At 35.8% G+C, this 124,403-nt stretch overlaps 1 protein-coding gene across 6 annotated transcripts; it reads right to left on the bottom strand.

Annotated features, from left to right (window-relative positions):
• Nucleotides 1-4,900: 4,900 nt before the first annotated feature.
• LOC107856564 (DNA ligase 4) lies at nucleotides 4,901-65,661 on the bottom strand. Of its 6 annotated transcripts, XR_007049224.1 has the most exons (28): nucleotides 65,222-65,655; nucleotides 59,290-59,381; nucleotides 55,032-55,117; nucleotides 54,810-54,946; nucleotides 39,537-39,611; nucleotides 39,334-39,425; nucleotides 38,924-38,995; nucleotides 37,946-38,025; nucleotides 37,749-37,786; nucleotides 37,663-37,669; nucleotides 37,370-37,525; nucleotides 33,786-33,861; nucleotides 23,051-23,175; nucleotides 22,936-22,970; nucleotides 22,516-22,574; nucleotides 21,759-21,842; nucleotides 19,257-19,352; nucleotides 19,119-19,167; nucleotides 18,754-18,841; nucleotides 18,427-18,630; nucleotides 17,606-17,731; nucleotides 17,374-17,473; nucleotides 17,162-17,267; nucleotides 16,897-17,027; nucleotides 16,625-16,789; nucleotides 14,580-14,833; nucleotides 7,466-7,621; nucleotides 5,585-5,820 (listed from the first exon to the last, which is right to left on the bottom strand). XR_007049224.1 is itself a non-coding variant. In XM_047402383.1 (27 exons), the coding sequence occupies exons 1-27, from the start codon at nucleotides 65,585-65,587 to the stop codon at nucleotides 5,346-5,348; spliced, it is 3,276 nt and encodes a 1,091-aa protein (XP_047258339.1). In that variant the 5' UTR covers nucleotides 65,588-65,661; the 3' UTR covers nucleotides 4,901-5,345. The 6 variants fall into 6 exon arrangements, 4 of the variants coding, with proteins under 4 accessions (XP_047258339.1, XP_047258341.1, XP_047258342.1 ...); XM_047402383.1 differs by lacking the exon at nucleotides 14,580-14,833 and having other exon boundaries at nucleotides 4,901-5,820; nucleotides 65,222-65,661; XM_047402385.1 differs by lacking the exon at nucleotides 14,580-14,833 and having other exon boundaries at nucleotides 4,901-5,820; nucleotides 55,032-55,112; nucleotides 65,222-65,647.
• Between the last annotated feature and the right edge of the window lie 58,742 nt (nucleotides 65,662-124,403).

Here is a 124,403-nt window from a genome sequence, read left to right as displayed (position 1 = left end):
TATTGTAGTATATTTTATTTAAACTTTAAAGTAGTACATATACATTGAATGACACGTATATATGTGTAATTGTGTATATGTGTATATATTTTTTAAATTCTAATGTAGTATATATTATATATATATATATACTGTATATATATTGTTTAACATATTTAAAATGTATATAGGTGGGTATATATAGTGTACATTGAAAAAATTTTTTTTTTTAAAATTTTTGATCGGGTCTAACCGAATTTTAAACCGGGTTTGACCTAGTTTAGGTGAGTTTGACCGGGTTGGGTTAAGTGACCCGGTTTAGGGCTATTTTTAAAAATTTTATTGTTGAGCCCGGACCAGCCCGACCCACTTAACCCCAACCCGGACCGGCCCACAACCCGGATAAATGTAAAGGGCCGGTTTCGAGTTGACCCGACCGGCCCACTTAACAGCCTTAGTATAAAAGCACTAAGCAAAAAAAGCAAAGACACGAGGCACAACATCCATGCAAGAATGAGAGGACAGAAGCTACTGAGGAATGACCACCGCCATACCTATAGAAACTCCAACTGGCTTACAACATGACTATACCCCGATTGGAAATATATTAAGTGTAGTGTCAGTACAATCACACGTACTGATAGGTATTATTAGTTAATCAAGGTTAGAAATAAATATAACAACAGAAAATAGGGAGAAAATCATGACATCGGTTAAAGTTTCGGATAACTAAAACTCTAAACGCCCCTCTCTTCAGGTCTCTGACGTGTTGCCCTTAATATCTATTTGATTTCTTGCCATTTAACATTTTTGTGTTTCTTTGTCCTTTAACAACTTAGCCCTTCTTAAATTCCCTAATGTTTCACTAACAGCCCCACAGATCTACTCCCAACATGATCATGACTCACTACTCTACCTCTAACATATACCGATAAGACTTAAGTCTGACTGTCTAGAATACTATAAGAAGTAGACCGAGTCACCCAACATCCCTCAAATACAACACATAACACGACCCAAGCACAATCATAATCCTTTACCGCAATAGACATACAGATATATAATACATTACTTGCACTTAGGTAATTCCCTTTTCAACAATGATCACAATAATACATATGTTGAATGAAATGATGACTACATTGCATGTATACACATAATAGAGTCAGAGGGACAATTTGAATGATTTGCAGGGAACGAGCTTAGTTTATGTATAAATATCGGCGTGGTACTCAATCCAATAATAGTATTGGCATGACACCGGTTGATATGTCATTGCAACATCATCTCAATATCTGTATCATCTCAACATCAAATGTTCAACGCATGATGCAGTCAATAATCATAGCCAATCCCCAAAAGTAAATCACAAACACCCACTTCATATATAAGTCCATCTCTCACTCGCCCTCCCTTCTACCCCGACTATATCTATATCGTGATGACCAACTACACCCAACCTCGATATGCACAATCTTACAACTCTTCCAACGACTCACCTAAACCCATTATTACACTCAGGCATCTACTACCTACTCTCTCCATTCTCAATTCGAGCTCTACCGAACTCCTATGAACCCGTCGAAAGCATACTCTGGCCCTAACTTACGCTCAATACCTTTGTAGTCGTCCTAATCCATATTTTAACCCATTACTATGCTTCCATTCATTGACACACCTCTAGATCATGCAAAACTTATACATTTAGATAATTAAAGAGAACAACAGGCTCAATAACTCATCATTCAGCACATCAATCGACACCCTAGTCTGGTTATTATTATTCCATCCAACCAACTTCGTGCCCTAAGGCTAAGGTATGAAATCTCCAAATATTGCTATCATTATTACATACGTCTAGCTCAAGTCTATTACAATTAAACCATGATCTACCTCGCAGACGAATTTCACTCTGAAGAAAGCAGAGACTTGTCCCATACGTGCCTTGCCTTTTTCTAACGTAGGAAACTCAACTGGAATTAGGGTTGGACATTCGGTTTGTTCGATTTGATAGTTTAATATGGGTTCGGTTTTTCGATTTTTGGATTGACAAAAATGACAACCTGAACCAAACCGAAATAAATTCGATTTGGTTATTTCGGATTTTTATTTCGGTTTTGAAGATTAAAGTAGTGAACCTCTCTTTATTATGACTGGACATTTAAAATTATTAATTTTTTTACAAAAATAATTCAAACCTATTTTTCATTCTCAGATATAAATAACTCAACATGGATGAAACTAAATGATATAACCATAAGTTTAACATAATGTATAACTTCACTATGCATAAATTTGCATAAACAGTCGGAACTCGGAAGAGTGGTCGCTTCCGGAAAGACCACAATCGGCACTGCAAGCTGAAGCCCACAATGGTCGTCTGGTCGCCGGCTCTGGTGTTGTTGTACAGACGATGATCTCGCCGGCGTTCTATGATTTGATCGATTGATCGACTATTGAATTGATGTATGTTGTTAGTTGTATGTGGCGTGCTATTACTTATTAGTTATTAGGGTTGTTATTATATATTAAATATTATATATATATATAAAATAAAATATATATATATATATATAATATTAATTATTTATAGAATTTCGTTTAATCGGTTTATCCGAATTATTTTTATGAAAAAACAAAAACCAAATCATTTAACGGAATTTCAAAAATCGAAAACCGAAACTCATCTGAAAAACCAAAAAAACAAATCGAAATTAAAATTTCGATTTAATTTTACGATTTTTTCGATTTAAACCAAAATATGTCCAGCCCTTACTGGAATGCTCTAGAATTGCCCTTACAGATCTTGGCCTCCAAATCCTCATCATCTAGGTATAGGGTTCACTTGAGGTATTTTTGGTGGAGGTATATGACATAAGAGGCCTCAACTGAATGAGGGTTTTAAGTAACCCTCGGACTGGCTATTGTCCGACAACCGCTGTGGCGACAAAAGCGTTGCTGCAGCGATAAAAGTGTCACTGCAATGGTAGGTCAGCAGGTCTGACCCAACTTTCCAAATATCGGCCCAATAGGTCTTGAACCATAGCTTTTTCACACGAAATAATTCCTACAAGTTCCGGAACAAGGATTTTTTAGTCAAAATAATTTTTTAGGATAGTTTTAGCGTTATGACAATTTGAGTCGTTACAGTTTTAGTTGTAAAGAATTGATAATTTTTCTTAGTTTTAGTTGAGTAGTAGTCTTGTCATCCCGTTCATAGTTTTTGTCTTTATTTCTTGAACGAAGATCTTCAATATTCTATGAAGCTTTAATATTAAAATTTTCTGCAGTCATCCCGTTCATAGTTTTTGTCTTTATTTCTTGAACGAAGATCTTCAATATTCTATGAAGCTTTAATATTAAAATTTTCTGCAGTCTCTTTATTATATTGCTGTTATTTTACTTGCAATACGAGTAGCTAAATCCTCAACAGAGGTTATGAAATACATTGAGACTTAAGAGTTTATAAGTTTTTTCATGTGATTACACGATACTAGGGTTAATAACATATTAAACTTCTTTTTGTTCTTAATTAAATGTTTTGTGATTACAAACATTAACCTACACCATAATAACTTAATGTCTAGACTTTGAAGAGCATGTTAGGATTTGATAAAAGAAGTTTTATATAAATTCGAGGCGTTATTCTCGTTTGATAAATTCATATCATACAATTTACTTGAAATAATCAGTCATTCTTATATAAATAACTCACATAGTTGTAGAAAAATCATATGGAGATAAATCACTCAATTACTTTTAAAAAGACGATTGATAGCACAAGAGACTGAGTGCATATCAGTTGATAAGAGCACGATTAGCTTGAAGCACATTAGGAGGAGCTTCCACATATGGATGATAGCTTGGAGCCCGAAGGAAGCTGTGGAGCAATGAATAGACAACGCCATGGGCCATCAAGATGCCATTTGGGCAATCAGGAAAGTCCCTTATGGGTTATTTCCTAAACAGTCGCATTTGCTATTTTGAATAGGCAATTTGTGTAAAGACAATAACTATAAATAATTATCTTAGCCATTTTTCATTCTGAGCTTTTAATGAATTGAGGATTGAGATTACTCTTTGTGAGTGTAGTTCAAGTGTGGATTCCATTTAGGATTGATTAGTTTAATGTAGTTGAATCTAGACTAGTGAAGATTCTCATTGTTGATTTAGAACACCTTTACCTTGATTTCACATTGAGTGCTCATTTGTAGATTTCAATTAGGTTTCTCTTTCATTGAATTCAAGCCTCTTTCTTCCTTGATTTTAATTCATGTTCAATTGAGTCTTTCTTTCATCCATTCTCGTCCCTTTTCTAATCTCTCTCGTCCCTTTTCTAATCTCTCTCTCTATCTTCAATTTGTGTTGTTTGATTTTGTGTTTCCGATATCAATTTTGACCACCTCGATTGAGATCATCCTCATCAGTAGCCCAAAAGTATCAGTAGTTGCATGAAAATCAACGAACAAAGAAATCCATTGTGTAGACAATCTTACTGTAGTGTTTTAAAAATATAGGCTTTGCAGAATTGCAATCAATCTAGAACTTAACGGATTAGAATCGACTATAACACTGGTAGTTGCTCCGATGGAAAAATTTAGAGGTTTACATTCTCTGTGGAATTCAACTTCAACCCAAGTTAGGTTACTATATTTTCATATGGATGGGTTTCATCATCTGGCGGTGTATCTTGAGCATATCAGTTAGCCATAATAGATGGAATCAATGCAAAAAAAACATTCATGTTGATGCACAGGTTGACCTGTGAACCACTCCTTTCAGTTTGTTCCAAAATTTAGGTTTCTTTTAGTTTATTTGCTTAAGAAACATGCCCTTTTGGCTCTGGACTCTAAATGAGTCCAAGAACTATAATTCCCGGATAACATAATCCACAAACCAAACCACCCCTTAAGGACAATGCTTTTAACAGGTGTGCCAGTAACCATAACTGATAACACACCAAGCAATAACAGAAAGATGCATAAACTGTTCGAATCATTTACAGCAGAAATACAACGCAAAAGAGTAATATATTTACATGGTCGCGGAAGAAAAACACAGAAGGAAACAAAACAAAATTCCTAACTTTGTAATGGTGGATGGCGTAGACGGTTTCACCAATCTTTGAGCAACTCACCGGCTATATCTTTGTAGCTAACTTTCTTTTTCTTTTTGGGACTGGGATTAGTATCTGCCTCCGGCTTGTCGTCTTTTAAAAGTGTGTCCACACTTCTGGTTGGCTTACTTTCCAAGTGGGGTATCATATGCTGTAGCATAGCTTGGACTGGATCAACAGGATCTTCCAGCTTTTCATCCATCTTGTCTTTGTCTCTATCTTTTCCCCTGGCAATATTTCCACTCCCATATTAAGTTTCCTGAGCTTTGTCCAATCTTTCACCGATCACACTGCACTCAGCAGTCCTTTGTGGAATTGTTTCACCATCTGGTGACAATTCCAGATCTTGTACGACATTCTCATTCTGAATTCCTGAGCTATGCTCTGCAAAAGTTTCATGGCTACCACGAGTCTCAACAGCAGCTTCACTCTCATCATTATGAAGATGTTCACCTGAAGTAGCACCTTCATCAGATTCATTTTCATGAATCTTAGCACGACTACTTGTGACCTTGCGTTTAACTCTCCGTGGCATGTTGATCCCAACTTTCGTTTTTTCTGTAGCACTACCTGTAGGTCTTCCTCTATCTTGTTTCCTGTCTCTCTTTCGTAGCGTGATGGCCCGACAACGGTCTGATATTCCTTCTGCTTTGATTTGTACTCCATCTTTATCAGGGGAAGATGGTCTTTCGCACTTTCCGGAATTACCTTTTAGCTTATCATGTCTATTAAGTCGGAGAAAACATCAATGCTGAGTAATTTCATTAAATATACAATCCAAATGCCAGTAAAAGAAAAGGTCATGCATGCCTGAATTTTCTATTGCTAGGCTTTTCAAGCAACTGGAAGTTCAAGTATGACAAGATGGATATGTACAAATTACAGGACAAGAGATGAGGATTTGGCTGCAGGAATCTCGTTAGGACTGCATTTTGTGTTAGTTCAAGACAATTAATCGACTCTGTTATGGACACACATCCTACATTTTATTTCATTTTTGACCCATAATTTCCAGCATAAAATCTACCTACATTGACAAAATAGTCTTTCAGCATATCCTTTTTGACCAAAAAACTATTTCAGGGCTTGTACTAGGCAGTTTTCCTACATCAGCAATACTCATTTTAGTTATTTTTGGTTGTTCTAGCCCAAAAATGGTAAGACCTAGCATGAATTTTTTTTTCCTTTGTTTTTTTTGAAACTGATAACTTCCTAGCATGAATTTTCATTATAATAATAAAATCACTACTTCCTATATTTGCAGATGCAATTATCAACTGCAGTTTCCCCTCAGTATCACTATCACCAGCATGTATATCATCATTATTAAATTTTATCAGCATTTATTATTATCATCACTATTATTTTCTACTCTCTATACAATCAAACACAACAGAACTAGATGGAGAGAGCTTCTCTTTTACTCTTTTTACCAGTACAATCCACTATGTACTCATCTAGAAGAAGTTAACTGTAGCTATAAGAAAACACTAATCTAGACAAGATATTTTTGTGTTCTCATCTATGAACAGTATGTCAGGCATTATCCATCAACCACCGCCCTCAAATATGGTAATTTGAACATTATGTTGTAAACAGTTGAAAGTGACATCATAATTATCAAAAATGGTTTCATCTTAAACTAGGAACTGAATATCCCTTTTTACCTTTATACTCCCTGTTCATATTTTTCACTTATTTGACAGCCTATCTGGCCAGTTTTTGGAGCTAACTTGATTAGATTTAAGCTATGTTTTTCAAAAACTCAAATTTAGATATCTAAAAACTGCAGAAAATATGCCATAAATCAGAATTCTACTCACATAAAGAAGACGAAAGAACATAATTTAATATGAGACACAACGACAAACATTTTAAAAGAAAGCAAGTATCTTCCTACATATTATATAGTAGGTAAAAGGTGCCCCTCTGTTTCAATTTGTTTGTCTGGTTTTCACCTGACATTCATTTAAGAAAGTGAAGAAGATGTTTGAATCTTGTGGTCTTACACTAAAAATATTAGAATGTACCAAAATGTTCTTCAATCTTGTGGTCTTACACATGCCATGCAGAAAGTCAAAATCACTAAGTTGCCAAAAAAAGGAAAGAGACAAGAAAAGAACGTAAGACAAATAAATTGAAATATATAGAGTAATAAATTTGCATTGCAACCAAAAGAGCTTCCCAAAAGTATGGCTGTTGCAGGTCGTCCATGTAAGAGCAACATCACCCACCACCCGCAACACATCTTGTTGGAAATTTTAAAACATTACTTGGTATGCAAATTTTGGGAGACAATGAAGAAAGTAATTCCAATGCTGAATACTACACAAACTCCTCATCTTGATCCATAAGAAACACACGACTCACCTCTTCTCAGAGATTGACTGTTGAAAATTGGTAGGCTTTAGGCAATAATCCTCCTCAAGCAACTTCTGGTCCTCTTTAAAGGAATCCTCCAACCACCGTGCTCTGACTACATGCAGACTTGTATTGTACAAAACATGCTTCTCTGCCTCTGAGAAACTGAGCTTTAAATATTAGGATTTATCAAGAATAAAGAACAAGAGCATATTCCATATCCTCATTCAGTAAACGAAAAAACATCACCCTAACATCAAAAAGTATGATGGAAAACGCAGAAATTACATGGATCAGATTTAATTATGTATGCATGATACTCAACCATTTAGAGGTTGTTTGGATTGGCTTATTTTAATTGCTTTTGACTTTTAAACCATTTTTTTAGTTTTCGGAGTGTTTGGGAAAGACAAAACGTGCTTTTAAGCACTTACTTTTTGGCTAAAAAGGTACAAAAATAAGTCAAAAGTTTTATGGCTTTTAGCTTTTAGCATATAAGCTACTTTTAAAAAGCCAACCCAAACACCCTCTTAGAATATTGGTGTTAACTTTTCAAATTCATATGAATCGAACTTAGTAGGCATGGGACATGAACTTGAACCATGTTTTGAATCATTGACTTAGGTGAGGTTGATTTGAAGTTGAAATTGTGTTTGGCCTTTGGACATGCATTTTGAATTTCAAAGTTGTACTTCTCCTCATAAAGATAAAAACCCCACAATTAGTGAAACTATCAAAACATCCCCAAATTACCGTTAAAGAGTTATGCGCAAAAGATGGTATTTCCAGAGATATACCTTGCCGACGGATTGGGAAAGCCACAACTTGACCGGATTGAGAAGGTGTAGCCATTTTGGAGAAGGAGCTTGTCCTTGAGTAAAGTAGGTTCAGGTAATCCTTTTATAATAAATATGGGCATCTTTTGCAAAATTTAAATTATGAGCCAAGTTTTAAATTTTTAAAAAATTATAATCACATTTTTGGAATTGAAATTCTATCTTTTAACTGAATTTGGTATTTGAAATCAAAATTTCAATTGAAGTTGAAGTTTTGTTCATAATGTCATTAACAAACACATATTTCAAACAGAATCAAAACTTCAAATTTGAAGTAAGTTGCATGTCCAAACACCTCCTTAGAGTAATTCATCTTTTGATATGAGATTTAGCCACTTCCAATTATATGAGAAACACTAAAGGTTGCATTTATTCACATTCAAAAATAAAAACTACAAAAACAAAAGATCGTGACGAACAAAATTTGTAGCCAAGTCATTAACATCCATGCTAACCAGACTACAAATGCCCAACGGTATTCAATCCATATATAATCTCCATATCTAGTATTTTAGCAAGGGGTTTTGCGTCCATCGCTAAAGAAGGAAAACTTTACTAGTCAAAAATAGAAGGAAAGTCTGTAATAGTCAAAAATAAAATGTAGCTAACTCTAGCCGCATACTTGTTCAGTAGCTAAACTCAGTGGCTAACACAAGTTCCGTCACTGGAAGAGTTAGAAACAAGGTACTATCACTTCATTAGTAACACAATGCACTTTAGAGAAGTGTGCGATTAAAAATAGAGATAAGCAATGAGTTCCAAAGGAAAAGTGGTTGGATCTTTACAGCTCAACTTAGAAATTTCAAGATCCACTCATTGAATTGCTAAAGCAAAACTTTTAATTGAGTTCATGCAAAACACACCCATGTTGTGCTCTTTGGAACTTAATCTAATATAGATACTATTGTATTTTGGATGTTGAGATTAACTAGCCTATTGCAATTTGATTGTTGTTCTACTAAATTATAGTATTTGGTACTTAAACTTTTTGTTAATTGTGTGTCTCACTTCTAAGAAATATACGCTTTAGTGCTTGCTTTTCACTTCGAGTCCCTTGGACTTAGTCGCTCTTTTGCAACTTAATACACCAGTTGCTAAAATCTTATTTTCAATGGTTTTACCAATGGATTCTGTCAGAATGCGATTATTTTAGATATGGTAGATACAGCGTACAGCTTGATTGATTTGCTCCCTGTGATTATGTATTGATTTCCTTTGGACATGTAAACCTAGTGATTTATGCTCCAATAGCTTAGGGGAACAATCAAACTTTGTTCTCTCAATTTCTCTTTCTTTCTACATGGTAATAGAGTAATAGGTGAGAAAAGTAGTTGTTGCACCGTTACCAACAGCATTCAAGCGATAAACTTCACCACCGCGCAATATGTCCGGCGCCTGTCATTGTTTGAGGGGTTTGTCAAATTATGTTACTGTGCACAAACCAGTACCCTTGATGAACTCCTCTCAATTGTGTAACCTAGCCCAAGAAAGCCCACCCCTGGAAAACTAGTCATGCACCACCAGAACCACCTCTTCCAACATCACGCGTCAACACATGTGGACTGTTTAAACCACTTTTCGGAAACTCTCTTCACACGGTTGGGTGTCCCTCCTGTTAGGAATTGCCCTGAATTTCATACTTCACCTGATTTTCTACCAAAATTAGAATTACTTTTCTTGATGGAAAAAGGTTTCCTTGTTGGAGAGAATCTCTTTTCTATTAGGTTTATTATTTCTTAGAAGAAAAGTTTTGTACCACTATAAATAGAAGATCTCTCTTCTCAAGCCACAAAACAATAACATCCACAATGTACTCATTTAAAGAGTCTTGTTTAGCGGGAGATTTCTCCCATGTTTTAATTTTTTTTTTAATAATATTAGTTTTTAATATGTAGGCCAATTGGCCAAACCATATCAATAATATGTCTTTTTAGTATTATTTTATGTGTCGTCTGAATTATCGCCCTTATGGTTAGCAAACTACTAGCCTCCACATGACACACTCTCGATTTTGAATCCAACAAGTAATATTAGAGCCTACGGTACAAAATTCCAATGTTTTGGAGAAACGAGTATCAAGATGCAACTAGTTTGACGATAATGAAGATTTTTGTCCAATTACATGTGGAGAAAAAATTTCAATCATATTTCAACAATATTGTTGTCACATCTTTAAAAATAAAGCTCACTTTTAACCCTACTTTTAACCCTACAAAGGGCTCCAATATTTTTAGCCCGAAAGAAATCATATACTTTTAACCCCCAAAAAGGCTCCATTTTTAAGCATACAAAGCAGCAATGATGTATGAAGATCATGTGATGAAGAAGAAAATCAAGATTGATTTTCCAGAAAATTCAGGTCAAGGAGAGATTTGCTAGAAATTGCCCTGAATTTACTACTTTACCTGATTTTCTACCAAAATTAAAATTACTTTTCTTGATGAAAAAAGGTTTCCTTGTTGGAAAGAATCTCTTTTCTATTAGGTGTATTCTTTCTTAGGAGAAGGGTTTTTATACCTATATAAATAGAAGATCTCTCTTCTCAAACCACAAACAATAACATCCACAATGTAGCCATTTAAAGAGTCTTATTTGGGGGGGAGATTTCCCCCACCATGTTTTATGTCTTTTTCTAATAATATTAGTTTTTAGTATGTAAGCCAATTGGCCCAACCATACCAATAATATGCCTTTTTAGTATTATTGTTTGTGTCGTCTGAACTATCGTCCTTATGGTCTGCAAATTACGAGCTTCCACATCCCCCCCCCCCCCCCCACTCCTCAAACTTCCACCTCCCCCATCACCCCCCCCCCCCCCCCCAAACATCTCCATCCAGGTTCCGTTGTTTTTGACAATTTTCTGACCACGCAACTGCACATTCCTCGCGAGTACTCCCTATTTCCAGCAAGTTGTAATAAGTTTTTCTATTTCTGACTGATTGATGGTTACAAGTAGAAGTATTACCCCTCTGAGTAGACCTCTGTACCAGCAACATTCAAGATCATCTGAGACGGATATAGATAAGATTATGATAACAAGTTCTTTGTAAGTAGAACTATTACCCCTCTGAGTAGAACTCTGTAGCAGCAACATTCAAGATCGACAGGTATAGATAAGATTATGATAACAAGTAGAACTAATACCCCTCTGAGTGGCAATACGAGGAGTTTGTGAAAATAAGTCCGCAACAAGCAAAGAATCTGGTGACAGACAGGGCCATCTAGAACAAATGAAGAGCGCGGACAATAATAATTAGTCAAGATTGGTGAAGGTGGAGTTGAGAGAGATGGAACTATGGAAAATGGAGCACAAGAATATACAATAGTGGAATCCCTAAATGGACTGTAAAAACTCATAAATGCCCAAGTGTTCAGAAGAAGGGTGTAAATTAGGTTGATTGTAACGACCCATCTCGTCATTATAGCATTGTTTAGGGTGCAAACACCCTGCTAGAATTTCCCTATTTACCCTAGAAAGAGAGTTGATAAAATCTCAAGGTAGGGTGGTTTTTGACAAATATCTAGTGTTGTGTGCTTTAGTGGTGATTTGTGAGTCATGGTATAGTGTTTGGTGGTGTTGTGTTTGTTATAGGTTGGTCAAGTGGCATAGTTTCGCGTAGGAAGTTCCGTAACGATAAATGGAGTCATAGAATTCCGATTATAGAAGTTGTCGCATTGGGATAACTTTGTGATGTCCTAAATTGAGGATTGTGTTGTGAAATGGGGGTAGCTTCAATTTTTCCCCAAGTTTCTGTTTAAGGAGTGTTGTAGTGGTTGAAAAGCCTCTGCAGCAAGAGCGCTGTAGAGGTCGTTGTACCACCATAACGATAATGATAAGGTAGCAAAGGGCCGCCATAGTGGGCCATTGATCGCCATAGAAGGACTGCTGTAGAGGGACCAAGGCCACTACAACGGACATCGCGTAGTTTATTTCCACTGTTGGGAGGCGATTTCCTACTAAACTAGGTGATTTTCTCCATTGAGGTAAGTTAATTCATTACTCTTATCATCTTGTAATCCATTGTAGACTCATTAGGATGGGTATTAATGGTGGAATCTTTGAGTTAGAGCCCTAAATTCAAGAAAAGTAGCGAAGGAGCCTATGAGTGGATTTAAATTCATCTAGAATTGATCCTAGGTTGTTAATTAACACTTCCTAGTGTAGAATTAGTCCTTGAACATAATTATGGAGCTACAAGGGAAGCTAGTTCTCGGGTGCCTTTTGAGTGGACCCGACTCACAATATAATGCAAACGATTCGTACAAACTAGGTACCATCTTCTAAAGTTTGGATTAGCTCGGATGTCGCAACTGCATATAGATTAAATCTAAACAGACGGAAGCTGAACAGGCTGCAATGGAACTGGGAGAGCTAGAGCAATAAAGTCTTGTGATTGATGCCCTGCACCAATCTTTCTTTCCGTACTGTGGTCATGTATATCAATACATATCATTAAAGAATGATATGGAACAATTTACAGTACTAGGCAAACGACTTATTGATAATAAGGCTAAACGTACAACTAGGGACGTAGAGAACATTATTTAGAGTCAAGGATTGGCTTGGCCAACTCCAATTACCATATTCTGAGATCCATTAACTATGGTATCAGTTCCAAGGGATCGGAAATAAGTAATATCATACCAAAGAGATCTATTTCCAGAAATATGGTCAGAAGCGTGAGAGTCAATGACCCAAAGACCAAGGGTGGAGGCCCGTAAGATACAAGCAATAGGATTTTGGTGTGAACAACTAAAGCTATTTGTGGGAATATCTGCTTCTTGCTTGATGTTGTAGAAATTCATTGTATTTTGCCTCAAATACAAAGAATATGTGACTAGTTGGGCAACTGGTGGATCCAAACGGAGCAATTGAAATGCGCTCTTATGGGGGACATTTGGTGTCTTGGAAATGTAAGAATTGAAATGTAGTTTGAAGATCAAGTGTAGAAGCTAAATATGAGACTATGGTAGTGGCAACATGTGTAACTCATAAGGATCACGAAGTTACTTAAAGAACTAAATTTTGGAGATATTGGTCAAATGGAACTTGTGTGTGATAATGAGGTTGCACTCACGTTATATCAGATCTAGCAAGCATTTTATGAGAGGACCAAACACAGAGGTTGATTGTCATTTCATCATAGAAAGAATACACTAGAGAGACATCGTCACAAAATTTGTGGGGTCAAATGATCAGCTTGCAGATATAATTATTAAAAAGTAAACCCAAAAGTAAAACCCACCGGCGACTCAATTTCCAACGACAACAATTACAGTTGCCGGATTTTTCCCTTTCGACGATGACAGCAATCGCCGAATTTTCCCCTTCCGACATGATAGCAATCGTCGATTTTCTCCTTTCTTCCGAGGACAACAACTAGTCGCTGGATTTCTCCCTACGTTTGATGACAACAATTAGAGTCCCCGATTTTCTCCCTTCCTCCGATGACAGCAATTACAGTCGCCGGTCTTTCTCCCTTCCAACGACGACAGCAAACTTTGTTCTTAATGTTGCGTCAACGTTTCCGAATTTGTTTGACCGAATAGGAGGTGCACCCTGAACCCGCACTAGCGTCGTTTCGGGACGGGTTCGGCGGTGAAACCAACGAGTCCGCGCAATATAGCCTCCCAGAATCTTAGACACAGCTCCTCATAGGAACAACCGACTCTTTCTCCAGTTTATTTGCAACCCATACACTTCATTGAAAAACATCAAGATTCTAAGTTGCTCGGACTCGAGTGCAGGTGTCCCATATGAGTACGGATCCTTCATGATCTCAATTTAAAGAATGATCTCAATTTAAAGAATCAAAGATATGGATCTAGAGATGGATACGAGTGCGGAAATTCAGCGAAAAATAATTTAATTATCTAAAATTAGAGTTATAAACATAAATTATGAGATATTATCTGGAAAACTTGAGGAGAAAATATTGTTCAACAGGAAAATTCTTAAAGGAGATAAAAATAAAAGCAATAACATAGAAATTTCATGGTATAAGGTTTCCATTTTTCCTCAATTTCACCTTAAATTTTGTTTTGATTTCAGAAATTCTTAAATCTGTCTGGACTGTCCCAGTCGATTTTGGTCAAAGTACCCAAAATAGGTTGACCAAATCTGGTACGAATTCCACACCCACACACGTCGTTTCGACACGGGCAAGGTACCGAAAGTGAAAAGTCCGAGTAAATTAGCCAGGATTGATCTCAAGATCAACAACTGGCCTTCATCAGCATCACAAAACATTAAAGTATCATTTGCGTACTAGAGATGTGTGACTTACAAGTTCCAGGTTTGCACAGAGTTTGTGTTTGTTGCCACCTCAAATCTCTTAAACAGTTTGTACTTCTTGCTACCTTGATTATATTATTCAGACCCTCCGCGGCTATGACTAACAAGAAAGGGGACAGAGGATCCCCCTGCCTCAGACCTCTTTGAGATGGGAAAAAACCTTCTGCTGATCCACTATCAGAATCCACTATCAGAACAGAAAATCTGATAGTTGAAATACAGGATCTCACCCATTTGATCCATTTCCTTCCAAATGCCATACATGAAAGTATGTTCAGAAAGTACTCCAAATAAACATGGTCATAAACCTACTCAATAGAAAGCTATGGGAATTTTCAATAGAAAGTCAACAGAAATATGCCTAATGATGGAGAAATTTAAATGAAGAATTCTAGCTGAACATTGTAACAACTATACTGTGAGAAATATAAGAGAAGAATATTTCCTAATAGGACTCTACAATACAATCCTCCTTTTTCAAGTAGGATTCTATATGTTATTCCTATTCCTAATCATATTCTGACATTTCCCCTCAAGCTGGTGCATGCAAGGCATATGTACCAAGCTTGTTATGAATGTAATTACTACGAGGATCGGTGAGGGACTGGATGAAGATATCTGCAAGAAAACTAATAAGGACTGCTTTGGATGCCTGAAAAATCTGAACTGAAAAGGAACAAACTGAAAAAGTTATTTGAAAAGTAGTAAACATCGCCGGACAATCGACCTGTCGCTCGAAAATTGTCGGAAACTAGTGTAAAATATATGGATCATCTCGAAATCAAGAGATGAGTAGATCTTGAACAAGAAAGTCACTGAAGAATTGGACGGAACATACTCACGTGCCGAATTATTAGATTTGATGGTTGAAAAGTGGTCACAATCTGAGAAAAAATTATACGGGTAGGGTCGGAATGACGGCACGATCCTACTGAAAAAGAGAAATTATATAGGTAAGGTCGGTAATAAAGGCATGACCCTACACAAATCAAATCTAAGGAGTCACCGTAAAAACTCATGGAACTATGCAAATCAAATTTGAACAGTCACCAAAAAGACGCACGATGCTATGCAACTCAAATATGAGAAAGCAGTCTGCAAAGATGCACAGTACTACGTAAATTAAATATGAGTAGTCCGGAGAGATGCATGGTGCTACGCAAATCTGATATGAGAAAGTAGTCATCGGAAAGATGCATGGTACTACACAAATTAGATATAAGAAAGCAGGGGAAAGAAGTTTGGTGGCCTAACTTTTGCTAACATGATCATTGGCCGTACGGGCAGCATATATGGGTTATAGCCGCCCGCTGGCAGCGGAGGCTCTTTGATTCTCTACCAAGATCGTAGAGGCTCTGATACCATGTGAGAAATATAAGAGGAGAATATTATTGAATTGTTGTAATTATATTATTACATTGAGACTTTATTTAGACATTACATTCCAATCATTTTCCTAATAGGACACTAGATTACAATTCTTTTGTAGGTAGGATTCTATATGTTATTCCTATTTCTACTCATATTCTAACATATACCATTTGGGAGATGAGAAAACTACTTGATACTAAGAAAAAAGATCTACTTGATACTAAGAAAAAAGATTTTTAATCACCGGGACTAGAATATTAGCTGACACATTCAAACCATCTCTACGACTTTCAACCATATATGCCTGTTCATGCCAACTTAAATGCACTTAGTAATTGAGGATTCGAATGGTTGGTAATATAGATTTATGGTCAAAATACATTCATGTAATCCAACATATTAAACAATGCAATAGATGGACCATATTTAACTAATGCTGCAGATGGTTTATAATACCTTTTATCAAATAAACACACAGTATAAAACTCTGGATTTTCCAGGAAAAATAGTAGATATAAAATCTATTCGCAATTCAGGACAATATTACCACTGACAGAAACTGCAAAAATGAAAGAGGTTGCTAACCACCAGGAAGCTGATTTTAAAGTTCCAATACAGAAGGCGGACATCGTACTCTACGAAAATTAAACTAAATTTGTAACTTACCTACTCAACATTTCATTGAAATTTACGTTAAACTCCGGTAGAGACATGACGACGACATGGGTAGCATGAAAAATACTGTCACCAACTTTCCCACCACCCACAGAAATTTCAACTTTCATCCTTCTCATAGCAATTTCCACTAAAGCCTTGCAATCTGAATATTTCCTGAAAGACATGCGAGAGCCATTAAACCTCTACGAAATAACAACCACATCCAAATATTAATTCCCAAGTAGAGGATCTAATTGGACGGAGAAGATATGAATTCTCACAGATACTGCTTTGGAATGAAAAAGTAAATGCAGCAACCATGAAATCTAGCCCATCTATCCTTGGCACAGTACTTATTCTTGTAGTACTCAACAGTTTTAGAGTCTTCGGAGTGTTCTATATTGCTCAAAAGCTGCAATAAGGAAAGACAGAGAACAGAGAGAATCAAAGGAGATTGGCTGTCAGCTGCTTGCCCAAGGTTTTACAGTAAAGCTCCTACTGCTGAAGTTAAGAATGCACATAAGCTCATTTAGCAGATAATTATACCTGTTCAATTTCTTCAATGCTGAGGTCAGAGTAGAAAGAATCAGAATATTCATCCACTTCTGCTTCCATTTTTTTCTTTGTTGAATCAGAAAGGAAAAGAAAATACCTTCAGCAAGAAACCAAGAAAGCAAAGTCAAAAGAACCACAGAACACATGGAACCCCAACTACAGGAAGAGAGGAACAAGATGAGAAAGACTGAGAGGTAACTCACTTTGGCTGTAAAGGAAGGAGCTTCTTTTGCAGACAGCAGTCAAAGATCCAAGAGCATTGAATAACATCTCCATGAAGTTTTGCAGCTTGAAACTTGATACCTGTTATCAAAATAATTCCTAGTGTTACCTCCAAGTTAATATTATAGTGCACCCCAACTGCTCATGGGTATTCAGATGAACTTTTCCAACTTCGTGCACCTGGAAGGGAGAGAGAGGGGAAGAGAGAAAAACCTCTACTTTCAGATGCTATACAATGAGTAACTGACTTATTCAAATTCATGGAGAAAGAACCCCCATGCTCGACCACCATTTTGTGCAAGGATTCGAGTGTATGTGACGGAGGCACATTAGCAAAATCTGGTGTCGTCAAGGATATCTCTTAAGCCCACTTATGTGACAATTATTTCATAAAACAATTCAAATATATGATATCATGTAGCACGACAAATAGATACATAATAAGCACAATGAGCTAAAAGTAGCGCCCAAAAATCTAATTCTCCCAAGTATTCTCAAGGTAGAATAAACGTAAGAAACAACTGACACAAAATTGTCTTGGTTCTGATAAAATATTATGTATAGCATGAACCCAATTGAACAGAACAAAGCCCAAATAAAAGAATAAACAAAAAGGACCAAAATTACAAGGTATATCTTTTTTCATTGGTAAAATTATAAAGTAAATCTTACATTTTGTAAAATTAGGTCTTGGGTGTAACTCATACCCCCAAAGCTAGCTCAAAGGAGAAGAATTGCCCAAACCTTATAAAGAGACTACTCGTCTAATTAACCACCAATGTACGACTTTTTCTCATTCTTTAACACCCCACCTCACGCCCAAGATTGGATATCTGGTGCTTGGGCAATTTTTAATTCGGGGACCCAACATTGAGTGAGATGAATCCTGCTCTGATACCATGTAAAATTAGGTCTTGAGTAGAAAGGATTCTACATGTTATTCCTATTCCTACTCATATTCTAACAAAGTTCATACTACAAAACAGCTTGGAAAGCAGACAACATTTTTTCTTTGACATGATAATTGAGGATACAAAACACCATGTCAGAGAACATTGATGTTTCACCCTTGATTTGAGACACGTCAGTCTGAATGAAATGAGAAGGAACTGCAGAAACATTCTTCTTCTCTCGTCTTTTTGACGACCTAATGGTCTTTGGCTCATGATCATGCATAACCCCACGATCGGCCTCCCTCTGTGTGGTACCATTGGTTGAATGTACCAGGTCAACAAATGCTGAGACAGGAATAACAAAAAGTTCTGCTATAAGTATAAAGTGATGATAGAATCAAGAACACTATGATACCAGTCCAAGTTGCAAATATAGACAACAAACATCATTGTAACAAGACCACTAACATTGCACATCAAGACACTCATGCCAAGGCTTGTCATATCTGACTCGATCAATACGCGGAAATCTCAAGCTGTATGGAGCAGCAAACACCTGGAAAGAACAGAAAATGAGTTCTGATGAATCCTCAAACTTTCATCACCTCATTGGTGAAATTGGTATATGGAATAGATAACATGAAGCTAATTTCAAGCATCTCATAAATTGATCAATTCACGCACCTATTGAGTAAAAGATTGAATAAAAAATAAATTACAGAAAATAAATTCCCCAAGATGACTTCCAACTCTCATTGCTTCAATATAAAAAATAAGCACATATTGCTAAGTGATAACAAACAGAGAAGGAAGACTTCTAAGCCCAGCTGTACCTCAGATCTTATTGTTCTAATATCACTTGTAATTGAAACAATGATGGATCTGCAACGATAAACAGAAGTTAGATAATTAAATAAATGAATAATAAAAAATAAAAAATTTATATTGCAAGATTAGTCAAAGTCCCCTACTTCTCTGGACTTTCAATCCACACGTCTGGTCTCTCTTTTGCATTATTTGTTACTTGATAAAAAGTTGGTGGTGCCTGCTTCGGGTAATCATAATTCCTGCCAAAGTAAATGCGCCAGTATTAGCCAAATATGCAACAAATTATGATATTCTGTCTATACTAATATGACATCAAAGATCCTTGCCAGCTTTGCACAGAATATGTTATATAGCTATTGAAAATTTTCTTTTATATCTTTCACATCCTCAATCATTTTCCATGAAAAATATTCTTGTAGAGATTGTTAGAATAGGAACAGGATTGTATAGTCTCTGACACGGAAAAAGATTATAATGTGAAGTCTATAAATAGGACACAGTGTAATAATAGTCAACATAATTAACTATACTTTTCTCGTTTATTTCTCACATGATACGAGAGTTAGGCCTATCCCGATCCATTGTTCCCGATATTGGGACCCTCAGTCTTATATTGTCCATGCCTCAGATGTCCAGTCCTGGTGTCCTAAGATGTGGGATAATAGGCGCTTGATCTCCTCATATGATCTTGGGCAATCCTTACCTCAAGAGCTATAGCTTTAATCCGAAGAACCATTTCTACAACATGGTATCAGAACTCTAGTGAGATAACATGGCTAAGGCCGTGTGATTCCACACTGTCTTATGCCAATCATTTGTCCCTAATAAAAGAATTATCAAGAAATATTATAGCACAATTTAGCCATGAGTCAAACGACTGACCGGCGACTGACCGGTCCAAGATTAAAAAGATAACCAGGGACATGAAGATTAGCTTGGCCAATTCCTTTTGCTTTTGTTTGCATTCCATTGACTCAAGCAACGGGGGAAGAGACTCTGAATAAACAACATTTGGCGAAAGTAATTTATCACCAGAAAAATGATAAGAAGCATCGGAGTCCACAACGCACAGTCCAAGTAGCATCGGAGTCCACAACGCAGTCCAAGACAAAGGGTATTTAGACTCTGCAACTGAGACTACTTATAGTGATGCCTGCTTACTTTATTCTTATCAAAGGAGCTCATTAAATTTGTTTTCACATTAATCTATTGTCAATTGTCATTGCGTTTATGTGGCCAAAATTGGTCTAGATGGCTAAATTGGCTTAAGGCTCACCTTGATGCTAAGGGGTATACTCACATATTTGGGCTTGATTGTAGTGATATTTTCTCTCTCGTGGCTGAAATAACATTTGTCTATCTTTTTTATCCATGGTTGTTGTCCGTCATTTGCCTATTTATTAGTTGGACAATAAGAACGTTTTTCTCCATGGTGGCCTTGAGGAGGAAGTTTACATGGAGTAACTACCTAGTTTTATTGCTTAAGGAAGTCAAGTAGACTGGTATTGTCAATTATGCCAGTCACTCTATGGTTTGAAACAATTTCCTCGAGCCTGATTTGGGATGTTCAACACAGCAATTCAAAAATTTGGCATGACTCGTAGTGAAGCTGATTAGTTTGTGTTTTATCCGCATTCTGCTCCTAATATGTGAATTTCTTTGGTGGTTTATTGTATTTTTGATTAAGATTAAGAATGAGATTCCGTTGCTGAGGAAAAAAAGAAACAATTTTTGTTGATCATATCATTACGCTATTAAAGAGGCAAAGGATTAGACATCGAATCGAGCCCTCGATCTTATGATCAGATTATTGGATTATTGGATATACAGATGTCAATTGGGCAGGTGATCCTTCTAATAGAAGTTCTACATCTGGATATTTTGTTTTAGTAGCCAGTGATTTGGAGTCCGCAAAGGGTAAGAAATAGAACGTACAAACTCGATCTAGTAAAGAAGCAGAATATAGAGCAATGGTCATAGCAACTTGTGAGCTACTTTGGATCGAGCAGTTGCTCAAAGAATCAAACATTAGAGAAATCAACCAGATGGAACTAGTGTGTGATAATCAAGCGGACCTTTATATTTCATCAAATCTAGTATTTCACGAGAAGACTAAGTACATTGAAATTGATTGTCACTTGGTCAAAGAACGATACTCTAAAGAGATATTTTTATGAAATTTGCGAAGTCATGTCAGCTTGCAGATATTTTCACTAAGCCACTCACTAGTCTCCGTATTAGTTACATCTGTCAAAAGAACAGTACATATGACATATGGACTAGCTAGAGGAGAGAGTTAGAATCGGAATAGGATTGCATATAATCTCCAACCCGAGAAAGGATTCTATGCAGTATCTATAAATAGGGTTCAGCGTAATAATATAGTCGATGCAATTCAATAATACTTTTCTCCTTCACTTCTCACAAAAGGTTAATGTGGAGGACAATCCGAAGTCCATCGACTAGAAAAACACCTATGCCTAAATCTGTATCTGTTGCAACTCAGACAGTCATCAAAAGTAAAACACTTACATTTTTCACAAGATGAGGTGCAAAAAGCAAGAAAAGCATTCATAAAAGTGCAAGAGTAAAAGGTACAACAGAAAACAATCTCCCAACTCAAGGTACATCGCCAGAAATATTACCTGAAATAGGGCTTTAATCGAGTTACTATGGTATTACGTTCCTCATCAGAAACTCCAGTGCCCACTCTGCAAAAAGAAATGAACCTGCAAAAATATGCTAAAATCAGAATTCAGGCACTAAAGTATTGGAAATGCACATCCGTCATCCTAAATCCACATGATTTATGTTCTTTCTACTATGTGCTAAAGGCATTGAAAACTTTACAGAAAACTGAAAAGGCTCACAACACTATGGAATTTTACATCATAGAACGAAATTCAGAGATACATATGACAGTTTCCGTGCCGTTCAAAGACACCTCATAGAACTGCAATACTCTACATATATGAAAGCCCCTTTCCTGAAAACTAAGGATAACTGAAAGAGCTATTGCAGCGGGAAGATACAATGCTTAGCATGAAGAGTAAAACAGTGGTGAAGTCGAGATTATGGAACACAACAATCCACAATATATTCAATCTCAATACAAAGGACTGTCTACCATTCACCCTCACTACACGCAAGATTGACCTGAATAAAAGAGAAATGAGAGGGCAAAACCTACATGGCAAATAATAAAGCGATCTATATTTATATAGACAGGATCACTGATTCAAGGTTGACATGGCAAACGTGTAAGACTTTATCAAATAAAATAATCAAATAAGAGTGAATTTTACAATGTGTGAACTGAAGTATCAAAATTATCAGGTTAAGCGGGAAAAGAGATGAATTGTAAAATGGCTGATGCTTTCATTTACAAAAACATACATATACCTCCTGGGATACGTATTTGGAGCCATTGGCTCAGCAAGACCCACCAGAAATTGAGCTACCTAATATCCATTGGAAAATTTAAAGTTCAACTCATAAAAACTAAAAACAAATAAGTGGGTGAACAAATTAAGTAGGCATTTCGATATAAAAGTTGTGATATTTGAAAAAAATAAAAATAGTATTTGAAGTAAAGTTGACAGAGTGTATTTGGAATTGAAATTGTGATAGGACATAAATTTAACTTGATAAAAAGTTGAAAGTGAGTGGAAAAGATTTCACTTGAAAAAGTGGTTTTCGATTTCAATCATAAACTGATCTTTAAAAAAAAAAAAAAGTAAGTCCAATGTATAGCCAAACGTAGTTTGAAAAGAAAAATCCACGGAAAGAAACAGCTCCTAAGTAGCATGTGGAATCTCCTACTTCTCCTCCATGTCGGCCAGAACCATAGTAGCCTCCTGTTGACAATGTAAAGTTAGCCCAAGAGAATAGTTGACATAAAAGACAGAAACAGAAACCTTAGGCAAGCAGTACAAACCGATAATAAGAACATCCAAATCAGAGCCAGCTCGAACATAATCAGGCTTCAACTTTAGCCATTTTCCACTCCGATCACTTGGTTCCCATTTTGAAGTTAAATCTTTCAAAACAATTCCTTCATCTCTGAAGAATCCCCAGTTATACCAATAAGAACTAACATAATTAACGGGAATAACAGCTCACCAAATCAAACAAGAAAATACATACACTAAGTAATCATCCAGGAAACCTAGTCTTCAGTCATTAAACAATATCCCCATTCATGACATGCATATCTGTAGTTGAAACTTTAATAATAGGAAACTCTTGACCAATGACCAGATAAGCTTAAGCCCAAAATATTCGATCACAAAAGAGGGGGGAGAAAGGAGGAAAGTTGATGCCTAAATCAAAAGCACTTATAGGTCGAGGTTGTTCCCTTGCAAATCACAATAGAGACACAGCACCACAAGAAACATCGAAAACAGAACCATGATAATTGGAGCTGATTAAATTGCAGAACCCTTTGATGGAATAAACCAGACAGATAACCACAAAATTATACCAGGTTTGAACAATGATAAAGCATAAGTATAGATAATCTCAATTTAGCTACTTCCGTCACCCTCCTCTTTCCTTTCCGCTTAAGCTTCCCCGGTCTGCGGCGCTCCATCGCCATTGATACAAATAATCGCTATCTATCTATATAGATATCAATAAAAGTGGTTCCATGAATTGGTTGAGTGCCCCTGATTTGCTGCTAGAGGAGGGCCTGGGCTTGGTTATTGATACAAGTGCGATCACGTAGATGAACTTATGAGGATGTGTATTGAATTCGTCCATGTGTGTGTGCAAGAGAAGTGGAATTAAGGGCTTAAAACATATCAAAACAGCCACTAATTCACACTAGAGGAGCACCTAATCTCTAAGGGGCATTTTGGATTTTTTGCCTTCTATTTGTAGAACACTATATAAGAAACATTTTAGGGTTACTTTACTTAGTTTTTTGATATTGAAGATTGTGTAACACACTTGAAAAAAAACACGAGTTCTCTCTACCATAGAGACTTGGCTGAAACTAGGAAACAACTTAGGTGTGGAATCACTTTTGTTGTTTGTTTGCTTGGATCGTTGGGTGCTAGACGGATTGAGGTCCTCTCTTGTGTCCACCGCATAGTGTAGGTGTTTCTACTATCTTTATCAAGGGTCTTTGTGCTTGAATACACTTAGGTTCTGGGTCTTTGTAGTAGTGTATGTCACACTCTCTATCATTTCCTTTGTTGTAATCTTGTAGCCGTGTGGTGTATTGTTTCTCTTGTAACCCGTGTGTTGTTCTTGTTCTTCATCTTGATGTTGTTAACATTGTTTGTTGTGGACTGTTTTTAGGTGTTAAACACCACAATACATTGTGTTTTTGTTGAATCCGAGAGTGATCATCAAAAGGGTCCACGGTTCTTTCAACTTGTGGACTGATTTTGGTGTTGTTTGTGTGTTCCGTGTCGATCTTGTATCATTTGGTATCAAAGCAAGGTTTGATTTTGTTCCAACAAAATCAATCTTGGGATTCTAATCTTGAAAATAAAAAAAAAAGGTGAAAAAGAAGAAAAAAAGGAAAAAATTACTGTTCACGTTATTAGGATTTTTCAAAAAAAAAAACTTGATTTTTGTGTGTTTCTAGTGTTAGATCCTTGTTTCCTAACACTATTAGAGTCTAGAAATTGAAAATCCCAACAAAAAAGAAGTGTCAAAATAAAAAATACCAAAAAAAATACCAAACCCATTTTTAATCCTAGGTCAAATTTTGAGTTTTTGATTTTGTGTTTTTCTTGTGTTTTTAGTGTTAGATTTGTGTTCTATAACACTATAGGAGTATAGGGTTCGAATTTGAGCTAAATCGGAGGTAATTTGAGTCATTCACCATTGTTGAGCTTGAGTTTGAAGAAACTTGAAGGGTTATTTTCGATACAACCACAATGGAACCCGAGGCTTCAAATGCTCAAACAATGAACAATAATGCCATTAATCTCATTTTGGCTCGCCTTGAAACTATGTCCCGAGATGTGGCTAGGTTGAATGTGGGTCTTGAGAAATTAGATACGGATGTGGCATCAATGAGTGGGAGATTAGAACGTGTGGAAAGTCAAAGAGTCAACCTTCCACCCCTCAAAATATTTCCCCAACTATTACTCCCAAAGCCTTGCACCAAATGAACAAGTCACCGAGCCAACCACCAAATGTTTCTTAAACCGTGAGTATGATAGAGCAACCCTCCCTCTACTTCACCAAGTCCAACATGACGGATTTGGAACCCAAATTCCACCAAACCCGAACCCTCCACTTATCCAAAGACCTCACTTGCCAATCCAAACTCCATTGAACCAAAGGCCTTACTATCCTCCAAATTTGAATCCACTTAATCCAAATCCACCAAACCGTTTTGAGGGTTCTGGTAGAGAGGAACAACATGGGGGTTATGGGGGTTATGGTGATGCTTACTTGAGGGAAGAAGAGGAGAGGGGTAGGCAAGGTGATTTAGGCCGAGAAGTGAGGGTTGGTAACCAAACCCGAGAGCTTAGCCTCAATTCCATCAAAGTTAGTCTTCTGATCTTCAAGGGTGAGAGTGATCCCGAGGCATATCTTGCTTGGGAGTCATCTTGTGATAGGATATTCCAAGTGAATGATCTAACCGAAGAGAAGAAGAGTTGTTATGCAATCGCTCACTTTGAGGGGTATGCAAACATTTGGTGGAAGTATGTGAAGAGGTTTGGTGATGTGTTGATTGCCGAGCGGCCACCTCCATGGTTTAGATTGAGGTACCTTATGCGTCTAAGGTACTTACCTGAGGGCTACAAACAAGAACTTCTTGCCAAGTTGTATAACTTGAGGCAAGGAAACAAAAGTGTCATGGCATACTATGACGAGTTTCAACAATTGATGTTGAAGCTTGACCATAAAAGAGAACGAGCCATGATATTATACAATTCAAAGTTGGGTTGAATAGGGACATAGCTTCTCGGATGACCCTCCACAAGTTTGACACGATCGATGGCATTTTCCAAGTGGCCTTGGAAATTGAAAGGGGGTTCTCGGCCTCCAAACCCAAGAATCACCAAGGACCTTCCTCGAAGTGGCACCAACATCAAGAGCATTCATCCAATGCCAACCAAACCAAGAACAAGGTTGTACAAACCAAAACCAATGCTTCCTAAAAGTATCCTCCAAGAAAAGAAGGTAAACCAAGTTCTACTTCTCGTCCTAACGGATTTCAATGTTTTAAATGTCAAGGGTGGGGGCACAAGGCTAGTGAGTGCCCAAACCAGAGGAATGTAATCCTTAGGGAGGGAAAATTGTATCACCTTGGTGAGGAGGTAGGACTTGAATCGAATGAGGGTAATAAAAAAGCTCAAGATGGAGAGCTTAAGGACGAGGTGGAAATTGATGAAGGTGGAGAAGATATTTTGCCGGTGGATGGAGAGTGTTGTGCCTATGTATATGGCAAGGAGAATTATGCTTAGTGAGATTGTGGAAGAAGAAGCCCATATTAAAGAGGGTGAAGAAAAGAAGCCGAGAGTTAGGATTGTGGGGTTTGCCCACAAAGACCCTTTGTTTCCTACTAACCAAGATGCTAGCACTTTGCCTAGCATCCTTTCTTCTTATGTGCAGGTTAAAGAACATTTAAGTCCAAGTAGCAAGCTTGATGACCTCATGGAACCCTTGGTTAAACATCCTAACCTTGGGAGGAACATTGAAAAGATGATCCAAAGAGGAGAGCTTGCGGGTGATGAGTGCTTGAATTTGTGAACAAATTCCTCTCAAGACGGAGAGAATCATACAAGTGCGATCACGTAGATGAACTTATAAGGATGTGTATTGAATTCGTCCATGTGTGTGTGCAAGAGAAGTGGAATTAAGGGCTTAAAACATATCAAAACAGCCACTAATTCACACTAGAGGAGCACCTAATCTCTAAGGGGCATTTTGGACTTTTTGTCTTCTATTTGTAATACACTATATAAGAAGCATTTTAGGGTTACTTTACTTAGTTTTTTGATATTGAAGATTGTGTAACACACTTGAAAAAAACACAAGTTCTCTCTACCATAGAGACTTGGCTGAAACTAGGAAACAACTTAGGTGTGGAATCACTTTTGTTGTTTGTTTGTTTGGATCGTTGGGTGCTAGACGGATTGAGGTCCTCTCTTGTGTCCACCGCATAGTGTAGGTGTTTCTACTATTTTTATCAAGGGTCTTTGTGCTTGAATACACTTAGGTTCTTGGTCTTTGTAGTAGTGTATGTCACACTCTCTATCATTTCCTTTGTTGTAATCTTGTAGCCGTGTGGTGTATTGTTTCTCTTGTAACCCGTGTGTTGTTCTTGTTCTTCATCTTAATGTTGTTAACATTGTTTGTTGTGGGCTGTTTTTAGGTGTTAAACACCACAATACATTTTGTTTTTGTTGAATCCGAAAGTGGTCATCAAAAGGGTCCACGGTTCTTTCAACTTGTGGACTGATTTTGGTGTTGTTTGCGTGTTCCTTGTCGATCTTGTATCAATTATACAAGTAATATAAATATATTACACTATCCTCACCTCCTAATGTGCATTTCAAAATGTCCAAAAGTCCACCTCGTGAGAAACTCAACTCACTATGGAAGAAAGAGTGTTAACTTTGATAAATTTGCATCCGCGTGCAGAAAGCATTCCATATTCACACAGGGTCGGGAAGCACCCTAAGGGGTGTGATGTAGACAATACAAAAATAGAAGTTAAATACTGGAATAGACAGCATGATAAATAAATGAGTTCCTAGTGGTGGTTACTATTTGACTGTCAACATAAGCTGCTCATACTCAGGTGCAGGTGTCCGATACGGGTACGGATCTAGAAGTCGGATCTTTCATGGTCTCAATTTAAAGATTCCGGGATATGGATCTAGGGATGGATACGGATGCGGGGATTCGGCAAAAAATAATTTAAATATTTAAAAATAGAATTATAAAACATAAATTATGAGATATTATGCGGAAACTTGAGGAGAACTATGAGATATTATGTGGAAACTTGAGGAGAAAATATTGTTCAAAAAGCAAATCCTGAAAGGAGATAAAAGGAAAAGCAATAACATAGATATTTTTATATACAAGGTATTCCATTTTCTTCAATTTCACCTTACCATTTTTAGATGGTCGACCATGCAAAGAATAATAAATTCCACGAGTATGTCCAAGCTTATTATAATAACTACACTTAGGTCAAGAATAGCATACGTCACGAATATGTCCAAGCCTCTTACAATAACTACACCTAGAACGAGATCTTCCAAATTCGACCTCCCCCTCGTCGGTTTTTCGTGGACTGTGATGATTGATATTTTGATCTCCTCATTAAGGGTTCAGATTTAATCATAAGGCTAAACCAAGAAAAAATTGTCAGTCACTGAAAATTTGGATTTGATTGTCGGAAATTGGTCGGAATCAAGAAATAGCTATATGGACAACCTTGGAATAAAAAAGCAACCTTACTGAAAAAAAAAACTAGTTGGAAACTGGACTAAAACAGCCACATGTTTCGGCGCGTGCGTGGTGACACAGATCTAAGACTATCGATGGTGTGTGAAGACGCATGGTTCATCGAAACTAAGAGTGGCTCACTGGGTTTGCTCGCCTGAATGCTTCGCACCTCGTGGAAGTGTTGGTTTTTGCACAACATTTGCAAAACAGACGAGGGAGCAAACCAGCTATGACAGTCGCCAAAAATTGACGCACGATGACTGTCTGATTGAGTTTTCTCCCTAGTAAGTTTCTCACAAAACTTGGCTCTGATACCATGTGAGAAATAAAGGAGAAAATATTATTGAAATGTGTTATATCTAAATTATTACATTGAGTTCCTATTCACAGACATTGCATTAGACTCTTTTTCCAACTAGGACACTGGAATTATAATCCCTTTCCAAGTAGGATTCCATATACTATTCTTATTCCTACTCATATTCTAACATGTATATTCCAGGGATCACATACAAATCACTAATTTCGGGAGGAGAGGGGCTCTCTAATTTTGAGGCTCATATACGTTTGTATTTGTATACAAAACAAATTTCGAGACCCATATACAAATCTCTAAAGGCTTGTATTTGTATATAAAACGAATATCAGGGCTCATATACAAATATCAAAAGGTTTGTATTGTACAAGCAGATTTCAAGACTCATATACAAATCTCTAGGGCAAATTTCTATTTGCGTATACAATCTCTAATTTGTATAGTTAGCTACCAAGTAGAAGCTAAACTCTTTAATAGGCGAACTTTAGCTATGTCTCCTCATTTATTGCCTAAATCTTAGTTATTTCTGAAATTTTGCCTATAAAAAACTACTCTATTCATTGAGATTTTCCTTGCGTTATGAGTTGATTAATTAATTGCCAAATCCTTTTAGAAACTTATATAATAATGTTTTGTTTCTTGTACATTACATTATAATTATAACTATATAAAAGAGAGAATCTCTTTTTTTGGTAGTCCTCACAAACTTTTTCTTGCAATTAGATAGCCACACATGTCTATTGTTTTTTTCATACATATAATATTTTTAATTATAGTATTTTTTTTATATATCTCTTCTTGCTCCTTATTACTTCTTTCATTCATTTTTACTTGTCCACTACACTAAAAATAAATGTCCAATAAGAGTTGTCCAATTTGAAAAAACAATAGATAATTTACTCATTGCGTCCATTTAACCTTAGTTATTAACTATAGTCATTACCTAATATATTTTTCAAAGAATTGAATTTACTATGCCCAAGATAGGAAGGTTTTAAACGGGGTAAGGGTAGGCCGAAGAAATACTGGAGAGAAGTGATTAAACGTGACATGGAGCAGTTATAGCTGACTGAGGACATAACCCTAAATAGGAAAAGCATTAGGATAGAGGGCTAAGGGTATGGTTGAGTCGTAGTCAGTATTTAGGTGGACTTTGTGTCCTTTGTTTGGCAATGTACATATTTTTGTGGATGTCGTACCTATATTATTTTATCGTGTTCTATGCTCTTGATGCTTGTGTATAGTGCCTTTTATCTTGAGTCGAGGATCTATCGGAAACAGCCTCTCTACCTCTGTAGAGGTAGTGGTCTGGACTCTACACTCTACCCTCCCTAGACCTCACTATGTGGAAATATACTGGGTTTGTTATTGTTGTTGTTGTTGTTGAATTTACTATGCCCAAAAGGTGATATAGTAAATTTACACCTATTACTTATTATTTCTTAAGGTGTGTACCAAGTTAATAGTGGACAAATATTATTGGACGGAGAGAATAGATTACTTGTTTTTTTTTAATTATTTATTATATTAAAAATTAATTATTATTCTGAATTATTTATTTTTATAAATCAAGAAATATTTATAATTGGTTTCTATATTGATATTAATATTAATTTTTTATTATTTCTTATATTAAAAATTAATTGTTTTTCACATTTATTTTAATAAATCACGAAAGATTTATAATTTTTTTCTATATTACTATTATTTTTATTATTAAGTAATTACATAAAGTATTAACAAACAAATTTTAATTTTAAATATATAATTAATAAGGATGATTTTGTATGTTTTACTCCTAATATATTAAGTAGCTGTTTGGCCATGAGTATTTTTTCACTTTTTTCCGAAAAATTATTTCACTTAAGTGAAAAAAGTGAAAACAATAGTGTTTGGTCATGAAAATTCCAAATACAATTTGAAATTGTATTTGGAAAAGTAAAAACAAGAAAAACCTGTTTTCACTTTTTCCACTCCTACTTCTCTCACAAAATTTCAAAATATATTTATAGCCAAACACAACTCTAATTCCAACTTCAATTCCACCTCTATTTCCAACTCTGGTAAATTATGTTTTCATGGCCAAAGAGGACTTGTAAAGTCAAAAAAACAAGTAAAAAAAGAATCGAGAGAGTACCCTTTTCTCTCTATTTTACATTTTGCCTTACCTTTGTACTACAAATAAAGTTCTCTTTTACTTATCATTTTAGCAATTCAAGAGAGGCTTATTATTTTCTTCGCATATTATATATAACATAATAATAGTTGCTAATTATATACTTTCAAAATGTAATTATCGAGATAAATATACAAACTCCTAATAAATAGCTTTTTAATGGGAGTACCAAACAAAAAAATATAAAATAAAATAAAATGGATAGAGTGCATTACTTTTATTTTACATTTGGGTGTGTTCGGTATAGAGATAATTTTTAATGAAAAATATTATTTCAAATTATTAATTTTCTTAAGAATTTATTATAGACACGTAAAAAATTATCCATTCATTTAACTTTTATATATATTGGCTTAGATATTGAATTAATTATATATAAAATAATAATAGTTGCTAATTATATACCTTCAAAACATAATTATCTAGATAAATATACAAACTCCTAATAAATAGCTTTTTAATTGGAGTACCAAATCAAAAAATATAAAATAAAATGAAATGGATAGAGAGCATTACTTTTATTTTACATTTTAGTAAAATTTGGGCAACTTTACCTTTATAGTTTCACTTAAATCAGAGCATTAATTACTTCTTACTAATAATACATATTCTCTTTTTGGGTGTGCTTAATATATAAACATAATTTTTTAATGAAAAATATTGTTTCAAATTATTAATTTTCTTGAGAATTTATTAGACATGTAAAAAATTATCCATTCATTTAATTTTTATATATATAGACTTTGTTATCGAATTAACATGTTAGTATAATATTATTTATTATTTATTGAAACTATGTATCATTTATTTGTTTGTTATTTTAGGTTGTTATTCGCCAGTTAAAATTATAAGTGCAAATAAAAATATAAACTTTATGTTTATGTCGTACGTTCTGAAAAACATAAGTAATTAACAATATTTCACTAAGGTAGAATTAAGTTTCAAATTATCATGATGAAGTCAAGTTAGATCACCAGAAACTGTAATCTCAACAGAATTCAATAAAATAGATAGTTAAAAAAATTCACGCAGGAATTTTTTTTATTTTTTTCCTTTAAAAAAGTAATATATAAACAAAAAAAATATTCTCCTTTGACTTCCTGACATCTTTTTGTACTTTAATATTAGAAAGTGTCAAACAAATATTACAAAATCAAAAAACTAAGAGCAAAAATATTTAAAAATATCTACAAATTTAAATTTTAATGTTGAGCACGGGGCAAATGACACTAGTATTGTTTAATAAGCCAACTGAAATATAAAATTAAAATATCTCATAATTACTTTATCTATTAAATTGCTTGTGTTTCATGACTTTATTAATGGATCTTTCATTATTTGTAAAACTTCTGGCAATAGTTACTTGATGATGAGACCTAAAAAACTTTAATTTTGACTATTTTTTTAGCATTTTCGCATCAAATTTGATTATTTAGTCCATCTTCAAATAATTAAAACAGCCTTAATATAATTAATGTTATGTACAAGTTCCTACTTTACACGTTGGAAAAAAATTCTCTCATTTATCACTATATGTCTATGCACCTTCCTTCATGTACTTTTTATATACTATTAAGATCTACACTTTCACGGGTTTGATGAAAAGTTGTTGATAAAATATATTTATAATTAGTTAAAATCTTTCATACAATAATTGTTCTTTACAAAAACATATTATGATTGTGGAAAACTTTCTTTTGTTGCATGAAAAATTCATTAAAATAAAGAGCAGCTCGGTATACAAAAGTTCCCGCTATGAGCAAAGTCCTGGAAAGGACCCGACCACAAGGATCTATTGTACGCAATCTTACCTTGCATTTATACCCGAGGTTGTTTTCAAGGCTTGAACCTGTGACCTCCTGGTCACATGGCAACAACTTTAGCAGATACTCCTAAGTTCCTTTTCGCATGAATAATTCATAACTCTTTTTATTCGAAGTATATGTATTAAATAATTTTATTTTTTCTATAAAGAGGTTTGTACAAATACCTTGGCGAGAAGAAAAAAAGAAGGGGTTAAGATTGTTCTGAACTTCAGTGATTGAATGAGGTTATATTTTATTTTTGGTTAACCAAATATGGTTCTCCTGTAATTAATTTTTTTTTTCCAAATCATTCTTTATGAAATGGATAAAAAATTGTGGACATTTTTATCCAACACTTTTGATATATCAATGACATTTCAAATACGGAAAGTTGAATTATTGATAAGAGTTAAAAATGAGAATTAACAATCTTAACAACATATTAATTGAAAACCAACATTCTTCAGCATATAGTATATATGAAGAACTGATTGATTTTCAAGGTACATTTTGATGAATTTTGTTTTTTTATTAATTTAGTATAGAACTATGCTTAAATCACCATATTTAATTAGCATAAATTCTTGCCTCATGAAACTATGAATGAAATTAAGACTTAATAAATATCAAAAGAAGTATATTTCTATCTATAGCTAAGAAAATAATAAGCTCACAAACACATAAAAATGTTAATGTTTTTCAATTTATGAAGAGTTGCAGCTTTATATGTTTTAAATCATTTACTATATAAAATATCAAATCACTTAAATTTGGGCACGGGCCTTATGAAACTAATATGTGTATATAAACGGAAAGCTAAACAACAAACAAAATGGTAACAAGCTCAAAATATCTACTTCAAATCTCTTCTTTATACCACTAAATGTAATATAAGAATCTAGTTGTGGGACTCGAGAGAGTTAGAACAGATAAACACGAAGCACACCTGTTCTCAACAGTATCTGTAAAGAATTTATCAACATCGTCAACACTTCGAGCAATGATCGACCAACATTGCTCCCCTGTTAAACAGTCAACAAACAAGCAATAAAGAACTCAACTGAAGCAAGGAATATGCATGCAACTTCCAATTGTAATTGGTTTAGATGTAACTACTACTATAAAAGAGACAGTGTGAGACCATGTTGTTCAGACTCTTCAAAACTGTTGTCGCACCTATGCCGGATACTCCAAAAATACACTATTTTTGGAGGATCCGACGCGCATAGGTATTTTTGAAGAGACCAACATAGGTTCGAGGAGCTTCCCATTGTCATTCCTACTGACATGGTAATTTCGAAATTTCACTAAAATCCATTCTGGGACTACTGCATGTTTGTGGTGTGAATGTAGATGACAGATGACTTAGCTGACTCTACAAAGAAAACAGAACCTTTTCATTGCTTTCCCCTTGCAACCTTAAATTATATCATCCAGAGGTCAATTTTGCCCAGTTTAGGCCCTTGCCACTTCCTACCTTTATTTTTATGAAAATCAAGCTACTTTGGAACCATTTTGATGACACATTGGTCCCCTTGTAGTACAGTACAACAACAACAAAGCCAGTGTCATCCCAAAGGTGGGGTCTAGAGAGGTAAGAGTGTATGAAGACCTTACCCCTACCTTGAGAAGGTAGAGAGGCAGCTTTTAATAGACCCTCAGCTCCAGTGTAGTACAATCTTAAAGTGTTATATTTGCAAGTATCTTTTTACCCCCCGATCCTTTTAGTTGCCGCAATCCATTCTTTCTGTGAAAAATATAAGAGACGAATATTATTGAATTGTTGTTTCTACATTATTACATTGAGACCCTATTTATAGACTATACTATCATCCTTTTCCAATAGACACTACATTGCAATCTTTTTCCACGTAGGATTCTATATGCTATCCCTATTCCTACTCATATTCTAACACTAACACTCCCCCTCAAGCTGTGCATACAAGGCATATATATCAAGCTTGTTATGGATGTAATTAATACGAGGATCAATGAGGGACTTAGGGACTTGGTGAAGATATATGTCAGAAAACTGGTAAGTCCCGTACAACGTCATGACCTTTAGGCCCATTTAGATACGGGTAAATACCAAACAAAGGGCCAAAATTAAAAGGAAGTGAATGAAGTCAAAATGCCCAGAACATCTTAGCTGTTCATAAAAGCTCAGGAGGAGAGAGAAACGACTAACAGAAATCTGGTACCCTAACTAACTTTCCCTCTTCACGTTTTCAATCTTTCTCTCCTCATTCTAAATTCTTCGGCTTCTTTTCTCATTTCAGATCTGAAGTTCAACCGTGGCAGCTTAATAGTTATCTTCAGTTTTCCTTTAGTTCTTTACTTGCATTTTATCTTTCAGTTGTTCAACTCAATAAAGAGAAAATTGTCTCAAAATCCATTGTTCCATTTAATTTTGTTTAATACACAATTTACAAAGTCAGATCCTGACAATTGGTATTAGAGCCCCAGTTCTGCGACCTGTGATCTAAGCAAAGGCGGAAGGTACTCGATTGAAGCTCATGGATGAGAAGCTTCTTCGACATGAAGTGCTAACAAAGTTAACAACTGGTTAACAGGAGGGGCGAGCTACACAGTCTGGCATACAAGGAATACTACAGCAAATTTTGGAGAGACTAACAGCCCTGGAAGGAAGGAACTATCGAGGGACTAACAGCCCTGAAAGGAAGGAACTATCGAGGTCCTGAAGGTGTACCAGGGATGGATGATGGACTGCTTCCAATTCCTGGAAATGAGATCAGACCAGCTCGACAAACAGAAAACAATATTCCTACTCCAAGGTGGGAGCTGACCAACTTTGATCCTAAGGTATGGATTATAAAGTGTGAGAGATGCTGAGGTTTGGTCGCATTCTCTGACAGTAAGTAGAGGGTTACCTTGGTTAAAGTTCAAATCTGAGTTGTGCAATCATTTTGGAGATGTATCTATGGAGGACGTGGTGGAGGAGTTCAATAAACCATCTCAAGAAGGGAGTGTAGGTGAGTTTTTGGGGAGATTTGAGGATCTCAAGGCTCAAATGATCATCCGGAACTGCCTTGAATGACTCTCATTTCCTATAAAGTTTTGTTGAAGCTCTGAAGGAAGAGATCAAATTTGCAGCTAAGATGTTCAAGCCAACTACTCTCAGCTTGGCTATTTAGCAAGCTCAAATGCAGGAGAATGCTATAGAAGCTGCTCAGAAGAAGGAAGGTTAAACATGTGTACAGATCCAGTAGTAATTCATTCAACCAAGGAGGCAACTGCATCTAACACAAGGCCTAATGTGCTCAGGTTGAGCCCTGAGGTCCATGAGTATAGGAAGAACAATCATCTCTGCTTCAAGTGTGGAGAGAAATTTGGCCCTGGCCATTAATGTAAGATGAAGCAGTTGCAGCACATGAAAGGAGAGGCTGAGGAGATTGAAGGAGAACTAGACCTGGAAATAGAGAAGGCAGTATGCTTGAATGCCTCATCAGGAAACAACTGGGGAGAAATGCCATTCTGATCAGGGGCACCAAGAAGAATAGATCATTGACTGTGTTGGTGGACTCTGGTGCCCCCTCACAGTTTTGCAGATGCACAAACAGCAAAGGAACTGGTCATCATCCTGTCTTCTCTCATCCTATCAGGGTCACTGTTGCAGATGGGAATATATCTACTGTAGTTCTAGTTGTTTAGGGCATACATGGAAAATGGAGGGCAGGAGCTTCAAGGAGGATCTGAGAGTAATTAAACTAGGAGGGTCTGATATTGTGCTTGGAAATGACTGGATGAAGAAGTTTAACCCTACCAAATTTGATCATGAGAAGCATTGTGTCACCATTCGTAAGAAGGGAAACAAGATGGTTCTTCATGCAATACCAGAGCGCCAACCTGATATGATTACTAGCAGTATAATGGGCAAGATTTTGAAGAAAGGGCAAACATTACTGACTCATTTGTTAATGCTTAAGGGGGACAGTGAATTTGATAAAGTTGAGGTTGCTGAGGCTATCCAGCAGTTTCTATCCAGATATGAGATGTTGTTTGGTAACCTTAATATTACTACCTGAGAGGACATGGATCACACTATTTCATTAAAACCTGATGCTCTATCTAAATAACTTTCCCTCTTCATGTTTTCTCTCTTTCTCTCCTTATCATTCTAAATACTTGCATAACTTATAATTGCATAACCAATACCTGCATAATTCTAACCAGCAACCAAACGACCCCTTATTGATTGGGTAGAGTGTACAATCACATTTCTAGGCCAATAATCTTGAGTGTGAACAGTATAACAGAGCACACAGCATGAGAGTTGAGAATAGTGGTTGCTACATGTGGTCCTCAGTTGGGATGTGGACAAATGAAAATAGTTTGATCCACGCCGTCACATTTAAACATACATTTTGATATTACCGCAAAGTTCAAGGGGTTGAAAAGCCATTATTGTTGAAATAGAATGTGAAGCATGTCAAAAAAACTATATAACTTACAACCTATGGAATCAAAGTAGTAACAATACAGTTTATAATGCTACAGAAGCATCCTTACCAGAAAGACGATGAGCATTAAGACCACCGTCAGGGACCAAAATTTCTAAACGGCCTGTTATGGGCTTCACAACTTTCCGGAGAATCTCTTGACGCTCCTTCAAGCTCCGATGAATAACACTGGTATCGCCAAAATAAAGAATATCGAATGCAACATCTATTGACATTCAATGTTAAGGGAGACAGAAGCCAACCAAATTTATGGAGATTCAAGGACAAGCATCGCTGACATTAACACACTCATTTCCTGATGAGCTGCCAAACTTGAACATAATGTAGAAAGAAAAAGGATACAACACAACTGCAGCACAACCAAAATATAACTCATTATGCCAATCTTAGGAATGACATAATAAAATAGTAATATTCGAAAGACAAACCTGCCTATCACTGTCAAGACCCTCTCTTGCCGCCTTTGCTATGATAAAGGTAAGAATTCACAATGAGAAGTCGGGCAATTTAGAAACAAAGATGGTTTACAATAGATTAACAGATCATCAGCATACATTGCAAACGCATCAAAAACTGGCAGGCAAGAAAGATTTTACAAAAAATGTCAATCAAGGATCTTAAGCACCTATTTCTTGATTGGAACCAAACTCTGCAAAGCGGTTTATTGATGCATCCCAAACCAACATTTCACCATCGAGTATGCACCTGATCAAAAAAGAGAAGTAAGGAGAAATGCAGTCGCCATGGAATAGGTAAGTACTCCTCAATACAAGGCAAGATACAATAGAATTAGATGTCCAAGCTCTGCACAGTTCAAAAAATAACGAAGTATATTTTGTTTTCCAGAAAATATAAAGTTGTCAAAGATACTTGATGCCATCAATTAAAGATAAACCAAAAACTTCGCTTCATGTACGCCAGTTCTAGGGATGTATCAGCATCAAAATGCTTAAAGGAAGGTTGCTATCACAGGATAGAGGATCACACTGCACATGCCTGTTGGGAGTTCCTCCGAGGAGTAGGCTGACTCTTATCCTCTTCTTTAAACCGAACTTATGCTACATTCTCAATCTGGGTCAATTCCTCAAAATTTCCCATTCCTGCAACCTTACATCCCATCGCCCACTGAACACTTCCCCCTTAACAATCTCTAAGAAAAAAAGGGACAGGGAAATGAGAGACATACCATGATCATAAAACCCAGACCCACAACATCAACACATAAAACTTGAAACCAAATTCAGACGGACAAACAAAGTACCCTACTAGAGTCTTGGGTACAGTGATCACATGTCACATGTGTATTGATGATTAGGTCTCATCCATCAAAGCCATGTTTTTTGCAAGGTTTTCTATTTTTAGGTATACTTCTGATATACAGACACGTTTTTTACCCTTCTTTAATGAAATTTATTAATTATATCAAAAAAGTAATCGACAGGCATCTGGTGGATTTGGTAGCAAATCTAGACATGGAATAACAATTAACAAATCATAGGTGATGTCGACAAATTAGAGGAACAATGAAAATGGAAGCTTAGGGATTAATATGTCTCTTTCTTTTTTTTTTTCACAATGGCTACAGAAGTATATGTTTGCTTACTTGTCAGCAAGAATATTCTGTGTAATAACATCTGACATTCCATGAGCATACTCTTGATGATCAAGAAAGTTTCTGCACACAAATTGAGTAAAAATAGCACTTAGAAATACTGTAAGACTATAACAATTCTTTATGAGAAAAACCACAGTATTCGCATATCACACATATTTGGCAAGTACAAGCATTGAGGTAGTGGTATGGTCTACGTACACTCTACCCTCCCCAGACCCCACTAGGTGGGAATGCACTGGGTATGTTGTTGTTGTAGTACTAGCATTGAATAAAAATTCAGTAGGACCCGAGGAAAAATGCATTTACTAAAATTGAGAAAATACCTGACCAAAAAAAGGAAGGATTAAATGACACTATGGAAATGCGAGGAATTAGATAGAAAATTATGAAAATGGTACCTTGAGAAGAAGTTTAGCTCAGAATTATTTTTGTGAATCTGGATGCGATCGCCGTCAAATTTGCACTCAACAACTACTTCTTTCCCATGAAGCTGCTCATGTTTGAATCAATTTAACATGAAATAAAAGTTAAATCAATAGAAACAACTACGGTGGTTAAAAAGACTCGGTGGGGGGGGATAAAATAGCAAATCTCATAAAACCTTTTTCCACGCAGCAGATGCATTGCTGACCCTAAGAGCCAGCTGAGGGCGGACAGGTTTTCCAATTTCAATGTCCTGTGGGAAACAACACAATTGCAATTACCTGCTGGAGATAAATAGGATTATAAAACAATAGAAACTGGAGAACTTGAATGATATCATTGACACCCCCCCCTCAAAATCAAGGATCATACTTGTTAAGTATCCCACATCGCAAAAGGGATATGTAATTGGTCTCCTTATATGGGCTTGGACAATCCTCCCCTCTTTAGCTAGCTTTTGAGGTTGAGTTAGGCTCAAAATCCATTCTGTACATGGTATCAGAGCCAGGTACATCCCAAATCTTTGTTCACTAATGTTGGGCCCCATATTATATTGTCCATGCTTCTGTTAACGAGGCCATAGCATGCGGGGAAGTGTTAAGTATCCCACATCGGAAAAGGGATTTTCTAATTGATCACGTTATATAGACTTGAACAATCCTCCCCTCATGAGCTAACTTTTGAGGTTTTGTTAGGTTCGAGATCCATTCTTTACAATACTAAATCCTGTAAGTTCTTTTTTTATCAAGGTTGTTGTAAGTTCTCCATGAGCTGTGGAATAAGTTCCTTCAACAAATAAATTTTGTCAACACTACTACTTGATATTAAATATCTTTGTGCACTTTACATTCAAACTCTGGATATGTAAAATTTGCATACGCAATCTCAACTTCAATAGAGGATAGTTGCATTAAGGTGATGGTAATATAAAAATTAAACATTATTATTTTGGGGTCGAAGCATAGTTGGTTTGTCAATGTATTCTAGTCATAGTTTGACAATGATACTAATGTCACAATCATTTGTGTCACTTTATTGACAGCAGTATTCTACTAGTTCTCAACTTTGGCACTCCTTTACTGCCTTCTTTTTTTTATTTTTCTGAACATGGTAAATTTGCATTCATGAGCATGTCTATGTCGGAGACCTCCAAAATAATGTTAGAACCTAGCTACTTACAAAGAACCTAAGAAGTCTAATAATTGTACGACTTCATTTACACAAGATTCTTTACACCAAAAATAAAAGGTAACAATGTAGCTGTCCTTGACCTTCTAAATGCTATTGGTTCAGTCTTCATAGAATCTTCCATTTCTTTCCATCCATATTGTCCACCAAATATAGGAAGGGATTAATCTCCAACACTTGCTACCCCTCTTCAGATCCAGCAGCTTAACAAATCTATTGTGTGTTCAGGCATTACCCACTTCATTACCCACTTCACTTTTGTTAACTCAAGGAAAAGAGACCAAAGTTGTGCAGTGAATTTACAATAGAGGAAAATATGGTTGTTTGTCTCTCTTGTCTCACACCACAGAATGCACCTGGAAGCTATGTGAAAGTTTCACATTTTGGAGAACCTCATGAGACAAGCTCTCCTAGAAACCAACCAAGTAAAGCATTTTACTTTTGTTGGTGCCACACTCCCCCATACTTTCCACGGCCCAAATCTGATTTGTGTCCCCACCTCTGCTTCTTTTTTGTAGCTTCTTCTTACTGAGAATTGCCCATCACTATTATGTTTTCATCTAATCATATCAGGTTTTATAGATGTGCCATTAAAACCTTCAAATACCTTTATTAGATCCACAAAACTACTCACTTCCCAATCATTCAAATGCCTTCTAAAAGTAATATCCCACCCTTGAGGAGACCAACTTTCAGCTAATGTGACAATAGGATTAGAGCATATGTTGAATAAATACAGAAAGCTTTGCCTCAGTCTCCTAACCTATCCATATATCTTCCCAAAAGAGTATTTTGGCACCGCTTCCTACCCTGAATTTTAAATTCTCCGATAACTTAGGTCAAAGGTTTCCGATTGTTCCCATTCCCATATGTGCTGGTTACCATGTTAGTACACCAATAATCTATTTGACCATATTTGCTCACTATTATTTCTCATGGTCCACATTAAATCTCCACAACCACTTCATCAAGAGGGAGTTGTTCTGTTTAGATTCCTGATGCTAAGACCACCATTGCATTTATCCATCTGGACCTTTTCCCAATCTACTAAGTAAGATCCTTTGCCATCTTCTTTCTTTGTTGCTTGCCATTTCACAGGAAGTCTCCTTAATTTGTCTAACCTTTTAAGCACTTTAGCTGAAATGGGAAAAAGGAACATGATATAGGCGGGCAAAGAATCAAGCACACTGTTGATCAAAATGACCCTACCACTTAGTGATAGATATTGAGCCTTCTAGTTTGCTAACCTCTTTTCAGTTTTCTCTATTAGTGTCCCAAATTCCCAAATCTTTGTGTCTGTTTCCCAAAGGCAAACCGAGATACTTAGTAAGAAAGTTGTCGGTTCTACAACCCCAAATTCTAGCCAAAACTTGAATCTGATCCTCATTTTTTATGGAAAAAAGACTACTTTTACTCCAGCTGACCTTCAATCCGGAAATTACTTCAAAAACAATCAGTATTACCCTAATAAAAATAATTTGATCTGTTTTTGCCTAACAGAATATCACAATATCATCTGCATACAACAATTGGCAAACCTCCAGAACCTCACCTGTTCTCACCTGCTCTGTTACTGACTTTGAACCCCTTGATCCAATTATTGATGCTATTTAGACCCTCCATGGCTATAATGAAAAGGAAAGGGGAGAGAGGGTCACCTTGTCTTAATCCCCTTTCTGAAGAAAAAAAACCCACAAGTTCTCCATTAATGAGTATGGAAAACCTGACAATTTTGATACAAAAGGCAATCCATCTTAGCCATTTTTCTCCAAAAACGGATTTGTCTCAAGGAGGAAATTCCCTTTCACATGGTCATAGGCTTTCTCTATATCCAATTTACACATGATATCTGGTGCATCTCCCTTTAATGAAAGTCAGATGCTTGTCCACCAAAGAGTCAATAACCTTCTTCAAACTCTCAGTTCAGAGTTTTTGCAATAATCTGTACACCCCACTAATTAGGCTAATAGGTCTGTAATCCCTGAGTTCTATTGCCCTCGTAGCTTTGGGAATAAGAGCCACATAACTGGCATTAAAGCTTTTCTAAAAAACATGGTGAGCATGAAAATATTGGATGGTGTTCATGATGTCCTCCTTCAAGTATTTCCAATAGTTTTGGAAGAAACCCATAGGAAAACCATATCTCCTACACACATTTTGACTAAGTTTAGTATTTCTTCTTCCTTAAATTCCTTTTGAATCCAATCTTAATCTTCTCCACTGATAGTTGGAGCATCCTAAATAATAAAGTCCGATCTCCAATTTTCTGTTTCCTTGTATAACTTGAAATAGAAGTCTTGAAATGTGGATTTTGATGGCTTCAGGATCATGGATGGTGCTGCCCTCCACCTGTAGTACATCAATAGCATTAAATCTCTTACGTGTTGTGGTCACTCGATGAAAGTATTTAGTATTTTTATCCCCACTTTTAAGCCACTGGATCCTGGATCTCTGTTTCCAAGCTATCTCCTCTTTCTTGAGTGTTTCTTCCAAGTCTAGTCAAATGGACTGTTTGAAGCATTTCCTCTTTTGTTAATCTCATCATGTCTTGTACTAAATCTAGTGCACACAGTGAATTTAGAGTCTCCTCCTTTCTGTGCTTCCAATTTTCCTTATTCTCTTTACTCTATTCCTTCAATTTCTCCTTGAACAATTTCAATTTTGAAGCTAGTATATATGCGGGTGTTTCAGAGACTTGAAAGAAGGTCCACCAGCTTGGTATCTTTTCTCTGAATCCCTCTACTCCCATCCACCATTGTTCAAACTTGAAATAAGAATTTTTGAAGTTTCAATCTCCACATTCTAGCATAATAGGATTGTGATCCGATGCCACCTTAGGAAGCAGGTTCTGCCTAATTTGTAGGAATTGTTCCTCCCACTGAGAACAATATAAAAATCTGTCTATCCTAGAATCTGAACTGTAGTTGTCTCCCCCTCCTCTAAGAATAGGAACCTCCATGAAAAGGAGGATCAATAAGCTCCATATCATTTATCCAATCTGAAAAACCACTCATTGCCCTCGTGATTCCCTGACAGTCTATTCTTTCTATAGGATATCTAGTGACATTAAAGTTACCACACACCACCCATTGCCCATCACACATGCTTCTAACCACTGCCAGTTCCCACCAAAGCCCCTTCCTCTCGTTCCTCCCACATTCAGCATATACAGCACTCAAGAACCATGTAAAATCTTCATTAACCACATTGAACTTACATGTTATCATTTGATCCCCTTATCTACCAACTTCCCCTTCCAAATCCTTTTATCCCACAAAACAATAATTCCCCCACTCCTCTCTATGGCTTCTAAGTGAAGCTCTCCTAACCATCTATTGCTCCATAATTCTTTAATTACAACCGCCTCGGTCTCCTCAATCTCTGTGTCTACTAAGACTTGTATATCAGCCCCCAACGTTGTAACATTTTGCTCACAAGCCTACGTTTGTCCTCCCTATTTAAACCTCTAACATTCCATGAGAAGATTTTGACTTTCATTTGAGACATAATTGATTGTTATGCCCCTCATTTCTCTCCTCTCTTTCTTCATTACTTCCCATTACTTCCCCTGAGATCCCCCCGGTTACACACTGATCCTGCGGAAATCTTTTCTAATCGATCTTCATAAACATAGCTATTACAGTTTTTTCACAGCTTGTAAAGCTTGCACCAAATCTTGTACTTAGTTTGAGGACATTAGAGTGGACCCAAAAGTTGCCCTCTCTTCTAACTCCTCATACCCGCGGGAATCATCAATTTTTAGCGGGGTAGGATCTTTCAGAATTGTCACAAAATCTCCCTGTGAAGTGTCCCTATCTACGGAACTGTTTATGAATACTTCCATCTTGCTGCTGATGTCATCCTGTCTATGGATATAGGGTTGAATCTTGCAGCAACCTTGAGATTCCTTTTGTCTTGAAGAATGCATAACTTCTGCTAATTCGATTGTTCTAGGTGAACATAAAGAAAGAGAATATTCGTTGATGTCAAATGCGTTAATTTCATTTGTGAAAGGCTCACAAAATTGGATTTTTTTCTTTAATTGTCTGCAATTTGGCCCAATATTGTGAGACTCAGAGAACCCTTTTTTCATCAACCTTCTGCATGCCACGTTCTCTAAATAGAAGATGGCCCCACTTCCACTTGCCACCTCACCCTTTGAAAACTTCTAACCTAAATTTTCAAAATTAGGGCTATTTGCAGCTAAGTCTTCAATAGACCTTTGGTCTCTCCCAGGCTCCAAGATGTCTTTTTTTTTTCTTTTCAACTAAAGTTGCCAGCTTTCTCTACTGGTACACGTCTGCTATCTCGGCTATCGAGAACACCCACTCTCTTTCGTCTATATTTCACTAGCGACTCAACCCACATCGGTAAGGAGAAAATCCACTCGCCATCTGAAATCTCCACAGAAGACGAAATTTGTTCTTGAGGTCTTCTAACTCGCATATGAGCCCATCGATGTTGGTTTTTCAACTCAGATTCTTCTTTGTTTTCCCGCCAGCCGCCGCATTCATCTCCGATGACCTCCATGGTGCTGGAAAACCACATGTGAAGAGGTAGTCCAAGGAATCAAATCCAAAACCATTAGAATTCACCGTGTTCTGGAAAAGCTCCCGACAAAGGATTCCACCATTCAAGCCTCAGTTTTTTTCCTTGTCTGCTCCAGTTACCTATGAAGACATGTTAAGCGTCTTTTCTACTATGAAATTCGAACAAGAATTGACTGTCGTTCATATCGTACACTTGCAAATTTTGGATTCCTTTCAACGCCTGTTTGGGACCACTTCCTCACGTCATTTCGAGTTGGGATTTCATCATAATGGGAAAAACTTCTAACCAAACACCTATAAAGAAGGTGGTTGTTATCAGCTAGCTTTGAAGTTGTATCTGAAATCTCCTACTTGTTACTATCATCAACCCTTTTCCCCAGACTCCATCTATTTCTATGTAGTGCTTCCTTGTAGTTTCTTTCCCCTTCTACATTTTGACCATTAAATTTTTTAGAAGTCGTATCCCCCTATACTCTTGTATCCCTATTAATAAAATGATCAATTTTTACAGCAAGAGAGTCCCAGCCTTCATTAAACTTTTTCTCTAGGATGATAATGATAGATCTAGTTGACCCATTCACATAGATTACAAAGACATCTACCATATTTATTGAACTTCAAGGAGCAATAAATGTAGGTGGAGACATCTCTGCACTTCCAAGATTTAAAGCCTTGGATGATAATGATAGATCTAGTTGACCCATTCACAGAGATTACAGAGACATATCTAACATATTTATTGAACTTCAAGGAACAATAAATGTAGGTGGAGACATCTCTGCATTTCCACGATTTAAAGCATTTTCCTTTAAGCATTGTAGCTTATTGTAGTCTTTTGCAGAGCCAGAGAAGGGCTCCCCTGCTCAGCACCATTCACCTTAAATAAAACTTGGAACTCTCTACCCAGTCAAACCATGTTTTCACCAAAGATCTAGTTTCTGTTAGGTCATAGGTCCCCACCTAGGGGTGGGCGTTCGGTCGGTTTAGTTTGATTTTTTAATATTGGTTCGGTTTATCGGTTTTCGGATTGACAAAAATGACATCCGTAACCAAACCGAAATAAATTCGATTTGGTTCGGTTTTTACAAATTCGGTTCGATTATTTCAAATGTTTATTTCGATTTGAAATATTAAAGTAGTTAGTCTCTCTTTTTCATAACTGAGCATTTAAAATTGATGGGTCTTTTTAGAAAAAATATTTTTTCAAACCTGTTTTTCATTCCCAAATATAAATAGCTATAAATAACTCAATATGGATGAAACGAAATGAAATAATCATAAGTTTAACATAATACATAATGTCATTAATCATTACATATAATATAACCTTACATAAATAGTCCATAAAACAGTCCAAAGTCACCAAAATAGTCCATAAAATATTTGAGTCACTAAAACAATCCATAAACAGCATGCGGCGTATGCGAATTTGCTGTTAAATATTAATTATGAATGTGAATTACTATATATATATATGCTTATGCTGCTTGATTCAGCTACTTCAATCGTAATTTTACTATATTATCCCTAATTAATTACTATAAATTATTTAAGTATTTAAAAATTTGTAATATTAAATAAAAATATAAAATAATCGACATGTCTACTTGTGTTGCCTCAGCTGCTTCAATCGTAATTTAATTATATTAATCCAAATTAATTACAATAGGTTATTTAAGTATTAAAAAATTATAATATTTAATAAAAAATATAAAATTGACAAAAAATAATAAATTAATTTTTTATTTTTTAAATTAACTTGATGTCTAATATGATGCCTATTTATGCTTTTTTCAAAAGTATTTTTTAAAGTAATTTTATTATATCTCATCTAATTAATTATTATAAGTCATTCGAGACACGAGTTCTTCGCTGCTTCAATCGTGATTTTATAATATCACCCCTAATTAATTATTACAATCGCATTAGAAAATTAATAATATTTCATAAAATGGACACAAAACGATATGTCAACATAAAACATTTGATTGACAATCAAAATTATATTACTACCACATAAGTTAACTTTTGAAATTATATCAGTATCACTTAATTTGAAATAGAAGAAATAGTATTATAAATCACAATAATTAAAAATTAAAATTATTTTAATAATTAATTATCTAAATTATATTTGTATCACATAAATTGAGATTAAAAAAATAACACAATGTCTAGTGTGTGTGTGTGTGCGTATATATAATAATAAAATATATATATATATTATTTATTTGTTTATAAAATTTCGGTTTTTCAGTTTTTTGGTTTAACCAAATTTTTTCTTTTTAAACCGAAAACCGAACCGAAAAACCAAAATTTCAAAATTACAAACCAAATCCAATCCGAGAAACCAAAAAATCGAAACCAAAATTAAATTTTGATTTGTTTTTTCGGTTTTTTCAATTTAAACCAAAATATGCCCACCCCCACCCCGTCTAAAGGAGATGTGATTCTCCATCAAAGCACAATTGATTCTACCAATATTACGCAAGTAAAAAGTATTATTCTAAAAACATTTGTATATAGTCTAGATAAACAATATAGAGATAGGGGTAGGGTAATGGGGTATAGAAATATAATTGTTTCACTCTTTTACTGCCTTCTCTACATCACTTTCCTGCATATGATACTAATTCCCTACTTTGGCGCTCCTTTACAGCATTCTCTACTTCATTTTCCTGTTCTGCCTTGTCCTGGGTTATAAACATTGGTATATTAAATTTGTTAAGAAAATGCGTCTTGCCCTATTTCAACCTCGTTAACTCACAAGGCGAGGATTGCCCAAGAACATGTAGGGAGATAACACCCATCAATCCTTTAACCAATGTGGACATTCTAACACTCCATGTATAATTTTTTTATAAAACTTCAGAAAATCCATCTAATTTCGTCATCCACCATTAGCTTATTTACAAGATCAGATATTGTTGACTGTACTAATTAATTAGCTCAATTGTAAGAGACATCAAAAGAATAGAATATTTTTCTTTTATTAAAATTAATGTCTTTCCTTACTTAGTTATAGAATCATGGCATAAATACCCATCCCATGGGATGTCAACGGTGATCGTAAAAAAAAACCCACCTATATACTCAAATAGAAAGAAGCCTTCTCTTCTTTCTTAATTTGTTCGTGGTATCAGGGTTGCTGGCTCTTTAGATGAGTTTCCTCCCTCTGTAGTACAAACCTTACATAGGTTGAATTTTCTCCCAATTTCTTAGTTTTTCTTCCGACGAAATCACTGTCCAAAGAAACTTCACCACATTCAGTCAGTCCCATACACAAACTGGTACCACTGGGAGGCTCCTCTCAGTAATCCAACCCAACCAAGAAAACCCACTGCCAGAAAGTGCCTCATGCGCATCAACACGCCGCCAGAAGAGGAAGGTGTAAGGAAGAGTGGCTACCCGTCCTAGTTGATCCTAATTTGACATTAGAAGTATATTGATTTTTCCCATAAGCTCATTCCATTTGGGCCCTTTTCCTATTTTAGGCCTAGTTAGGGACTTCGAAGTAATTTTAAGGCAAAATGACCTTCTGGACCCCTGTACTATGTCGGTTTTGTAAGTTGAACGCTTCTACTTACATGTTTGTTATCTGGATCCTTGAACCCATCAAAAAGCAACATTTTGCACCCTTTGACCGTTGACCTTGCCTATGTGGCAAGGTCATGGTGACTAGGACAAAGAGAGTGTAGCCACTCGCCTAAGGGTGCGAGTGGGGGTCAATTTTTCATTAAAATAATTAAGAAAAAAATAAAAAAAATATTAAAACTTAAAAAAAAAATTAAAAAAGGGTTCTTTTCTTCCCTCCATCTTTTTAAATTTAAAAATATTTTTAAAAATTTAAAAATAATTTAAAAATATTTTTAAAATTTAAAAATAATTGAAAAATATTTTTAAAAATTTAAAAAAATATAAAAAAGGGTCCTTTTTTCCCTCAAACTTTTTCATTTTAAAAATATTTTTAAAAATTGTAAAATAATTTAAAAATATTTTTAAAATTTTAAAAATATTTTTAAAAATTTTTAAAAAATAAAAATATATTTTTCCTGCACACCTAAGCCCGTCCCCACCACCACACCACACCCAGCCCTGTCCCACCCCACCCCCAGCCCCCAACCCCAGCCCCGTCCCCAAACCCCACACCTCACCAACCCCGTCCAACCCCTCCCTACCCCACCCCAGCCCCCATAACCCTCCCAGCCCCGTCTCCACCCCAGCCCCTTCCATCCTCCACACCCCACCCCAACACTCTTCCAGCCCATTCCCCCACACACACGTTCACATTTTATTTTTATTTTAATTTTCCCTCTCAATTCAATTCTTTTCATTTTTTTAATTAAAATTTAAATTTGAAATCTTTTTATTTTTTTGGAATTAAAATTTAAATTTAAATTGAAAGTGAGTGATAGTGAATATTGAAAAAAAATTAGTGAATTTCACTTGAAAAAAATTAAACTTTTTGTGAATTTATTAAAAATATTCAAATTTAAAAATAAAAAATTTATTATGTTTGTATATATGAATTTATAGTTAAAAATTTAAATTAGTTGGAGAAGAATTTTAATTATTTGGAATGGATTTGATGTTTAATTTGTGAGCAAAAATAAAAACATGATTATTCAAATTTTTCTACAATTTTTAAATTTTTCTTATTTAATTAAATTAATTTTAATATTTAATTTGTTATGTAACATTTATAAAATGACTTGGAATTTAATGTAATTTTTTTTTTATTTTTTTAAAGATGACGTGGCAGACGTGTCAGGCATGGCATCTGATATAGGGGAGAGTGTGTTACACTCACCAAAAAAGGGTTTAAAATGTTGCTTTTTAGTGGGTTCAAGGGTCCAGATGACAAATATGTAAGTAGAAATGTCCAACTTACAAAACCAACATAGTACAGGGGTCTAGAAGATCATTTTGCCTAATTTTAATGTAGCTTTTTATGTTAGTAAATCATGGGTTGTTGAACCAATTTATATAATTAGAACAAACATAACAATAAAATCATCAGACAACTTCAATGTAATAATCAAGCCTAATATAAATTCTCTTTCTAAGGATAGTTACGTTTAGACTACCTTGAAGATTGAAGACGAGAGAGATTTTGGATGCAATTTCCAATTCTTGCTTTTCAAAGTGTGAAAGGATTTTCTTAAGTACAATCTTCTACTTGAGGGTATTCTTGTTGATTAAATACTCTCAATTAAATGTCCTACTTTATGCACTAAAGTTAGGTCTTCTCTAATGCTCGTTACATGTTTTCAACATTATTGTTAATCGTACCCTAGTTCCTATCAACAATCTACATCCTAGTTGAAGGAACATGCTTCCAGTGTCAATCACGATTGAAAATTATTAATCTATACGCCTTCAACCAAGTGTCAAGTTGCTGCTAATGAAATCTAAATCGTAATATGTACACAAAAAATCAATTAAGTAGCCGTTTGGCCATGAAAACTAAAATTTTTCGGAGTTGGAGTTGAAGTTGGAGTTGAAATTGGAGTTGAAGTTGTGTTTGGCCATGTCTTTTTTGAATTTTTTTTTTTGACTTTTGAAAAACTTTTTTAAATATGATTTTATGCCCCAACTTTTACAAACTATCAAAATCACCCAACTAAAATTTACCTACTAACGGAAAAAGAACACAATTAGCCACTTTTATAAAATTAATTACATATGCATGGCCATATTTAATGAATTTCAATTATGACATATATAATATTTACATTAATAGCCGTTTTCTCATATTTGAAAATTTTAAATATGGATGTTATATTAACAAATCACTGTTTCCTATTTTTTAGGTAACAAATATTATCTTTCAAACAAATTTATTTTTTTAGGAATTTATTTCCTTTATTTTTCGTTCCTAAAAAATAGGAAATGATGAGTTGTTATTAAATTTTAGGGTGCCACTAATTTATTTCTTTACTTCTCTTATACATGAAAGATTTTACTATGTGTGAATAAATTATTTCTATGTAAAACATACTTTGCATATTTATGGTATATTATATCATATACCATAAATATATAAATATGCTTAGTATGTTTCTTTATACTTTGTATATTTATATATGTGTGTATATGGTATAGACATGGTATAAACTTCATATATAACATACCTTGTATATTTATGTTATAAATATGCTTAGTATGTTTCTTAATACTTTGTATATTTATATATGTGTTTATATTGTATATACATGGTATAAACTTTATATATAACTGATGGACTTGGTTATCAAGAGGGGAAAGATGAGGCGGGGTGGGAAGGGTCGGCCTAGGGTTAGGTGGGGTAGCCTGACCTCGGTTAGTGCTTTGGAGATAGGAGTGAAGTTGGAGGGGATGGGGTGTGGGAGTGCAGGGGGGACGTGGATAGTATGTGGGATAGGGTTGTTGGTTGCATCAGGGAGTCTGCTAGAGAGGTGTTGGGTGTTTCGAGGGGCGGGTCTGGCCGGTATCGAGGGGATTGGTGGTGGAATGAAGATGTTAAGAAGAAAGTCGAGATGAAGAAGGCGGCTTAAGCTAAGTTGGTTGAGAGTAAGGATCAAGAAGAGAAACGGGTGAGCAGGGAGGAGTACAAGTTAGCAAAAAAGGAGGCTAAGTTAGCAGTCATGGCTGCTAAAACAATAGCTTTTGAGAGTTTGTATAAGGGGTTAGAGGAGAAAGGCGGGGAGAAGAGGATGTTTAGGCTTGCCAAGGTTAGGGAGCGGAAAGATCGTGATCTGGACTAGGTGAAGTGCATTAAAGGAGAGGATGGCAGAGTTTTGGTGGAAGACGACCTCATTAAGAAAAGATGGCAATCCTATTTCCATAGGCTCTTGAATGATGAGAGGGATAGAGGTGTTGTGTTAGGGGAGTTGGAACATTCCGGGGAGTGTCGCGACTTTGGCTTTTGTCGGTGTTTTAAGGTAGATGAGGTTAGTGAGGCTATTCGCAAGATGCGAAGGGGCAAGGCAACGGGGCCCGATGAGATTCCGGTGGATTTTTGGAAGTTCTCTGGCGGGTTAGGATTGAGGTGACTGATCAACTTGTTTAACAATATTTTCAAGTTAGCAAAAATGCCTGAGGCATGGAGATGGAGCACGATGATTCCTTTATATAAGAACAAGCGTGACATTCAGAGTTGTAACAACTATCGGGGTATCAAGTTGTTGAGTCACATGATGAAGATTTGGGAGAGGGTGGTGGAGCAGAGGTTGAGGAAGATTTTGTCTATTTCGGAGAATCAATTTGATTTTATGCCTGGTCGCTCCACGACTAAGGCAATTCACCTTATGCGGAGACTGGTAGAGCAGTATAGAGAGAAGAAGAGGGATCTTCACATGGTGTTTATTGACTTGGAAAAGGCTTATGATAAGATTCCTAGGGAGGTTCTTTGAATCAGAGCGATTAAGGACATGTATGAGGGAGCACAGACTCAGGTAAGGACAGTGGGAAGAGATTCTGAGCATTTCCTGGTCTTGATAGGGTTGCACCAAGGATCAACTCGTAGTCCGTTTTTATTCGCTTTGGTGATGGATGTGTTGACGCGAAATATACAATGCGAGGTCTGATTGATGAGTCGCGACAAGGGGTTAATGATAAGCTGGAGGTTTGGAGACAAACCCTAGAGTCCAAAGGTTTTAGGTTGAGTAGGACCAAGACGGAGTACTTGGAGTGCAAGTTTAGTGACTCGAGGCAAGAGGAGGAGGTGGTAGTGAAGTTGGATTCTCAGGCGGTTTGCAAGAGATTTGCAAGAGGAATAGTTTTAAGTATTTTGGGTCTACGATTCAGGGAAATAGAGAGATAAATGAGGATGTCTCTCACCGTATTGGGGGAGGTTGGATGAAATAGAGACTCGCTTAGGAAATTTTATACGATAGGAAGGTGCCCCCAAGCTGAAAGACAAATTCTATAGAGTTGCAGTCCGACCTACTATGTTGAATGGAGCGGAGTGTTGGCCGATTGAGAATTCTTATATCCAAAAGTTAAAGGTGGTGGAAATAAGGATGTTGCGTTGGATGTGTGGATTCACAAGGGCTGACAGGGTTAGAAATGAAATTATTCGGGAGAAGGTGAGAGTGATGTCAGTGGAGGATAAAATGTGGGAAGTGAGGTTGAGATGGTTTGGTCATGTGATGAGGAGAGGCACGGATGCCCCAGTTCGTAGGTGTGAGAGGTTGGCCTTGGGAGGTTTCAAACGGGGTAGGGGTAGGCCAAAGAAATACTGGAGAGAAGTGATTAAACGTGACATGAAGCAGTTACAGCTGACTGAGGACATGACCCTGGATAGGAAGATACGGAGGAAAAGCATTAGGATAGAGGGATAAGGGTGTGGATAAGTCGTAGGTAGTATTTAGGTGGACTTTGGTGTCCTTTGTTTGACAATGTACAATTTTTTTGTGGATGTCATATCTATGTTATTTTATCTTGTTCTATGCTTTTGTATACTGCCTTTTATCTTGAGTCGGGGGTCTATCGGAAACAGCCTTTCTACTTCTTTAAAGGTAGTGGTATGGACTGCGTACACTCTACCCTCCCCAGACCCCACTATGTGGGAATATACTGGGTTTGTTGTTGTTGTTGTTGTAAATTTTATATATAACATACTTTGTATATTTCTGTTATAAATATAATACTTTATATATTTATGGGTATAAATATAATACTGTGTATAAAGATACCAAGTATTATGGTATATAAAGGTAGCAGTTGCAGTCCAAGGTATAAATTTGTTAAATTGGACATATTTTTTTATGAAAAATATGTAATCGATTTATATTTTTAGCATATATATGATATAAACTATTTATATTTGAATAGTATAATAAAGATGTACACAATATAATATACATAATCAAATTAAAAACGAGAATAATTTGTGGCAGTAGTAAACTAATCTGCTACAACTTTATTAATTCCATAAATATAGAAAACGATTATCTATTATTAATTACACGACTATAATTCCTTAAACGTCCGTATCACAACAGAAAAATTATTATTATTATTATATTATAGTAATTAGGATAATTAGCAGTAAAATAATGCCTTAAATAAAGAAGAAAATTAAATAAGCGAGAAAAATAATGATGAGAGAGAAAAAAAGAGATATGTATTAATTAGGATAGCATTAAGTTTGAAATTATAATTATCTTATTTTTTAAAACTGCTATATACGTAATATTGAAAAAGTAATGTTATAAGGACAGTTTTATGTAAAAATCTAAAAGATTAAGGTTATATGTAATAATAATAAAAGTCGGAATTGGAGTAGGAAAATTGTGAAAACACCAAAAACCTGTTTTCCCTTTTCAGAAAAATTTTCCGGAATTATTTTCCGAATTTTCATGGCCAAACACCACAATTTCCAACTCCGAAAAAGTTTTCATGGCCAAACGGGCCCTAAAAGAGTTGGTTGATCGGCCACTGAAGGAACGAGAGACAAATTTAGGACAGCTGACCATCACATAGGCACTCTAATTGAGGAAATAAAGCATTTGCTCGTTTTTTGGTCAAGAAGTTACTATGGGATTTGTGGCCAAGCGCAAGCAATGAACAAATATCTACTAAATTAGAGGCCGAGATGTACACTCAGTCACCAAGGTAAGAAAGATGAGACTTTACAATTGATCCAATTATCTACCAAAAGTACCATGTCAGGATAAGAAGTATGTCATAAGATGTCATAAGGTTCAATATGAGAACTTGAAGCAAACCTGGCGTTTATGCCGTTGACTTCTGTCCCTCAACTTTTCACAAAGTAGTTTTAAATCGCATGTGACATTGAATAAGTCCTCTGCATCTGGATGGAATTCGTGGAAGATGCTCTTTTCACTAATTCCCAACTTAAGATCTAAATGAAGACAAAAGTCAGTGAACATCATTGGGCATGGAGGGAGATCCTACAGTTTAAGCATAGATTAAAAAATATATCAAACCTTTGAGAATTATCATTATAATCCATTTCATTTCTTGAGCATTTGTTTTCCTGATTAGATCAGACAGAATTGAAATCTTCTCTGTTCTGGTAAAACAATAAAACATATCTTTGTGAAGCGTAAGTATAACAGGCTTAGTAAATTGTAAATACTAATGCAACAGAGTATCTGATCAAGTTGGTCTATCAAAGAAGCAACCAAAATCTACAACTTAAGTATGCATTCCACAAGCCTCCTGTAACAGTTATAGGCTTTAATTTAACAAGCAGCGGATGCCCGATCTATGGTATAACAATACAACCAGTCAAGTCTGTATATGGCTCTATATGCTGTAGCACAATGTCTGAAACTATGGCAACTGAAATGCTGCGCTCTAGGTATCAGAAGAATTCATTAAAACAAAGAAGTTCAGATTTGAATTTACAAACCAGCTGGGTAACCAAAGAGCAGAAAGATGGTCATGGCATTTCTTGCCATCTCTGTACAGTAGGTGATGGAAAGTATCACCTCTATCTGAGCAGATCTGACTTCTGATGCAAAAGAGTAGCACTAGTTCACCTTTCCTAAAGTTCCTGGAATTTTATCACCTTGATCAACTATGCTTCTTCCTCCTTTGTCCATAAAAGTATAAGATGCGCTAATTATTTGGTAATCCGTACCCCTATTACTAACATAGTAGCTTCAAGGTCAGCTTGCACGCACATCGACTAGTCCAGCAGGTACTTGTTAGCACCGGTATTAGGTAATTCTACCCACCAAGTCTTAGATCAAGGGAAGAAAGCACCTAGTGTTTTGTCTTTGCTAGAATCCAGAACTTGATTGAATTTCAAAAAAAAAAAAAAAAAGAATTTCGGAACTTGGCTTCTGAGGTTCGCAGACATTTATTGATTAATAGACCACTCGAGTGCCTTTCACTAGGAATATAATTTGTTCATTCATATAGTATTGCACTATCGGAAACAGCCTCTCCACATCTTTAGGGTCTCTACATCTTTAGGGGTAGGGGTATGGAGTGCGTACACTCTACCCTCCCCAGAGCCCACTTTGTGGGAATATACTGGGTTGTTGTTGTTGTTTTATATAGTATTGCACTACTAAAATCCTGCCTCATACCCTTCTTTCAACCAAAAAAAAAACTAAAGATTATTCCTTAGTGTACTGCACAACGTAAAATAGAACTGTTGAGAATATGATTAAATAAAAGTGTGCTCTCTCTAAAAAGTTAAGCTTTTAGATGAGATGGTCCCACACTTCAACATGGTATCAAAGCAGGCAGAGATCCCGGGACCGAATCTCACTGTCACCCATTATTAAAAACAATCTCCACGTGCTTTTCCCTTTAAAAAGAATCAGGCCCACACGTGGGGGCATGTTGAGAATATACTTAAATAAGAAAAGTACGCTCTCTCACAGCTTAAACTTTTAGATGAGTGGTCATACCCACAAATGACAACAACATACCCAACAAAATCCCACGAGTGGATTCTAGAGAGGTAAAATGTGCGCAGACCTTACCACTACCTCGGGGAGGTAGAGAGGCTGTTTTCAAAAGACCATCGACTCAAGTGTAGCAAATTCAAGGTAGAACGAAGGGAAAACAGTGAAGAAAATATAGCAACTAACAAGAGAATAGTGCTAAATCTACCAGAAAAAACAATAATCAACCACAAAATAGTGTGGTAATTGAAACACAATAAACAAGAACTAAAGATATCATAAGCAGTGATCAGCTCCACCTCAATATCTACGGCTAAACCCTAAACTACCATATTACGGCTAGTGCATGACAATACTCCTACCCGACTAACCTCCCAATCTAATACGTGTCCTCCACACCCTCCTATCTAAGGTTATGTCCTCGGTAACCTGAATATGTGTCATGTCCTGTTTAATCCCCTTTTTCTGATACTTCTTCGACCTAGCCCTACCAACTATAATCAGACCTCTCACACCTCCTCACTAGGGTATCAACACCTTGCCTCACCATATGTCTAAATCATCTCAATCTCGCTTCCTTTATCTTGTCCACCCAGGCGGCCACTTTCACCTTATCTCGAATAACCTCATTCTTAATCATATAACACCTAGCATGTCACGCATCCACCTCAACATCCTCACCTCAGCAACATGCATTGTCAGAACATGGGAGTTTAGAACAAACAGAGATAAAGAAAAAAAATAAAAGGAGCAATGGTATTATGTTGTCCATTCATAACTATAATATGCTTGCAATCCGAACTGAGGGCGAGTTTTGGGGGTTAGCTCACCCTCGCGGGATCGCGATCCTTTGTCCCGGCCATTATTTATCGTTCTCGCTCGAGAGCCAAAACGAACACAGAAATCTTTTTCAAATACAAAAATTCAGTATCTTCCCCCGAATTAGTGAAATAGACAGGATTCCTTAGTAAGAATACGAAGTGGTGGGTTAATTTTTGCTCCGCTCGTGCATGGCACTCCTTGCTCGCAGAGCGGCATACCACACGGGACTTACTTCTTTTTTTCCAACTAGGGTATCTGCAGTTGAATTCGTTGTTTTGCTGGTCGGCAAGCCGCTTCGCTTCCTTCTTGCTTGGTTGGGGGGGGGGGGGGGGGGGATTTCCCCACCACAGACCAAAAGGAAAAAGGGGAAGAAAAAATAAAACCCAAAGCTTTATAACATCTCCGGCTCATCACTTTATCCCAGGAGAGCTCTCTGCTCCTAGTCATTAAGAAGTGCTACTTTGTCCTCCGGGGGACGTTGCCAATGCAGAAGGATGCCGCCGAAAAAAATGGAACACTATTTCGCTCTGTTGGATGCGTCGGATCTCGTATAATGCTCCCAATTAATGAATCAAAGCACATGGAGCCATTTCCTTATCTTTTTTTCATGTTATTTGTTGTAGGGTTCATCTTTTTATTCACCATGGAAGGACGAGGACTCACTCACTAGAATAATTCTGGCAAATTCTGGGCTAGCCATTGGCAGGCTTGGGCAGAATAGCAAAACAAGTATTAGTAGCATAACAAAAAAGCCTTCCTTGTCATTAATATCTTTGACTAGTTAATACGTCTTGAGATTATAAAAGATGTCTCACAATCAACTTTTCCGGAATTATGGACTAAAGATTATTACGGTTATAATTGAGATTTTAAAGTACCTAATATCTTTTGCTTTCCTACACCAAAACGTTAGCGGGATATCAAATTTCAATTAAAGGAAAACAATAAAAAGAATATGAACATACGCAACAATAATGTGGGTGATATGTAACCAACAATAACATAGGTAAGATGTATCCAGATGGTTACTAAACCTCAAAGAAACAGAAATTTATGAGATATACAATAATATATACGATAAAAGCTGAAATTTCATTGGAGCAACATCTATCAATCCTCCCCTTTATTTTTCCCTTCCCCGAAATAAACAGATTGACATAAGAATGCATATTTTACATTAGTAGACTTTCAAATTGGGTTACGAAAGACAAGAAAATTGTGTAGACATCCCAGCTAAGTTCAAATCCGAGAAGCAATTCATCACTTTTTTCTTTTTTAGAAAGTACACAGTTAAATCACGGAAGCAAATCCATAAATTTGAAGAACTTCGACCAAAGCACAACTTGAATTAGACAAACTACTCATCACTTGAGACCATGCAAACTAAATTATTAATTACAACCATACATTACTCGGAGAATAAAAAATTTTATGCAAAGACAACTTAATACTAACATGAAAATGGTATAACTACCATATAATTACAAGGATAAAGACCTAGGTCAATTTTGTAAGGACAAAAAAAATTCACGAAAAATATCTTCTTGAAAAATCAGTAGTTCTCTTATTTATTCTTTAGTGTTTGGTAACAACAACAGCATACCCCGTGTTTGATAAATTAGCAGAAAATATTATCGCAAGAGTATTTTTATAATAACCTACACAAACAAACACTCGAGGGTGGTGTGGAGCGGGGTAGGAGTGGGTGGTGCTAGTGCGAGTGGGGGTGGTGTCAGGGGATGGAGAGGTGAGGGTGGGGAGGATACATCTGGGATGCCACTTATGGAACTTGTTTTCCTTACTTTTAGGAGAGTCATTTTTCTGATTTTCAAGGAACTTCTTGTCCTAAAAAGATGTTCTCCAAATATATTTGACCAATCAAACATGAAAAATCAGAACCATTTTCCTCTGTACCAAACACACTCAAGACGAAAATTAGTAATCCATAAAAATGGAAATCACAGGATAAGCTATACACAAATATGGAACCTTTCATCACCTGTTTTCACTTGACGCCAAGTGATCAAGGAAGTCATTTAGTTCCTTAATTGTCAGCCCAGCAGAAGCCATTCCCTGTCTGCGCTGGAGGACCTATTCACAAGCAATATCCCAAAATATTTTATTAATCCATATGTATATTACAACACTCGGTTTTCCAAAGAAGAGAAAAAGTACACCAGAAACATTAGCAACATAACGATCTTCCAGGAGAAACACAATAATGTTGTAATTTAGCTCGTCATATTAAAGGAAATAAAGTGCTGCTGTGTTGGGAAAATTGAGCTCCAAAAATAAGAAACTGGGAATAATAGAGCTAACTTAAACTTAAACTCCAAAAATTAATTTAAGGATACATGCATTGCTTTATCCATGAACTACAGAAGAACAAAATATTTACAATTAAATTACGGTATATGTACTAGACAAAGTGGGACAAGTTCTATAAACACATAGCTCTATAGCCATTTAATGTAAGCAAGTTGAGTAAAAGAAAAAAGAATCATTTCCTCCCTTGTCTTCACCAAAATTTGAATGATTTTTTAAAGTGGTCCTCCTTCACAAATTTCCAACACATTTCGATTCGAGTACTCAAAGAATAACACCTTCTTAAGCATTACTATAAAAATTAGTGCAAGCCTACATTTAAAATCATCAAGAGTAAACAGGTAAACGTACCTCTCTTTTTTCTCACTTGGTGTCTCTATTGTCTATTCCTCCCCAATTCTCTTACTTCAATCTCTTAGTTCTTATTTCCTTTTTCTAGTGTAGGTCAACTGTGGGAATTGTCAATTACCAGAGCTTTTTACATAAATTCCCTCTAATTGTCCTATTTTATTGTATATTTCAATTTGATGGGGCTGATTGTGTAGTTTTTAAAAACAAATACATCTCATTTCCATTCTTCATTTCTCTTCATTAAAATTGAGCTCAGGTTGTTAGCAGGGAAGAGTATTAAAGTACAGAACAGGTCTGTGCCAAGCGTCCGGCTCAAAATAAGCAGGGCAAGACTATGGAAGTGGTTAAACTTAATTTAGTTATTAGAGACAAAAACTTGTAACTAATTGGTGAAACTAGTTTGCTATGATGTTGTTTCTACTAGTCATTGTTGGGAAAATCGCGCAATTTTCCCACTAAACGGAGCAACTAAGTGAAATGAACTGGTTCAGAACCAGACAAAACACTAACAAAAAAATACCCAACAAATAATATTTAATACTAAAAATAAAAACACTAGAAAATTTGATAACGGAGTTCAGCCAAATAGGCTTAAATCTCCGAGCACCCAACGTCTTATTAATTGTGGGAGAAGAGAACAATTTTGGGATGATTCAAATGGGAGGAGTTACTTTTATAGCTCTAAATCTCCTCCCCAAATTATAAAACACCGATGTGGGAGGAAACAAAAGCCAAAGACCAACAAATCTCCACTTTAGCTCAATTTCAATCCCACCAAAATACAAATCTTCTCAAACAAACAAATAATAAAAAAAAAACTTTTGCGGTGCTTCCAATTTTGCGCCGTGAGGCGCCAACTTCAGATGTGCAGGATATTAACCAAGTTTAAACAGTATTCGAACTTTGCCCTTGGAACCATCTTGGTCAGCATATCTGCAGGATTCTCCGTAGTATGAATCTTCTGGAGAAGTATCTCCTCCTCTTTGAGAATTTCCCGCACAAAATGATAGCGAACATCAATATGCTTCGTCCGTGCATGAAAGGCCTGATTCTTTGCTAAATGAATAGCATTCTAACTGTCAGAATATACCTCAAGTTGTTTCTGACCAACTCCCAAGTCTTTAAGCAACCCATGAAGCCAAATTGCTTCCTTCACAGCCTCTGTAATCGCCATATACTCTGTCTCTATTGTAGACAAAGCCACTGTAGACTGCAAGGTAGACTTCCAACTAAATGGTGCCTTTGCTAAAGTGAACAACTAGCCAATTGTAGATCATCGCTTATACAAATCACCTGCATAATCAGAATCACAATATCCAACTATGCATTGACCAAGTGTTTTATCCCGCTCGAATGTCAATCCAACATCTACGGTATTTTGGAGATACCGTAGAATCCATTTCACAGCTTGCCAATGACCCTTTCCCAGATCATGCATGTACCTGCTAACAGCACTAACAGCTTGTGAAATATTTGGTCTTGAACACACCATTGCATACATCAAGCTTCCAACTGCATTTGCATACGGGACTTTTGCCATGTATTCTCGCTCTTCATCAATTGTCGGAGATAATCTGCTACTCAATTTCAAATGAGGAGCAAGTGGGGTACTTACAGGTTTTGTATCATCGTGCATACCAAAACATTGTAGTACCTTCTTCAAATACTGCTTCTGTGACAGCCAAAGTTTGCCCCTCTCCCTCTCCCTGCTTATCTACATGCCGAAAATCTTCTTGGCTTTCCCCAAATCCTTCATCTCGAACTCTTTACTCATTTGAGCCTTCAACCTGTCAATCTCAACTTGGCTCTTTGCTGCAATCAGCATATCATCAACATATAAGAGTAAGTAGATGTAGGAACCACCTTGAAGCTTGGGCAAATACACACAATGATCGTATTTGCTTCTCCTGTACTTCTGACCCTTCATGAACATGTCAAATCATTTGTACCACTGTCTCGAAGATTGTTTCAGTCCGTACAACAATTTGCTAAGTTTGCAAACCCAATCTTCTTTACCAGCAACCTTATATCCTTCTGGCCGAGTTATATAGATTTCCTCCTTCAAATTACCGTGTAAGAACGCGGTCTTCACATCGAGTTAAGCTAGCTCCAAATTCAACTGTGCTACCAAGGCCAACAAAATTCTAAAGGACGAACGTTTTACAACTGGAGAAATACCTCATTATAATCAATTCCCTCCTTCTGAGCATAGCCTTTAGTCACCAATCTTGCCTTGTAACGAATGTCTTCTTTATCAGGAAATCCTTCTTTCTTTGCAAATACTCGTTTGCACCCAATTGTTTTTCTGCCTTTCGGTAGTTGTGTCAGCTTCCACGTCTTATTCTTCTTAAAAGATTGCATTTCCTCTTCCATTGCACCTACAACTGCCACTTTCTGTGCTTCGAATGGCCTCTGGGTAAGTGGATGGAATATCTTCATCAGTAACTGGAAGTGCATAAGCTACCATGTCAGTGAAACGAGCAGGCTTCTGAATTTCTCGTCTCTGTCTTCTAACTGCAATTGGTTCTGATTGCTGCAAAGGTAACATCCCTGCTAATAATCTTCTTCTTTGCCTCAAGACACCACAAGCAGTAAAAGAGCCTTCTTTGCTCGTGGATCCAACTTTGATTCAATCACATAATAATATGCAATAGAACCAAAAACATGCAAAGTATCATAATCAGCTGCAGGTTTTCCAGACCATACTTCTAATAGAGTTTTGCCACCAGATGATGGCAAACGATTGACAAGATGTTGAGCATACGTCACAACCTCAGCCCAAAATTTTCTGCCTAACCCAGCATTAGACAACATAAAACGAACTTTCTCCACAAGTGTCTTGTTCATACGCTCTGATACCCCATTCTTTTGCGGTGTTTTTCTAACAGTGAAGTGTCGAACTATGCCACAATCTTGGCATGGCATACTTTCAAGAATGGATCACTCTTGTATTCTCCTTCATTGTCTGTTCGAAGAACCTTGATCTTTCTCCCTGTCTGGTTTTCAACTTGAGCTTTCCACTTCAGGAAAATTCCAAGCACTTCATCCTTGTTCTTCATAGTAAACACCCAAACTCTCCTGGAAAAATCATCAACAAAGGTGACAAAATAATGCCTACCTCCGATGGGCGGAGTTTTGGCAGGTCCCCACACATCTGAGTGCACATAATCCAAAATACCCTTGATATTATGAATTGCAGTGCCAAACTTCACTATTCGTTGCTTTCCCAGAACACAATACTCACAAAATTCAAGTTTGCAAATCTTCGTACCTTTCAACAATCCAAGCTTGGCAAGAATTTGCAAGGACTTTTCACCAGCATGTCCCAACCGCATATGCCACAGCTTCGTTTCCTCAACATCCTTCTTGGTGCTAGAAGTTACTGCTGCTACTGTCCCCAAAACTGTACTACCTAGGTAGTAGTACAAATTGTTCTTCCTCACGCCTTTCAACATCACCAGTGCTCCTAAAGTTGCTTTAAGAACTCCATCTCGTATCGTCACAACTAGGCCCTTAGATTTAAGAGCCCCCACTGAGATAAGATTCTTCTTCAACTTTGGCACGTACCGTACATCCCTCAAAACTCTGGTGGATTCATCATGATTCTGCAGCTTGATCGAACCTATCCCAATTGTTTTACATGGATTATCATTACCCATGTAAACAACCCCACCATTGAGTTCCTGAAATTCAAAGAACCATTCCCAAACAGGACACATATGATAAGTACATGCTGAATCCAATATCCACTCATCTGGATGAGATGATGTTGAAGGCATAACAACTAAGGAAAAATCTGATTCTGCATCACTTTTGCATTCTGCAACATTTGCATCTTGCGAATCTTGTGGACTCTTCCTTTTCTTTTTCAACTTTGGACTGTCTTTCTTCCAGTGCCCTTTCTCTTCTCATGACAGAAAGCACACTCATCTTTGGCAATGACTCGGCCCTTTGATTTGGACCTTCCTCTTCTCCCCTTAGTCTGGCTTTGCTGACGACCCATTGCCACCAATGCTTCTTCGGATGTTGTTGATTTGGTTTTCATCTTATCTTGCTTTCTCAATTCATGACTATATAAAGCAGAACAAACAGCATCTAATGACACTTTCTCTTTCCCATGAAGTAACGTAGTTTCCAAATGTTCAAATTCATCGGGAAGAGATAATAACAACATCAAAGCCAAATCCTCATCCTCAAACTTCACATCTAAATTCAACAAGTCTGCTACTAATTGATTAAACATAGTGATGTGTTCATTCATAGTAGTACCTTGTTGATAATCAAATCGGAACAATCTTTTCTTCATAAGGAGCTTGTTCTGACCACTCTTTTTCAGAAACTTGTCCTCCAACGCCTTCCATAATTTGTGCGCAGAAGTCCCATTTTTGACAACATACTTCTACTCTCTGCACGATCAAATTGTTCCACACGCCAACCGATTTATGATGCTCCAATCTCTTTCTTCCACCTCTTCTAGTTTCTTTTCCTCAATAGCAATATCAAGACCCTGCTGGAAAAGAGAGTCCAAAACCTCTCTTTGCCACATGCCGAAATGGCCAGTATCATCAAATATTTCCACCGCCAACTTCAGATTGGACAGCGGGAACCTCGACCATGATGACGAGGAGCCCGATGCCCCCGGCGTAGGATCCTTCATTTCTTGATCTTTATTTTCCATTACAAACTCAATAAAAAAAATATTCAATATTACAACAACTGCAAACACCCAAGATAACTAAAGTAATTCTTTTCTGATGTGGAAGATCAGGCAGAGCTGCAACCACAGAGCATACTCAGACAGAACCTTAGCCTAGACAAACCTTAGAATCAAAAGGACCAAAGGAATTCTTTTCTGATGTGGGAGATCAAATAAAGCTGTAACCACAGAGCATACTCCGATAGAACCTTAGCTCTGATACCACTTGTGGGAAAAATTTTCCCACTAGTTCAAAACAATTGAAGACAGAACACTAAAAACAAAATACCCGAAAAATAATATTGAATACTAAAAATAAAAACACTAGAAAATTTGACAACGGAGTTCAGCCAAATAGGCTTAATCTCCGAGCATCCAACGTTTTATTAATTGTGAGAGGAGAACAATTTTGGGATGATTCAAATGGGAGGAGGTAAGAGTTTCTTTTGTAGCTCTAAATCTCCTCCCCAAATTATAAATCAGCAATGTGGGAGGAAACAAGAGCCAAAGACCAACAGTCATGATCATGAAAGAATTCGAAAAGAGAATAAGAATTAACCTCAGCGGCAACAAGAGAGAAGTTTCCGGCATTTGAGCCAGTTTTGGGGCCGCCTTTCCTCCAGTTGAGGAGACGGCGGGCATCATCGGAATCGCGGGACATGGCAAGTGCGTCAATGAGGCAAGTAGCAAGAACGTGCTCCTTGAGGCCATAAGAGCCACGCTCACGGTCGAGGACAGGGAGAATGAGGCGCATGGCAGCAAAATTGTCCTGAGGCTTCCTGCAGAAGGCGTCTAGAAACTTGCGGAACTTGGACCGCTTCTGCTTTGATGATTTACTCTTCTGTATCCACTGGAAAAGGCTGACCATCACGCTAAATTTTATGTCTTCTCCTCCAACACCACCGTCTACGGCGGAAGTCGCCATTCTTTTTTCTTTCCGGGGGTTTTCGGTGCCAATTTTTCGAACCGTTTGAATTGAAGCGTACTAGAGAATTCCTTGCTTGTTTTTGTCTAGAGAAGTCAATTTATATATATATTCCACGTGGGTCCTTGACTAATTCATAAGTTTACTCGACAGCCCTCCTAGTTTTGGACATGTGCAAGACGAATTTCGTACTCTCTTAGGGTGTGTTTGGTATGAAGGAAAATGTTTTTCATGAAAAATATTTTTCTAGAAAATGTTTTTCATGAAAAATAAGTTAATTTCTTACTTATTTCTTATGTTTGGTTGGTGGATGAAAAATATTTTTTGAAAAATATTTTCTAGTATTTGGTTGGTGAGTGAAAAAATATTTTTCAAAAAATACATTTTAGAATCTTTTTTTAAAAAATAAATTAAAAAAATTAAATCCTTTTTGGGAAAGGGGTTGGTAGGAGGGTGGGTGGGGGTGTTAGAATAGGCAGTAGGGGTGGGGCAAAAAGAAATTTGAATTATTTTATTAAAAAAATTAAACAAAACAAATTAAAAAAATTGATAGGGGAGAAAGGAAGGGTTAGTAGGAGCTGGGGGTCAGGGTAGGGGAGTGAGGGGAAAGAAAAAAATTAATTTTTTTTAAAACATAAATTTAATTTTTTTTTTAAGGTTGGGGTGGTGGAGTAGGTGGAAGGGATGAGAGAGGGGGCTGGTAAGGGGGAGAGGTAGAGGTGTGGGTTAAGAAAAATTTTTAAATTTTTTAATAAAATATAGATATTATTTTTGGAAGGAGGTTAGTAAGGGTAAGGGTGGGGGTAGGGAATGAACTAAGAAAAAATTTTGAAATATTTTTTAAAATAATTGAATTTTGGGGGTAGGGGTAGGGTTGGTGTCGGGGTGATAGGATATTGGGGGCAAGGTAGATGATTTTGAGAATTATATAAACATTTCAACTTTAAAGTGAAGTTGAAAGAGAGTTTTGAAAAATGTTTTCCTTACTTTTTTAAGGAAAGTCATTTTCCTTAGATTTAAGAAAAATAAGTTGGTTTGAAAAATATTTTCCAAAACATATAAGTCAATCAAACATAAGAAAACTGAAAAACATTTTATATTTTTCTTCATACCAAACACACCTTTAATATTAAAAAACAGCCCAGAAAACAAGGGCTTGTTTGGAAAGATTACGCAATTTGATTAAGTAATTACTTGTTACTTGAGTAAGTAATTGGGTGTAACGGTAAAAGGATAATTATACTTTTTGATTTTTAAGGAAAAGCTTAAATTGCTAATAATTATATAGTACAATTACAAGATTACTTTTTGATTTTTTTTAATTTTATTTTAATTTCTTTTCATTTTAATAATTTTTTTTATTTTTTTATTTTAAATTATCTTTATTTATTATTTTAATTATAATAAAAATATTTTAATTGGAATCATATTAAACAATGTCAACCTGGTATCAGAGCCTTGGAACTTTCATGGTAATTATGTAATAGATCTGAAGTCTTTGGCATAGATATGAACTTTTAATAATTATGGATATGAGAGAAGTTAGTACGAAAAGTACTAAACTCGGAGAGGTTGATACACCTCTAAATCTAGATTTATTGATTAAATGAACTATCCCAAAGGTTGATATAAAAACCATTTATGACTATGGTTTCTTTGATAAAGTGTTTTATAAGCAAATTATAAAAACTTTTGAACAGTCTTTAGCATTAAATGTGGATGAGCAGACTATTAGACTATTAAATAAACGTGATATTAAGATGTATAAGCGCCATTATAATTTTATGCATATTGGAATGGTTCAAATCGCATTTAAACCATTGAGTCTAAAAGGGTTACTATAGACATTTCTAGTTGCACTTCGGGATGCTAGAAATCTAAATTTCCGACAGCCTCTTATGAGTTCAATTAAATCCACTGTAGCCTATGGTTCAGTATATTTTAACACACAACCAAATTTGTAATTATCTCGATGTGAATATTCTTGATACTTTGACTTTGAATATAAAAACTCATGGTTATAACGATGCCCCTAGTTCTGAGTTAATATGCCTTTCTTATAGAATTTATAGATTATTATCTACTCTGAACCCAAGATGCAAACTGATAGATGATACATCAAATCAAACCTTATTGGTCGAAACTAACTTTGCAAGATCAAAGGTCAACATAAGGAGACCTATACGATGGAATGAAATTGAATTTCCCGAAATCTGGATCTTAAATTCAGTTATTTCTTTGAATCAAATCACAGATGATGTGACAAACTCTGAGTTATCTCATGTAACTCAAAACCCAGATGGAAGGATTTGTCTTCAATTTGATAGCAAGCCCACGGTTTATAACCGACACTCCTTTTCTATGCCTAAATTATTGTATGCTATGCATCACATATCTCCGATTGAACCAGTTTATGGTCCAGCTAGGAATCATTTAACATCTTTACATACTATTGATTCCGCATCTATACCTACATCTACTAGCTTTATAGAAAAAGTTAAAATCAATTCTAAAACCAATATTGTTCAGGATAGCGATAATATCGCTGATAGGGATAACTCAACTCCTTCTGAGATTGAGTTTGATGTTAACATTATTTAATATGATTCCTCACCAAATTGATTTTAGTCCTGGTTCCAGGCAAGAAGTTATATTAAAAAGGAATTTTTTGATAAAAAATAAAACCGATTTAGAATTTGGTTCTTTGAGACTTATAGTTCGGATGAATTAAATAATATTTCTTAAGAATTTTATGAGATATGTGCATTGCATAATCAGATTGTGTGCTTTGTACCATGGTTTATAACCATATATTTGCCATTATATGTTAAGATATTGGAAAGATCTTACTAAGATGCGAGTGGTAATATTTTCAAACTATTTACCCTCCCCAATCACCTTTTGTATTGCCTAATAATACTGGTATTACTTTTTCTGCTTTGCAAAAATTCATTGATAATGAAATTGGTAAAGTAACTGCTGCAGAAATATAATTTAATTGCTCAAAACAATTTTTTGAGTTTATATGTGAGTTTTGGGAGAACATATTTCTTCTCTTAATAAAAAACTTAATGAATTAATTGAGATGGTAAAAAAGCTTAGTATTAGTCTAAAGTCATCTGATATTGCTTCCACATCGAAAAGTAAGACAAAAGACTTGACAACTAAGCCCTGCATTCAGAGACCTCTAGATATTGAGGGATTTGAAAAATTGTCTCATATAGAAGAATTAGAAAAACTGCTTGATAAGAAGCTTTCTAGTTTAAACATTAGACCCATTGATTTGTCTAATGCCTTTGCAGATAACATAGAATCTACTCTAGATATAGGTAATGAAATCCACTCAGAGCTCAATAAAATCAGGGGTTTGGTTAAAAGACAATCGGAAAAAAATATGCTGATATACCCCGCATAACTTCTAATTATTATCCGCATCCAACTCTTCAAGATGTTCTGATAGAAGAAAGAGATTGGAATCAGACTAATACACCTTAAAGAGAAGATGCAATTTATGAATGAAACTTGGATGGTTTGTCTGAAAGACAACTATATGTCCTTGTTCATCATATGTTGATGTATTCTACAATAGCAAAAGCTACGGATTATGCCGAGAATCGTTGAAGATTTACGGATGTAGTCATTTGTAAAATGATTGTTGTTGGGTTTACAGGCCAACTTCGTGGCTGGTGAGATAATTTCTTGACCAATTATAACAGAACGACAATTTTTAAGGCTAAGAATCCCACTCCTGGTATTGATAACCTAGGAAGAGAATTACCTTCGGGTAGGGAGGATGTTGTTTATACTCTTATGCTTACTATATTGCAATATTTTGATATCATTCAGGTTTTCCAATTTTAATGTCCTGTGGGAAACAACACAATTGCAATTACCCTGCTGGAGATAAATAGGATTATAAAACAATAGAAATTAGAGAACTTGAATGATATCATTGACACCCCACCTCAAAATCAAGGATCATACTTGTTTAGTATCCCACATCGGAAAAGGGATGGGTAATTGGTCTCCTTATATAGACTTGGACAATTCTCGTCTCTTTAGCTAGCTTTTGAGGTTGAGTTAGGCCCAAGATCCATTCTATACATGGTATCAGAGCCAGGTACATCCCAAATCTTTGTTCACTAATGTTAGGCCCCATATTATATTGTCCATGCTCCTGTTAATGAGGCCAGAGCGTGCGGAGAAGTGTTAAGTATCCCACATCAGAAAAGGGATTGGTAATTGATCTCCTTATATAGACTTGGACAATCCTCCCCTCATGAGCTAGCTTTTGAGGTTTTGTTAGGTCCGAAATCCATTCTTTACAATACTAAATCCTGTAAGTTCTTTTTTTATCAAGGTTGTTGTAAGTTCTCCATGAGATGTGGAATAAGTTCCTTCCACAAATAAAATTTTTTAACACTGCTACTTGATATTAAATATCTTTGTGCACTTTACATTCAAACTCTGGATATGTAAAATTTGCATACGCAGTCTCAGCTTCAATAGAGGATAGTTGCATTAAGGTGATGGTAATATAAGAATTAAACATTACTATTATTTTGGGCTCGAAGCATAGTTGGTTTGTCAATGTATTCTAGTCATAGTTTGACAATAATACTAACGTCACAATCATTTGTGTTACTTTATTGACAACAATATTATACTAGTTCTCAACTTTGGCATTCTTTTACTGCTTTTTTTTTAACATGGTATATTTGCATTCATCAGCATGTCTATGCCGGAGACCTCCAAAAAAATGTTAGAACCTAGCTTCTTACAAAGAACTTAGGAAGTCTAATAATTGTACGACTTCATTTACACAAGATTCTTTACACCAAAAATAAAAGGTAACAATGTAGCTGTCCTTGGCCTTCTGAATACTATTGATTCAGTCTTCATAGAATCATCCATTTTTTTCCATCCATATTATCCACCAAATATAGGAAAGTATTAATCTCCAACACTTGTTGCCCCCTCTTCGAATCCAGCAGCTTAACAAATCTGTTGTGTGTACAGGCATTACCCACTTCACTTTTGTTAACTTAAGGAAAAGAGACCAAAGATGTGCAGTGAATTTACAATAGAGGAAAAGATGGTTGTTTGTCTCTCTTGTCTCACAACACAGAAAACACCTGGAAGCTATGTCAAAGTTTCCCATTTTGGAGAACCTCATGAGTGAGACAAGTTCTCCTACCAACCAACCAAGTAAAGCATTTTACTTTTGTTGGTGCCACACTCCCCCATACTTTCCACGGCCCAAATCTGATTTGTGTCTCCATCTCTGCTTCCTTTTTGTAGCTTCTTCTTACTAAAAATTGCCCATCACTATTATGTTTCCATCTAATCATATCAGGTTCTGTAAATATGCCATTAAAACCTTCAAATACCTTTATTAAATCCACAAAACTGCTAACTTCCCAATCATTCAAATGCCTTCTAAAAGTAATATCCCATCCTTGAGGAGACCAACTTTCAGCTAATGTGACAATAGGATTAGAGCATATGTTTAATAAATACAAAAAGCTTTGCCTCAGTCTCCTAACCTATCCATATATCTTCCCTAAAGAGTATTTTGGCACCGCTTCCTACCCTGAATTTTAAATTCTCCGATAACTTAGGTCAAAGGTTTCCGATTGTTCTCCAAACTGAGGTCCTATATGTGCTGGTTACAATGTTAGTACACCAATAATCTGTTTGACCATATTTGCTCACTATTACTTCCTTCCAGAAAGCCTTATGGTCCATATTAAATCTCCACAACCACTTCATCAAGAGGGAGTTGTTCTGTTTAGATTCCTGATGCTAAGACCACCATTGCATTTATCCATAAGATCTTTTGCCATCTTGTTTCTTTGTTTCTTGCCATTCCACAGGAAGTCTCCTTAATTTGTCTAACATTTTAAGCACTTTAGCTGAAATGGGAAAAAGGGACATGATATAGATGGGCAAAGAATCAAACACACTGTTGATCAAAATGACCCTGCCACTTAGTGATAGATATTGAGCCTTCCAGTTTGCTAACCTCTTTTCAGTTTTCTCTATTATAGTGTCCCAAATTCCTAAATCTTTGTGTCTGTTTCCCAAAGGCATACCGAGATACTTAGTAAGAAAGTTGTCGGTTCTACAATCCCAAATTCTAGCCAAAACTTGAATTTGATCCACATTTTTTATGGAAAAAAGACTACTTTTACTCCAGCTGACCTTTAATCCGGAAATTATTTTAAAAATAATCAGTATTACCCTAATAAAACTAATTTGATCTGATTTTGCCTTACAGAATATCACAATATCATATGCATAAAACAATTGGCGAACCTCCAAAACCTCACCTGTTCTCACCTGCTCTGTTACTGACTTTGAACCCCTTGATCCAATTATTGATGCTATTTAGACCCTCCATGGCTATAATGAAAAGGAAAGGGAGAGAGGGTCACCTTGTCTTAATCCTCTTTCTGAAAGAAAAAAAACCCACAGGTTCTCCATTAACGAGTATGAAAACCTGATAATTTTGATACAAAAGGCAATCATCTTAGCCATTGTTCTCCAAAAACGGATTTGTCTCAAGGAGGAAATTCCATTTCACATGGTCAAAGGCTTTCTCTATATCCAATTTACACATGATATCTGGTGCATCTCCTTTTAATATAGTGTCCACGCATTTACTGGCAATGAGTGTTGCATCCATTATTTGTCTGCCTTTAATGAAAGTCAGATGTTTGTCCACAAAAGAGTCAATAAACTTTTTTAAACTCTCAGTTAAGATTTTTTGCAATAATTTGTACACCCCATTAATTAGGCTAATAGGTCTGTAATCCCTGAGTTCTATTGCCCCCTAGCTTTAGGAATAAGAGCCACATAAGTGGCATTAAAGCTTTTCTGAAAAACATGGTGAGCATGAAAATGTTGGATGGTGTTCATGATGTCCTCCTTCAAGTATTTCCAATAGTTTTGGAAGAAACCCATAGGAAAACCATCAGGCCCAGGGGCCTTATCTCCTGCACACATTTTGACTAAGTTTAGTATTTCTTCTTCCTCAAATTCCTTTTGAATCCAATCTTAATCTTCTCCACTGATAGTTGGAGCATCCTGAATAATGAAGTCCGGTCACCAATTTTTTGTTTCCTTGTATAACTTGAAATAGAAGTCTTAAATGTGGATTTTGATGGCTTCAAGATCATAGATGGTGCTGCCCTCCACCTGTAGTACATTAATAGCATTAAACCTCTTACGTGTTGTGGCCACTCGATGAAAGTATTTAGTATTTTTATCCCCACTTTTAAGCCACCGGATCCTGGATCTCTATTTCCAAGCTATCGCTTATTTCTTGAGGGTTTCTTCCAAGTCTATAGTTAAATGGACTTTTTGAAGTATTTCCTCTTTTGTTAATCTCATCATGTCTTGTACTAAATCTAGTATAGACAGTGAATTTAGAGTCTCCTCCTTTCTTTGCTTCCAATTTCCCTTATTCTCTTTACTCTATTCCTTCAATTTCTCCTTGAACAATTTCAATTTTGAAGCTTGTATATATGCGTGTGTTTCAGAGACTTGAAAGAAGGTCCACCAACTTGGGATATTTTCTCTAAATCCCTCTACCCCCATCCACTATTGTTCAAACTTGAAATAAGATTTTTTGAAGTTCCAATCTCCATATTATAGCATAATAGGATTGTGATCCGATGCCACCTTAGGAAATAGGTTCTGCCTAATTTGTAGGAGTTGTTCCTCCCACCGAGAATAGTAAAAAAACCTGTCTATCCTAGAATCTGAACTGTGGTTATCTTCCCCTTCTCTAAGAATAGGAACCTCTATGAAAAGGAGGATCAATAAGCTCCATATCATTTATCCAATCTGAAAAACCACTCATTGCCCTCTTGATTCCTTGACAGTCTTTTCTTTCCATAGGACATCTTGTGACATTAAAGTCACCACACACACCCATGGTCCATCACACATGCTTCTAACCGCTGCCAGTTCCCACCAAAGCCCCTTCCTCTCGTTCCTCCTACATTTAGCATATATAACACTCAAGAACCATGTAAAATCTTGATTAACCACATTGAACTTACATGTTATCATTCGATCCCCTTATCTACCAACTTTCCCTTCCAAATCCTTTTATCTCACAAAATAATAATTCCTCCACTTCTCTCTATGGCTTCTAAATGAAGCTCTCTTAACCATCTATTGCTCCATAATTCTTTAATTACAACCGCCTCGGTCTCCTTAATCTCTGTATCTACTAAGACCTGTATATCAACCCCCAATGATGTAACATGTTGCGCATAAGCCTACACTTGTCCTCCCTATTTAAACCTCTAATGTTGCATGAGAAAATTTTGACTTTCATTTGAGACATAATTGATTGTTATGCCCCGAATTTCTCTCCTCTCTTTCTTCATTACTTCCCATTACTTCCCCTGAGATCCCCCCGATTACACACTGATCCTACGGAAATCTTTTCTGATCGATCTTCATAAACATAAATATTACAGTTTTTTCACAACTTGTAAAGCTTGCACCAAATCTTGTACTTACTTTGAGGACATTAGAGTGGACCCACAAGTTGCCCTCTCTTCTAACTCCTCATACCCATAGGAATCATCAATTTTTAGCGGGGTAGGATCTTTCAGAATTGTCTCACAATCTCCCTGTAAAGTGTTCCTATCTACGGAACTGTTTATGAATACTTCCATCTTGCTGCTAATGTCATCTTGTCTATGCATATGGGGTTGAATCTTGCAGCAACCTTGAAATTTCTTTTGTCTTGAAGAATGCATAACTTTTGCTAATTCGATTGTTCTAGGTGAACATAAAGAAAGAAAATATTCATTGATGTCAGATGCGTTAATTTCATCTATGAAAGGCTCACAAAATTGGGTTTTTTTCTTTAATTATGTTAAATTTGGCCCAATACAGTGAGACTCAGAGAACCATTTTTTCATTGACCTTCTACATGCCGCGTTCTCTAAAAAAGAAGAAGGCCCCACTTCCACTTGCCACATCACCCTTTGAAAACTTCTAACCTGAATTTTCAAAATTAGGGCTATTTGCAGCTACGTCTTCAATAGACCTTTGGTCTCTCCTAGGCTCCAAGATGTCTTTTTTTTCTTTTCGACTAAAGTTGTCAGCTTTCTCTACTGGTACACGTCTGCTATCTCGGCTATTGAGAACACCCACTCTCTTTCATCTATATTTTACTAGCGACTCTCCCACATTGGTAAGGAGAAAATCCACTTGCTATCTGAAATCTCCACAGAAGATGAAATTTGTTTTTGAGGTCTTCTACTCGCATACGAGCCCTTCGATGTTGGTTTTTCAAATCAGATTCTTCTTCGTTTTCTAACCAGCCATCCCATTCGTCTCCGATGACCTCCATGGTGTTGGAAAACCATATGTGAAGAGGTAGTCCAAGGAATCAAATCCAAAACCATTAGAATTCATCGTGTTTTAGAAAAGCTTCCGACAAAGGATTCCACCATTCAAGCCTCAGTTTTTTTCCTTGTCTGCTCCAGTTACCTATGAAGACATGTTAAGCGTCTTTTCTACTATAAAATTCAAACAAGAATTGACTGTCATTTATATCGTACACTTGCATATTTTGGATTCCTTTCAATGCCTATTTGGGACCATTTCCTCACGTTATTTCGAGTTCAGATTTCGTCACAATGGGAAAAATTTCCAACCAAACACCTACAAAGAAGGTGGTTGTTATCAGCTAGCTTTGAAGCTGTATCTGAAACCTACTACTTGTTACTGTATCAACCCTTTCCCCAAACTCCATCTATTTCTATGTAGTGCTTCATTGTAGTTTCTTTCCCCTTCTACATTTTGACTATTAAATTTTTTAAAAATTGTATCCCCCTATACTCTTGTATCTCTATTAATAAAATGACCAATTTTTGCAGTAAGAGAGTCCCAGCCTTCATTAAACTTTTTCTCTGGGATGATAATGATAGATCTAGTTGACCCATTCACATAGATTCCAAAGACATCTACCATATTTATTGGACTTCAAGGAGCAATAAATGTAGGTGAAGACATGTCTGCACTTCCAAGATTTAAACCATTGGATGATAATGATAGATCTAGTTGACCCATTTATAGAGATTACAGAGACAAGAAACGAAGTTCAAATCAGAATTATAACTGAGATGTATAAGCGTCATTATAATTTTATGCATATTGGATTGGTTCAAATCGCATTTAAACCATTGACTCTTAAAGGGTTACCATAGACATTTCTATCCGCATTTCGGGATGCTAGAAATCTAAGTTTCCGACAGTCTCTTATGAGTTCAATTAAATCCACTGTAGCCTATGGTACAGTATATTTTAACACACAACCAAATTTGAAATTATCTCTGTCTGATGTGAATATTCTTGATGCTTTGACTTTGAATATAAAAACTCGTGGTTATAACTATGCCCCTAGTTCTGAGTTAATATGTCTGTCTTATAGAATTTATAGATTATTATCTACTCTGAACCCAAGATGCAAACTGATAGATGATGCATCAAATCAAACCTTATTGGTCAAAACTAACTTTGCAAGATCAAAGGCCACAACAAGGAGACCTATACGATGGGATGAAATTGAATTTTCCGAAACCTGGATCTTAAATTCAGTTATTTCTTTGAATCAAGTCACATATAATGTGACAAACTCTGAGTTATCTCATGTAACTCAAAACCCGGAGGTAGGTTTACCAACCACTATGAAGATACCCGAACACTCTTAAATAGTCTTAGATGAAAGACATTAGAAGAATTTAGGTGGTATAAAGACATCTTTTTAAGTAGAGTCTTGGATTTACCCAAAAATAGATATGAACTTTGGAAGACTAAGTTCATAGATAGTCTTCCTCCTCTATTTGCTGAAAGGGTTAGAAAGGGACTTAGAGGTTTCTATGGTTAAATAACCTGGAGTAATTATACCTATGGTCAGCTGATAGCAGCCTTTACTCAGGAAATGTTTAAGCCTGTGTAATAAGTTGAAATTGTCTAGACAAATTTAGCTTGATAAGCTTAGAGAAAAGTCTCAACTAGGAGATTTTTGTGGACAATTTGGCATGGATAACTCTGCTTCCATGACTAATACAAAAGGTCGGAGATATTCTAAGTTTAATAATGCTTTTGATAATTCTTATAGGAAGAAAAATCTAGACATAGATCCAAGGAAGAGCGTGAGACTCGTAAAACCCATCATAAGTCTACTAGATTTACGAAGAATAGGTCTAAGCGTGATCTCGCAAAAATTAAGTGTTACAAATGTGATAAGCTAGGGCATATTGCTCCTAATTGCAAGTTCCAAAAACTTAAGTCTTTAGGACTTGCAAATGAGGTTCATGATCAAGTATTGGGATTTTTATAAACTTCTGGTTCTAAGTCAGATTATAATTGTGATTCTGAATCTGAAAGTGATATTGAATTACTTGATTTATTTGATAATGATCATGCTAATATAAATAATTGTGTTGATTGCAATGGTGATACTTGCACTTGTGATGAGATGTTTTATAAATTACAGTCACAATTTGAAGATTTATATTTGAATGTTTAAACACTAACTGCTGATAGTTAGCGTTCTTGAATTATTAAAAGAAGTTTCTGATGAAAAACTTTGTGAAAAAATTATTAATTTGGCTACTAAAAAATCTACTGATAGCACCTTTAGTACTTTGAAAATTACTGATAGTACTCATATTACTCGAAGCAATGATAATGATTATTGCATGCCTTATTCTTTATCTGAGGTAAATAGACGTCTTGCGATAAGTCAACTACTTGGTAAAGATACATCTTTCAATGATTTAAAAATTGAGGTTGATAATCTAAAAAGGGAGATTATATCTCTAAAACAAAACCAAATGATTTGCGACCAATGGATTACAAAAATTGAGAAAGATACTTCTCACAATGATGTTTCTTCCAGTTCCAAAGGGAAAAAAATGTTCGAAGAAGAGGACAATACATTGTCCATATTCAGGATCTTAATGTAAAAAATAATTATTTTTTGGGTATGATGCAAATTGTTACAGCCCATAAATGGTATATTAAATGCACAATATTAATTGATAATGATTTCTCTATAACTAATATTGCCATGATTGATAGTGGTGCTTAAGGGTGGGCGTTCGGTATTCGGTTCGGTATTTTCCTAATTCAGGTTCGGTAATTCGATAATCGGTAAATGAAAGTAGATACCAAACACCATATCATTAAACTTTGGTTTGGTAATTCGGTTATCGGTAAATTTAATTTTGGTTCGGTATGGAATTTGGTATTACCATATTAAATTTGGACATGCTTATAGTGATCCTATTTGGTGATAATAGTGGTGATTTCCAACCAACGTTTTGAGAAAAAATCAATTTTGTTTGGTAGTTTTACACCTCTAAATACACAGTTTTACACCAAAACAATCAATTTTGTTTGGTCTTGTTACAATTTGATATGTGTGGTTCAATTAATGAAACACTTTACAACCTATGTTATTGTAGTTTGATCCAGCTCCAAGAAAGGGAGAACTGGAAGTAACATGAATAATATTTACATCAATCTGGATGTAACACTAACTGGATGGAACCAACTGGATGTAACTGTGATGTAAAGTCATAATATTACTTCTTATAAATGTGATGAAGAGCAATATATATCATGTTGTGTGATAAGTTCTGAGTTTTTCAATAATTTCCATCTGCTGTTGACATGTGAACACAAGGATTAAGAAGGTTTGACCAAGTCCCCTTGGTTAAAGCCATATTCTGACCTATTTTAGGAATATTAGAGTTGGGTAAGTGCAGCCAGCAATGGTATTATGTATCATGTCATGAAGACTTCTTTTCTGTTATTCCCTTCCATGCCCTGATTTTTAGTCTTAGCGTGATATTTTCGTCAAAAGTTATCATATGTTGGTTGCAAGGAAGTCTGCTATGTAAAGTTAAGAGTCTACTTTATGTCAATGTTTAATAGTTCAAAGTTTTCTTGAGCAATATTCACACATGTAGCCTTTGGAGTGTGGACTAGGGATGTGGCCTATGGGTTACTTAACTATTATTGAATATTCGAGAAATGCCAAATACCAAACGGTAGTAATAACTTTTACCAATCCTGAATCCAAATACTATAATTTTAATTTTTTTCTCCCAAATGCCATCCTAAATACCAATTACCAAATTTTTTGGTTCGGTTCGGTAATTCGGTTTTTGATATTTTATGCCCGCCCCTAGTGGTGCTAATGTTAGTTGCATTCAAGAAGGTCTTATTCCAACCAGATACTTTTATAAGACTACACATATTGTTAAGTCTTCATCTGGTCACACTCTTGATATTAATTATAAACTGCCTAATGCACACATATTTGCCGAAGTAAGGTTTGTATTTCGCATTTCTTCTTTTTGGTAAAAAATGAATTATATCCCCCAATTATACTTGGAACACCTTTTATAAATGCATTTATCCTTACACTTATATTGTAGCTAAAGGATTTACTGCTACCTATAAAAACAAAGAGATATCATACCCCTTGGTTACAGATCCAGTAATCAGGGATATAAATGCTTTAATTGAAATGAAGCAACAACATGTTAATTTTCTACAACTTGAAATGTTTAGCATGAATATTTGTGATACCATGAAATCTGCTAAAATATAGGAGAAAATAAAAATAATCTCCGAACAAATGATGATTGATGTGTGTTTTGATCACCCCAATGTTTTTTGGGATCGTAAACAACACATTGTAATCCTTCCATATGAAGATAATTTCTGCGAAGATAATATCCCAACGAAATCAAGACCCTGTCAAATGAATACAAAATTAGTAAAACTCTACAAAAAGGAGATTGATATTCTCTTACAAAAGGGTTTGATAAAACATTGTAAATCACCATGATCCTGCACTGCTTTTTATGTGAACAATGCTACTTAAAAAGAACGTGGTATGCTGAGGTTAGTAATAAATTATAAGCCTCTTCATAAATGTTTAAAATGGATTAGATACCCTATTCCAAATAAAAAAGATTTATTGTCCAGATTATATGATTCCAATATATTTTTCAAATTCGATTTAAAATATGGCTATTAGAAAATTCAGATATTTAGAGAGCACACTTATAGAACTGCTTTCAATATCCCATTCAAACAATTTGAATGAAATGTGATGCCCTTTTGATTGAAAAATGCCCCTTCTAAATTCCAGAAGATTATGGATGACATTTTTGATCCATATATGAATTTCATTCTTGTTTACATTGATGATATTCTTGTGTTTTCTAAAACATTAATATTACATTTTAAACATCTTGATGTGTTTAAAAGGATTGTGATACAAAATGGTTTGGTGATATCTAAGACAATAATGAGTTTGTTTCAAACAAATATTCGATTTTTAGGTCATAATATTTGTCAAGGGAAGATAGTCCCTATTTAGCGTTCTGTTGATTTTAATGATAATTTCCTAACGTTATCACTAATAGAACTCAATTACAGCAATTCCTAGGAAGTTTGAATTATATATTCTCATTTTATGAGAATTTTTCAAGAGATTTAGCCCCTTTATATGATAGGCTAAAAAGGGTTTTCAAGGTCCCTGGATTGATAGTCCTACCAACCTTGTTAAACACATTAAGCAACGAGTCAAAACTTTGCCTTGCTTAACTTTAGCTTACCCTGATTGGCTAAAAATTGTTGAAACAGATGCCTCTAATGTTGGTTATGGTGGAATACTTAAGCAGGTTAATCCCCATGATATTACTGAACGCCTGATACAATTTCATTCTGGGAAATGAACTGATAGTCAAAAGAATTATGCAACGATTGCATATGAAATGTTAACCATTATTAAATGTGTTCTTAAATTTCAGGATGATTTATATAATCATTTTTTTATTAAAACAGATGCTCAATCAGTGAAGTATATGTTTGACAAAAATTTTAAACATGATGCGTCAAATTGATATTTGCAAGGTGGCAAGCTCAATTAGCACCTTTTGATTTTGAAATTTAATATAAAAAAGGAATTGAAAATTTCCTGCCTGATTTTTTATCCGGAGAATACTTAAGTGGAAAATAAATTTTTACACTCATTTCCTCTTTAAAAAATGATAATCACTATTATAAAGACAATTCCTTTAAACGTCGATATACATATTCTTATAATGGAAAAAATCATTCATGCAATGGTTGAAGATGAATTTGAAGTCTTTAATTATGAATAATTTCGAAACGAAATAGATTGGTATGATATTGATTTGTCTGACTAATCTATTATGTGCAGCATGACTACAGATCCGTCCTGGCAACTGGCCAGAGGAAAAGGTAGAGGCAGAGGAAGATACTCCTCTAGAGGAAGATCAGCCCCCTCATCATCACAGCCTCAGGCATCATCATATGCTTTATCATCTAATGCCCCAGTGATACGAAGAGGCAATATGAATTTGATAAACTCTAAGATTCCGCAGATAGGCGAATCTTCATCTTCACAATTGATCCATATAGAAGATATTATGGAGGATTATCCATTATATGGACAACTGCAGTCATATCTAATTGTAAAGCAAGTATATACATTTACTAATATTGCAAAAAAAAAATGCTGATAGCAAACCCTATGAACAAATTGACAAAAGAGAGCTGATAATTCTCGTAGAAAATTTTGAAATTTAAAAACAAAATGAACCGTGGAAGATAATCCACAAATATTTGATTTCTAACCTTTATTTTGCAGGAGAGTCATATAAGACTTGGACATATTATGAAATAATCCTATTGTCTACTGGAAGTGCAGATATTGACAACTTTCAGACATATGATGGAGAACCAGATGTACATGGGTTTTCAAAAATTGTGATAAAAAAGATTATTACTCTTGGAGATTGGGGTACGACCTCAATGGAAGAAAGACAGCTACTGCTGAAGGGGTCCAAAATTAACTTCACTTATTGGGACTATGTTCAGGCTTTCACCAAGACATTATATTATAATAATAATAATCATAAACACACATGGTTTATTAAAATATGTCTGAAGATTTTCAACGAACCAATTCCTTATTGGTTTATTCATTGGTGGTCGTATCATGGCCCAACTATTCAGATATTACCAGATCTTTTTTTGAAATTATACAAAATATGGACAAAAATATCTCCATTCTTGACTGAGTTATATCACTCAGACCATGTCTGCAATTTAGGTAAAATAGACCAAATGTACTTTTTTTTTTATAGAATTCTCTATTCCATGAATTCACAAATGGAATATTGAACTGGGATTTACAAAAAAATAGATCCCTTGATTATACAGAGTATTCTATAATAATTTTTGGGACAAGCTAATGCACAAGGACCCAAAGACTAAAAACTGAATGGACAGGAGCTCCTGGATACTATTGATAATAAAATTCAGGAATATGAAAATGCTCCTCAAAAAAATATTGTTGAGGATAAATCATTGAAACATATCTCCAAAAAAATTTTTGTTTATGAGGGAGATAGAATGGAGATGATAGAACGGTATTTGGGAGAAGTTTGAAGAAATTTGATAAAAGCTGTCGAACAACATTTTGATATTTCAATGAAAAACATCACCGCGATGATATTGTGGAAGATGTTCAAGATTCTCAGTCATTTGATTTAGGAAATAGTTTGAACGAAGAAGCTATTGCAAAAATGGAAGAATTTCTCCGAAAGCTAAAAAATGGAAAAAATGTCTAGATAGGACAAAATATGTGGGATCCCGGATGTGGGACCCTCTTTTACTATTTATATAGTAGATCCACAGTGCATAGGGACCCGGATGTAGGACCCATAAATACTATGTATAGATTTCTTTTGCTTTTTCTCTTCTATAAATATGTCCAGTTTGCTCTTCTCTCTTTCTTCTTTCTTCTGTAAAATATTTCAAGGGTTGAATAAAAGAAGGTCGATAGCCGTCATTATAAGGTATTTACTTCTCTTTTTTTTACTTCACTCTCCAGCCGTGACTATGTCCGCCTAAAACTCCTCATATCTATGCTGAAGATCTAACTTCTCTTACGTCGTAACTATGAAAGATCCAAACTCTATCTAAATATGAAAGAATTTTTCTATAGTTTCTTGACTTGGTTCCGAAATAGTGGTACGGTCGAAATTAGTACTACTTATGTTGGCTATTTTTTAGTGAATACATCTAGCAAGCCGTGACTTTTTAAGCCCGTTAAAGATGAAGAAAAGTGTGTCTCTTTTCACGGTAAGAACCGCTAGGCACATGGGCTCAACTTAAGTGTGTATTAAAATCTGACAGGCCCCTTGTTCGGGTAAAAAATTGATTCTTTCATATAGTCAATAAGCTATTTGAAATTCTTTTATATTTCGGTTGGTGCCTCGGTTGGTTTTCCGACTAGGCTTTCCGATATTAGTTAATAGGTCTGGTAAGCCGTGTGGGTTACCGCCCGCCTGCAAGGTCCTACCGGCCTGCAAGGTCTTGTCAACCTGGTATCAATTGTAATAAAAATATTATTTTATTTTACATTATTTATATTAAATTTTCATTCTTCTCATTTTCATTCTTTACTTTTGGAGATTCCATGCAATTGTTCGCATTATTTATTTTTAAATTATTCTCTTTATTTATCATACTTGTTTTAGTATTCTCATTTGTTTTAACTAAAGTAGAAATCATTGTTAAATGAGGTTATAAACTTGAGTTTTTTTTATTTTGAATTATACTTATTTAACTTACAAAGAGGGGCTAAATATACCCATGCACTATTGAAAATGATTTAAATATACCCTTAATTATAATTTTAGTTCAAATATACCCTTTTCTTATTCTTTCCGTCCAAATATACTCTTGTACTATTGAAAGTAATCTAAATATATCATTTGTTATACTTTAGGTTCAAATACACCTCTTTTATTATATTTTCAGTCCAAATATATCCCTCACATTATATATAAGCATAAATTTTTCCTTAATTTCAGCGGTGAAACACATGGCAAGCTCACAAGGAAGTGACCTACCCCCAATATTAAGTATCCAATTTATTTTAAAAACTCACTCGTTTAACCCGTTCCCAGCCAATTCCCTCTACTTTGAAGTATATTATTTTTTTTGTATCTTCTTCTTCTAATTAAAGGCTTTCCTTTCTATAATTATAACAATAACAATCTTAGTTGTGAATTTCCTCTTTATATGTGTTTTAACCCTTTTGTCCTTCTTCATAATTGTTATATGCTATTTGAGTTATGAGAATGGTTGGCATGGTTCCTAATGTGTCGGGAGTGATTTGGATGAGTTTGAGACTTTTAAAGGCTTTAAAAGTTATAAGTTTGACTTCAGTCAATATTTCATATTTCAAGCCTCGAATGGTGATTTGGACAACTTTCTTAGATCCGAAACGTTGATTAGTAACTCGATTAGTTCAGTCTGAAACCTTTATTTCTCATTTTGACCCATTTGATGAAAACTGGTAAAATAAGCCTAAAAAGGTCTTGGGGGCTAAATTATTGTAAATAATCTCTTTTCAAAAATTTGATGGTACTATTAGGTTAAACTAATGGTACCATCGAGTTCAGAACATCAAAATAGCATAATAACATATATTGGTTTAATTTTATGGGTTTTCGAATGAATTTTGAGGGTTGTAATCTAAGGGAGTATTTGAGACATCAATTTTTTAGATTGGATCAGGGTTCTATAACCGTCCTGAAATATGAGGCGTGGTTTCATATGCTTGACAGGCATGCTACAACTATCTTACCAACTGAGTATGAGTGGATTTGGTGTTTTGTTTGAGGACTGAGACTTCCTTTTTGCATGTCTACTATGGGAGAGATATATCGCAGGGTCCAAGGGGGTAGCAATAAGAGGCCCCATTACTTGGGCAATTTCAGTGGGAGCTGGAGTGGTTCATAGTTTAGTGACAACGGTTTTCAGGTTAGGTACTCTCTATGTCAATCTTATTAGCATCAGGGTCAGTCTAGTAGGCTCGTTTATGCCGCACTTCAGATTAATAATAAGGGTCATCCCAACTACAATGATCATCCTGGCCAGAGCAATGGTGGGTCTTCGAGAGAGACACACATTTTAAGTTTTCTAGCCAAGGTGGCTATTTTGGGTCAACTGAATCTCTTGGGCACAGTTTAGAGCCTAGGGTATGTTATAATTTTGGGGTCTTTGACCATTATTCTAGTGAGTGTCCCTGGCGTGGGACAGTTGTTCCTAAAGTATAGATGTAACACCCCGCAAAAATTTTCCATGCATTAGCTCGTGGTAATATGCTCTTAGAGTTAAATGACTAGAATTATGTCAAAGAAACTTAGTCTTATTTTTGACTTCCAAAGTGAGTAAAGTTTAAACTATATATAATTTTCCTAATTTTGACCTTTTATCACGTGGAAAATTGAATGAGCTTTCCGTAGATATAAGATTCCACCAAATCCAATACCCGCGAAAGAAGTTTTGGCTAATTTAAGTTCTAGTCGTAAAATATCATCATTTTGGTGCTTGGCGCGTCACCGGGGGGGGGGGGGGGGCTATTTAGAAATTATCAAATTCCATTATCATAGCGCGATTATGGCGCATCGTGCTAAAGTTTCAAGTCTCAACCAGTAGGATAACGCTATGGCTCTGCATCGCAGTGACCTTAAGAATCCCACTCATCCATTTCCAGTGACCCACCACGATTCTGGCGCGTCGTGGTGGCCTATGAAATAGGCTTCCCAGTTATATTTTTATTCTGTCTCATTAAGGGTATATTGGGTATTTTCCATCCCCTTATCAGCCTTAACACAGGATTTAATCCCAAAGACACCAGAATACATTCACAATCATCCACATTACTCAAGAACACTCTCTAGGATTTCAAACTAAAAACTCAAATAACTCAAGATTTAACCATGGGTTTTTAAGATTGATTGAAGATTTGGAATCCCCAAATCGTAGGCTTCAAGAATCATCCATCAAATTTCTAAATTGAGGTACGTTGGGTTTATCCTAAAAATGCATGGGCTTGTTGAAAACACTTAATTATGATTTAAAGATTATAAAGCATGAATTTGTTAATGGGGTTTGAAATCCATGATTTTTATTATGCTTTATGCATGTTACTGATATTGTTGTTTTGGCCTTTAGGCCTCATCCCCTTAAATTGATTTACAAGTATATGTATATATATGAAATTGAAATTTAAGATTTGTTTAAGAGCACAGATTATGAAGTCCCTCTCTTGTGATAAATTCAAGTTTATGATCTTATTGTGAATGATTTGAAATGCATGATTTATGATTTTGAAACTAGTTTTCTTAACACCTTAGTGTTTGAGCATAGTTTAGAGATGATGAGAGGGAGCTTCTTGATATAATTACACCCTTGTTTTAAATGAGAAAGAGTTGCATGTGACTGAGAAATTTGACATAACCACCTTGTATTATTGAAATGCTTGACAAAGAGAGTGCCTTGTATGTGTTTACATAAGGTTTGAGAAAGAGTTTCTTAGAATTGATTTATTAATATGTTTCCAAAATTATGTTTTGAAACAGAGATTATTAGATGCTATTAATGGATCAGAGACGTGACTTGCAAGTCAATGGTATGAAGATACCATAAACATGTATGCCATAACAGAGTATATTTTCAGAGAATGCATGCTTTAAAGAGTTAAAAATAGGCTTAAAGAGGGTTAAGTGGTTACCCAAAGAGAGTTTTAGTTCAAGTAACTCTTAGCCTAAAACCGTGATTTGTCGATTCGGGTTTATTATTTTATGTTGGCGACGACCGTGTGGCATAGCAGAGTCAGAGACTCCAACCTTTGCGGTATACTTGGGTGGAGGCTTCCCCGTTGAGTCAATGGAGGTTCCATATAGCCCCTAGAATTTTTGAGTTGTAGGGTATATCGCCTAGCGCAGAAGTAAAATGAAGAGTGTCACAGAGTTCAAATGATTTTACAATCTTTCAAAAATGCCCATGAGATTTCTTACTATATGATATGTTTATGAACTATTTTAAATTGCTCTCATATATGTTGAATATAAATTAGTATTTTGGATCTGCTCTGCATACTAGTATATCTATATTGACCCCCTACCTCCCAGGTTCGGAGGCTCAATCCAAGGGTCTATATAATCAGTAGAGTATTCTAGAGAGAAATGATCCGTTCAGTGGTGAGCCTTCTTTGTTCCAAAAGGCCTGATATTTCAGATTATGTTATTCTGTTGGTTTGGTCTACTGGGGCCTTGTCCCAATTTTCTGAAAAGTTTTGAGATGTAGTAGAGATTTCGCAGACTGAGTCAGATCTTATTCAGATGTTTTGAACTGTAACTTTCTTTCTCATGTATTAAAACACAGGTAGTATAGGTAGTTAGATAGTCGCCCATCCATATAGTGGGCGAGATCACTTATATGTTGTACCTGGTAGATTAGAGGCAGAATCTTCGGATGCTATTATTGTAGGTACGATGTCAATGTGCCATCAACTTTCTTTTGCTTTATTTGATCTGGAATCCACCTATTCATATATGTCTTCGTATTAAACATTGTGGTTAGAATTGTCTTGGTATTTTTTACCTGTGCCACTATGTATATCTACTCCTATGGGTGATTCTTTAGTAGTCGAACGAGTTTATAGATCATGTGTTATGACTGTTCGATAGTTTGATACTTAGGCTAATCTTATTGTGTTGGATATGGTGGACTTTGATTTAATTCTAGGCATGAATTGGTTATACCCTATCATGCGGTCTTGGACTATTTTGTCAAGACCGTTACCTTAGTTATGCTCGGCCTACCCTTGATCGTGTAGCATAGATCTATTAGTCGTACGTCGAGGGGAATTATTTCTTATGTTTGGTCTTGGAGACTTATATAAAAGGTTTATGAGTCTTATCTTGCTTATATTTGCGATGTCAGTATGGAGAGTCCTTTGCTTGATTCTATTTTTGTAGTCCGTGATTTTCCTGATGTATTTCCCACTTATCTACCTAGCTTTCCTCTTGAGCAGGATATTGAGTTTATTATTGATCTTGAGTCGGACACCTAACCTATATCTGTGGCACCTTACCATATGGCTCCTATAGGACTTAAGGATCTGAATTCTCAATGTTAGGATCTTTTGGGTAAAGGTTTCATTAGGCCAAGTATTTCACCTTAGAGTGCTCCTATTTTGTTTGTGAAGAAAAAAAGTGGGATTATGGTGGATCCAACAAAGTTTAAGGCTATTCGTGACTGGGCCAGAACTATATCTCTATCTGAGGCTCGTCGACTTATTAGTTTGATAGGTTACTATAGGTGGTTTATTGAGGGTTTTGCTACTATTGCAGCACCAATGACTAAATTAACTAGGAAGGAGGTCCTTTTCCAGTGGTTTGAGGAGTGTGGTCAAATTTTTGAGAGCTCAAGGATGTTCTCACTTCATCTTCTATACTGACTATTCTTGTTGAGGACCTTATATTATAATGCTTTTGTGTCGATTTAGGTTTTGTTTTGATGCACCAAGGCCGAGTTATTTCTTACGTGTCAAGGTAGTCGAAGGTTCATAAGCGTAACTACCTCAATCATGATTTGGAGTTGGCAATGGTAGTTATTGCGCTTAAGATTTGGAGTCATTACTTGTATGGAATTCATTATGAGATATATACTAACCATTGTAGTCTTCAGCACCTTATGACTCAGAAAGAGCTTAATTCTAGACTACGCAGATTGACAGAGTTGTTGATATCTCTATTCTATACCATCCGAGCAAGGCAAATATGGTAGCAGGCGCCTTTAATCGGAAGGGGTTGGGTATGGTTAGTTTGGCTTCCATTTTAATTTTTAAGCGATCATCAGCATGGGACATCCAGTCCTTAGCCAAGTTGATGGTTCAACTTGATATTTCAGACTTCATGAGTATCCTTGCTAGTGTTGAGGCTACATCTATTTTATTCTAGCAGATTTGGAGTCATCGGTTTGAGGATAATAGAATTTGTGGTATCCGTGATTAGGTTTTGAGGGGTGACTCCAGGAGAAATACCATGGATTCTGAATGTATTAGGAGACATGACAGGTGAAGGCCGAGCATCGAACCTGGTAGCCTAATTCAAAGACTGCCTATTCCTAAGTGGATGTAGAAGTGGATCACCATGGACTTTGTTAGTAGTTTTCCTCGCACCTCCTGGGATTTCCATGGTATTTGGGTTATTATATATTTGTTGAACAAATCAGCACATTTTCTCCTCATTCAGATGTCCTTCAGTGCTGAGAGGTTTACCCGTATCTATGTTTGTAAGATTGTCCCCCTGCATAAAGTACCTATATCAATTATTTCAAACAAAGTCTCGGTATTCACTTCTAATTTTTGAAGGAATTTTCAGGAGGAGTTGGATATTGAGGTGGACCTTAGCACCACATTTCACCCTCAGACTGACGAGCAGTCAGAGTGGCCTATTTAGGTTCTTAAAGATATACTCCGAGATTGTGTTATGGACTTTGAAGGTCAGTAGGAGCAGCACTAGGCATTAAGGGGTTCGCCTATAATAATATCTACCATTCAAGCATTGATATGGAACCATTTGAGGCATTATATGGTAGGCAATGTCGATCTCTAATAAGATGGTTCAATACCTTTGAGGATAGGCCTATAGCACTTACTTTGGTAGTCACTGGATAGAGTCTGAGTGATTCAAGATAGACAGAGGGCAGCTCAGTATAGGAAGAAGGCTTATACAAATCGTAGACTTTATGCTTTGAGGTTTGGATTTGGAGATCGAGTGTTCCTTCGAGTATCGCCCATGAAAGTATGATGAGGTTTGGGAGAAAAGAAAAGCTTAACCTCAGATATATTGGGTCTTTTGAGATACTTTATACAGTTGGAGAGGTAGACTATGAGATGATATTGCCCTCTATTTTGCTGTTGTTCTTCTGGTTTTTCATGTTTTCATGTTGCAACAATACTTTGGTAGGACTCAGTTCTGTCGGATGAGAGACTAACCTTTATGGAGAAGCCAATCCTCATATTAGCTAAGGATGTTAGGCAGTTGTGCCCTAGAGAGATTCTAGTGGTTAAAGTTCAGTGGAGACACCACCCAGTAGAGGAGGCCACTTGGGAGATTGAGAGCAAGATATGGGTCCAACATCCCCTTCTGCTCTAGCCTTTAGGTACATATTAATCTTTTACTTTCGTGGATAAAAGTCCTTTTAGTAGTGGATATTATAATGACCCTCTAGGTCATTTTCTTTATTTACACACTTATTAGTGCTTTCCTATAGCTTCCCCAAGTCATTTATGGCTTGCTGGAGCTAACAGTTCGATTACCGACTAGTTTATTTTGGATTGTAGAGACAATTCCCTATTTTGAAACTTTTGCAATTAAAGATTGACTATCGAACATAAAATTCTGTTTAACCATCTAGTATTCTAATCTGACAATTCCATTGGCTCGGACCATCGATTTTGGGCAAAGAGGCCTTTGATTTGGGTCCCAAAGCTTCTGGACTCATTTGGGGATATTGGGTGGATTTTAGTATAAGTGGTATTTGAGTGTAGGGCTATATTTTATTGAAGCAGCCTTGGATGGAAATTTTAATGGTGTTGCTATGTCTGGAATATTGAAACTGATGAAGTAGCATAATTTATTTATATTCACGAGATTCTGAATGAATCTGGAGGGGTCGATAGATACATGGCGAAATCCAAGATTCAGCTAATGCATAGACTCAGCTGGTGCAGCCATTTAAGCGAACCTTTGGTCACTTAAGTGGTGATTGCTTAAGCAACCAAGAGGGTTGGTTTAACAGCCAATACGGGTCTCTATACCGTTACTTTAGCAGAGACCTAACCACTTTAGCGAATGTTGCTTAAGCAACGTATTGTCCACTTTAGCAGAGGTCAGTTAAGAGCAAGGGTCACTTAAGAAACCATATGTAGCTTAAGCAATCAAATGGCCACTTAAGCGACAATTGTGGGTCATTAATTCCCCCTTCACCCGTTTTTCTCTCATAATCTTCATGTCCCAAAAGCCATTAAACCCTAGATAGCTTAGAAAATTTGGAGATTTATCCTTGGATGATCATGGGGTGTTGGTGAGCTCGAAAAAATTATTTCCTCATTATAATACTTATAAGTTTCCATCTAATTCTTGATTTAATTCTTTGATTTAGTCTTAAGTCCCTAGTTTCTTGATGGGTTGGTTTTGGTGCCGCTAGAACTTGGAATTTACTCAATCTTGAGGGTAAATGACCCTTGAACATAGAGGGACGTGTTAATAGTTTCAAAATTTTGATTCCGCAAGTGGTTCCACATAAGATTTAGAATCAATTTTAGGCCATAAGCATTAAAATTCAATATGGGTATCATTATCCTAGTGTTAATGTGTAGATCACTTTGATAGTGTGGCATCATGTTAAGGCTTCTCGAAAGGGAAAATCTACAATTTAGCGGATTTTATTAGGCGTTCTTCGCGTCTAGGTAGGCAAGGCTTACTCTCCTCATATATTGTGCTTTATTATAATATTGGTATAATATTATGCTAGTCTCGGGTAGGGAAATTACGTCTTGGTTGTATACTTAGTGAAATTTAGACTTAGCTAGTTAGTGACTCGTATTTTGGAGAATTCGACCTATTTATCTATTCCTTGTGTTTGCTACCTGAGGACTTAATGAGACTTATTTAGCCCCTTTGGAACTTTGGAGTCTGAGTCTACTTTATGATAGAAATTATCTTAATTGGGCTTTTGGGGTTAGACGCGAGCCTCTCCATCCCTCTTTAGGTCAATATTATAATTATTCCCTTATAGATTTAAGAGTCCCTCTTCCATATCTTATTTATATTCTTGAGCCTGAGGAGAATTTGGACATTTTTTGACTTTGACTAGAGGACACCTTGGATTTATTTAAGACTGATTTGAGTCTGTCAATTATGATATTAAGATCGGTTCGAGTGCGACATTAAGGGGTTACTTATGAGGAATGATGGATCTACAAAGAAAGTTACGATTCAATGGAATCAAATAAATTTAATTCAAATCATATATTTGTATTAAAAGTTTTACTTAATATCTATAAATCATTTATTCATGTGTATACTAATTTTATGTCACAACTAGTTGTGCGACTTTTTGGGCATCCTAACTTATAGAGATTATGAATTTATGATTCTGCTTACTTTTCTCTGGCTCTTTTCTAATATCAACAGTCAAAATTTTAATTGGTCAAAGCCAAAAAGCTAGTCCAAAATTTGTTTTAAAGAAACAGCTAAGGAAAGCTGCTAGACTACTGACTTCCTTAGTAGTCAAATCCTAAGAAATATACTTTGTATTTATTTTGACTCTATTTTCTTATTTATTTATTTTTTTGGTGAAGAAATTTTTTTACTAATCACCACAAACCTCATTACAATATTATCCAAGAACAAAAACCTTATAAGTTCTATTCTACTCTAGAAGTTTTCCTATCCATTCTCTGTATCTCGTGCTTTGTTTCCTGTTCAAAAAGAACTTTTTTCTCTTCTTGCATTCCAATACAATTTGCTCCTCAATCATTCCTGGCCTTTCCAGCTCCACTTCCCATAATACTGCATTCCTTGCTTTCTAAATTCTACACACTAATCCTGTTAATGTTGCCATCACTATATCTTTACAACCTTTTTCTTTAGTGCATCTGTCTAATCACGTCTATATACTCTTTATATTAAGCATGCAAACCTTTTTCCCAAACCACTAAAGAAGCTTGTTTAAGCATATCCTTGAGTATGTACACTCAGAAAATAGGTGTTTAATTATTTCCTTAGCAACTCCATAGATAAGGCATGTGTCATCCTGTGCTACATTTATTTTTACCAACGATCCTTGGTTAAGATTCTCCCATGCATGATTAACCAGGATATGAAACTATGATTTGGGAATATCCCTTTGTTCCATACCCATCTCCACCACGGCTAGTTTTGCTACATTTCTTTACTTCATTTATACCCACTACTTATTGTATACTTATAATCGCTTTTAAGCCACCCATTTTGGATATAACCAACTGCATACTTGTCTCTCGAGTGACGAATTTTCTTCCAACAACAACTAGTGGCTTGAGGTACTTCATAACTCCAATATTTTTTCTTTGACGTATACATTATCTATCTATTTGACCCATAAATTGTCTGTCTTTTGAGCGGAGCTAGATTCCAAACATACTTGGCAACTATTGCTTCATTCAAGCTTATGCATTCTATTATCCTCAATCCTTCTTCTTTCTTTATTCTGTACATAAGATCGCACGCCATTAAGGGTGTTTTGTTGGTGTATACCTTCTTAGACCACGAGAAGTTCCTACAAATAGTTGTAATCCGTTTAAGAACTTGCTTAGGTAGTAAAAAAATAGTGGACCAGTAGTTATGCATGTGCAGTAGCACTGCGTTGATTAGCATCACTCTTCCCACATATGATCGGTTCTTTGATCCCCAACCCCTAATCCTTGCAACCATTTTGTCTATTAGCATTTCAAAGTCAACCTTTGATAGTTTCTTAGATGAGGTGGGGACTTCTACGTATCTAAATGGAAAGACCCCCTTCCGGTATCCTATTAATTCATTAACATCACCTATACATTGGGGCTCCATGTTTTGCACGACAAATGTTGGTTTTGCAGCTTTAATTGGTAGGCCAAATACGTAAGAGTAACTTTTGAAAGATCTCAATAAAATTGGTATTGACCAAAATATCCCTTTACAGAATATCTACACATCATTTGCAAAACTAAGCTGTGTAAGTTGCAGGCTTATACACTGTGATGATACTTAAACCCCTCCATTTTTACAACCACAAACATTAATCTTTCAAAATATTCGATGCAAATGACAAAGATAAGTAGTGAGATGGGATCCCCTTGTTTAAGCCTCTCTTCCTCTTATATTACCATAGAAGCTTCCATTTAATGGAAGTATAGATTGAGTAGTTGGGAAGCACTCCATGACCCATCTGATGAACTGATGTGGAAAATTGAATGCATGCAACATCTCTCTAACAAATCCCTATTCAAATGTATCATATACTTTCTTGATATTCACCTTCATTAAACAACTTTGCTGAACCCGTTTGCTTTTGCACATTTTCATTAAATCCTAGTAGATTAGTACATTTTGTGCAATACTTCTTCTAGCTACAAATGCACTCTGATTTCCAGAGATTATGTTGGGTAGTACCAAGCTAAGTCTATTACATAACACCTTTAAGATGACCTTATAGCTAGTATTGCAATAAGTTATAGGTATATAATTCCCTACACCCTTTGCATGCTCTATTTTAGGTATCAGGGTAACCACAGTAGTATTTCATGCCTTTAGCATCCTCTCGTTTGTAAAATATTCCATCACAGCTTTAAGTTATATCTGTTTGTACTATACTCTATCCATTGTTGAAGAATTGACTCCCATATCCATCTAGGCCTGGGGCCTTATCCCTTTAGATGGTCCAAAGAGCTTTTTTTTACTTCTATTTCAGTAACAGGTGTTCTAGCATCATTCTTTCAGCATCTATTACTAGGGTCCTCCTCTTAACCACCTCAATAGATATAATATCTCTTCTAGTACTTTCCTTACCTAGTAATATAACAATCGATTTCGTCGATACTAAAAAAATATGCGGTAAAGATATACAAATCCCATTCATCATATGTATTAGGATCAATTCTTTAGTATAAGAGTGCATTTAATATGTACTAAAGTCATAGAATACCCCTAACACAAATTTAAGTTGAAAGTGTCTTTACCGATTTTGTTTGAACTAAGTTTAAACTAGTGGGATCTTATAATCTAATGAATCATCTTTAATACCTTAAAAAGGGTGAACTCATTATTATGTATGTTTGAAATATGGAATATGCTTGTCAGCATATAGTTATAAGAATGGATTATGATCAAAGACGGTGGCATAACTTAAGAGCCTAAAGTCAAGTTAGGCTAGGGATTAGAAAGTAAAAGGCATATATGTGTATGACTAAAACTAGATTGTAAGTTGTATAGGGTTGAATGATTGACTAATGAACTAGGATCTCGAACCTTGTAATGACTTAAATGTAAGGATTGCTAAATAATAGCGGGATCCCCATTATTGGTATGAATACAGGGGGATTGGAGTAATGAATAAATTACTAAATTTAAAATCCATTTGGTTGAACATGCATTCCGAAAATGACTATTTGAACTTAATGAATATGGTTTGATAATGAGTACTTGAATAAATGGGGAATTGATCTTTGGACATGCTATTATTGATCAAACCATTGATTCATATCTACTTATGATTTAGTATGTTAAAATATGATTGTTGTTTGCATGAATTTCTTAACTTGAGTTGACCAAGTATTTGGGTAGTTGTCTATGTTGTAATGAACACTTAAGCAATGTAATTATTCAATGATATCCTAAGTGTTAGTCACATATAGTGAGGTTATATTAAAGGCTTGTTGATTGTACAGGTATGGTTGTTTATTCTCATTATGGTTGTGATTGTTGTGATATCGATTATTACTGTAAAATATATTGGTGTTTTAATATCTTCACGGGATTGGTTGATATAATTCATTAGTTAGCTCGGGTACCACGTCGGTACAAGACATGCATAAGAGATCATCCCCTGCAGGTCATGGCTAGTGGGCAACCATAAGACCCTTAGCATGAGTGTACAAGGTATTTTTGAGTGTGACGGTTTCTTGAGTGGATCGGATTTATGATTACTGTTATTATTGCTCTTTGCATTGGTTTCATGGATAAAACGAGTCTATGTGCTTAATTGCTAAAGGTGGTTTCTTGTGTAAATCCAGAATGTATGTTGATTTCTATTACTCCCTCCGTTTAAAAAAGAATGAACTACTTTGACTTAGCACAGAGTTTAAGAAAGTAAAGAAGACTTTTGAATCTTGTGGTCTTAAATTAAAGATATGTCAAATGTACCAAATGTCCTTCAACCTTGTGGTCTTAAACATACCACGTGGAAAGTTAAAATTTAAAAGTTGCTAAAAAAGGAAAGGGGTCATTCTTTTTTAAACGGACAAAAAAGGAAAGTAGGTCATTCTTTTTGAAACGGAGCAAGTATTATTTATTTATGGATCCTTGAGCTGATCCGGGTTAAATTAACAAATGCTTAGCATAATTGCTTTTGCTATTCCATATTTGAATTGATATACTAATATTGTTAGAGTCATGAATTATTGACTTGGATATTATTGTTGAGTCATTTTTGTACTTGTTACAAGGTTATAGTTATTGTGCTCATTTGTTACTAAGTATAATCAATATAGTTTTCTTATAATAACTGTTGAGATTAACCAAGTAAGATTTATAATGGATGACATTTAATGTAAAAGATGATGTTAGATTAGTGAAATTCAGTGTGAAAGGTGTAAGGGGAATATTACTGATACATATTGACTACCAACAATGGATTTAATATAGCTAAGTCTACAAGCATAAGATTGGTTTACTCTTAGGTAACACAAGTGGATGAAAGTAAGGTGAGTTGAATTGTATATATTTTGTTATGCTTCCTTTTTGTGATTTCTATATTTTGTTTACGTGATTTGACCTTGGTTAGCTAATGATACCTATTAGTACGTATTATTTGTACTGATATTACTCTTGCTATTCTTTGTTTGGGGTATAGTTTGGTTACGTGGATCAACTGATGTTTCTTAGGTGAATGGATAATGATCTCTAATAGATTCTACTCCTTTTATTCATGGTGGAAGTTATGTTAAGTCTTGTCTTTGTTGATTTAGAAGCTCTTGTACCTGTATAGACTAGTTTATCAGGTAGTTTTATTCTAAACATATACACACACACACACATATATATATGCATATATATATATATATTGTAAAATTTGTTGTAATAGGGACTTGGATATTTTGTTACTTATTTTTAGACTTTCACATATCTTATTGAAAGAGTGGTAAGGGGTTCCCCTAGCTAGGTGGATTAGACTAAGTGTCTTTACTATCTGGTTATTTAGATCGTGACAAGTAAATTGTGATAAAACTCCACAAAGTCTGAGGCAATATTGTCCATGTTAGTGTGTACATTACCTTGGTTGTCCTCAACTATGAAGATCCAGTTATTGCATCTTATTTTCAATATTTGATGATAAAATTAGTATTTTGATCTCCATATTTGAACCAGTGACACTTACTTTTCTGTTGTAGGTATTGATACTTTGCTTTATTCCATTTCCGTACCTTTACAGTACTTTCTTTCTATTCAACTAGTAACTGCTGATTGAGTAGGTCAGTTTGTAGCTGCACTTGACATTGATTTAATCTTTCTTTTGCTTGGTCAATCTTTCTCTCTACATCATTAAACTTCTCCCTATAGAAAACCTCTAAGAATTCCCTTATCTTTGTTCCAAATTCCTTTTAACTTGCACATAGTTGTACCTTGTATTGGCTTATCCCAACTCTCTTTCACCTTCTTCTGGTATGTAGGGTCTATGCTCCATAGATTAAAGTATTTAAATTTTGGTTTCACCTTGTATCGCACTAGTTTATAGTAGTTGGTCAATGATCATATACACCTTGTGTCCCAAAGTATACTTCTAAATCAGGCATGTTAGTGATTCAGTTTCTATTCACTAAGGCCATATCATTTTACTATACACTCTATGACCTTCTCCTTGCTTGTTATTCCAAGTGTAAGAAGCTCATGAGGATTTCAGGTCTTGCACTTCACAAATATCAATGTAGTGTCTAAATTCTCTAATTGTAAAGAGTTTTAATGGATTTTCAATTCTTTCATTCCTATTAGCAATACAATTAAAGTCCCACATTATCAACCCAAGCACCATGGATTGTGGTGTGGATGGTTTTCAGTTTCTTCCTCAATTCCCTTCTAAGTGCTGGATTGCTTTATCCATGGACTATAGTCACTTGAAAGGTGCATTTTGTCCTTTATGTAAGATGCATTTTGTCCCTTTATGTATGACATCACATTGGGCACTTTTGGTTGTTACATCTACTATATTTACTTCATATATGTAAGGTTTCCATAATATCTAGATTCTACATCCTTGATAATCTGAGAGGTTTTTACAAAATGACCACCTCCTACACAGGTTAAGCGAATCTTGTTGAGCTTTATGCTTCTTAACCTTTGTCTACAGGAGTTTATACAGTCTAGTTTTATTGTTCTACAGGCAGAGATTCATCTCTTCGCTATATTTTTTATCCCCCTGATGTTTCAAAATCCAATACTATCTATCATGAAGATGTAATACCCCATATTAGACTTAGTTTAGTTTATCTCCTAGTGCTTACATAAGGGGCTTAAAGCCTGAAAATTTAACTAAGTATTGAGAACTTAGTCTCATATTAACCGCTTAACTTTGAGGACTTTTAAGTTGACCTCCCGGTCTTTGAGCTGATGGTTTTTGAGTTGATTCATGTTCAAGGGTATAAGGAGCATGTCTTGGGGAAGATTTGGAATTATTGAATGAGTCTCGGGTTGTGTTTGGATTTCAATTCCAGCAACTCAACGCGAATCTACCACATCGCGTCGGATTTAGCGATGGGCTTGTCATTGCATTATGGTGGCCGTCAAAATGGCATTCCAGTTGTGACATTTATCTCCAGAGGGGCAATTAAGTCATTTAACCTTACCCCAAGTCATAAGAACAAAAGATTAGATATCGGTTTAAGCATTATACACCCATTCTTCATCAAATTTCTCTCCAAGAAACCCTAACCAAATTCCAAGAAATCCAAAACTCTATTACATGCTCTTCAATACAATTAAGAATCTAAGTTTTTGAATTCAAGAACTTCAAGAAAAATCCTTCAAGAACATCTTTAAGAGTTCAAAGTCAAGTTTCTACATCAAATTAATCCTAATAAGGTATGTGGGGGTTGTGAACAAGGGTATCCTTTCACCCTTGTGCCCAAATTGCATTATTTTAAGATTTTATTTATTTGTTTTGAAGCAGGGATCATACCCAAGTATGTATATTCTTGAAGAATGTGATTATTATAAGATTTAAAGCTTTAAGCTGATCATGATGTGCTTATGTTTATGTTTATATTTTAAGATTTGTATCATGCATGAGATTGTACTATCTTGACTTGATATTGTTAAAGTATTTTAAAGATAGTTATTGAGCATGAAGTTTTGTTATGTATTGACTTGATATTAAAGCATGGGTTTTAAGCCCTAAGTTTAAGTATCGAGATTTCAAGAAGATCATGCTCTTAAGTATTATTTGATCAATTTATATCAAGAATGAGTTTGAGTTTTCAAGAAGACCATGGTCTTAAATTTCTTTAAGGGTTTTATACCAAGATTTAAAGAAAGATGGATCTTATGATCCTAATTAAAATATGGAATATTCAGTTTGGTTATAGTTTAAAGTAAAAAGAAGCATAACTGGTTTTCATTATAAACCCTTATGCTATTTTAAGGTGGATTTCCTAAAGAGTGAGCATATAAGCAATATGGGATTAGTATTTAGCACTGAGTTGGGTATGATTCCATAGTCTCATGACCCAGAACTATGTGCCATCGTTTGTTTTAATACCCATAAATGGGTTCAACATAGTGATCACTTTAGCTTCGATTCTATTCTGATGGCAAGGGTAGGATAGCCTACCAACATGGGTGCAGGACGTTGGAATACATGATAGCTCACATAGATTATTTTGGTTAGAAGAACCTCCCAATAGAAAGAATAAAAGTACAACTTTTAGAACTAAGTGTTATGACTCACAAGATTTAAACAGTATACTTGATTATTCATGATTTATGATTTTCCCTTTTTAGTTATTCAAGCTCAAGGCGAGTCATTTACACTTGGCATGAATCATTTAAAGATGTATACGAATATTAAGTTAATTTTTTACTTATGAATTCACCCCACATACTCAGTACATTCCAGAAGTACTGATCCATATATATGTCTATGTGCTACATTGTCTTATAATGTAGGTCCTGACACTCAGTTCCAGTAGCATGATTGATTTCAAGCATCTACACCTACATCCTAGCTTTTGGTGAGTCCTCATAGTTCGAGGACCTATTCTATCAGATTTGTTATTTTTGAAGTGCCTTAGTTATTTGATTTCAATTTGAGTTAGGTCAGCTGATTCAACCCTCTTCTATTTTCTGCATTGTCCCTCTCTCCACTTTTTTTAGTGATGTAAGGTCCTTCTATATTCTTATCTTCCTAATCATTCAGTGCAACATATGCATTCCTTATGGTCACTCCATTGTGTTTCATGTTATGTCATTGTCTAGGTCTTTTACTTCCTAGTTGTATTGGTCCTTGTTCCTTTGCTATCTCCCCTACTGTTACAGGTTGTTTTCCCTTTTATATCTCCTTATCCTTGACCTTATTATGACACATATTTTGCTCATAACCATAATTCCCATATGCACATAACACTGACTTTCGTTTGTATTCAACTTCTAGTTCTACGATATTTCCCACCTCATATTTGAACATAATTTCAATATGAAATTTCTAATTTAGAGATACTTCTACCAGTACTCTAGCATATATTAGCTTCTCATTTCTTCTAGTTACAACATTAGCTTTAAAATTCTTACCAATGACTCATGATATTTTTTTAAGTGCACCATTCTCCAATACATTAGATCAAGTTCTGGAAATCGTATCCATATTGGAATTCTGTCAACCAATACTTTGCTCATTTCTACCCCCCTTCCTGTCTATGTTTTTAATATCATTTCTTTTTATCCAACAGTTAGACTCCATCCTCCATTACATTGTCTCTACTTTTCTTACTACAAAATCGAATTAAAGATCCCTTTGTTGTGCTACCTTATCTATCCCCCAGTTTCCCCCAATGCGTTTAACATACCCGTCCTTTACCTTTAATGGCAGATTCAACCCCAGTACATAACAGAAAACAATTGAACTCCAATATTCAACCTTCTCTTTGATGGTTTCAACCATGATTTTCACAATTGCCCCTTGAGTTTCACCATCACTTAGGTCGAGCATCTTCTCTGCGTTGCTTTACTGATAATACCAATCCATGAAATAATGACTTCGGCTTCGCTTCCTCCACTTTATTCTCTTCCTCTTCCACCAGTTCAGCCCAGGAGGAATACCTAAGTATGCCGCATTGATGTTCCTCAAAGTTTTCCCAGTTTGCGATAGTAGTACAAGTGTTTGTGCCAAATTTAATGACATTACTCCTTGCAATATATTGATGATTTTCATTTTCTTTAAATCACCAGGCTAGGGCACTCCATGGCTAGTACTCGCTCTGCTCTACAATTGTTATTGGCCCTGACCCCTCCTACTAGCTTTTGACTTTTTCGCCATCATTAGCCAAGTTTGAGGAGAAACCTCTATCCAGAGAGAAAAAGTCTCAATGACCATTTTAAAATTTATTTTTTATTTTTTTATTATTAATTCTTTTTATAAAAAAATACATATAAAAGTTAAATTTTAAGCGTGTTTGGTATGGAGAGAATTATTTTCATTATTTTCTCATTTTCAATTGGTCAAAATATTTTCTCTAACAGAATAAGTTCTTTAAAAATCTGAAAAAAACTTCCTTGAAAGAGCAGGGAAAATAAATTCAATCTATGGAAATTCCATGTTGTTTGTCTCCTCCGATCCCACCCCGACACCCCACCCCCATAACTTTTGTCTAGGTTATATGTTCTTAGAATGATTTCAAACCAAATACCAGAAAAGAAAAGGAAAAGAAAAGTACGTTATTTGTTACTAAAATCAAACTAGGAATGTAAATTGAAATGAGAATATATGATAATTGTCGTCGATAATAAACACGTAGTACAAACTTAATAAGAATTGAAACTATGAAACAAGAAACAAACTACGAAAGTAAATAAAATGTAATCAATATAGATATAGATAATTAGACACGAGAAGAAGAAGTAACTTAGAACAAAATAATATATTAAATCCTAATATCCTCAATTATAACTTAATCTAACACCTAATTCTTACGGTGACCTAGAGGGAGATGAACACCCTCTAAACCAATGTTTCTAAACCAAAGCTCAACAAAAGTTGTCCAACTCTCTCACTCAATAGAGAAGCATTCATCAATTCATTAATAATCAAGAAAAACTAAGAATATAAGCTAGCTCCCAAGTATTTATAGTATAGGCTAGTTATTAGACATTTAGGCCCCAAAGTGACCCAATTGCAAGAAAAGGCCTACTAAGTGCTTTTTTGACCCGCTCTTGAAATGCAATGGAAAATCCAGAGCGCCTTGGGCGTACGTCCCTTTCAAGGGGCTTTCTAGCCTTGTTTTGCATTCCCTTGGCTCCTCCATCGATCCTTGACACAATGTGAGTGTGATCATCATCACATGACACCCTCTTGATGGTAAGAAGACATTTTCAAGTACCTCCCGCTTTATGAACAACCCTTGGATCCTTTGGAGCTCCCGGGCTTGACTTTTAGTAAATGTCTTGGAGCTAATCCAGATTATATCATCCTCTCCATATTGAGATGAATTTGACCTCAAATTCAAGGGGTGATCATATTCTATCATGTCAAAGAGTGAAAGATTTCACACATTGAAGGTATTGTGCACTTGATATTTCGGAGAAATGTCAATCTTGTAGATATTGTCGTTTATCCTTTCAAGCATTTGATATGGACCATTACCTTGTGGAATAAATTTGTCTTTTCTTTGGGCTGTAAACCTATCCTTCCGGAGGTACACTCACACCCAATCGCCCTATTCAAGCACAAACCGTTTCCATCCCTTGTTCACTCTTTTTGCCACCTCTTGATTCTTTTTCTCAATGCGAATCCGTACTTTCTCATGCATCTTCTTTATGGTTTCCTCCCTATTATTTCCATATAAGCTTATTACAACATCACTAGTCAAAAAAGGGAGATCTAAAGGGGTAAGGGTGTTAAAACCATAAACACATTTAAAGGGAGTATACCAATAGTCGAATGGATAACATGATTATAAGAAAATTCGACTAGAGGTAGGTGGTCCTCCTAAGAGGCCATTTTTCCTTTAACTAAGGTAAAACATAGAACCCAAGGTCCAATTTACCACATCCATTTTCCTATCCATTTGTGGGTGGCAATACATTGAGAAAAACAATTTGGTGCCAAGTCTACCCCACAACGACCTCTAAAAGTGACTATGAAACTTAGAGTCCCTATCACTAACAATGGTCTGAGGAATTCCATGTATTTTGACAACATTCTCAATAAACAAAGAATCCACATTAGAAGTATCATCAATTTTATGGCATGAAATGAAATGGGCCACTTTTGGAAACCTATCAACCATAAAAAAACTGCAATCTCTGCCCCTCCTCATCCTAGGCAAACCTAACACAAAATCCATAGAGACGTCAAGCCATGGGCATTGGGGAGTGGGTAGTTTTATGTATAATCTTTGAGTGCGAAGGCAGGATTTTGCATTTCTATAATCTATGCATTGACCACAAATTCTAGCAACATCTTGATGCATCTTGGGCCAATAGAGCTGTTCCTCTAGAATTCCAAGGGGTTTGTCAATCCCAAACTGACCCATCATACTACCATCATGTGCCTCTCTTAGAAGTAATTATCTCCATGAGCTAGAGGGCACACACAACCTTCTTCATTTGAACTAGAAACCATCAAAATCAAAGTAGGGCATAGAAACACTATCCTTCTCCCATGTTTCCCTACCCCATATCTCAAAATCTTGGTAGGATACATCGTCTTTAAAATCCCATCAATTTAGAAGACAATGTTGATATTAGAATATTCTTTCTAGATGATGCATTGGCTATCATATTTTTCTTTTCCTTTTTTATATTGAATTACGTGAGGGAAAGTCTCTAGGAAAGATATCTATTTGGCATGTCGTTTATTTAGTTTATCTTGGGCCCGGATATGTTTCAAGGATTCATGGTCGGTTCGAATCATAAATTCCTTGGGCCATAAATAATGTTGCCAATTACCCAATGCTCTAACCAAGATGTATAAGTGTAAATCATAGTTGAAATAATTTAGAGTTACACAATTGAGATTTTCACTAAAATAGGGAATAGGTTTGTGATCTTGCATTAAGATGACGCCTATTCCTACCATACTTTCATTACATTCAATTTCAAACATCTTATCAAAATTGGGTAATTGCAATAAGGAGCGGAGCTAAGCATAGCCTTCAAAGCCTCAAATGCGTTGGCTTGCTCATCACCCCATTTAAAAGTTTTTCTTTTGGATTACCTCGATCAATGGAATGGTTATGGTACTACATCCTTTGATAGACCGCCTATAGAAACTAGCCAACCCATGGAAGCTTCATTCTTCACTAATGGATTTTAGAGTTTGACTCCTTTTGAACTCACATCAAATCCAAGAACGCAACTTTATTCACACCAAAAGCACATTTTTCAAGGTTAGCATACAACTTCTCTTTTCTAAGCACTTCTAACACACTTTGAAAATTAAGACATGTTCTTCAAGGGATCTGCTATAGACTAGAACATCATCAAAGTATACCATAAAAATCTTCCCTATAGAAGGTTTCATAACATGGTTCATCAACCACATAAAGGTACTAGGAGCATTGATAAGGCCAAAAGGCATGACCAACCATTTATATAGACCAAACTTGTCATGATTGTGGTCTTCCACTCATCTCCCAGTTGCATCCAGATTTGGTGATACCCGCTCCTAAGATCTATCTTAGAAAACACATAAGAACCATTCAACTTATCAAGCATTTACCTAAATGGGGAATTGGGCAGTGATACTTTAAGATTATTTTATTGATGGATCGGTAATCAACAAACATGTGCCATGCCCATATTTCTTTAGCACTAGCTATAATGGGACTGTACATGGACTTATGCTCTCTTTGATATATCCATTATTAAGGAGTTCCTCAACTTTCCTTTCGAGCTCTTTTGTGTCCATTAGCTTACGTCGGTAGGCCAGTTTGTTAGGTAATTGAGAACCTAACACAAAATTAATTTGATGCTCAATTTCCTGAATTGTCATGACCTGAACCTGGTCTTGGCCATGACGGGCGTCTCAAGCCCACCTAGGGCAGGATATAACCTCCTAGATTTACCTCAAGAACACAATAAAAGTATAAAGTGGAAGCCAATCAAAATAATAAGAGACATAAATAAGTCAAACAAAAAAATAAGAGTTGAAACAAACAACCACAATATTCCAATACTGTCCACAAAAGCCTCTATGACAAAAGAATTCAAAAGTACTGGAAATATAAAGAAAACTAGTGAAATAATCAAGCCTTTCAAAATATGGAGGCTCAGTACTTCACATCCGATCATCAGGATAACCAGACCACTTAACTCTGTACAGGATTAACAGAAAAGTCCTCGGAACCTACATCATGAAATAATGTAATGTTCGGGAATGTTCATTGGGGCGATCATCATGTAACCCAAGGGAAAGGATAAAATTATGCATTACCAAAAGTTCTATCATAAACCACATGCACAATATTTATGCATATACATTGGATGTCAAGATAGGGACAATGGTCATGAAACATGATTGTTTATAGATTTAGTCCTAAACTGTGTAGCTTGTACTGACCTAAGGGCACCCACGGGATATATAGAATCGGCTCCCTCTTCTAGAAGGGCCCCAGTCTATTTTAGCTGTATATACCCGAGAATAGGCTAAAGCCACCAATAGTAGCCACTCAAAAATATAATGGTCATTGACCCCCAACATTGGCAAATATGGTTTTCAGTGTTGTTCCCCCTAGGACTACACTTTATTAGTTAACTCCACAATTCTCTTTAAGCCCAAATTAAATTATTTTGCACATGAGCCAACCATTAACCATGTCATCCTTTATTAAGGCATTTCCTAACTTGGTATCATCATACCAATATTCTTGCAAGATATTCCATTTATGAAAAACCAATCTATATAACCAAATTAACTCTCTTTACCATTTCAAAAATCCAAACCATATCCACCAAGGCTTCCAAATCCTTTTTATAAATTTATCTTTAATGCAATGCAATGTTTCCTAAAGAAGAGTTAAATTGTGTAAAAATCCATATTCAAAAATCAAGTTTATAAAGTGGATTGAGGTTAATGCCATTACCAAGCCAACACTTCATCAATTTGGTGAAACTCATGTCACCCATTTCAACCATTACAACAATATACTAATTCAGTCCCAAATGCATTTAATTAAAGCATGAAAATCCATTAAACACAAGGGAAAAGTAAATCAAGTGTTAACAACCAAAAAACCTCAACCCAAATTTCAAACCCATCAATTGAAATCACATGAATATTGAATAAATTTATGCGACACTATAAAATACAAGTTAAGAAATGAGTAACATGCCTAAAATATATAAGAAATCAAAAAAGAATTGGAATTTAGAGCCCATGAAATTCTTGTAAAAACCTTGAATTTTCTTAACTTGGGAGTTAAAAAGGAGAACAGTAAGGTTTGATCTTGATAGATGAAGGAAAATGAGTCATTTACGTGTTTTTAGGTTATTTAGGGGGTACATGACCAAAAAGATCTTGCCCCCTAGTGAAGGAAAACAAATCTGGATGAAAATTACATAGCAACGTGGCACGCCGCTATCGCGGAGGGTAGCCAGCGTGCCACGCTCTTATCACGGTGACTAAGTGGTGTAGCATGTTGCTGTCGTAGACCCTCACTACCTCATGATCCCAAAATGACCCCAAAACCCTTCCGAAAATTCCCAAACAATTCTGCAAACACACTTTTAACATATCCTATCATGATTCAATTCAAAAATTAACGTTATGCACACGGGATGGAGATAACGCTCAAACTTACACTCAAAATTAGGTGTAAAGTATGTTTACCCGATGAAGAGTCGGGGCCGAATCCACGAAAAGTGAAGACGTAGAGTTCAATACCTATGAGTGTTGGTAGTTAACTTGACGTTAACCCATAGTGAGAAATAAAACAACAAATAAATGTAAATGGGGAGTTTGGTTTGAGTAATTTTGTAACAACAATGCTTAAGAACTATTATGAGATTGAAATATCAAGAAGTGAATTCAAGTGGGGAGAAGCCTTGGGGTTGTCCAATCCTAGGTTTGAGTTTTGCATGGATTATTAACAATTCCTCCAACTTTAGTTTAGAGTATTGGGTAGGCTAGATTAAAGAGTATTGATGTTAATCTTTCAATAAAACACCAAATATCACCAGTTGGTTCTTTACAACACCTCATAAGTGTAGCAAATTCACCAATCTATTGCCTTAATTATCATCCTTATTTCTAAGAGATGCTATAAAATGAGCTAACTCAAGTTATTGGTCACAATTGTTCCTCACCCATATTTCCTCTTTCAAGGATGATATGGGTTTTAAGGTAATTAGGGTTTGCAACCCTCAATTCTCAATTAAACATAGAATAAAGGAAAAATCCATCACAAACAACTAAGTAAATGGACAAATAATCAACACCCATGCATTAATCACCACCTAATCAAGCATAACCCCAAGAAATAAGTTTAGCTACTCATGGAAATAAAGGAAAGATATATAACAAAATTAGCATTCAATTCATCCATGGAAGGAAAAAAAATGTATTCCCAAGCTTTAAATCCAACTAAGTAGTTAACATCTCTTTTGGAAATCACTCACAATCACTCAAAATAGTGTTCTTTTCTCTTAAAAAAACTGAAAACTAGATGCTAGAAAATGATAGGGATTGAGCCTTTTATTTTGGGATTGGGAAATGTGACATTACAAGTTTGCCCCTAAATTTTTGTGACATTCACGATCGCCTCCTATTTGTTACGATTGTGACATATTCTTTGCATGAGCACCCATAATCGCAGGGAATCGGCTTACGATCGAGACACTTTTGTTTGCCAAGACACTAGTGCGATTGTGACCCTCGGATCACGATAGCAGCATTTGAGGGTTGTATCCTAGAACATCTATTCAACCTTTTATCCTTCTTTACTCTCCCTTTTCTTCTTTCCATCTTCGACTTTGGTCATCTTTCCCAGATTTTCTTGTTAAACCACAAACACTAGGAATTAGTGAATTTTATTCAAGAATTAGCCTTATTTCATCAGTTTAATCATAGTAGTGTGAAAGAAATGAGATATAGATGAGTGATAAATCTGCCACTCATCAATGCCCCTATCTTAAAGACTTTGCTTGTCCTTAAGCAACACTACTTTACACTCAGTGAGACTATCCAACTTTGACGCTAATATTTTCACCCACATAACCACCATGGTTGTGACTTTGATGCATACTAGAAATTAGTCGACAAGCATATGAAGCACTACCTATAAAACCCCCTCAAATTTAATCATATTTTTAAGATTGCAAAGAAATTTCAAGAATAATCGAGCAACAACAACCAATTCTCATTAAGTGACTTTCCATCAATAGTAAATAAAATATGCTCCTTTGTCTTAATTTTGGAAGATGCTAACTTCACCAATCTATCTTAGTTTACATGCCTCCTCATGAAAGGAAGTCCCAATACACCATATTTTTAATATATAACAAGGGACGAATGTGCAAGCACTCTCACTCTCATATGCTTGCCTTTATTTTTTATCACTACTAACTCAAAAGCACTTGATTGGAGATCCTGAAGGGCTTTTTTTAAGTTTGTAATATAGGTTCAGGAAAGGGTAGGATAAATATTTACGATAAAAATGACTACACCCTCCTTGAACTCGACATAACACTAATTAGATCAAACTTGTATCATTGACCACTTCATTCATATTTAATCACACAAGTACCTACCTTTTTCACTTTAGCTCACCCACCTTTTGAAAGCATTCTTTTTTCATTTCCTTTCTTTTTGCAATTTCATGATTTTCTTCCTTTTGTTGTTTTCTTTCCTTTTCTGTTTCATTTTCCATCATGGATTTGTTTTTAGGCACTCATTTACAAGACCATTGCTGTGATCACCACTTTCAATTTCCATCACACCACCAACTTAGGATTTTTGCCTCATGTTGACAATTTTCCAATTTAATTAGGGTAGGGTTCAAGAGAGGGATAAATTTCAAATTATTTGAGGCTTGTAATGTGGTTACCAAAGAAAGGTTAATAGTCTCAAAAAGGGAGACTACAGGTACCATTCATACATGGGTAGTCTTTTTAGGCTAAAGTGGCTTTTAACAATCACAAAGACGGCCTAATATCATTTCTCCAATTGTGCATAACTATGATTAGCTTTGAAGGACCAATGGGGCAAGTTCTAGATGGCACAAGTAGGCACAAGAATCATTCAACTTATGGTCACCTCTCATGGCATGCAAACTACTCTAGAAGGATCGAATGCATTGCCTACTTAAGAACAAAAGGAGTCATTTATCACACTACCACCACTAAAGAATGAGGAATCACAAAACAAGGCAAAGCTTTGTTACAAAATCATTCACTTCATGCCTTTGATTTTCACAAAAAAAAATTACACGGAGGGGATAATTGCTATGTACTTTACCATACAAGATTAACTATCATTAGCACCAAGCAAGACACCATCACACTTTTGGGCTCTAACGAGGGCAATACTTATGTTTACTCAGACATCATCATAGATATCATGTCAATCTCAAGTCATAATGTCATAGGTACTCAGACTTCCTCTGCACATAAGACTCCATACTAACCATGGTGATTTTTCCTTAAGTATGTCGGTACTCAATATATCATAGGGAAAAGCTTGTCCAACAACGCTATCAAAAAGGAAAATAAAAATCTAGAAATGAAAAATGAAAGAAAAATGACTAATCCACAAAATTCCTACAAAACATAAGCTTAACAAGGATACCTAATATACAAACCAAATTATTAAATCATCAAAATAGCATAACTCAAAAGCGTCTGAATAATACAAATATCCATGACAAACAAGAATACTACGGTATAATTAATTAATACTAAGGGACCTATCTCAACTGGTGCTTAGAGATTTCTCATCCTAGAGGCTTGCATATGATTGTTGTCTTGGGTCAGGTAGTCAGTTCCAGTCCAATTCTTCTTATACTATACTTTTGTTGCATTTGTGTATATATTAATTGTCCAAATTTTACAAACCCAATATGAAATATAAAATATAGATGTAGGGCACCCACATCTAAAAAGCTATAGTGTCCTTATATCATGAAAGCATAAAAGAGTTAAAGGGTTCCCTAAAACCGTATCATGGTCTTCCGTCCCTAAAACCCTTGCAGTGGGAAGTCTCTCTTTTGAATTCAGGACCTTTCACAACCCTTTCCACATTCGGGTAAAAAACTTATCCTGCCTTTTCTCCATCATTCTTATTTTAGCATAAGATTCTCTGCTCTTGATGCAAATTTTCCAAGGAGGTGTAAGTTTTCTCCAGGTTTGTGATGGTGACCCTTTGCTTCTTCTGATCCTCTATAAATTTATCATACTCGTTTTGGGAGACATAGAAGGTTTGACCTTTAGAAGACTCACCAGCCCTGTAGGTAATTTGGACACCCAATATCGGATGATCTATATCTGACTTGAAAATTCCTTAAATGGACCTACTGATGTTGGTCTACAAGAGTCTATATCATCTTCAACCGACTTACCCAAATCAATCTTTCTTTTCTTGTTCTTAGAAGTTGTGCCTTTACTACACATCTTCAATGAGTAAATATGTGTCTTTAGGTAATCCAATTATCCCCCCAGATATTCTTCAACTCCTGTCTGCTGATATAGCTCGGTGATCAGGGACAACAATAGTAGCATGGGCCTATTTTGGGACTTGTACCACCTGACCTCTGAGATAACAAAGTGACCAATATTCAAAAGAATGTTATTTAAAATATAGGCTACCTTATGGTCTCGGATAACAGGGATGTTTGTCATAGTTGTGCTTGGAGAAACATGACTACAGATGATTGTCAGCCAAATCCTTGCTTCTGCCGTGAACTCATTCAAAGTGATCTCTGTTTTTATGGTTTCCCATGATACTTTTCTCCTCGAGTATAACTGAGAGGCCAACCAACTACCTAGGGAATAATTCTTTGCCTCAAACTCTCTGTGATCAGCATTAGGCAATCCATAAAGCCCATTGGTTTTCTCGAATCCAAACTAAACTACCTTTCCCTTAATGCTCATACCTGGGTTAGACAATTTCATGGCTTTGAGATTTACATAAAACTCTCTTACCAATTATTTATTTGCCCAAAATTGATTTAAGGCAAAATATCTCCAACCCATTGCCTCCAATATCTAGTAAAAGGCTGAGAGTTTCTCGTGTATTTACTCCAATGAGATGCCTCACTCAGGGAGTAACTTCTTCTTGGCCAAATCCTCATAATATGTGCCTTGATAGTCGAGAGAGATAAATTTGTTTTGCTGGAAGTCTACCATTCTTAGCCTTTGAAAAATAAAAAACAACACACAAACATGAACCTACAAGATTTTCATGTGAAAATAATGCTATTGAAATAAGAGAAGCTAAGGAAATGACTCTAAGATCAAATTAGGACTTATGAAAGATAGTCCAAGATTTTGGACAGATCTCTAGATAGGACTCAGGTGTTGCGATCACACTCTGCTCAACCGTAATCGTGAAACCTGAAGGATCTTACGGGTCTCAGGTGCCGCGATCACATTCTAGTAAGTCACGATTATGACACCTGAAAGGCCTATCAGACAAGCTCCAGGTGTTACATTCACACTCTGCTAAATCATGATCCCAACACCCGAGGGTTCATCATCCCCATGATTCCCAAACTTGAATTATGTAATCTCTTCACCAATTTTGTTGGCACACATTATACAAATAAAAAAATATGACCCCTAATTAATAATTAATAAGAAATGCCCTCTAAATTATAGTAAAACACTCAAAGAATTTGTTTGGGACATTTATCAAATACTTGGTATGCATCTCAAAATTCCTACTTATTTTGAACAAATTTGGGTACTCAAAACTTCCCAAATCATGTACACACAAGGAGAAACACCAACTACACAAGAATAAGCAACTTCAAACATGAATTAAGAAAAGAAATCTCAAACCCAACTCTTGGCCCTAAGTATGCTTCTAAGAATCAATTTACACAATTAAAGAGGAGATTCAAGAGACATACATGATGTTTGTATGAAAATGTGGATGAATATCACTTTGAAAACTATTTGGACTTGATAAAAATTGATTAATTTTGGGTATTTGAAGGGGGGAGGGAGTTGGAACTATTTTGGAGATAGTTCAACCCTTTTATAACTGCTAGGATCGTGATCGCATTAGGTTTCCATAATCGTGATATTCCATTAACATGAGGCATAACGATCACAAACCCTAGAGGAGATAACGATATCCAAGGATTACTTGAGTAATACCTGAGTGTACGGATCGCGATCCCAATCTGTGTGTCACAATTGCGATAATTGAGACCATTCAATTCCCCTATTTTTCACTGGTGCATCACCAAACTCAATTCTAGTCCGCTTATTGTCTCCCCAGTTTCTCAAATCACCTTCTAAGTGCCCAGATTTTATGGATTAATCAAAAAAAAAAACTAAACTAACAATCTAAATTCAAAGGATACTTGCAAAATTAATGGCAATGATAGGTTGCCTCCCAACTAGCGCTTCATTTAATGTCGTGACATGACGCCCATTCATTTATTATTATGTCTCCACTTAGAGGATTTGAATATTCAACCCAAATTTAGATCAACATATCTTTGAGATACTTGGGGCACAAATAAAGATGCAACGATACGTATTCTATCTTGCCATTTTAAAGATTTGAACCTTTTATCCAACTTCACATCAAACTTCTGAGTAGACTCATTTGGTATTGGTGAGAACATCTTTGAGCCACTAGTTAAATGTTGGATTTTGAACTTCTTGTCCTTTAAGTGAGGGATGCCATTTCACCCATTTGGAACGACAAACTCTAAAATATAGGTATTTTATTCCTCATCATCAAAATTCTTTATTTGCTCGGGTGGTTTGACTTCCATCATATCCACCAAGGATAATATCAAAAAGTGATTGGAATGAGGTCATCTTCCTATTTTCAAAGTTGTGTTCTTCTTGGCATTCTTTGTGTTCTTCTTGGCATTCTTACCCCGATATGAACTAGAGCTTTCACAAAGGATTATCTTGGCTTTTTCATGCAACTCTTGTATTTTTCCTCAATTTTGGCATCTTTTATTGTTTTTTGGTTGGTTAGTTTGAAAATCACCAAGAATTATTCAACATTGAGCTTAGACTCATCTTTATTGGAAATCTCTTTAACACAATCATGCATATTCATTTGATTTTGAGCACCACATGCTTCAGTTCTTGATTCAATTCAATTTTCTATTTTGAGTGGCCATTTCCAATTTAATCAACACTTGACACTGCTTAACATGAAATTTGAGGGCTTCATCTACCATAGACAACATACTATCAAGTTGACTCTCATGAAATTTAAGTTTTTGAGTTTGATTCATCAGCTATTCTTGGCTCATGATTTCTTCCTTGTCAAGTTTTTCTTCATTTTGAGACTTAGTAATCTCTTGCAAAAGTCCTTCCATGGAGAATTTGATATCTTCAAAAACTTTATCATCCCCTTATTGGACTAAGTCACACCATTTATCCAAGGCTTTTCAACATTTTCCATTCCTCTCCGTTATGTCCTTTAACGTCTCCTCTATTTGCCTCCTTGGCGAGTCTAAGTCCTCTTTATCTTATAGTTAAGCTATTTCTTCGTTTTGGTAAATTTCGTATGAGTCATCACACATATTTGGATCAGCCACATGGTTTGAAATCTCTTCTTCATCAACTTTATTTTGAAGATTGGGTATATTCATGGCACTTGAAAGGTTGGCAACCTCACACACTTCTTTTTCTTTTTTTCACTTCTCTTTCCAAATGCCTCCATGGATTGATTCAAGAGATGAATGTCCTCTCCTATTGTAGAATATAGTTAGAAGCATTGCCTTGATGTCTTTGTAACCAGTACATTGTTCTTCCTTTGTCACATCATGAGATCTATAAAACTCATAAGAAGAACTAGACTTTTTGTTAGCATAATTAGGGGAGGAGACATTTGGACAATCACTTAAATGTCCATCTCGACCACCATATAAAGAAAAATCATAATACCAATGGGATTGAGATGGTGCACACACATCTATCCGGGGAGCATATTTACAATTTGTCAGAAATGGGGTCCACCACAATGTAAACAGATTATCAAGATAAGATTTACAACCACCAAACTCATTTTCATTCCATGATGCAATAGTGACAAGTAGACAAAAACAAAAAATAATGTGAACTAAAACACCACGGCTAACCCAAAAGTCACTAACAACACTACAATAGCGAAACTATGTATCACTCCCCGACAACGACGTTATTTTTGAGAACACTAAAACTTACACTCAAAATTGGATGTAAAGTGATCATCGTCAATATATACCCAATGAAGAGACGGGATCAAATCCATGAGGAGTGAAGACATAGATTTTAATACCTGCGAGTCTTGGTAGTTAACTTGACGTTAACCGGTAGTGCAAAATAAAACAACAAATAAATGTAAATAGGGGGTTGATTTGAGTAATTTTGTCAACAATGCTTAAAAATTATTATGAGATTGAAATATTATGAGATTGAAATATCAAGGAGTGAATTCAAGTTGGGAGAAGCCTTGGGGTTGTGCAATCCTAGGTGGGAGTCATACATGGATTATTAACAATTCATCGATTACCATCACAATCGTGACATCTTCTCTTCTTGAGGACCTGCAATAACGAGAAATCGACTTATGATCGGGATACTTTTACCTACTAGGATACTAGTGTGATCAAACCTCAAATCGCGATAGAGGCATCTGAGGGTCATACCTAAACTTTTCCAAAAAGAACGCTAGAAGTTAGAACAAAATTGGCACCTCATTATGAAATGATCGACATTGGCACTCCGTGCAACTTGACTATCTGTTAAATGAACAACTTGGTATAATCCTTTCGAGAATAGCTACTCCTCATAGTCAAGAAGTGAGTAGACTTGGTCATCCTATCTACAATAACCTAAATAGAATCAAAATGATTTTGAGATCGTGAAGGACCCATAACAAAGTCCATATTAATCATCTCCCACTTTCACACGGATGGTTATATCTCTTGCAAAGTATAACCTAGCCTTAGATGTTCCGCCTTCACTTACTGACAGACCATACACTTGGCAACAAAATTTTCCACATGCCTTTTCATGTTATTCCACTAATAGATTTCTGTCAAATCATGTTATATTTTGGTTAAACTTGGATGAACTATATATCTTGGACCCTGATCCCCTTCTAAGATCCTGACCCATAACCCATCTTTATTACGAACACACGACCTTACTTGATACCTCAATTTACTATCTCCGCCAATCTCAAATACCATAACCTTTTGTTGTCCCATGCCATCTTTGATTTGAGTAAGTATGGTATCCAAAGCTTGTTTCTCTTTAACCTCAGCCCTAAGGTATGATTTAACCACTTCCTAAATAATTATCTCTCCATCCTCGGAATCTAAAAGACAAACTCCTAAATTAGCAAGTGATGAATATCCTTATCAGTCCTTTTTCCTCCTCCCCAACATGGGATAGACTCCTAATGGACAACCTGCTAAGAATGTCAGCAACCATATTAGCTTTACCTGGATGACAATTTAGACTTATGTTGTTGTCCTTATGTAATTCGAGCCACCGTCTGCGTAAACACATACTGCAAGATTATAAGGAAAAAAATAATCAAAAAAGGCACCCACAAACTCTTCCCATACAGCTGAATCAGCATTATCACCTCTTAACTTCTTCTGCTCCTCATACCATTGATAAGCCACCCCTTTCAACTAGTATGCTACAAGCTCCATACCATCTAATTCACTAGCATGCATAACTCTAAAGATTTTCTCTATCTGATCTATAAATCCCTGAGGGTTCTCATCAACCTTAGAGCCTCTAAAGGTTGGGGGATTTAACCTTATAATCTGGCCAACTCGGGTGACATCAGATGAACTGGAAACAGGACCCATATGATTAGTTCAATAAGATTATGATGCTACAAGATGAGCAAACATATGGATGGACTAACAAAACTCTGTATTCAAAATATCTCCCTAAGGGGATTGAGTAGAGGCAACACCAACTCGAAAGGTCCAAGGAGGACTAGTGGAGACCATCGGGACCCCAGGTGGAGCGGTAAGTCAGGAGTAGGGGACCTAGATTGAGTTTGCATTCCATGAATAGGGCAAATTTTCTCTGCATTTATCCCAATTGCGATGGCAGTTCCAGTTGAGTTCCTATGATCATCAAAACTTCAAGGAGGCATGGTTTGAAATGTAGGTAAATAAAAAGTTAGAGAAAACTCAAAGTTACTAGAAAACTCAAAGTTACTAGACCCTCTAGCACAAAATTAAACTTAAAGAAGGGAAACATTCCTAAATATCTTGTAGCCTTCCCTTATAAGTATGGCACGCTACACACCCATAAAAAGGACTCTACTCGGCATGACTTTATGGACACCCAATGGACCTGAACCATGCTTTAATACCAAGCTTGTCACGATCCAAACCTAGGTATGGCCATGTAATACCCCGTACTCCTAAACTAGCCTAAATTCAACCCAAAGATATCAAAGACATGTTTTAAAGATGAATCCATGTTTATACATGTGGTATTTTCAAGATTTTTACTTTTTATCATATGGGAAATTGAATAAGTTTTCCATGATACCGAATTCGCCCAAATCCGACACCCGGGTGAAGAGTTAGAGCCTTTTTAGTAAGGCAGTATACCACCTTAGCCATCAACACGTCACAGAGCAGGACAAAATGGCAATCATCAAAATCCAGTGAGTCTTCGCGATTATGGCGTATCACGCCAGGGCTCAAATTAAGAATTATCCTTTTTCCAGTGTCTCAGCGCAATGTTTCCGCGTTGCACCAAACTTCTAGGTTGAAAAAAAAGTGGCAACGCGATAGCCCCACATCACGCCACTATACAGATTCCTAATTTCCAGTTCCAGTGAATTGGCGCGATAGTGGCGCATCGCGCCAAGGATGAAAATTAGGAAATTTTCACTAAAAGTAATATGCACGTCAAAGAGTTAAAAGGGTCAATTTCCCACCCCTATTTAAACCCAATAACACATGATTCAACCATTTTTCATCCAAAACATAATGTTTCTCTCAATTTTCTCTCAAGAACAAGCTAGGGTTTTCAATTGGGGATTCAAATTCAAGAATCTCTCTGTCAATCTTCATAGAATCAAGAACTAAGGTATGCACAATGTTCATTCATGGATTCCTTTCATCCATGAAGCCCAAGAATCAAGTTTTAAATCTTGTATTGTGAATATTTTATTGTGGGTTTATTATGTTCATGTGATTATGGTTGTATGGTTCCCAAGTTGGAATCCTTATGTGTTGTTCATAAACCTATGCTAGTATGTAGTCTGAAACATGTGAAATTGAGTTGAAACATGGAGTTTTGTTGTATTAATTTGATGGTCATGCCTATGCCCTAAGTCATGCATCCTAGGTGTTTGATAAAATGCCTAAGAGAATAGAAATTATGAAATATAGCTTAATTGCAACCCAAGTGATAAATGCATGCTTTACCCAATGACCAAGAATGACTTCCATGATACTGTGTGCATTATGAATGGTTGAGGGAATGTCAATGAGAATAGGTTTATGAAATTATAACATGTTTATATACAATTCCATTCATGTACAAGACCATGATAACTATGTGCTTTATGAAATACCTAAATTGATGTATTATGAATTGTTGATATTGGTCTTGTGTTCAAGAAGTGTCATGCTGTGTCAGTTTCATGTTATCGAGTCCTAGGGGTACTTATACCCCACAATTTAGCTATGTTCCTAGAGCCAGTGTCATGTTTTCATGATACTCTTAGCCAAGACATGATCAGTAGAATTTAGTCAGTCATGTGACTCAGGAAAACTTGGTAAACTCAGTATCAGTCCAGTCTTATTCAATAATCTCAGTAATCTCAGAAATCTCAGTGATCTCAGTCAGTCATCATGTCCCAGTAGTATTCAATTCAGACCTTAGTAAACTCAGTCAGCTAGCAGAACTCAGTAGCATTCTGTCAGTTAACAGAATTTAGTAGTATTCTATCAGTCAACGGAACTCTATAAATACAGTTTAGTCCAGTTTAGTTAATCATGTTCAGTGTCTGTTAAGATGGGAGTAGGAATTAACATCGAGTGAACCCAAGGATGGGAACATAAACTATCAGATGTGGGTGTCATTCTTAGAAGCAATCCTTGCATTCTAGAACTATATAGCCAGCATAGGTTGAGACATCAACACTGTCAGATGAGGGTTGATGAGGTGGATAAACACTGTCAGATGAAGGTCCCATCGTTCTATTTTGGGGATACTGTCAGATAAGGGTCACTCATAACTTTTCTTTACCAGTGGTGAGGTATTGACACCTTTCCAATTGGGGTTACAGATTGGACCCCAACACAGCTATAAAGCTTATTAGGGGCATGTCGACTAGATGAATACTTACCACAATTTCAATTATAGAATTAGGACTGTCAGATATAGTTATTTAGTCTTAGTAATAGAACTCAGATAGTTTTTTAGATTTTAGGACTGTCAGATACAGTCAACTCATAATAGTACAGAACTCAGCTAGTTCCATCAGAACCTAGACTGCCAGATATCGTCGCTCAGTATCAGCTATTTTAGTTATACAATTATCAGTAGCTCATGTTATCAGTATTCAAACTCAGTAATCATGTTATCATAATCTCAATTAATAGTATATTAATTATATAAAACCCATGTTATTAGTATTCAATTTCAGGACTTCAGATACAGTCAATCAGACCAGTTCTTCATAATCAGAACTGTCAAAAATAGTTTTTTCTTTATTAATAATATAACATCAGTTCCTCAGTACTCTATAGACTCAGTTATTTAGTATCCCAGTATTAGCACTCAGATATCAATAAATCCATGTTATCAGAATTTATGAGTTAGTGTTATCACGAATTTAGTGACAATCTCTTATTCATGCATGTATTCTCACGTTCATGTTATTCAGTCAGTTAGTATTGTTCATGTATATGAACCATTGCATTCAGCCTACCTCACTTGCATTCCAGTACATTCAATGTACTAACGTATTTGTGCTATGGTATTTTATACCATAGGTTTAGAAGTACGAGCTCTCAAGCATCCTTAGTAGATCAGACATTCAGCAGTCAAACTTATAGTGAGTCCTCATCATTCGAGGATAAAATGATTATTTTATTACTTTATTATTTCAGTAGTTCAGAGTTAGTTGGGGACATGTCCCATCAACTCCACAGTTTTCGGATAGTTTAGAGGCTTTCAGACTACAACATATTTTAGACAGTTTATTTCAATTTTAGGTATTGTTATACCCCATTACAGACATTATTTGATATTCAGTATTAGTATAGTTTTGAAACTTATGGCCTTATATCTTACATTCCATATATTTACAGTATATTATTTAGTGCTCAGTTACAGATATCAGTCATGGGTTAGCTTGTGGTACTTCGGGGTCATGAGCACTGTGTAGCATTCTGGGTACTAGATTTGGGGCGTTACAGGTCATGATGGGCATCTCAATCCCATAGAGGGCCAGAGATAACCCCCTATCCTTACCTCAAGAGCACAATAAAAATATATAGAAGAACCCAACCAAAATAATAAGAGAGATAGATAAGTTAAAAAAATTTGAGAGTCAAAACAAAACAACCACAACATTCCAATACTATTCATAAAAGCCTCTAATCCAAGAATACCGACTATGTTGGGACATGACCCTGACTATGACAAAAGAATCTAAAGTTACTGGGAATAAAAAATAAACTAGTGAAATAATGAGGCCTTTTGAAATATGAAGGCTCACCACTTTACAACTGATCAACAAGATAACCTGACCACCTAAAGCTGCACAGAATCAACAAAAAAGTCCTTGAAACCTATATCAGGAAGTGATGTAGCATCCCAAAATAGTCAATGAGGGGAGCACTGGCATGTAACCTAAGGGAAAGGATAAAATAATGAATTTACCACAAGTCCAGTCATAAACAACATGCACAATATTTATACATATACAAAGGATGTTATGATATGGAAAAAGGTGATGAAATATGATCGTTTAAAGATTTAATACTGAACTGTATAGCTCGTACCGACCTGAAGTCACCCATGGGCTATATGGGTCTGGCTCCCCCGTCGGAAAGGCCTCTGTCCATGTTAGCTGCATGTACCGGAGAATAAGCTAAAGCTATCAATAGTCAATTAGCCTTCCAAAAATATACTGTACAAATTTGATACAATGGTCATTGACCCCCAACATCAGCAAATGTGGTTTCAGTGTTGGTCCCCCTAGGACTACACTTTTTAGGTGAACTACATAATTCCATTTAAGCATAAATTAAAATAATTTGCACATAAACCAACCATTTGCCATGGATTCTTTTATTAAGTAATTTCTCAACTTGGTATCATCATACCAATATGCTTGAAAGCTATTTCGTTTATGCCAAACCAATCCATATAACCAAATTAACTCCATTTATTGGTTTAAAAATCCAAACCATAGCCACCAAGGCATTTAAATCCTTTTATCCATTTATCTTTAATACAATGCAGTGTTTCCAAAAGATGAGTTAAATTTTATACAAATCCATATTTGAAAACAAAGATTATAAAGTGGGTAGAGGTTAATGTGATTACCAAGGAAAAATTTCATCAATTTAGTGAAACCCGTGTCACCCATTTCAACCATTAGAACAATACACCAATTAGTCCCAAAAATTCAATTAAAGCATCAAAAATCCATTAAACACAAGGAAAAAGTAGTTAAGTGTGAACAACCAAAAACTCGCAACCCAATTTCAAACTCATCAATTCAAATCACATGAATATTGAATAAATTTATTCCACAATGTATAATACAAGTTATGAAATGAGTAACATGCCTGAAATATACAAAAAATCAAAGAGGAATTGGAGTTTAGAGCCCGAATGATGAAATCCTTGTAAAACCTTTAAATTTTCTTGACTTGGGAGTTAAAAAGGAGAAGAGTAAGGTTTGAACTTGATACTTGAAGGAAGAAGGGGTAATTTAGGTGTTTTTATGTCATTTAAGGGGTAAAGGAAAAAAAAGCCCTTGACCCCAAGTAATGGAAAACAAAATTGGAAAAAATTACATAATAGCATGGCATGCCGCTATCACAGAGGGTAGCCGGCATGCCACTCTATTATCACGATGACTAAGTGGTGTGGTACACCACTATCGCAGACACTTACTACCTCAAGGTCCCAAAATAACCCTAAACCCTTTCTAAAATTTTAAAACTTTCCCAAAGCACCCTCTTAACGTCCTTTATCATGATTCAATTCTAAAATTAATATTATGCATGCGAGAGGTTCAATAATAAATTGGTCAAAATTTTTTGGGGTCTTACACGAAGTGGGAATAATCCCTAGGTAACACATCTTCATAATCCTGCAAAACAATGGTAATAGAATCGGGGATAGGAGATATAGAATGGTTAAAATAAAAACCATAGGCTTGGAGGAACATCTGTATTTTGTCATCATGCTCCTTGAAAAGATCTTTTTCCCTAGCCAACATCTCCAAAGGACTCTTCTCTTTCAACTCTTTCTTCTCCTCTTCTTCATCCTTCTCCTTTCCTCACCTTGTTTCTTTCCCTTTTTTTTTTAATTTTCTTAGCTTTTGGTGACCCTCCTTCATATGAGATGGGAAAAGCAGATAAAGAGTGAATATTTGACCATTCAGCTTAAAATAATATCAATTGGTCTCCCATCATGCTTGGTTGAACGATTATATTGCCATGGACTCCCATGTAAGAAATGATAACCTTGTATGGCTATCATGTCATAATAAACCTCATTATGATAATTCCTAACTTTGAACTAAATTGCCACTTTCCTAGTCACCGTTTACTCACCACAATCACTTAATTTGAAGCTCATTTGGTGTGTCATGTTTGGTTTATAGGAAACTTTAAGAAATCAACTAAAGTAGCACTAGCCACGTTAGCACAACTTTCTCTATCAATGATCAAAGAGCACATGTTTTACTTTATACAACATTTAGTATGGAATAGATTCTCCCTTTGACTAGGATTATCTAGTTCCTTACTAATCATTGCACGCCTCACAATAAAGTTTGGAACTTTATACTCTCTATTTTGAGGCCAAGTATCTCCATTATCCTTCTCTGCTTGCTCATATTCTTGGGCCCCTCTCTATCTTGGGCTTTTTTATCCTTCTAATATTTCAATCCCACCTCTTCTACAAGGTAATATAATTTCCCTTCCCAAGGATCATATTTCTCCAATTGGGATATTCATTTGACTTATGTCTCCATCCTTGACATTTATAACTTTGAAAATCTTTAGAATTGAGAGTAGGATATTTGTTACCTTTATTCATTGATGGATACTTTGGAGTGGTCTTCTAGATGGGATTCTTGTCATTGGACTTGTAGTCCTTGTTCTTTTTCCATGCCTATAATGACTGAGCTACCTCTTTACTCTTACTCCAAGTGTTGGTAGATGAGTACCCTTTTGGCTTGTAAGTTTCCCTTTCTTTGATATTCCTCTCAATATCCAAGGCTCCTTGGAATATTTCTTCTATGGTTTCAAACTTATGGATAGTCATACATGAGGATATTTCTTTGTTCAACCTAACCTTGAAGCATATGATATCATGGTTCATGTTGTCACGATGATCAAGCTTCAAGATCAATTGTTAGAATTCATCTTATTAGGCCAAGACACTCTTTATTACTTGCCTCAGGTTGTATAACTTGGTAAGTAGCTCATGTATATTCCTCTACGACCCATACTTTTATCTCACGAGTCCCTTCAATGCATCCCACAGGGATGGTTGTCCATTATTCAATGCATTTATAAACATCTTGACATAATCCCACCACATATTGGCATACCTTCAAAGTGAGATATGCCATAGCAAATCTTCTTATCTTTGAATATATTATTAACTTAGAAGATCCTTTCACAAGAGAAATCCCACGAGAGATAAGTTTCTGGATCACTCTTGCCTTTGAAAGTTAGAATACTAACCTTGATTAAATTGATACCCACATCTCGATCCCTATTACCTTATTGGTTCAATTGATCATAACCTTGGGGTTGGTTTCCCAAGTTTTCTCTACCTTTAAGCACCGGAAAAAATCTTTATCCTCGACCTAGATAACTTTTTTGATATATTGGTCTATCTCTTATTTTCTCTGCCAACACGTCGGTATCATTGAATGGTCCATACTCCTCTTATAGTTCTTCTCCATCTTCTTATTTTATTTGGATGGGTTACTTTTGGTTAAGGGGTGTTTGAAATAGGGGAATTTAGTTTAGTAGAGGTTGGGGTATTTGATTTTGAGGTTCATATTATCGTGTTTGGTTGAATTGAGGTTGGAGTGTTAGAAAGGGATTTTGGTTTTGTGGATTGGTAGTGGCTTGAGAGATGGAATCATGTGCTTATATGGGTGGATTAATCATTTAGTGAAGGTTTTTTTAGGGAATGCAAATGGAATGATTTGGACATGCCAACTAGTCGAGGCATAGTAGTGTTGAGGTATGGATAGGGATTAATTTAGTCGACCTTCCACATTATCCCCTCTTCTACCTATGAGTTACACACTCCCTTTAAGGGAATCCATCTTAAGGTCAAGGGAATTTATCTTTAGGTCCATGGAATTACGGTTGAGAGTTTCAATGGCCGCTAAAATTAACACTTGTTGAGTGGTTTTCCATGGTTTGCAAAGTTTTGCCTTTCATAGCCATTATACCTATGAAGAATGACACTCACAAAGACAACAAACACATTAGCGTTAGAGAAGTTAACCTCACGACTCTTCATACCTTTGTTTACCTTACACTTGGTTCACAAATGTTTAAAGATGGTTTATACTCTATGTGGTAATTGAGGTGTCAAGTGCTACTCTTGATCGGATTGGATTCTTGTTTGAAGGATTAAATTAAAGATGTAAGGACTTGTATCAAGAATTAAAAATGATATGAAAAACAGAAAAGCTTGAAAGAAATCGGATGATGAAAAATTCGAACTTAATAAATAATCAACCAACTTAGTAGGTGAATTACTAGTTGTTGAATTTGATGTTAGGGAGGCTTGATCTGTTCATTTGGGAGGTATCACACACCTTGGGCACAGGTCAAGAGTACTTCTAACGTAGGAGGGAAAGACTGCTCACTGCCTTGAGATATGGCAGCAACCCTAGTGCATGTCCAACATAGGTTGGGTATAGGAGGAGCCTTAGATAGCCTTGAGGTACAGCAGCAGGCTGGGAGCAGCTGCAACACATCTTGGGTGTAGGTCAAGGGAAAGTTGTCCGCCCTTGCTTGCCAAAAGGATGAAAATTCCCCTTGATTGGTCTCCTTTACACTCTTCTATTGGAATGTGCTTGGAATCCTTTGGAGATGCTCTAGTACAAACACCTTTTCACTCTTTTCTTTCTTTTTGTTTTTTGGGTCAAAACTCACTTTTGGATGAACTTTCAAGATAAAGATATCAAGCTTCTTCAAGAACACTAAGAGCACCTTAGCCGGAATGAGCTGAAACTTTGAACTATGCACCTTTCATTATTCGAAACTCATTCTACATATTATTTTGCTCATATTCATCGCCCAAGACTTCAAATCTTGCAACCCACTTTAAACTTCTTCAAACCCAAGCTTCCAATGATAGTATAAGACTCAATATCACTCCAATTTAGTTTAAATTTGATATATGGACCCTAATACTATTAGGAAACTCAAATCTAATACTAGAAATACAAGAAAACTCAAAATTTAACCCAA

The sequence above is a fragment of the Capsicum annuum genome, unplaced genomic scaffold, assembly GCF_002878395.1.
Source record: "Capsicum annuum cultivar UCD-10X-F1 unplaced genomic scaffold, UCD10Xv1.1 ctg2033, whole genome shotgun sequence".
In the NCBI taxonomy this organism is placed as follows: domain Eukaryota; kingdom Viridiplantae; phylum Streptophyta; class Magnoliopsida; order Solanales; family Solanaceae; genus Capsicum; species Capsicum annuum.
This window is presented reverse-complemented; position numbering and strand designations above follow the sequence as displayed.

Excerpts from the sequence above, each read along its gene's own strand:
- LOC107856564 (XM_047402383.1), bottom strand. The coding sequence starts at position 65,587 with ATGGCGACTTCCGCCGTAGACGGTGGTGTTGGAGGAGAAGACATAAAA. Across the intron at positions 22,575-22,935 it reads CTGGCCGACATGGAGGAGAA|GTAGCTCAATTTCTGGTGGG; the intron begins GTAGGAGATTCC and ends AATGGATATTAG. Across the intron at positions 16,790-16,896 it reads TTCATTCCAAAGCAGTATCT|GAAATATTCAGATTGCAAGG; the intron begins GTGAGAATTCAT and ends CATGTCTTTCAG.